General features: G+C 41.3%; 2 protein-coding genes across 3 annotated transcripts; one reads left to right on the top strand and one right to left on the bottom strand.

The window, feature by feature from the left end:
- The first annotated feature begins 68,804 nt into the window (after positions 1-68,804).
- On the top strand, positions 68,805-137,167 carry LRIG2 (leucine rich repeats and immunoglobulin like domains 2). Of its 2 annotated transcripts, none has more exons than XM_004769826.3 (18): positions 68,805-69,264; positions 103,200-103,265; positions 104,866-104,940; positions 105,104-105,238; positions 105,765-105,908; positions 106,021-106,164; positions 107,007-107,150; positions 107,356-107,499; positions 110,232-110,312; positions 111,036-111,107; positions 111,243-111,311; positions 115,950-116,113; positions 123,339-123,659; positions 124,667-124,948; positions 126,739-127,188; positions 128,013-128,162; positions 129,780-130,070; positions 132,023-137,167. In XM_004769826.3, the coding sequence occupies exons 1-18, from the start codon at positions 69,026-69,028 to the stop codon at positions 132,247-132,249; spliced, it is 3,198 nt and encodes a 1,065-aa protein (XP_004769883.2). In that variant the 5' UTR covers positions 68,805-69,025; the 3' UTR covers positions 132,250-137,167. The 2 variants fall into 2 exon arrangements, with proteins under 2 accessions (XP_004769883.2, XP_012899889.2); XM_013044435.2 differs by having other exon boundaries at positions 127,998-128,162.
- Positions 100,429-100,720, bottom strand: LOC106003522 (40S ribosomal protein S27-like). The gene has a single exon (XM_045081887.1). It carries the CDS (start codon positions 100,597-100,599, stop codon positions 100,429-100,431), a length of 171 nt encoding a protein of 56 aa, XP_044937822.1. The 5' UTR covers positions 100,600-100,720.
- Positions 137,168-144,179: the final 7,012 nt, after the last annotated feature.

Genomic DNA, 144,179 nt, shown 5'->3' with positions numbered 1-144,179 from the left:
ATGAGTGTCTGCCTTGGGCTCAGGCACCCCTTTAAACGATTTTTAAGGGGGAGGCAATTCCCATTTTCCCCCAGTCTCTACTCTTCACTATTATTTACATCCAACTGCATCACCCATTTATATACTGGCCTGGCCTTTGAAAATGTTTGTGTTTGAGTTCCCTGCATCTAAACCCACAAGGAGATACACATTTTTCCTAATTACCCTATAATATGTAAATATCTGGGGCACCTGCCTGGGTGGCTCAGTGAGTTAAACCCTCTGCTTTCAGCTCAGGTCATGATCCTAGGGTCCTGGGATAGAGCCCCGCATCGGGCTGCCTGCTTAGCAGGGAGCCTGCTTCCTCCTCTCTACCTGCCTCTCTGCCTGCTTGTGATCTCTGTCTGTCAAATAAATAAAATCTTTAAAAAAATATGTAAATATCTTTCCTCTGTCCTGCTTTTAAACCTTGCCCCTTGGACCTCCAAGTGATAATAGGTCATTTGCAAACTTGTGAAGTTTGTTTTGTTTTGTTTTTGCCTTTTTTTTTTTTTAAGATTTTATTTTATTTATTGACAGAGATCACAAGTGGGCAGAGAGGCAGTCAGAGAACGAGAAAGGGGGAAGCAGGCTCCTGTCAAGCAGAGAGCCCGATGTCAGGCTCGAGCCGAGGACCCTGAGATCATGACCTGAGCTGAAGGCAGAGGCTTTGAATACTCCTTAAAGGATCTAGGTAAGTCCTCAGCAAGATTTCACCTCTCCCCCAACCTTTGAACTACTGGAGATGGAGGGGAGGTTTTATTCTTTGGGACACATTAGTAGTAGCTGCTTTCCAAGTTCTTCCTTAGCCTTCTCACTGATGTTGTTCAGAACACTGATAACTGGGCACCAATTCCTTCAGGATTTAGTTTAATACTTTTTCATTTCCTCTTGTGTTCCACCATACATTTTCATGTGTTCAGCAAACATACTGAGCTCCTGCTATGATTTGGGCACAGTCAGAGCTGGGAGTAGAGCAATGAGCAAAACAAAACTTCCTGCCCTCAGGAAGCTTAGAGTCTAGCAAAGGACATAAAACTTCTGGAAAGTTGGAAGAGTAGGAGGATCCTAAGCCCACCTGTCCCATGGACACCTGTAGAAAACAACTACATCAGAGACCCATAAAACAAGCAGAAGACTAGCAGAACAGACTTCACAGTTAATCCTAGAAAGGAAGCCACATCTAGTAAAAGAATTTCAGTAACCACAGTAGAATCCCTATTGTTAATGTTTGTAATACTTAAGATTTAATAGACTCTGGCTTTAATTTGGAATTATCTCATTCATGTAATCAGGAGATTTTATCTCAACTTGAGTGAAGTAATTGCATGTTGTTAAATACCTACTTAGTAATAAAATGGTCAAATGTAACCAGTCTGTGACTAGTCAGTTCAGTAGATACGGAAAGGTATGATGACATTAAGGTCATCAACTCTTGGGCTTATTCTTGGCACAAACTAGTTAATATCTTTCAGTCTCATTGCCACAGACTACTTTGCTAACCTGGGCGGTCCTCCTCCAGAGGCATGCAGTTGAAAACAAGAGAAATCAGGGGATGATAGATTAGGTGTCTGTTAGCACTGTTAGAAAAACAATTTAACCATCCACATCCTGATGATGGTGTTTTAAGAGGCCTGCAGGACAATAGGGTCACTGTGATCAAACGTGGCCCAGGGCAGTCTTCAAACTGAAAGCTCTCAGGCTTCCTTCTGTCTCTACCAGCCAGTAGAATCATGAGGGAGTTCTTTTCCTTGGATAAGATCCTGGTGATGGGACTGCAATCCTTGGATTTCTGCACTGCTTCTGTGGTATAGTCCTCAGTCTTCAAGAGAGTTTCTGAATTAGACTACTAATGCTGGTCATTTTAAGAGCATGGGGGTGTTTTGAGAATTTAAGCTGACACATTCTTATATTCAGACGCGTCTGGAGGACCTGGCTGCCAAGGTTCCATATATGTGTAGGATTAAGAAAGAGCTCATTCTGGGGCACCTGTGTGGCTCAATGGTTTAAGCCTCTGCCTTCAGTTCAGGTCATAAACCCAGGGTCCTGGGATCCAGCTCCACCTTGGGCTTTCTGCTCAGCAGGGAGCCTGTTCCGCCCCTCCCCCCTCCGCCCCCCCCCACCGTGTCTCTGCCTGCCTCTCTGCCTACTTGTGATCTCTGTCTGTCAAATAAATGGATAAAATCTTTAAAAAAGAAAGAAAGAAAGAGCTCATTCTAATGGAAGAGAGGACCACAGGACAGGGTAAACCACAAGAGAGGAGTGATTCTGGGCAGAGACCATACTCATGTTTGAATCCTAGGGAAGGGAACTAAAATAAAGGGCCTATAAAACCCAAAAGAGTCATTTCCATAAAATCTCTGAGTCATCGGGACCTTAAAACAGCCCTTCCAGGTTGAGTGTGTCACTGTGTGGAGGAAATTTGGGGTGAAGAGTGCTTTTTCCAAGTGGAAGTTCTATTGCAAGCATTCAGAGGCTGAAATGGTCAACCTTGGGGCCCCCAAAGAAGCAGGGGTGACGTCACACTTCCGGGAGCACTGGTGACGTAGCAAAGACATTCACGCTTCTGGTGCTTTGGCCCTAGTATCAGTGTGTGTAAACATTTTGGCTTAAGGATGACAGGAGATTGCACTGAAGTGAAGTAGAAAAGAAAGAGTGCCTGTAGGAGTGGTTAAATGTAGTAGCTGGGACTGTGGTTCCACAGATTTCTCACTGTCAGAGCAGGGAGTTATAAATGTTTAGAAAGGGGGAAGGCTGGGATGAATCTGCAGTGTTGGACAGGAATTAGAAAAATCTCTGAGTGTGTGTGTGGGTGTGTGTTGGGGGTTGGGAAGGTTGTCTTCTGAGAGGACCTACCAGTAATGACACACTAGTGCAAATTAGCACACCTAGAACCCAACTCCTCCTAAATACTATTCTCCGTTCACAGAACCAGAGCTTAGAAAAGTGGCTGATTTCAAGATTGGTGCTAGGAGACTAGGAAAACCTGGACCATCTTATTGTGTAATAAGTTAGAAAGCTCAAAGAATTTTAGGGACATGTCAAAAGGAGAGTTTGAAGAGATTCCCACTAGCTGTGTCAAGGACAATGTAAGTATCATAATGAGTAGTGTCAATAACAGTTTATAACCCATTGAATAAAATAGGTCTCTGAGAGTCCCACTGGTATAAACAGCCAAACAAATCATAGAGAAAGGCACATTTTTCCTTGCAGTAGAATACCAACTAAAAAATATAAAAGGAAGAAAGACTTATGAAATCACCATTTGGCAATCATCATAGTAATAATTGAGTCAGGCAAGAATCATCAATGCATGCTAAAACTAGTGGGTGAAGTTTGATGAGGGACAGGACACGTACATAGTGTCAAAGTATCTCCCCACAAGGCACTTGTTAATGATGAAGGAAAATGCAGTAATTTTAAAGTGGAAAAAATGTAACCAAGTCATTAAAGGTAACTTCAATAGTAACGAACAAATCAACTACTATTATATACTGAGAAGATCACAACGTCACTTCTGTGGTATTTCTGCTAAGAATGCCTCACCTGAATCTAATCATAAGGAAACATCAGACAAGCCAAGCTGAGAAACACTCTATACAAACAACTTGCCTATAACTCTTCATATATGTCAAGGTCATGAAAAACAAAGTATGGAGGGGCGCCTGGGTGGCTCAGTGGATTAAGCCGCTGCCTTCAGCTCAGGTCATAATCTCAGTGTCCTGGGATCAAGCCCCGAATCGGGCTCTTTGCTCAGCGGGAGCCTGCTTCCTCCTCTCTCTCTGCCTGACTCTCCGCCTACTTGTGATCTTTCTCTCTGTCAAATAAATTAATAAAATCTTTAAAAAAAAGAAAAAAAAAGAAAAAGAAAGTATGGAAAATCTAGTCTAGATTAAAAGAGACTAAAGATACTTGACAACTGAATGTTGATCTTGATATGATCTGGAATTTTCTTTTACCCTAATGGGCATTACTGAGACAACTGAGCAAAATTTGAATAGGTCTATAGATTAGATAGTTTTATCGAATCAATACCGACTTCTTAATTTGCATAATTATACCGGGATTATGCAAGAGAATGCCCTTTTTTTTTGGAAATACATACTGAAGTACTTAGAGGGAAAGGGCATCATGTCTACAACTTACAAAAAATAGTTTAGAAAAACAGGAAAAATTTAAATAGTTAAAAGTTTAAACAGAAAAAAAGTTTAGAAAACTTTATAAATAAATGCAGAGAATACACAAGCATGCACAAGATTGGCCTAGGTTGCTAGGAGAAAGAATTGAAACTAACAAGCATTTTTTACATGACTAGTCAGAAATTCTGAGAATATGCCTCAAAGCCCTTTTTATTTGGTGCCTGGTGCCTATTTATGATTTAAGATATGGTAGCAGCCCACATGGCAGAAAATCTTGAGTATCAGTGAGTCATCCTCTGTGTTTGAGACACCTCTAGAACACTCTCCTAACCCAATCAATTTAACTCACCTCAACTTCAATACAACAAGCCCCTCTACCAAAAATTCTTTTTTTTTTTAAGATTTTATTTATATATTTGAGAGAGAGAGAGCACAAGCAAGGCGAGGGAGCTGTGGAGCAGGGAGCTGGATCCCAGGACCCTGAGATCACGACTAGACCTGAAGGCAAACACTTAAACAACCGAGCCACCCAGATCATTTCTTTCTCTAACTTTCATATTCAGATTGAGTTATTGCAGTCGCAAATTCCATGCAACTCTCCTGCTTGAGCAGGAGATGAACAGGATTAATCCAAACAAATTCCAAACACTTACCTTAATATAGGGATAAAATATTTTGGACCTAAAAGTCAAAGCTGATTAAGAAACAGCAAAGATAACAGACTGAACCACCACCAGCCTCTCTTTGCTTTATTGTTTGTTTGCTCTCTTTGCTCTGTTATTTCTATATCACTTGTGGGCAGGAAGCAGCCATCTTGAAATACAAATTTTACTTGTTTCTTTTGAAAAAAAAAAAAAAAGAAAAACAAATAGATGGTTTATTCTAAGAATGTACAGGAACTTATATTCTAAACGTCTACAAATACATATTCCAGAAACTCTTATCACCTCAAAACCCTACTACAGCTTCTCTTTAATCTTTTTAAACATCCTGTTACATAAATCGCAGCTGCATCTATAGCAGGAAAAATAATAAGATAATAATTGCTCAAACATCAAAAGCATTTGGGTGGGTCTTACATAGACCTTTAGTCTTCCCTCCCACCAACACCACGTTCTTAAATTTTTTTTTTTACCCACCCACGTTAATGTATTTTTTGTTTGTTGTTTCTTTTCCCCTGAGTAATTACTATGAAATTTTGCCAGGTCAGAAACTGTTCCCAGGAAGAGACCCAGAGTATTAAGAAAGCAGACAAATAGTACCTGAAGATAAGCTGTGACTCTTTCCAGGTCTGCCCCTCCTTTGATTTCTTTCTACATTTGAATGTGATTAATTGGTGGAATTGCGCGTCCTCAGTGTGATATAAGTGAGAGTTCCCCTGCCTGACCGAGGCTAGCCTAGCAGGGGAACTCTCTTCTCACTTTCATGGAAACTTAGAACTATCCTTACCACCCAGTATTATGGTAAGAACCACACAAACTGTTTTATGAGGGCTGTGAATCTAGTATGTGTATTCCTTCAGCAAGTATTTTTTGATCATATGTTGGAGTTAGAAAGAGTTTTAGAAGTCTTTTAGCTCGACCTATCTTCCAACGCCAGCATTTCTTCCATAACTTTTCTGGTAAATGGTCACCAGCCAAGACTTGATTATTAATTGTAAAGATGAGCTCCCCATGGTGTTGGGAATTCCATTTCATTGCTGGACATCTCTCATCTTAACTCTTGCTGCTTGCTGTGGTTCTTTGCGACTTCAACAGAATATGTCTACCCCTCCTCCATATGACAACCCTTCACACATGAGTTGGCTGCTAATTTATCCTAGCTAAGTACCACCACTCATAATGTTTTTTCAAATCACGCTGAGGAGTGGATAAACATCCACAAGCTAATAGTAGTTAACTTGGGAAGGTAAGACTGTGGTTGTATTAAAAATCTCTTGCTTGTATGTAAATTCTAATTTTCACAATAAATATTTACTTTAATAACTGACAACATTAATTATTTTTATTAGGTTTGTTCTAGATGCCAGCCCTGAAATGCATATATAATTATTCTGCAGTAACCTTGAGAGATAGGACCTATAATTGTCCCCATTATATGGATGAAGAAAGTAAGGCACAGAGGGATTAAATAATTTGCCACAATCACAAAGTAAGTGACTAAAAAGAGATTGGAACCCAGGTTTGCCTAATTCTTGACCATTCCCCTATAACAAGAAAAACAATTTTTGTGAGGGGTGAGAGACATATTTGTTTTTAACATGGTGTCCAGAAATTGATACAATATGCTAGGTTTGATCTGAACACTGTGATTATTACATCCTTTGACTTGGACACAGCATTAATGTCCCTAAGACTTCATTTGATTTTTTACCTCCTGTTACATGACTCTTATAGGAGCTTTCAGAATATCCTTTGGCTCTTATTTCCTTTTTTCACCTCAACTCCCTCTTTGCCCCTCCTCCTTTGTCACCCTAACAGCTCTTACCCCGCCCCCCGTCATGATTTTATCAACCTAGTTAACACTTCTCTTCATGCTCCTATAATCGCATAGACACATACAAATGTACACATATTCAGTATAGATTTTCTTTGTAATTTAAGAAATGACTACATTTTTGCCTCTCACTTTTACTTAAAACAATTTCTTGGGGCACTTGGGTGGCTTAGTGGGTTAAAGCCTCTGTCTTCGGCTGAGGTCATGATCTCAGGGTCCTGGGATAGAGCCCTGCATTGGGCTCTCTGCTCAGCAGGGAGCCTGCTTCCTCCTCTCTGCCTGCCTCTCTGCCTACTTGTGATCTCTGTCTAATAAATAAATAAAATCTTTAAAAAAAAAAACCACAAAAAACAATTTCTTATATAAAATCTCTCTAAATCAAATTCATTCCTTTTAATGGATGTCCTAAAATGTGGGTGTACTATAATTTTTGCAACCATTTCCCTATTGATGGGCATGCATGGTATTTATAATGTGGATGTGTGTGCATGTGTGTATATGTAAGCTGACATAGAAAATATTGCTTTAGGGCGCCTGGGTGGCTCAGTGGGTTAAGCCGCTGCCTTCGGCTCAGGTCATGATCTCAGGATCCTGGGATCGAGTCCCGCATCGGGCTCTCTGCTCAGCAGGGAGCCTGCTTCCTCCTCTCTCTCTCTGCCTGCCTCTCTGCCTACTTGTAATCTCTCTCTGTCAAATAAATAAATAAATCTTTAATATAAAAAAAAGAAAATATTGCTTTAATAAATAACCTGGTACGTATGTACTATGTATGTATGTATGTATATATGTACTATGTTCTTACTTAAATAGTTTTCTTGCAACTAGTGGTTTACTTTAGTAGGATAGACTCCCAGAACTGAGGTTGGTGGGTCAAGGGGTATATATATTTTTAAAGATTTTATTTTTTAAGTAATCCGTATACCCACTGAGGGGCTTGAACTCATAACCCCGAGATCAAGAATTGCAGGCTCTACCAGCTGAGCCAGCCAGGCGCCCCAAGGGGTATATATATTTTTAAATAATAGCTATTGCCAGATTGCTTTTCAAAAAGCCTTTAATACTTTGTATTTCCATAGCGGCACATCCCTGCAGCAGCAGGTATTACAGAAGTCATTCTAATAAAACCCTGTGAAACAAGAGATCAAAGGAAACTACTTAAATCTAATAAAAATTATATACTCCAAATCAACAGCAGTTATAACCCTAACTGGCAAAATATTAAAACTCTTTCCTTTAGGGGTGCCCGGGTGGCTCAGTCAGTTAAGTGTCTGCCTTCTGCTCAGATCATGGCCCTGGGGTCCTGGGGTTGAGCCCTGAATCAGGCTCCCTGCTCAGCAGTGAGTCTACTTCTCTCTCTCTCTTTGTTCCTCTCCCCCACTCTTGCTCTCTCTCAAGTAAATAAATAAAATCTTTAAAAAAAAAACAAAACACAACCTTTTTCATTTAAAGTCAGATACTGCACCTTGAGCTTTTAATTAAATATACCTAACTGGGGTGCCTGGGTGGCTCAGTGGGTTAAGCTTCTGCCTTTGGCTCGGGTTAGGATCTCAGTGGCCTGGGATCAAGCCCTGCATCAGGCTCTCTGCTCAGTTGGGGGCCTGCTTCCCCCTCTCTCTCTGCCTGCCTCTCTGCCTGCTTGTGATCTCCCTCTCTCTCTCTGTCAAATAAATAAATAAATAAATAATATCTTTAAATAAATAAATAAATATACCTAACCAGGTCTTTTTGACTCTTAACTTTAAAACTGATGTACAATTAGGGCGCCTGGGTGGCTCAGTGTGTTTGGGCCTCTGCCTTCAGCTCGGGTAGTGATCCCAGGGTCCTGGGATCGAGCCCTGCATCAGGCTGTCTGCTCAGCGGGGAGCCTGCTTCCTCCTCTCTCTCTGCCTGCCTTTCTGCCTCCTTGTGATTTCTGTCTGTCAAATAAATAAATAAATCTTTAAAATTTATGTACAATGTATATAGAAAAATGAGGACAAATTATAAGGGCACAGATCAATGAATCCTTACAAAATAAACACATCTGTATAACCACCATTTAGGTCAAGAAATTGACATTAGCAACACCTCAAAAGCCTTCCTCATGCCCCCTCCTAATCATTGCCCTCTTCCTCCTTCCTCAAGAGACTACAGAATAGTTTTGCTTGGTTTTGAAATATGTAGAAAGAGAATCATGCACTATACACTCTTTGGTGTGTGTCTGATTTCTTTCCCTCAGCACTACCTTAGTGAGGTTTCTCCATGTAGCAGATATCAGTGGTTCACTCATTTTCATTGCTGCACGATAGTTCATTGTATGAATAATATACTACAATTAATTACCCATTCTGTTTTTTTTTAATATTTTATTTATTCATTTGTCAGAGAGAAAGAGAGCACACGCACAAGCAGGGGGAAGCAGCAGGCAGAGGGAGAGGGAGAAGCAGGCTCCCCACTGAGCAGGGAGCCCAATGTGGGACTCGATCCTGGGACCCCAGGATCACGACCTGAGCCAAAGGCAGATACCTAACCAACTGAGCCACAAAGGCATCCCTACCCATTCTGTTTTGGATGGGCTTTCAGGTCCTTTTGAATCTGAAACCTGTCATCCAGTGTATTAGCCACCAATCCTCTCCCAGCTTTGTATCATCAGAAATTTGGAAGATCACACCATTCATTCATTCACTTATTTTTAAAGATTTTATTTATTTATTTGAGAGAGAGAATGAGTGAGAGGAGAACATGAACCAGCAGAGTGAGAGAGAAAGAGAAAGAGAGCATGACTGCTCCCCTGAACAGGGAGCCCGATGTGGGGGTCTTAATCCTAGGTCCCTGAGATCATGGCCTGAGCTGAGGGCAGGTGCTTAGCCAAATGAGTCACCCAGGGACCCCAGTGATCACACCATTTTTGTCTACATGCAAATCATGGACATTTACCCATTTGACAGGACCAGGCAGATTTGTGTCGGACAATTAGAGATCTCCCTTCAGGTTAGCCTTCATACACTAATAAGTAGTATTTGGGCAAGTTCTTCAATTCGCTAACATGGTAGCTGTCTGTAGTGTCGTTTAGCGGAAACAAAATTTTCTGAAGGTGTACTATATTCTACGTACTGACTGGGGATGAAGCCGTGAACCAGAGAGACCATGGAATTTACATTCTAGCCGATGAGACAAATGTACACAAAAAGCAAATAATTTAGATAATTTTAGCCAAGTGCATGAGGAAACTGAAACAGGACAACACAATAAGGAGTGCTGAGAAGGGAGGCAGACAACTTGTGGAGCTAGTTGCATGAAGACTGGGACTAGTAACAACCAGGCAAGGACATAAGCAAGCACAAAAGCCCTGAGGAGGAGATGAGCTTCAAGAAGCAGGAAGGCTAGTGTACCTAGAGCCAATTGTGAATGGAAGCAAGTTGAGGAGAGGTAGACAGGAACCAGATCATTTCCAGTTTTAAAGTCCTAAATGTCGGGGCGCCTGGGTGGCTCAGTGGGTTAAGCCGCTGCCTTTGGCTCGGGTCATGATCTCAGGGGCCTGGGATCGAGTCCCACATCGGGCTCTCTGCTCTGCAGGGAGCCTGCTTCCTCCTCTCCCTCTCTCTGCCTGCCTGTCTGCCTGCTTGTGATCTCTGTCTGTCAAATAAATAAATAAAAACCTTTAAAGTCCTAAATATCTAACTATAATGATGAGACGGATAAGAAGATACAACACCTAGATATCTTTTTTTTTTTTAAAGATTTTATTTATTTATTTGACAGAGGGAGATCACAAGTAGGCAGAGAGGCAGGCAGAGAGAGAGAGGAGGAAGCAGGCTCCCCGCTGAGCAGAGAGCCCGATGCGGGACTCGATCCCAGGACCCTGAGATCATGACCTGAGCCGAAGGCAGCGGCTTAACCCACTGAGCCACCCAGGCGCCCCACCTAGATATCCTTTTTTTTTTTTTAAAGATTTTATTTATTTATTTGACAGAGAGAAATTACAAGTACACTGAGAGGCAGGCAGAGAGAGAGAGAAGGAAGCAGGCTCCCTGCCGAGCAGAGAGCCCGATGTGGGACTCGATCCCAGGACCCTGAGATCATGACCCGAGCCGAAGGCAGCGGCTTAACCCACTGAGCCACCCAGGCGCCCCACCTAGATATCCTTTTAAGGAAGGATATCTTGGTGCCTAGAAATGAAGAGTGGTCAGCAGACAGCCTGGAGCTGGGCGGGGGTTTAAATGCTCACTCCTTTTGATCTGGCACCGGGCAGTTGTGACCAACAGTACTCAGTGCAGAGCTCCCTGATGGGTTCCCCCAAGCTTCCTGGGCTATGTATCACTGATTTCTTCCTCTACTCAGTCCCGCTTCCTTACCTTTCCTTTCAGAGGTGTTAAACCCTGATAAACATCTCAGATCGCAGACTTGGTCTCCATATCTGTGGAAAACTCAGTCTGTTACAAATGGGAAGACACTGAAGGATTTTACACAAAGAATTCAAATGGTCTGGGGCGCCTGGGTGTCTCAGTGGGTTAAGGCCTCTGTCTTCTGCTCAGGTCATGATCCCGGGGTCCTGGGATCGAGGCCCCATTGGGCTCTCTGTTCAGCAGGGAGCCTGCTTCCTCCTCTCTCTCTCTGCCTGCCTACTTGTGATCTCTGTCAAATAAATAAATAAAATCTTAAAAAATCTGATTTCGTTTTTAGATCACTTCAGCTGCTGTACAGAGAATGGATTGTGGAAGGTAAAAGTGAAAACAGTGGCCTTGGAAAAGAGATGGCGGTGGCCTCATCTAGGGGGAAGCAGAAGGTAGGGAAGAAGTGGGTAGATTTGGGACCGAATTTGGTTATAAAGCTGATAACCGTGGTTCTTCCCAAGCACTTTGATCAAATGTCTTTCTAGAAATAGATTCAGTGTGTCTTTGTATTTCTTTAAACTACCTGTCCAGTCATCATTTCAAGAAAGGAAATAGCCATGGGGCACCTGGCTGGCTTAGTTGGAAGAGTGTGTGACTTTTGATGTCAGGGTTATGAGTTCAAGCCCCATGTTGGATGTAGATATTACTTCAATAAATAAAAACTTGGGGAGGGGAAGCATTGGCACCTGGATGGCTCAGTAGATTAAGCATCTGCTGTCTGCTCAGGTCATGATCTCAGGGTCCTGGGATCAAGTCCTGTGTCCTGCTCCCTGCTCAGCAGGGAGCCTGCTTCTCCCTCTACCTTGCTGCTGCTCCTACTTATGCTCTCTCTCTGTCAAATAAATAAATAAAATCTTAAAAAAATAAAAATAAAAAAAGAACTAGCCTGTGTGGTATGGCCCTTAGTTGGGTAGTCTCACTCTTGTACTCACCTGTTGAATGTTTCAGCCATGTCAGCTTTTTCTCCGTCCCTCTAGCATGCCAAGTTTATTGCTGCCTCATGCATTTTTCACATGTGGTTTTTGGGTTGTCTCTGCAGCACTCCCTAAACTCTGCCCATCTACATCCTATTCATCCTTCAGGGCTCTGATTACATGCTACTTCTACACAGAGGATTTCTCTAGCATTGCCCCCTCCTGCAGTGAGGCTAGTTCCTCTAATTATGCACTCCCACAAATCCCTATGTTTTCTTTCGTAGCACTTATCACAAGTTGCAATTATGCTATAATTTTTGTTGTTATTTGTCTTCCTTAGTAGAGTCCCACAAGGCGCAGGAACATACCTGTTTTGCTTTCTGCTTCATCCTGAGTGCCTTGCCGTAACTAGGACCAAGGAGGTGCACAATAAATATTTGTTTAATGAATGAACTTGCCCTTAGTGGATCCATGTAGTGTCTAGTCAATTGCTTTAAGTGCTCTTTTTTTTTTTTCTTTAAGATTTCTTAATTTATTTGAGAGAGAGAGAGAAAATGAGCCAGGGATCAGGACAGGGGACAGAGAGAGAGAGAGAGATAGAATCTCAAGCAGACTCCATGCTGAGCGCAGAGCCCAATGAGGGCTCCATCTCATGACCCTGAGATCATGACCTGATCTGAAACCAAGAGCTGGGAGCTTGACCAACTGCACCATCCAGGCGCCCCAATTCCTTTAAGTGCTCTTAAAACATCTTATAGTAATCCATACCAAAATTTCCCAGGGATTACTGATGATTTTCAGACTATGGTTTTTAGGATCTCATTTTTTCTACACACATATACACACAAACATTTTTTTTTGGAGTAAAATTTAATTATTGTATTATATGGAGGTAATTTTAAAATAGTACCAAATACTTATAATGAAAAAAATAATAATAACCCTGCTCTATTCCCTAGTCTTACTGTCTAGATAGGCAACTAGTTTAAACTCAACAGTTTTGACCAATCCTCTATGTTTAGAAGAAGTCCTTATTCACACTTAAAAATCAATACATCTTACCTTCTGACACTTCTCCCACTGTCAAAATAATTTTTAGGTTTTCATTGGTGATTTGTCATCATACTGGCGATTTCTTTCACCATCTTTCAGTATTTGGGACTAGAAATCTTGGCTTTGTTAAAAGTGGCGGAGTATCTCTTCTCTCACCTCAGTGGAACTTCAAATTTCTCACCTGTTTGTTCTTCCCTTTCCAGCATGAAAATTATCTTTCTTTCTTTTTTTTTTTTCTTTAAGATTTTATTTAGTTATTCAACAGAGACAGAGAGAAAGCACAAGCAGGGGGAGCAGCAGGAAGAAGGAGAAGCAGACTCCCCTCTGAGCAAGGAGCCTGATGCCGGACATCCCAGAACCTCGGGATTATGACCTGAGCACAAGGCAGATGCTTAACCAACGGAGTCACCCAGGTGTCCCTATCTTTCTTTTTTTCAATGAGCTGTAATTCACATACCATAAAATTCACCTTTTATAAAAGGTATCTTTCTTAAAGAAGATGGAAAGAAAAGCAGACCTTCCCTGGTTTATCAGCAGACATGCTACTGCTCTCTAGAAGCAATGTCCCCTGCCCTCCTCAAAGGATGGCTGTGGGTTCCAAAGCCAAGGTAAGGAAGGAGGGCAGTATGAAGGTAGAATTCGATGCAGACTGATTCTTGACACAATTTGGACTGTTCTGCTACCCAGGTCCAATTTAAGAGCCTCTCGTGCTCTAGGCTCCCTTCTGAGATCTTTGTAGTATCCAAATATGTATTAAAATATCCAATCACATTCCAAATCAGATATCAAAATTCACTGTAAAAATGTTAGCAGAATTTTATATAATTTATCTTTTGAAATTATTAAGTTATGAACAAATAATGTTTAATATGTGTTTGGTTATCATTTCTCAAGAATTATCGTATCTTGGGGCGCCTGGGTGGCTCAGTGGGTTAAGCCGCTGCCTTCGGCTCAGGTCATGATCTCAGGGTCCTGGGATCGAGTCCCACATCGGGCTCTCTGCTCAGCAGGGTGCCTGCTTCCTCCTCTCTCTCTGCCTGCCTCTCTGCCTACTTGTGATCTCTCTCTGTCAAATAAATAAAATCTTTAAAAAAAAAAAAAAAAAAAAAAGAATTATCGTATCTTATGGGGCGCCTGGGTGGCTCAGTGGGTTAAAGCCTCTGCTTTCGGCTCAGGTCACGATCCCAGGGTCCTGGGATCGAGCCCCACATCAGGCTCTCTGCTCCGAGGAGAGCCTGTTTCCTCCTCTCTCTCCCTGCCTGCCTTTCTTGCCTACTTGTGACCTCTGTCTGTCAAATAAATAAATAAGATCTTAAAAAAAAAACTATTAAAAAAAGAATTATTGTACCTTGTGAATTTGTATAGAATGAAATAAAATTTAACCTTCAAATACTGTTCTTTTTTTTTTTTTTATTTTGTTAACATGCAGTGCTATCTTAGTTTCAGGTGTACAGTATAGTGACTCAACACTTCCACACATCACCTGTACTCATTACAAGTGCTCCCCTTAATTCCCATCATCTGTTTTACCCACCCCCCCCACCCACCTCCACTCCAGAACAAACCATTGGTTTGTTCTCTGTAGTTAAAAATCCATTTCATGGGGCGCCTGGGTGGCTCAGTGGGTTAAGCCTCTGCCTTCGGCTCAGGTCATGATCTCGGGGTCCTAGAATTGAGCCTGCTTCCCCCTCTCTCTCTGACTACTTGTGATCTCTCTCTCTGTCAAATAAATAAAATCTTTAAAAAAAAAAAAGTCTGTTTCTTTTTTTTTTAAGATTTTTTTTTTTGAGTAATCTCCACACCCAACGTGGGGCTCAAACTTTAAGAGTCACATGCTCCACTGAGTGAGCCAGCCAGGGAAAAGAGTCTGTTTTTTGTTTTGTCTCTTTCTCATTAACCCTCAGATACTTTCCAAATGTAATAAGCTCCTTTTGAATGTTAATTACATAATTAGTGAACTTCACATGTTACATGTGTAGACATATAATTGTTTTATTTATTTCCAGAAAATTGATGGTACACAAACATAACTTTTGTTTTAGATGGTAGTATTTTTAAAATTATTTGGTAAACAAATCAATCAATCCAGAAAAGTATAAATAGAAAAGTAAGGTCCTCTTTCATATCAGTCATTCCCTTTTTCTAGTCTACAGGCAACCACTGTTGAGTGTGTTTTTTATGTCCTTCCAGAAAATTTACATACATATCCCAGCATGAAATATATTTATAAAAATACACAAATAGTATTGCATTATATATGTTGTTATACATCATGCTATTTTCACTTTATAGATACTGTGGGAGTGTTTTTTCATATGTATAGATATATCTCATCATTTTCAAATGTTGCATAACATTCCACAAGATGAACTATAATGTATTGAGCTAGGTGCCCTATAAACATAACTTTTTTTTTATTATTTATTTATTTGACAGAGAGAGAGGGGGAAGCAGGCTCTCCGCCGAGCAGAGAGCCCGATGTGGGGCTGGATCCCAGGACCCTGGGATCATGACCTAAGCTGAAGGAGGAGGCTTTAACCCAAAGAGCCACCCAGGTGCCCCTAAACATAATTTTTAAGAAATTCTCATCTTGGGGCACCTGGGTGGCTCAGTTGGTTAAGCAACTGCCTTCAGCTCAGGTCATGATCCTGGAGTCCTGCTCTCTGCTCGGCAGGGAGTCTGCTTCTCCCGCTGACCTTTCTCCACTCATGCTCTCTCTCATTCTCTCTCTCTCAAATAAATAAATAAAATCTAAAATAAAAAAAAGAAATGTTCATCTTTTTTTAAAGTAGTGGCCTTGTGGGGGGCGTCTGGGTGGCTCAGTCATTAAGCTTCTGCCTTCGACTCAGGTCATGATTTCAGGATCTTGGGATCGAGTCCCGCATTGGGCTCTCTGCTCCGCAGGAAGCCTGTTTCTAGCCTCTCCCCACTCCCCCTGCTTGTGTTCACTCTCTCATTGTGTCTCTCTCTGTCAAATAAATAAATAAAATCTTAAATAAATAAAGTAGTAGCATTGTGGGTGACTTTTTCTGCTTTTACGTAGAACTGTATTAATGTTCTACTGGTCGAGTAACTAAATTTTTTTTTAAGTTGTTTTTTCTTTTTTTTCAAAAATTTTATTTATTTATTTGACAGAGAGAGATCACAAGTAGGCAGAGAGGCAGGCAGAGAGAGAGGAGGAAGCAGGCTCCCTGCTGAGCAGAGAGCCCGATGCGGGACTCGATCCCAGAACCCTGAGATCACAACCTGAGCCGAAGGCAGTGGCCTAACCCACTGAGCCACCCAGGTGCCCCAGATTTTTAAAAAAATTATTAAACATGGGGCACCTGGGTGCCTCAGTCAGTTGAGCATCTGCCTTTGGCTTAGGTCATCATCCCAGGGTCCTAGAATCGAGTCCTACATTGGTGCAGGGAGCCTGCTTCTCCCTCTCCCTCTGCTGCTCCCCTTGCTTGTGCTTTCTCTCTCCCTCTATGTCAAATAAGTAAATAAAATCTTTTTTTTTTAAGATTTTATTTATTTAGTTGACAGAGAGAGATCACAAGTAGGCAGAGAGGCAGGCAGAGAGAGAGAGGGGGAAGCAGGCCCCCTGCTGAGCAGAGAGCCCGATGCGGGACTCGATCCCAGGACCCTGAGATCATGACCTGAGCCGAAGGCAGTGGCTTAACCCACTGAGCCACCCAGGCGCCCAGTAAATAAAATCTTTTTAAAAAAATTTATTAAGCAAAAAAAATAAAGGGGTGCCTGGGTGTCTCAGTGGATTAAGCCTCTGCCTTCAGCTCAGGTCATGATCTCAGGATCCTGGGATCAAGCCGATGGCGGACTCTCTGCTCAGCAGGGAGCCTGCTCCCCGCCCCCTTCCCTGCCTGCCTCTCTGCCTAATTGTGATCTCTCTCTCAGTGTCAAATAAATAAATAAATAAAATCTTAAAAAAAAAAAAAAAGAAGAACCATCCCTTAGAGTGTGATTTGCCGTAACAAATTGAATAGGAGACTCTGGATGTCAGTAAAGACTGGGAAGGGGCATTTGAAACCATCTATTCAGGAGTAGATAATGCCCCCTAATTACATTTTCAGTAGAGACCAAAACCAAATTATTGGGAGTTAAGAGACGGGAGTGCAGATAATTTGTTAAAGGAGTTTGACAAAGAAGGACAGAAACAGGACAGAACATTTAGCGGCAAAGCTAGGCAAAGGCTTTGTTCTGAGTTGGAAAGATACAGACAAAATAGGTGTAAGCCCTGTGTCCTTAGCTATTTCAACTGCAAGCCAGACGAAGACCTGATTAACAGTGGAAAGGTGATAGAGGGCTCTTTCACCTCTCTTGTTATTTTACGATCAAGAACAAACCGAGGGTTGAAGGGTTGACGGAGGGAGGTAGGTGGGGATAGGCTAACTAGGTGGTGGGTATTCAAGAGACACTTGTAATGAGCAGTGGGTATTATGCATAACTGATGAATCACTAAATTCCACTTCTTAAACTGTTACACTATATGTCAACTAACCAGAATTTAAATAAAATTCGAAACAAAATAAAAAAAGAAGAAGAAAAGAGAGCAGGGGTTCAGGGTCTTCATAAATTATGCTCTTGAGAGATCCGTGGCAGGGAGTTAGGAATGGGAGGAAGGCGCTTGATTTATGTATTCCTCACATTTCGCCCGCAAGCAAAATCTAGTTTGTGTCTAGCTGTCTCTTCCAGAAAACGTGGGGCTGTCGGGAAAATGTGTCACGTTTAAAATCCTAAAATTAGATTCACCTTAGTGAGGGCCCCTCTGGGGCTTCCCCAGATGGGCGTATGTTTTGAGGATGAGAGTGGGGAGAAAAAAATAACCAGAGGAAATAATTATTAGGTTGGTGAACAGAAAGACTATTAGGCAAAAGTACTGAGTTTGACCATTTCCCTTTTCCTGTGTAGCTCTGGAAGTAATATCCCCATCTTTGCTTTAGTGGGAGGATTAACACTCACTGGGGGAAATTTCCTGCTTGTTTGAAGGGGAAGGTGGTACTGGGCTAGTGGAGATGTATTTTGGACAAGGCATTGGATCTTTCCACACTTGTCATGACACCATGCGAACCGCTCTCTCTCTAATACCCAGAACTCTCCGTGTGGGGGCTGAATCACGGTCTCTGGATACCTTATGCTGGTCAGGCTGGCTGAGAGGGCAAAGGAGGGAGAGGAAGTGACTTTTCACATTATGTCTTTTGAATTTTGTATTTTTGAATTTTGTCTTCTGAATTTTGAATTTTATATCTTTTGAATTTTGTATTGTGAACATGTACCATTTTATTTAAAAAATTTTAAGTTGTTGTTTTAAAGGCTTGATTAAGGCTGGGAAGGAAAATTGAGGGCTTTGTTCCTTCTGGTCAGAATAGACTCCTGGATTTGCTGTTTCATGACCTACTTATTCCTCTGATTTGTGACTTCATAGTGTGACCTTTTCGCTAAAGAACCTTTCCCAGCGAACCGCAACCCCAGCCCAGTTATCTAATCTAAACAGGTCCGTTCATATGTAACATCTCATTTTCTTCCACTCCACTTTTTGTTTCCCATCAGCAAACAAAATATCTTGTTAAACACAGACTGTCTACCTCAAGTTTGAGATCAGAATTAACAGTCAGATGCCTGCCCTGCTATTTACAAGCTATGTGACCTTCTGCAGCACATAAAATGTTCTGGGATTTGGTTTCTTCAGGTGGGGCTGTGGACGGTGTACGTGCTAGATCAGGGGTCAAAGTGGGTGGGTTCAACTTCTGGTTCTGCCACATTGTTGCTGTGTGCCCCTATACATGCTGCCCGGCCTGTGAGCCTTAGTGTCTCTGAAATGGGGACAAATCTTACTTTGGGGAGTAAGGGAGGTTATAAAACCGAGGTAAGAGATGCAAGGAAGCTGGCATCCAGGATACAGGGTTCCTTTCCCCCATTAGCTTTTTTTTCTTCCTCTTCATTTCCTTCTGCTTTTTAAAATTATTATCATTATTATTTTTAAATATTTTGTTTATTTGAGAGAGAGAGAGGGAGGGAGGGAGAGAGGACAGGAGCAAGAGGGAGACACAGGGAGAGCGGGAGAAGCAGGCTCCCCGCTGAACAGGGAGCCCTACGCGGGGCTTGATCCCAGGACCCTGGGGTCATGATCTGAGCCTAAGGCAGATGCTTAACCAACTGAGCCATCCAGGTGTCCCTCTCTGCTTTTTTCAAAATGTATTATTATTTTTTAATTCAGATTCCCCCCGTGTTATCTGAATAATAGCCCTTGCCTCTCACGGGGCTTTATAAACTGCAAAGCAGAAAGAATATTTGGTTGTTTTTGTACCAGGCAGACAGACCCAGGGCCCCAGGCTGTGAATTTCTCTGACCTCTCTAAACGGAGCTTGAATTCCAGAGGAGAGCTCTGTTTTTCTAGGTGGAAGTTAGGTAAACTTTTTCAGGAGCATGCCCCAGGCAACAGGCTGGGGGCTGGGGACCATCCTCTGGAAGTCCTTTCCATCATTTGCAGAAGACTCTCAGCATCAGGGAGCCACCTGGGTGCTGCTTTCGCTGCCTCTGGATGAGAAACTTGAAGTGGTGGGGTTTGTTTGTTTGTTTGTTTGTTTTAATAAAAGTCATCTCTACACCCAATGTAGGGCTCCAGCTCATGACCCTGAGATCAAGAGTCACTGACTGAGCCAGCCAGGAGCCCCTTAAAGTACACTTTTTATTTTTTTTTTTAAGATTTTATTTATTCATTTGACAGACAGAGGTCACAAGTAGGCAGAGAGGCAGGCAAAGAGAGAGGGGGAAGCAGGCTCCCCGCTGAGCAGAGAGCCTGATACAGGACTCCATCCTAGGACCCTGAGATCATGACCTGAGCCGAAGGCAGAGGCTTAACCCACTGAGCCACCCAGGCGCCCCAAGTACGCTATTTTTTTTTTTTTAAAGATTTTATTTATTTCCTTGAGAGAGAGAGCATGAGAGGAGAGAGGGTCGGGGGAGAAGCAGACTCGCTGCTAAGCAGGGAGCCCAATGTGGGAGTTGATCCGGGGACTCCAGGATCATGACCTGAGCTGAAGGCAGTCGCTTAACCCACTGAGCCACCCAGGTACCCTTAAAGTACACTTTTTTTTAAAAAAAGATTTTATTTATTTATTTGATAAACAGCGATCACAAGTGGTCAGAGAGATAGGCAGAGAGGAGGAAGCAGGCTCCCTGCTGAACAGAGACCCGATGCGGGGCTCCATCCCAGGACCCTGAGATCACGACCTGAGCCGAAGGCAGAGGCTTTAACCCACTGAGCCACCCAGGAGCCCCCTTAAAGTACACTTATTAAAAAACCTACCCATTGGGGTGCCTGGGTGGCTCAGCGAGTTAAGCATCTGCCTTTAGCTTGGGTCATGATCCCAGGGTCCTGGGATGGAGTCCAGAATCAGGTCCTGGCATTGCATCAGACTCTGTTCAGTGCGGAGTCTGCTCCTCCCCCCTCTCCGCCCCTCCCCCGACATGTGCATGCGCACATGCTCTCTCTCATTCACTCTCTCTCTCAAATAAATAAATATTTTTTTTAAAAAAGAAGTTCTAAACCAGACATACTAAGAGAAGGGAAGAGAGAAGACAGTTGAAGCTAAAAATGGGTAATCTTGTCATTTTAACTAGTTTGGACCTGAGCCAGAGGTACAGATGGAAATTTAGAAAAGTCATTAAGACAGTTGGCCCTACCACCCAGCAGATTTGTGATTTTTGTTAAACAAGCAATTCTCCTTGGGCCTCAGTTTCTCTGTCTTGAGGTAAGGAAAATTGGTGAAATCATGTCTGACTCTTCCTAGCTCTAATCTTCCTAGACCAGATGCTTACACACTCAAATTCTTGTGTGTCACCGGGGTCCTCTTAGTGCACAAAGGGAGGAGAGCAGGCTTTCCCGTTCTGATAAAGCAGCTAGCACTGGCAGGGCACTGTGGGAGAAAGCTTGCATACATTAGCATACATTAATTATATACATTAACTCGTGGGACAGCAGTGCTGTTTTTTTTTTTTTTAAGATTTTATTTATTTATTTGACAGACAGAAATCACAAGTAGGCAGAGAGACTGGCAGAGAGTGGCAGGGGAAGCAGGCTCCCTGTTGAGCAGAGAGCCCTGTGGGTCTCAATCCCAGGACCCTGAGATCATGACCTGAGCTGAAGGCAGAGGCTTAACTACTGAGCCACCCAGATGCCCCAGGTTCTCTGATTTCTATCTTATTTAGAAAACAAGGAAGTAGGTATTCCATAGACAGAAATGGGTAGATGGATATATATATATCCACACATATAAAATCACTATAAATAATTCATACATACATAAATTACATACGATGCGTGACACATAATTTGAATTTATATGAGGGATGCAACATTTAAAAAAAGAAAGAGTTGAGACATTATCCGAGACACTGGAAGTAAGAAAATCACAGTTGCCCTACTCAACAGATGCTTTTACTTGGAGGGAATTGAGAGCCCATAATATGCTTAAATCAAATTTCACTTAGAAATTATGTAGAGGGGCACCTGGGTGGCTCAGTGGGTTAAAGCCTCTGTCTTTGGCTCAGGTCATGATGTCAGGGTCCTAGGATGGAGCCCCATCGGTATCTCTGCTCAGCAGGGAGCCTGCTTCCCTCTCTCTCTCTCTCTCTGCCTGCCTCTCTGCCTACTTGTGATTTCTGTCTGTCAAATAAATAAAATTGTTAAAAAAAAAAAAAAAGAAATCATGTAGAAATCACCGGTGAGCTCTTTCTCAATCCATGTTTCCTTTCTTCCTAATTAAAAAAAAAAATTACACATGCAATTCACTAAATCATTCTCATTGTGAAAGAGTCCCACAATACAGAGCCAGGAGCCCTCCAGCCAGGCCCTAGCCGCCCTGACCTCTCACCAGAGGGAACCACAACCATAATTTTGATGTGTATTCTGCCCACTTTCAAATTAAAGTTTCATTGCTGCTATCCTGAAGTTGTTGCCTTAAGGGAAAAAAGGCTGGGAAAGAGTGAGGAGAAAGTGGGATTCGGTAACCTACAAAATATTTTAGGCAGGACACTTCAAAATGCAACAGGACTGTGTGTGGTTTCCAGTGCAGGGCATCTGGCCCCCTCCACCTTGGTAAATACTCTGACTGACTCTGGCTCTAGCCTGTCTGCCAGGCAGCCAGGCACAAGAAACCTGACAAATCACTAGCATCTTTCGCTTCTTTATTTTTATTCCTTATACCCATCAGTCTCCTGTCCCCTGATAATGGCTGGGAATAGGAGATCCTCTTACACACAGTAGCAAGGGCATGCTTTCTTTTCCTCTTTCCTTTCTAAAGGACAATGTCAAGGACATGTCCGGGCCAGGTCAGAGAATGTTACATCAGAGATACTGCTGCTATATTTACCCCCACTCGCCTTTTAAGCAAAGCAATTTATATGATGAAAAACAGCAGAGACAGGCTGTCCTGGGGTATCTTCAGAGAAGAAAAACATTGACTATGAATGCTGCGTATGATCTTTTGTTGCAGTACCTTTCTCTCAGGGCAAAATTTCTTTCTCTCTTTCTTTTCACTTTTTGAAAATTCTCTCCGAGGACAGAGTTAAAGAAACTTATTACTTCCCCCCAGGCCTAGAGACCAACAGTTGCTATTCAGGGTTTAATCCATTCGAGGCTGTCACCATAGCCTTGAGACAAGGGAGACTAAGTGGAATGAGAAGCAGAATCACCACTGGATTTGCTTTGCTATGGAAGTTTCTGTATTGGCCTCTGTCGCACTCTTGCCCCCAACCCCCTCTGCGCTAATTATTTTTATTCTGCAGACCTCAGTTTCCTGCTCAGTAAAATAGGAAGAATCAATTCTGTGTCACTTGGAGGAGGGTTGTTAGGCAGAGGGTGCAGTGGGAAGAAAGGGTTATTCAGTTCTGATTCAGTTCAGCAGTTGCTTCTTGAGTACTTACTAAGTCCGGGCAGAGGGAACCACCCAGTCAGACGCTGTACCTACCCTTAAGGAGTTAACAATCAGATAGCTGCTAGAAAATCGAATTTACAAAGAACCTTCCATGCCCCAGTTTCAGAGGAGGGAATGCTGGGGGAACTGGGAGAAGGTTAGGGGAAGCTGCTCAAGGGGGAGTGGCACTTGAGATGGGAGGGAACTAGAGGACATTCCTGAAAGAGAATAAAGAATAAAGGAAGGGGCCTCCTGGCTGGGTTAGTCAGTGGAGCACGCTGCTCTTGATCTTGGGGGTTATTAAGTTCAAGGCCGATGTTGGGTATAGAGATTATGTAAAGTCTTTTTCTTTTCTTTTCTTTTTAAGATTTAATTTACTTAACAGAGAGAGAGAGAGACCACAAGCAGAGAGAGCAGCAGGCAGAGGGAGAAGCAGGCTCCTCACTGAGCAGGGAGCCCAACTCCCTGAGCTTGTTCCCGGGACCCTGGGATCATGACCTGAGCCAAAGGGAGACGCTTAACCAACTGAGCCACCCAGGCGTCCCCACTTAAAGTGAGAAGGAGAAGGAGAAGGAAGGAAGGCACAGACGAGCCAGAGCTCAGGTTGAGCTCAGGGGACGGTGAGTACGCAATCTGGCACATGAAAGGGAGCACGGATGATAAGTTGGGTTCACGCTGGAGAGGCTACAAAGTCTGTGCTTAATCCCCTAGGTGTCACAGACATTTAGGGGCAGAGTAACCTGATGGAAGTAGCACTTTAGGGCGATTATCTCAGCAGCTGGTGGGGGGGGGGGGGGCAGCAGCTCGGCAGGATAAAAGAATAGATGCTTGGGGGAAATGAGGGCACAGCCCTGCCAAGGCTCCTTGTTCCTGGACCCATCACCTGCCCTGAATCTTAGTCCAGCGCTGCCAAAGGAAGGACTTCCCTCCTAAGCACTTACACATTCAACAATTAGACTTAGCCAAATCCAGTTTTGGTGGGTCTGATGAGAGAGCAGAGGGAGAGCTGAGGACAAAGCAGAAGCAGACACTCCACCCACACCCCTGCCCCCTCCTTATCCTGGGATAATATGTGACATTCCTCAGGCACTCCTGGCCGCCCTAAAGCTAAGGAAAGGAAAAACAAATGTTTAACCTACAGAGATCACAATCCAAGAAGACCTGAGTCTCCCTCAGTTTACAAGTGACTTAGCAATTTACAAGAACAAAGCATTTCTATCAATGGTTTGACTTCCAGAAGGAAATGTAGATACAGTTAAATGTCCTTTTACCCTGCAGCACATTGGCAGATACTTGAAGAGGGCAGAGTGGACTGTTTCTCCAGGAGGTTCCCAACTACCTTCATGTTAATGCCTTGCTAGAGTGAAAAACCACCTTCACTTGACTATGGCAAGGCTTCCAGTATTCTTGAGTCTTCTTTAACAGAAGAAAATCCTTTTGAAACCTCCCCTTTTCCTTACTTCCCCCAACCCTATAGTATATAATCAGCCACCCTTCACAACCCTGGCGCATCAGCATTTCCTGCCCGCAGATCCTGTCCCCGTGCTGTAATAAACTGCCATTTTGCACCAAAGACTTCTCAAGAATTCTTTCTTGGTCATTGCCTCCAGAGCTTACCCCACCAAACTTCACCTATATTCCAAAACCACATCAGGTCTCTCTCTCTCTCTTTTTTTTTTTTTTTTTCCCAAGGTGACTCCTGGCTCCCCATGAGAGCATGAGCTTCCTGCAAAAGGGGCCTTTGTTCCATTCGTTACTCTCCCTGTCTGTGCCTGCAACACTGAGGCCCTCTACACTGTAGCCCACCAGAGCCCTCACTTGGCGAAAAGATGGCTGCCTTGGTCTTCGGACCTAGACTACATTTAAGTTCTGATTTTGTTCTGGGGTGTTTTCCAACATTAGCCAAAACATCCATTTAGTTCAGGGGGTGAAAAAGGAAATGGTAGGCAGATGGGGGAGGAGGAGATGTCCTGCGTCACAGCTGATGGGGTTTTGGAATATAGGTGAGGTCTGGAGCTGGCGACCAAGACAGAATTCTTGAGACATCTTTCATGCAAAATGGTGGTTTATTTAAAGCATGGGGACAGGACCCATGGGCATAAGGAGCTGATGCCCCTGGGGTTGTGAGGGGTGGCTAGTTATATACCATGGATTTGGGGGAGGTGAGGAAAAAGGGAGGTTTTAAAAGAACTTTCACGTGCTAAAGAGGACCTTGCCATTGTCAAGTTAAGGTTGTTTCCCCTCTCTAGCAAGGCATTAACATTAAGATCATTGGGAGATTCTTGGAAGAATGTCACCCGTGTCCTTCCCGGGGTGGAGTGGGGGAAGTTGCTGAGTGTCTGTTTCTGCTTGTCTTCAGCCAGCCTTCTGTGTCCGTTATCAACAGCGAAAGGCCAAGGGTTATGGTCCCTTGAAAAAATTTTAAGACAGCATTTGTTGATCAGTAATTACAGTATCAGACATCCTACACTTCAAAAGCATCATCATATTACATCCAGTTGGATGCCAACATCCAGTTGGCAAGCCTATGAGATAGTTATTGTTATTTCACAGACAAGAAAACTGATGCAGAGTTCAACAGTTTGGTCATTAACTCCTAACCAGGGACAGAGTCGGGATTTGAATGGTGTCTTTCCACTGTCAAAGTCCATTAACTTAGGGACTCCTGGGTGGCTCAGTTGGTTAAGCATTTGACTCTTATCTCACCTCAAGTCTTGATCTCAGGGTTGTAAATTCAAGACCCACATGGGGGTGCTGGGATGTGGAGCCTACTTAATAAAAGAAAATAATAATTAAAAAAAAAATCCATTACTTTAACCACTGTGGTCTATTAGTTCTTTGGCATTAGGGACGGAGCTATCCGGGTCCACATTTCTTCAGTTCTGCTGTCTATACCCTTCTCCTCCAACACAATGGCCCTGTTACTTGAATGTCTACTGAGGAGTTGATCCCTTTGGATTACGACTTTGTTAGTGGAGATTACATTGCAAAGACCTAATCTTTCACTGCTACATAGCTGTCCAGGTAGGTTTCAGTGGGTTGCAGGATTTCAGCCTGCCAGATAAATATCATTTATTGATTAATTCAATTTCCAAAAAAACCAATCAGGCCTATTGCATTGAGTTGATGGGAGCCAGATTAAAACAAAGGAATCTGAGTAACTTAAAAATACTTGACAATTTCTAGTAGACTCCTTTGAAATGGAGAGAACAGCTCTCAGACCCCTTTGGAGCCTTCAGGGTAATGGAGGTGGGGGAGTAAAACGCTTGGACCCCTGTTGGAAAACCCTGTTCTGACCTTCTATGGTAGAATGCATTTTAGAGAGCTCTGTTTGGTGGTAAGGAAAGAGAGCAGAGCGGAGCACCTGAGAAATGAGGGGAGAGAAGTGATGGTGAGAGACGGTCAGAGAGTCCTTCTGGTTATTCTGCCTTGAGGACACGTGTAGCTTTTAGCTAATTAACTAAATTAGAGCCAGCTTTGCTTCAGTTGGGAAGGCATCCATGGAAAGATCATGGATTCTGAAGAGAGGTACATTTATACTTTATTATTATTATTGTTGGTAAGATTTTTATTTTTTTATTTGGCAGAGAGAGAGTACAGGCAGGGGGAGAGGCAGGCAGAGGGAGACGGAGAAATAGGTTTCCCACTGAGCAGGGAGCCCGCTGTAGAACTCGATTCCAGGACCCTGGGATCATGACCTGAGGCAAAGGCAGACATTTAGCCCACTGAGCCACCCAGGCACCCTACATTTGGACTTTAATTATTGCTTTTTCTCACTACTTTGCCTAATTTCTGAAACTCATGGAATAAAATAATTACTTTTTAGGATTGTTATATGTGAGACAGGATGTTTTCAAAAAATCCTGGTATTGGGGCTCCCTGCTCAGTGGGGAGTCTGCCTCCCCCTCTCCCTCTGCCCCTCCCCCTGCTTGTGCTCATGTGCTCTGTCTCTGTCAAATGAATAAAAAATATCTTTTTAAAAAATCCTGGTAGGGGTGCCTGGGTGGCTCAGCTGGATAAGTGGCTGCCTTCAGCTCAGGTCATGATCCTGGAGTCCTGGGATCGAGCCCCTGCTCATCAGGAGTCTGCTTCTCCTTCCCCACTTCTGCTCTCTCACTTACTCTTTCTCTCAAATAAATAAAATCTTTAAATAAATAAGATAAAAGAAATCCTGGTGTTAACAGGCATTGAATAAAGGCCATTTAGTAAAAATCTTGAGAACTAACATTTTGTACTGATTTGAGGTTTCAAAATCAGACAACATAATTCAGACTTTCTTCTGAATTTCAAGTCTATTATCACTAAGAAGTTGTGGTTGAAATAAACTAGGAAAACCTCAGATATTTTTAGTAGATGAACGGCCAGTCAAACAGAAGAGCAAGACCTTCATGAATTTGCTGATCCTCAGGAAGACGGAATGCTGAGGAAGCCGCCAAATTGTCAAAAGTTTTCATGTAGCTCTCTAACACCATCTGGATCGGTTGTAGCCTGAGAAATAATTACTTTCCACATGAAGATCACTGAGGACGTACTAAGTGGCATTGTTTCAAGTTAGATCTTGAGACATAATTTTTGTTTATTCCTGTATGTCGAGTCCTTCCAAGATCTGCAGGGTTGGAGGCTTGATATTTCGAGGGTCTAGTTTTAGCTCCCTAGCTTCTTCCTGACTTTCCTGTTTTGTTTTGGTTGCCTGAGACCAGATGCTGAGCTCTTGTGGTAGGGTCCTATCCAAACAAATGGCCCTATCTCTCCAATCTCTCCAGGGAATGTAGGGAGGAAGGTGGGGGTGGGGGGGATGGGGGGGAGGTTATCTCTCTAGTACTACTCTGTGTGCCTCTTAAGCCAGGCCCATGGGGTGGGGGTGGGGGTGGGTTTGGGTTTTTTAAAAGATTTTATTTATTTATTTGACAGAGAGTGATCACTAGTAGGCAGAGAGGCAGGCAGAGGGAGAGGGGGAAGCAGGCTCCCTGCTGAGCAGAGAGCCTGATTGGGGGGCAAAGGGGGGATGAAGGGGGGGCTCGATCCCAGGACCCTGAGATCATGACCTGAGCCCAAGGCAGAGGCTTAACCCACTGAGCCACCCAGGCGCCCCCCTTTTTATTAATAAGCATCCTGAAATAGTGACAACATTCACACAGTCAGTGGATATTCTTGGTGGATTTCTGAATTCAAATAATCTCAGAAAGTGTAACTTAAAATAAAACAATGTACCACCATTGTAACCGCATTTTCAAAATGCAAAGAATGAGCAAGGTAGGTGTGGGCCGGCTCTCTTCCCTGTTCCCTATGAGGTCTGTCCCTTTGGAAACTGGTTTGGGCAGGTAGGGGTTGATGGATACCTGTCTCTCACCAGTTCAGTGTATTCAGAGACAGGAGTTGAAAATCAGTGTATACTTACTTAGCAGCTTTCCCTAAAATCAGGGGCTCTACACATGAATGTTATGAAACAGCAAGGCCATCCCCTGTTTCCAGCAGGGTCTCTGCCTGAGATCCTTCCCCTCTTCTTGACCTGGTGGGAGTCAGCTCAGCCATCCCCTCCTCAGGGAAGCCTTTCTTATCACTTCTTTCATCATCGGTCTGTGTTAAATACAGGCTTCAACTTTCTTCTCATAAAGCTTTAACTTCGGTGTAGCATTGTAATGGACTGCTTACAAGCTAATTGCTTTGCCAGTGTTTCTTAGGAGATTTTATTATTTTTTTTTTACCCCATCTATAAAAAGTAGCATAATGGAGCGCCTGGGTGGCTCAGTGGGTTAAAGCCTCTGCCTTCGGCTCAGGTCATGATCCCAGGGTCCTGGGATCGAGCCCTGCATCGGGGTTTCCCTCCCCCGACTCTCTCTCTGCCTGCCTTTCTGCCTACTTGTGATCTCTGTCTGTCAAATAAATAAAACCTTAAAAAAAAAAAATCTTAAAAAAAAAAAAAAAGGAAAGCACACATCTGGTATATGATAGGTATTTAATAATATCAGTTTGTGCACGGGAGGAAGGGGGAGAGGGAGGGAGGGTTGGAGGAATGGAGGAAGGAAGGTCAAGGAAATCCCATCCATACATCTCCTCACTCCCCCTACCCCACTTCTCCCCCCAGCTCTGCCTGATAAGAGGACCAGTGTACTTCAGTTACCAGCAGGGAATAGCAGTAGAGGTCCTTGAGCATTAAAAAAAAAAAAAATGCGGGGCGCCTGGGTGGCTCAGTGGGTTAAAGCCTCTGCCTTCGGCTTGGGTCGTGATCCTGGGGTCCTGGGATCGAGCCCCACATCGGGCTCTCTGCTTAGCAGGGAGCCTGCTTCCTCCTCTCTCTCTGCCTGCCTCTCTGCCTACTTGTGATCTCTGTCTGTCAAATAAATAAATAAAATCTTTAAAAAAAAATGCATTTTGGGTTCCTAATTCACCCAAGTTTCTCCATTTGCTAGGTGTCATTGCTCTGGCATCAAATAATTGAGATTGGCAAAGAGTCCACCAAAAACAAGCAACGTGTTGATGTGCCAAAATAGCATATTTTAAAAATTATCCTGTTCTAATCCAAGGTTTTGCTCCGAGTGGAATCTTGCTCCATGAAGGAGAAGCTGAGAATTCTAACCCTGATTTTGCTGCTGGTGGTGACCTGGGGCCTTGCCTTACATTTTAATTTGTACATCTGTAAAATGAGTCTGTGTTTAAAATGAGTTGTGTGGGGTGCTTGAGTGGCTCAGTAGGTTGAGCATCTGCCTTCAGCTGGGGTCATGATCCCAGGGTCCTGAGATGGAGCCCCACACTGGGCTCCCTGCTCGGTGGGGAGCCTGCTTCTCCCTCTTCCTCTGCCTGCCATTCTCCCTGCTTTTGCTCTCTCTCTCTGTTGAATAAATAAATAAAATCTTCGTAAAAATAAATAAATACAAATGAGGCGTGAGTCATTAGTAGGTCGTGTTATCAGTTTTTTGGGCTGTACCTGGCATTTTCAAATTGAAACCACTGACCTGTTGGGGTAAGGTCGGGATGGTTTCATGAAGCTTGGTCTGGTTAAACTTTGTGCACTCGGGTACTCGGTGAGGGTGTAAAATGTACCTCTTACTGTGTTGTCACGGTCAAACATTTTGAAAGAATTGTGTTGGATGGTAAATGAGGCCCTTCTAATCTTAGTGTGTGTGGATTTGGCAGGACTGCAGCGGAACCACCTAAAATAGAGGAAAAAGAAGGACTGGCAAGAATTAGAGAGATCAATTGGAGCACTAAGCAGTAGGCAAACTGCAGTCAGACACAGAGCACCGGGAAGGTGCCAAATAGAAATCCTTCAGGGAGTCTTGAAGCTTGGCTCTTCCCCACCTTCCTTTGGGGGCTTAAGTCTCCTTCTGACCTGTTGCCTTTACTTTTGTTAGTTGGGAAGAACATTGGCATTTTCTCGAGTCATTCCCTCCAGCCCCACCCCTACCCTTCTCCCCTGGTAATGTATAACTCCCCTGTGCACCTCCTTCTGACCCCATGCCCCTGCGCCCACAGGCGCTGGGCCTAATCACTGCTGGGTGTCCGGCTCACACCTCTTTCTGCTCATCTTTGGTGGTCTTCTGCATGTACCCTCCACACTCTGGGAGCCAAGAAGCGTGTGTTGGAATGTGGGGTCTGGGGGACGTGAATAAAGGGGTGGAATGTTTCTTTGCAGGAGCCCAAATCTTCCCAAGGAGGCAGATCAGTATAAATTAAGAACATATATTTTAATTAAGAATTAAGAACATAGGGGGCACCTGGGTGGCTCAGTGGATTAAGCCTCTGCCTTTGGCTCAGGTCATGATCTCAGGGTCCTGGGATCGAGCCCCACATCGGGCTCTCTGCTCTGCAGGGAGCCTGCTTCCCCCCCACCCCACCTCTCTCTGCCTACTCTCTCTGTCAAATAAATAAATAAAATCTTTAAAAAAAAAAAAAAAAGAATTAAGAACATAGGGGTGCCTGGGTAGCTCAGTGGGTTGAGGCCTCTGCCTTCAGCTCAGGTCATGATCCCAGGGTCCTGGGATCGAGACCTGCATCAGGCTCTTTGCTCAGCAGGGAGCCTTTTTCCCTTTCTCTCTCTCTGCCTCCCTCTCTGCCTACCTGTGATCTCTGTCTGTCAAATAAATAATAAAAATCTTAAAAAAAAGAATTAAGAACATATATTTTCATCTCAAACATTGTTTCAATTTACATAAGAAGAAGCCGTAAGACTTTATTATTATTAGTTTAAGCCAAAGGGAATCCTGAGCTTTATTTTTTTTTAATGATTTTTTTTGTTGTTGTTTGACAGAGAGAGAGCCAGAGAAGGAGCACAAGCAGAGGGAGTGGGAGAGGGAGAAGCAGGGTTCCGACAGATGGGGAGCCCAATTCGGGTCTCGATCCCAGGAACCTGAGCTGAAGGGAGACACTTAACTGACTGAACCACCCAGGCACTGGGATCCTGAGCTTTAAAGATTTTATTTATTTATCAGAGAGAGAGGGAAAGAGAGCGAGCACAGGCAGACAGAATGGCAGGCAGAGGCAGAGGGAGAAGCAGGCTCCCAGCCCAGCAAGGAGCCCGATGTGGGACTCGATCCCAGGATGCTGGGATCATGACCTGAGCCGAAGGCAGCTGCTCAACCAACTGAGCCACCCAGGCGTCCCGGATCCTGAGCTTTAAACATTGGAGACTCACTGCTCCCTAGAGTCATCAGGGCCCCATTACCCACTGACTCCAATCACCTGTCTGTGCTTCAAGGCGACAAGGTCAGCGGAATGGGGGAGAGAGATGGAAATACTTCTCTGAAACTCTGCTGCAGAGTGACTGATGGGAAGGGTTTGGGCCTCAGAGCCGGAACAGTCCGATTTCTTCAGTCCCTTCCAGTTATCAGATTCTTAAAATCTAAGATTTTTATGATTTAATGAACAAATGAGAAGTGGTAGGAGATATTAGCGGGTATGTACACTTCTGTTATTGGGGGTATCCGGCCTGAGGACCAGGAGACAAAAGACCTTCAGGGACAAGCGTAGGCCCCCTACTCTGGCCGTACATGCTCTTGGATGGTGGTTAACACAAACCTGTCAAAGAACGGACTGTTCTCGAGGCCTGTGTTGAGAAAGATGTTACGCACCATGCCTCTGGAGTCTTCGACAAGCTCTGAGTCACTGCCAGAAAGCAGAGTTCAGGAGGCTAAATGCTAGCATTCCAGGGTCCAGGACCCTGGCAAATGATCTATCAAATGACCTTTGACATCTGGCTTGACCTGTCAGTTTCTCATTCTTCCTTTTCTGTGGAGTATTCAGATAAATAACAATGGCTTCCATTGCCAAACATTTCTTAAGGTAAGGTACATGGTGGTAGTAGATAAAGAAGTAGAAATAGAAGAAGCGGGGCGCCTGGGTGGCTCAGTGGGTTAAGCCTCTGCCTTCGGCTCAGGTCATGATCCCAGGGTCCTGGGATTGAGTCCCACATCGGGCTCTCTGCTCAGCAGGGAGCCTGCTTCCTCCTCTCTCTCTGCCTGCCTCTCTGCCTACCTGTGATCTCTGTCAAATAAATAAATAAAATCTTTAAAAAAAAGAAAAAAAAGAAAGAAAAAAGAAAAAAAAGAAATAGAAGAAGCAGTAACTCTTACTGCCTTTCTGTAACTAAGAGAATGAAGGTACAGAGGGGTTAAGTACCTTGCCTTAGGCTCCCCAGGTATTGGTGTACGTGACTGAGTCTGCAACAGCCAGAGGCGCTATGACTGGGAGGTGAGTAACTGGTGTTGGTTGCTAGGAACTGCGGTGGAAGTTGCTGGAGGGGAAGACTGGCCGGACCCTGCCTGAAGGAGCCTGGAAGTGATGCTGAGTCACAGTCCTGTGAGGGCCCCCTGCGGAAATGACATTGGCTGCGGCTGTAGTCCTCAAACATTGTTGGCTCCGTGTCTTTTAGAAGAGTTTTGAAAAGCCATGTGCCCTCTTAAGAGTACATTGAAAGCGGGGACCCAACATTTTTTGCTCATCAGCTTCAAGAGTTATAAAAGTTGTAAAACACAATGATTGGCCTTTTGTAAATCACTCTTTAAAATGCATCTAAAGGATTCATATTGGTATCAGTTAATTGATATTATCCTTATGGATTTAGCTAATTCAGGATGGAATTCCCTAAATTGGAAGGGTCATATTGTTTCTTTTTTTCTTTGAAATAATATTTCAATTCCTCTTCTATGTAATCTTAAAATAATTTAGTGACTGAAAGCATTTTATTTTCTGCAACAAAAATGCACACATTGAAACTCATTGAAAAAATCTTTCCAGTGACAGAGGTTCTAATTGTTTAAAAATATCATGATTAGTAATATTTATCAAAGCAATAGATTTGTGGGGTGCCTGAGGGGCTCAGTTGGTGAAACATCAGTCTTTGGACAGGTCATGATCTCAGGGCCTTGGGATCAAATTCTGCAGCAGGCTCCCTCTTCCCCCTCTCCCTGCTTGTGCTCTCTTGTTTGCTTTCTCACTCAAATAATATTTAAAAAAAAAAAACTTACAAAAAAACCCAGATTTATTACACATTTTTTGATTAGTATACACGGGTTCATTTTTTTTTGAATGTTAATATACTTTATCTAACCTAGTGTATCCAAAATGTTATTTCAGCATGTAATCAATATAAAAAACTAACGAGATATTGATTATTTTTTCTTTTTACATTTTGAGCCCCATTTCTCCCATCTACCACCCCTGGCAACCATCAGTCAGTTCTCTGTAAGTAGGAACTTTTTTTTTTAAATTCCACACATAAGAGATATTATATGGTATTTGTCTTTCTTAGTTTGACTTTTACTTTGCATAATGTTCTTGAGGTCCATCCATATTGTTGCAAATGGTGAGTTTTTTGTTTGTTTGTTTGTTTGTTTTTTGGTGAGATTTATTTTTATGACTGAATTATATCCATTGTGTATATATATATCACATCTTCTTTATCCATTCAATCAACCCTTAGGTTGTTTACGTGTCTTGGCTATTATAAACAATGACCTTTCTGAGTTTATTTCATTTTATTTCTTTTTTTAAAAAGATTTTATTTGACAGAGAGAGAGATCATAAATAGATGGAGGGAGAGGGAGAAGCAGGCTCCCCACTGAGTAGAGAGCCCAATGTGGGGCTGGATCCAAGTACTCTGGGATCATGACTGGACCTGAAGGCAGGTGTTTTTTTGTTGTTGTTTTTTTTAAAAGATTTTATTTACTTATTTGACAGACAGAGATCACAAGTAGGCAGAGAGGCAGGCAGAGAGAGTGAGAGGGAAGCAGGCTCCCCGCTGAGCAGAGAGCCCCATGTGGGACTCGATCCCAGGACCCTGAGATCATGACCCCAGCCAAAGGCAGCAGCAACCTAACCCACTGAGCCATCAGGGTGCCCCCTGAAGGCAGGTGTTTGACTGAACCACGCAGGCACCCTTATTTTCATTTTCTTTGTGTAAATACCCAGAGGTGGAATTGCTGGCTCACATGGTAGTTTTATTTTTAGTGTTTTGAGGACCCTTATACTGTTTTGCATAGTGACTACACCAACTTACATTTCCACCAACAGTGCACAAGTGTTCCTTTTTCTCTACACTTTTACCAACACTTGTGTCTTGTCTTTTTGGTAATAGCTATTCTAGCAGGAGCAAAGATCTCATTGTGTGTTTTTTTTTTTTTTAAGATTTTATTTACTTATTTGACAGACAGAGATCACAAGTAGGCAGAGAGGAAGGCAGAGAGAGAGGGGAAGCAGGCTCCCCGCTGAGCAGAGAGCCCGATTCAGAACTCAATCCCAGGACCCTGAGATCATGACCTGAGCCAAAGGCAGAGGCTTAACCCCCTGAGCCACCGAGGCACCCCTCATTGTGGTTTTCATTTGCAATTCTATTATGATCAATGATGTTGAGCATATTTTCCTCGACCTGATCACCATTTGTGTGTTTTCCTTGGAAAAATTCAGATCCTCTGCCCATTTAAAAAAATTTTAGGGGCGCCTGGGTGGCTCAGTGGGTTGAGCTGCTGCCTTCGGCTCAGATCATGACCTCGGGGTCCTGGGATCGAGTCCTGCATCGGGCTCTCTGTTCAGCAGGGAGCCTGCTTCCCTCTCCCTCTCTCTCTGCCTGCCTCTCTGCCTACTTGTGATCTCTGTCAAATAAATAAATAAAACCTTAAAAAAATTTTTTTTATTTTAGTTTTTCAGTGTTCCAAGATTCATTGTTTATGCACCATACCCAGTGCTCCACGCAATATGCCTTAATCCCTGCCACCAGGCTCACCCATCCCCCATTTGGACAAACTAAGAGGGGGAAAAGGATGGTAAACGCACCTCATTGATTTGGGCCTATGTCATAAATGGGGATGAGTAGAGGACAGGAAGTGTTCATTGATACTTTTCTCTGTCTTGTTATGTTCTGGTGCACACACAGAAGTTAAGTGGCTCTCTTTCAATGACGGGACATGCCTTTGGGTGCCCACCTCTCTTGAGGACAACAGCTCATCCCATGGGGCCCTGTGATCTAGAAGCTCTGGAGTCTGGAGGATGCTGACGAGGGGAGCTGTTAGACCCAGCCGGGTTCTCCATCTTCTGACCAGGGGGGAAGGAGGGGCCTTCTGCGTTTCTCCTGCCAGCTGGGATGAAAGAAACAGTCAATGGAGAACCAGCTTATTATCTGAACTCAGCCCCCTCCAAACAATGCACTGGTTGATACATTCTCTGCTCTTGTCCAAGGGGAGGGAACAACAGTAGGCTGATCTATGAGATCTTCTGGCCCAGACTTAGAAGGATCTGGACTTCTAAGCAGAATTCATTTTTTTTTTTTTTAAAGATTTTATTTATTTGACAGAGAGAGAGAGTACAAGCAGGGGAGAGCAGCTGGCAGAGGAAGAGGGAAAAGCAGGGTCTTTGCTGAGCAGGGAGCCCAATGTGGGGCTCCATTGCAGGACCCCGGATCATGACCCAAGCTGAAGGCAGCCGCTTAAACCTAGGGGGACTTTATTTTAACAGGATTTTATCCAAGCAAACCAACCAGTATTCACTGCATTCGGTGTACAACAGTGCTACTGAAAACATAGCCACCCCTGACAGCTTTAAACTATCTTGGGAGTGTTAAGAATGCAAATTCTTGGGCCCTTCTCCAGACATACTAAATCAGAACTCCTGGGTGAGGCCCAGGAAACTGTGTTTTAATAATCGCTCAAGGTTATTTTTATGTATAAGTACACACACACACACACACACATGCACACACACACAGGGCAGCCTACAGCTCCTGAGGCTGCTGATGACACTCTGTCGTTTCCCTGTGGCTGCCCTCCGCAAGGCCCTGAGATTTGTTTTTCTCCACGGTGGACCTTGTTCATTTCCTGCTGCTTCCAAGAGGTTGGGAGAGGAAAGAGAGCGAGAAAGAAGGCAGGAGGGAGGGGCAAGGGGTTAGCTAAGGCAGTGGAGCTTTCAAGAATGAAAAGGAAGACGGTTGGTGACAATGTTCCTTTGTCAAGAGTTAGCTTTATGTTGATGGAGCTGCGAGTCATTAGCAATCCAGGCACATGGCAAGCAAGTTGACCCGGTCATTCTTTGGGGCCAGATCGCCCTCTGCTGCCCACCGGTAAATGATACTCCAGTACTCTGGAAGTGCCAAGGAATAGGGAACAGTCTCTGGGGCTGGGGTGGGAGAGAGGACGTGACTAAGGCCAAGAGGTCACAAAGTCACCACTTCAGGCTAGAAGAATCTTGTTACGATCTTGTTTGCGGGGAAGGAAGAAGTAGCCAATTCAGCGGGTGTTTCCAGGATCCATCCAACAAACAGTGGGGTTCTGCCAAGCTCTCCAGCGGCTCCCATGATTCCAAGCTCCCAGCTTGATTTGGCTCTGCAGCTGCTTTCCCCCCTCTTCCTCACCCCTACCTCACCTTGAAAAGAAGGGGTGTTTAGAATCAGAAGAATATGAAACAAGATGGAATTTTTTGCTGTAGAGGCATCTAGGGGCTGTTAGTCAAGGCTCAGACCTTTTTTTTTTTATTATTATTTTTTAAAGATTTTATTTATTTATTTGACAGAGAGAAATTACAAGTACACTGAGAGGCAAGCAGAGAGAGAGAGAGAAGGAAGCAGGCTCCCCGCTGAGCAGAGAGCCCGATGCGGGGACTCGATCCCAGGACCCTGAGATCATGACCTGAGCCCAAGGCAGCGGCTTAACCCACTGAGCCACCCAGGCGCCCCAAGGCTCAGACCTTTTTTAAAATCTCATTTTCTGAATCCCTTGGTTTCCTTTGTTTCCAGAAAAGCACTTTGTCTTTCCGCCTTTATTCCCTTGCCCGGGAACTCTTACCCCACAGTAGTGGAGTCAGCCCTTCTTTATTGCCTCACTTTATTGCTGTTGGGAATTATGGTTCATGTGGGTCACTGATGGAGAGAGCAAAGATTGGTTCCCAGAACCAAAGCTCAGGCAGGGCAGTTGCTCCTGCCAACCGCGGGGCAGTGACCCATTTCCTCCTGGTCCTTGCTTTTGCCCCTTCTCGGCTGTCGGAGGCCGGCCTCTGGCCAGGTGTCACCCCGCCCCGCCCCCTCGGGGACTTCTGAGGAGTGTAGGACTCCTGCTGGGGAGAGTCAAGTCTGGAAAATTACTTAAACTGCCCTAAAAAGACTCAGATGGAGTCGAGGGAGGGAAGGGAAGAGTGGATGGGAGACTGGGGAGAGGAGGAGTAGGGGATGGAGAAGGAAGGGCAGGTGGGGAGGAGATTAGAGCAGTGGTTCAGTTTTTCAGAATGTTCTCGTGTCATGATGAAATACTCTAGCCTCTCCCCAAAACATCTTCATGTACCTAAGAAGGCTATCTATGTGATGCCAAGCCCCTTACCCAAAACAGATATTTTTAGATAAAAATTTGGTTGTTTGCTTGCCCTTTGGCCCACATGGGACCAAATATCTGGATCTTTATATAACCACATTTAGATAATTTTATGTATATAGCCACAGATATATGCCTGTTGTATATTTGTATTCAAATCGAAGTTGGGGTGGCTCAGTCGTTAAGTGACTGATGATCCCAGGGTCCTGGGATTGAGTCCTGCATCAAGCTCTCTGCTCTGCAGGGAGTCTGCTACTCCCTCTCCAGTCCCTCTTGCTGTCTCTTTCTCTCTCTGTCAAATAAATAAATAAATGAATAAAATCTTAAAAAAAAAAAAACCAAATCAAAGCACCTTTGGGGTACCTGGGTAGCTCAGGTGGTTAAGTGTCTGAGTCATGGGTTTTGCTCAGGTCATGATCTCTGGGTCACGAGATTGAGCCCCACATCGGGGCTTGGGATTCTCTCCCTCTGTCCCTCCCCCTGCCTATGCTCTCTGTCTCCAAAACAAATAAATTAAATCTTTGAAAAAATAAAATCAAATCAAAGCACCCTTACTTACAGTTATAAAATAAATAAGACCTGGAGACACGATATACAGCACAGTGAATACAGTTAATAATGCGTAATAACTTTGTATGATGACAGATGGTAGCTAGATTTAGTGTGATGATCAGTTCCTAATGTATGTAAATGATGAATTACTATGTCGCACACATGAAATTGATATAATATTATATGTCAACTACACTTCAATTTTTTTTTTTTTTTTAAATCAAAGTACCGGAGCACCTGGGGGACTCAGTCGTTAAGCGTCTGCCTTCAGCTCAGGTCAGGGTCCCCTGGGATTGAGTCCTGCACTGGTCTCCCTGCTCGGGGGAAGCCTGCTTCTCTGTCTCCCACTCCCCCTGTTTGTGTTCCCTCTCTCGCTGTGTTTCTGTCAAATAAATAAGTAAAATCTCTTTTAAAAATTTAAAAAAATAATTAGAGCGCCTTTACACTGCCTTGTGATTATGATACTTGGAAGACAGTTTCAACTGTCATAACTAACCTACCTGATTGTGTTCATTGTGAGGAGAGTTGCATCTCTAAAGCAATTTTGTGCCTGGAATTGAATCAGAACTCCAAGAAGAAGGGGCATAATCATAGGTACTTTGGATACAGACACAGGCAGGCCAGAGTTTAAGAAGAAGATATTTATTTATTTATTTATTTATTATTTATTTATTTTTAAATATTTTGTTTATTTATTTGACAGAGAGAGAGAGATAGCAAGAGAGGGAACACAAGCAGGGGGAGTGGGAGAGGGAGAAGAGGCTTCCTGCCCAGCAGGGAGACCGATGCGGGACTCCATCCCAGGACCCTGGGATCACGGCCTGAGCCGAAAGCAAATGCTTAATGATTGAGCTACCCAGGTGTCCCAGAGAAGAATGGTATTTAATGGAGGGTGTGTTTGTGACAAAGTATGGTGACAGATGTTAATTGGACTTACTGTAATGATCATTTTGCAATACATACAAATATAAAATAATTATGTTGTACATCTGAAACTAATATAATATTATATGTTGATTGTATCTCAATAAAAAAAGAGGGTGTGGGGCACCTGGGTGGCTCAGTGGGTTAAGCCGCTGCCTTCAGCTCGGGTCATGCTCTCTGGGTCCTGGGATCGAGTCCCACATCGGGATCTCTGCTCAGCAGGGAGCCTGCTTCCCTCTGTCTCTCTCTCTCTCTGCCTGTCTCTCTGCCTACTTGTGATCTCTCTGTCTGTCGAATAAATAAATAAAATCTTTAAAAAAAAAAAAAACAGGGTGTGATTGGCTACATAATTTTCTGGGCACAATGCAAAGTGAAAATGGAGAGCTTCTTGTTAAAAAATTAAGAATTTCGGGGCGCCTGGGTGGCTCAGTGGGTTAAAGCCTCTGCTTTGGGCTCGGGTCATGATCCCAGTGTCCTGGGATCAAGCCCCTCATCAGGCTCTCTGCTCAGTGGGGAGCTTGCTTCCTCCTCTCTCTCCCTCTTTGCCTACTTGTGATCTCTGTCTGTTGGGCAAATAAATAAAATCTTTAAAAAAATTTTTTTTAAAGAATTTCAAGATGGCGGCACCAGAACATTAAGTATGGGGCCCTTGTGAGCACAGGGAACTGTGTGATTACATGTGGCCCATTGAGCTCCAGTAGAGGGTCCCATAGGGAGGGTATGGACCAACAAATTCAAGGAGCAGTGATATATCTCCTCCAGTTTAAGTTCCCCCCATTTCAGTGTCCTTCCTTTTGCCATCCTCAAGGCATCTGGCAGGCTTTTTTCAATACCCACTTGCTGGTCCTAGCTGTGCTTTGGGATGGGAAGGATGGAGCCTATGTCCAAGTTGGGGAGACACAGCTGGGGGAGAGCAGCAGTGGTACTGGGGAGGAGCCAGTCCCCAGATGGCATAGGTGGCCTCAGAGCTGTGGAGAAGTACCAGGCATGGCAAATGTACTTGGGGAGAAATCCTATAAATGCCAGCATCATGTTGATTTTCTTCCCCCTGCCAACAACAACAACAACAACAACAACAAAGGAAAGGGGGAATCCAATGAGGCTTACACTGAGAATCAGCTTCTCATATTCCAGAGAAGCCAATTTGAGGTCACTGAAATGTGTTGATGGAAGAAAAGTGACCTGATTCTGTAGTCTTGGACTAATGAAGTCTTGGGACACTTGGTTGCATAATCAGGCATAACTGGTATGACATGCTTTGTGGCTTGGGGTATGAATATAGTCTTCTCTTTTAATTTTTCCTTAAGCACTTGAGCCCCCAACTGTCTGTCTTTATTTTTTAAATTATGTTTTAAGGTAATCTCTACACCCAGTGTGGGGCTTGAGCTCACAACCCTGAGATCAAGAGTCACGTGCTCTATTGACTGAGCCAGCCAGGTGCACTCCCTTCGACCCCCCTCACCCCTGAAGCTTCTGCAGATCTGGCCGGATCCTTGCTTGGGAGGAGAAACAGTAGCAGTCAGTAACTCAGAGAGCAGAGGAGGAAATGACGTTGTCGGATGTTCCCCGAGGTTGAGAAAGCAGCTCCCCTCAAGTTTTACTTTACTTCCTTCCCCTGCTGGGCAGAATCAGTGCTATATTTGTGCCTGAATAACCCAACTACATCCTTCCTGATTTCTTTCTTAGAATGATGAAGCCCTGCTTAGCATTCAAATCTCACTTTTCATAGACCTCAGTCCTGAAACATCAAGACCGGGGCAATACCCTGATGAAATTAAATATTAAGGAAGATAATAAAAGCATATTTAAATATGTTAAAACTGTGTATTTTTTTTTAAAGATTTTTATTTATTTATTTGACAGATAGAGATCACAAGTAGGCAGAGAGGCAGGCAGAGAGCGGAGCAGAGAGCCCGATTCAGTACTCAATCCCAGGACCCTGGGATCATGACCTGAGCTGAAGGCAGAGGCTTTAACCCACTGGGCCACCCAGGTGCCCCATAAACTGTGTATTTTTAAATGTGTTTAAAATATGTGTTTGAAATGTTTATTTCTAAGTTTCAGTAATTAAAATTGCTATTTAAGATAAGAATTGATCGTTGCTGCTTCTTCCTGCTAAGGGAGGTGATGAAATGCACTTTGATACAGAAAGAAATCTCTCTCTTGGTCCCTGATCCTCCCAGGGACTATGGAAGAAGGAGAAAGAAAAAGATTTCTAAGTGGCCCTGAGGGGTTGACTCTGGGGAAAATGCTTGCAGGTTAGCTGAGTACAGTCTGAAGAGAAAAGCTGGGATTGAGAAGGGGGTGAAGAGGTCCATTGTTTTGTTTAATAAGGTGAGGGTGAACTCAGTTTTACAGCGGTCAAAGAAAAGGGGAGCCTGAAAATTAAATAAGCAAGGAGGCTTTGGGGAAGAAATGATGATCAAATTCAGTTTGTGTTGTGTATCTGTGATGTAAATCCCTTCTTGTCCTCACATCTTCAGTAAAGTCTGAATACACAGGTACCTTGGGCCTGCAATTAATAAAACAACATATAATATATGCTGGGTATCATATACTATTGTGAGAACTTCATATTCACAAATTTCTTTAATCCTCCTAGTAACCTTATGAAGTTGGTACTGTGATTCCTTTTAATTTTTAACAGAAGTGTAGTTGATATACAATGTATTAGTTTCAGGTTACAACATGGTGACTTGATGTTTGCGCACATTACAAAATGCTCTCCATGATAAGTGTCAACATCTGTCACCATACAACGCTATGACAGTATTATTGACTGTATTCCCTATGCTGTACTTTTCATCTCTCTGATTTATTATATAATTGAAAGTTCATACCCTTTAATACCCTTCACCTATTTAGTCTGCCACCCCACCCCACTCCCCTTTCTTTCTTTCTTTTCTTTTCTTTTTTTTTTTTTTAAAGAAATGTTATTTATATTTGACAGAGAAAGAGAGAGCACAAGCAGGCAGAGTAACAGGTAGAGGGAGAGGGAGAAGCCCTCTCCCTCCGAGCAAGGAGCCCGATGTGGGGCTTGGTCGCAGGACTGTGAGATCACAACTGAGCTGAAGGCAGATGCTTAACCAACCCCCGAGGGGCAGCCCCCACAGGCCTTTCACAATCATTAATTTCTTCTCTGTATTTATGACTGTTTCTGTTTTGTTTTTTCATTTGTTTTGTTTTTTAGATTCTACATATAAGTGAAATTATATGGTATTTGTTTTTCTCTGACTGACTGATTTCACTTAGTGTAATACCCCTCTAGATCCATCCATTTTGAGGCAAATGGCAAGATTTTGTTCTTTTTTATGGCTGTCTATATATCAGTCTATATCTGTATATCTCTAACCCCGACCCCCATACATCTTCTTTATTCATTCATCTTTGGATGGATACTTGGCCTGCTTCCATTATGAATAATGGCTATTGCAAATAATGCTGCAGTAAACATAGGGGTGCATATATCTTTTCTAATTAGTATTTTCATTTTCTTTGAGTAAATACCCAGTAGTGGAATTATTGCATCATATGGTAATTCTATTTTTAATTCTGGGGGGAATCTCCATACTGTTTTCCACAGTGGTTGTACCAGCTTGCATTCCCACCAACAGTGCATGAGGGTTCCTTTCTCTCTGCATCTTTGCCAACAATTCTTATTTCTTGTGTTTCATTCTGACAGGTGGGAGGTGATATCTCACTGTGTTTTTTTTTTTTTTTAAGGTTTTATTCATTTATTTGACAGACAGAGATCACAAGTAGGCAGAGAGGCAGGCATAGAGAAAGGGGGAAGCAGCCTCCCTGCTGAGCAGAGAGCCCGATGTGGGGCTCAATCCCAGGACCCTGAGATCATGACTGAAGCCAAAGGCAGAGGCTCAACCCACTGAGCCACCCAGGCACCTCTCTCACTGTGGTTTTGATTTGAATTTCTCTGATGATGAGTGATGTGGAGCATCTTTTCATGTGTCTGTTGGCCATCTGGATGTCTTCTTTGGAAAAATGTCTGTTCAGGTCTTCTGCCCATTTTTAGTTAGATGATGATGATGATGATTTTTTGGTGTTGAGTTGTATATCTTCTTTATTATTTTGGATATTCACTCCTTATCTATCATTTGCAAATATATTCTCCCATTTGGTAGGTTGCCTTTTTGTTTTGTTGTTGGTTTCCTTTGCTGTGCAAAAACTTTTTATTTTGATGTAGTCCCAATAGTTTGTTTTTGCTTTTGTTTCTCTTGCCAAAGGAGGCATATCTAGAAAAATGTTTCTGTGATTGATGTCAAAGAAATTACTGCCTGTGTTTTCTTCTAGGAATTTTATTTTTATATATTTTATTTATTTATTTTTTCTTCGAGGAATTTTATGGTTTCAGGTCTCACATTTAAGTCTCCAATACATTCTGAGTTTATTTTTGGATATAGTGTAAGCAAGTAGTCCAGTTTCATTCTTCTGCATGTAGCTGATCAGTTTTCCCAACACCATTTGTTGAAGAGACTTTTTCCCATTGGGTACTCTTGCCTCCTTTGTTCTATATTAATTGACCATACAATCAGGTTTATTTCTGGGCTTTTTATTCTGTGATATTGATCTAGGTGTCTACTTTTGTATATCACATCTTCTTTATTTATTCATCTATTGATGAACACTTGGATTGCTTCCACATCTTGGCTATTGTAAGTAATTCTGCAATAAGCACAGGGGTACATCTATCTTTTTGCATTAGTGTTTTTGTTTTCTTCAGCTAAGTACCCAGAAGTGGGATTCCTGGATTGTATGGTATTCTTACTCTTAATTTTTTGAAGAACATTTATACTGTTTTCCATAATGGATGAACTAATTAACATTTCTACCAACAGTGCATGAAGGTTTTTATTCCATTTTTCTGGATGCAGAAACAAGAAGCAGAGAGAGTAATTAAGTTGCCTATAGTAATTCATGGTTAATATATTTTGAAATATCACTAGATATTAACATGCTATTATTTATTTAAATTCCTATAATTCAGGGGCGCCTGCGGTGGCTCAGTGGGTTGAGGCCTCTGCCTTTGGCTCAGGTCATGATCCCAGGGTCCTGGGATTGGCCCCACATCGGGCTCTCTGCTCGGCAGGGAGCCTGCTTCCTCCTCTCTCTCTGCCTGCCTCTCTGCCTACTTGTGATCTCTCTCTCTCTCTCTCTCTCTCTCTGTCAAATAAATAAAATCTTTAAAAAAATAAATAAATAAAATAAATTCCTATAATTCAAAAGTTTCAAAAAGTTATACATCAAATACCTGATGAATAAATTTTAAGTTCTTTTTTTTTTTTTTTTTTTTAAAGATTTGATTTATTTATTTGACAGAGATCACAAGTAGGCAGAGAGGCAGGCAGAGAGAGAGGAGGAAGATGGCTTCTAGCTGAGCAGAGAGCCCAATGCGGGGCTTGATCCCAAGACCTGGGACCATGACCTGAGCAGAAGGCAGAGGCTTTAACCCACTGAGCCACCCAGGCGCCCCAAATTTTAAGTTCCTTTTTTTTTTTTTAAAGATTTTATTTATTTATTTGACAGAGATCACAAGTAGCAGGGAGGCAGACAGAGAGAGAGGAGGAAGAAGTCTCCCTGCTGAGCAGAGAGCCCTATGTGGGGCTCCATCCCACTGAGCTGAAGGCAGAGGCTTTAACCCACTGAGCCACCCAGCGCCCCCAATTTTAAGTTCTTAAGTTTATTTTATTTATTTATTTTTAAAGATTTTTTTTTTTTAAGATTTTATTTATTTATTTGACAGAGAGAAATCACAAGTAGATGGAGAGGCAGGCAGAGAGAGAGAGAGAGGGAAGCAGGCTCCCTGCTGAGCAGAGAGCCCTATGCAGGGCTCCATCCCAGGACCCTGGGATCATGACCTGAGCCGAAGACAGTGGCTTAACCCACTGAGCCACCCAGGCGTCCCAAGTTCTTAAATTTAAAATTAATGGAGAGATATGACAAGAAGGAACATGGGCCAGGACTGATTTTTATTTGTTTGTTTTCCATTTTTCTTTTGCAAGCTAACAAATCAGGGAGGTCAAAACTCTGGCCACTTCAAAGTTAAAAGGGATTAGCATAGCAAGTGAAAAGCATAGCAAGATTAAAGGCAAAGAACAATGCTAAGAAGAAATTGGAATTAGAATAAGATGATAAATAAGCTTTTTAAAAATGCCTCCCTAGGGGTCCTGGGCTGGTTCAGTCGGTAGAGCATGCCACTCTTTATCTTGGGGTAGTGCTTTAAGCCCCAGGTTGGGCATAGAGCCTACTTTAAACAAACAAACAAATAAATCCCCCCACCTCCCTGCCAAATCTCTAGGCCCAGAAAGTTACGTTCCATAGTAGAGAAATGATTTGCAGATGGGATCATGGATCCACCAGCAATTTTCTATCTTTGAGCATTAAGTTATACAGATTTTAATTTTAGATATTCTTGAGAAGTTGTGGTGAAAAAGGGTGTCAAGAGGCTGGAAAACACCATAAATTTCATAAATAGGAGAAGGGCAGATTCCAGAACATCATACCAGGAAGTAGGATTTTGTTCACAGGAAAAGAAAAATCCCAGAATAGTGTATTAAATAGTTGTTTTGTTGACACCTGGAATGAGTTTGCATTTTCTAAGTATATTTCATGTCAAATTACCTATATTTTATTTTATGATAACATTATCAGATATGTAAATTAGGGAGATGTAATAGTTACACTCCCCATCTGGATTTTAGCAAGACATTTACAGAGTCTATTGATGTCATTATGGAAATCATGAAAAATGTGACAGGATTCTAATACAGTTTGCTGGGTTACATGGGTTAAATCGCCCATGTCAGCAAGAACTGATTCAGGGCCTTTGATCCTGTCCTGCATGGTGTTTTTATTAGGGACTAAAGAATGCATTTTTTGAAAAGATCTTATTTATTTATTTGATAGAGAGAGACAGCGAGAGAAAGAGCATGCACTAGTGGTGAGTGGGGGGGGGAGTGGGGGTGGTGGGTGGGGGTGGTGGGGTGGGGGAGGAGCAGAGGGACAAACAGAGTTCCTGCTGAGCTGGGAGCCCAATGCAGAAGCTTGATCCCGGGACCCTCAAGATCACAACCTGAGCCAAAGGCAGATGCTTAACTGACTGAGTCACCCAGGTGCCCCCTTAAGAAAGCATTTTTAGTAAATTTCTACATCTAGAAATCTGGGAGCAGTATTTAATGAATTAGAGAACAGAGTTAGGATTCAAAATGATCTTGTTATTTTGGAAAAATTACCCCAAACCAGCCTCAAACCAAGAACATTATTGAATCCTCCAATTAGGCCTAGGACTAGATTGAATAGGTATGAGCTTTTGGATAATGGGTCGATGGAAAATCCTATGAAAACAGGTGGGGTGGCAGAGTGGTCTTTTTTATTTTAAGTATACCTGCTAAAAACACACAAACCAACAAAAACAAAAAATTAAAGAACTCTTCCCTGGGTGGCCACACCTGGAGCTCAGTCTATGGTTTGGTGTACCATTCTTTAGCATGATCCTTAAAATACTGGCAGATATTCATTGACAGTAACACTGAGCAAGAGCCTTTGGTAAACACTTTCTTGTTCGTTCTTTCCACAGTCCCGTGTGATAGCAATTACTATCCTCATTTCACAAATGGAGAGACAAGGGCCTTATAAGATTAAGCATTTGCCCCAAATCATACAGCTGTAATTAGGATTTGACCACAGTCTGGCAGACTTCCCCACCCTTATGCCTAGCTTCTGCGCATGCTACCTTTCAGAAGAATGACCATGTCAGTATGGTCCCAAGTTAAACTGTGCCTTAGCGGAAATGGTTAAGGAGCATGGGTCTGTATTTTCACATATTAATTTCGTGTGAAAAATATGGCTCTAGAAGGGTGATCAGTATCTGCTACACGTAAGGAAAGACTTTGTAATCATTAGAACTTTCCAAAAATGGAAAAAGCTGCTTAAAAAAAACAAAAAGTGTGTGTGTGTCCAGACTCTGGGTGCTAGAACATGGCAGAGACAAGTTTCTGTGCTTAGGGAGTTCTTTTTTTAATTAATTTTTTTAAAAAGATTTTATTTATTATTTGATAGAAAGACACACTGCAAGAGAGGCAACACAAGCAGGGGGAGAGGGAGAGGGAGAGGGAGAAGCAGACTCCTCGCTGAACAGAGGGCCTGATGCAGGGCTCTGTCCCAGGACCCTGGGATCAAGACCTGAGCCCAAGGCACACGTTTAATGACTGAGCCACCCAGGCGCCCAGGAGTTCTTGTCAGTGTTTCAGTTTCTTGCAAAATGTGTTCAAGATAGCTAGTTATTCTCGCTGGATTCTTGCCCGGAGGGATATTTGAGTTGGGTCTATACCAGGTGGGGATTTGTGCTGGGAAATCTAAGTTTGCAGTTAACCCAGTGATTCCTATTTGTAAATATTTGGATAATTTGATATTTAAGATTTTAGACCCACGTTAGCAACACATACTAAAAAGAAAGAGCTCACGTGTTACTGCTGTCATTCTATCCACCTCCCCTCCTTGGTCACTCATAGCTGTTGCTCTTGGTGGTGGTGGTTTTTTTTTTTTTTTTTAAGATTTTATTTATATATTTGACAGCCAGAAATTACAAGTAGGCAGAGAGAGTTGGAAGCAGACTCCCCGCTGAGCAGAGAGCTGGATGTGGGGCTCGATCCCAGGACCCTGGGATCATGACCTGAGCTGAAGGCAAGGCTTTAACCCACTGAGCCACCCAGGCGCCTGCTCTTGATGCTTTAACTGTTATTCAAATCGGACTGGGTTAGATGTCTTCACGGACTTGGGAACAAACATTCAGAGCTTGATCAACACTGGTAATGGTTCAAATGTCTAACAGTGATGAATGGATAAACAGGAGATATCTCCCTATCATGGAATATTGCTCAGCAATGAAAAGGAATGAAATGTGCATATACACAACAATAGGATGGTTCTCAAAATAATTCTTTTTTTTTTTTTAAGATTTTATTTATTTATTTGACACAGAAATCACAAGTAGGCAGAAAGGCAGGCAGAGAGAGAGGAGGAAGCAGGCTCCCTGCTGAGCAGAGAGCCCAATGCGGGGCTTGAACCCAGGACCCCAAGACCACGACCTGAGCTGAAGGCAGAGGCTTTAAACCACTGAGCCACCCAGGCGCCCCTCAAAATAATTCTATTGTGTGGAAAAAGGTACACAGACAAAGAGCTCCTGTTGTGCTCTTGACTATTTAATTATTCACACGGACAAAAAAATCCAGGCTGTTTGAGCCCAGAAAATAATGGATTCGGAAAAAATGCTCAAAATGCTTGCATAGAGAACAAAAAAAAACGCTGCTTTAAGGAGTTGCCCCGAGGTTAGCCTAGTTACTGAGAACCTCAAGGCTAAGTTGTAAGCTCTCTTGAAGCTTTCCTCACGGTCCTCTTCCCTTGGGGTCAAAGTTTTCAGGACTCAGCAGTAACCAGAAAATAGTCTTCTGCCACTCTGGGATCAAGTTAGAGGTCTCTGGGTTAAGAAATCTGGTTATTGTTCAGTTTTAACAACATGTACTTAGTCCTTGGAACGTGCAAGGCACTGGGATGTGTGCTAATTGTCTTTGCTGTCAGTTATGATCATCTCTGTTCAGCTAACCTGAGCAAAGCACTCTGCTGGCGGACTTTAGAGGCAGTATCTTCTTTAATCCTGACAGCCCTCTATGATGTGGAAGTTATGTTTAATCCTCATTTTACAGTGAAGGAAACTGAGGTCGGGAGACTTTAGATATCTTCACCGAGGTAACAGAGGTAATAAGGGGAGAGCGAGGATTTTAATCTAGGCAGCCTTCCTCCGGAACTAGTGTACTTAACCATCGCCTTCTATCTCCTCACTTGGGATCCTGAAATGAAAAAGATAAGAACCGGGGCACCTGGATGGCTCAGCCTTTAAGCGGCTGCCTTCTGCTCAGGTCACAATTCCAGGGTTCTGGGATCGAGCCCACATTGGTCTCCCAGGTCAGCGGGAAGCCTGCTTCTCCCTCTGCCACTCCCCCTGCTTGTGTTCCCTCTCTCACTGTCATTCTCTGTCAAATAAATAAATAAAAATCTTTAAAAGGGAAAAAAAGAAAAGAAAAAGAAAGAGTTTCTGTTCTAGAAGCACCTGTGATCTGGTGCAGGAGACAGGCACAGGGACAGCACAGGGACACAGTGAGCCCAGCATGTGATAAGCGCTATACGGAGGGTGTGTACTGTGTACAAAGGCCATGAAAGGCCTGAGGAAGGGCCCCTGCCCTGTCTGGGTGGAAAATGGGGAGAGTCGCACTGAAGCTGGACCTTGGAGGTGAGAAGGGGGAAGGAGTATGGCCGGCAAAGGGAGCTGCAGGTACAAAAGGCAACGGAAAATGAAACATGAGGGGCACCAGGGTGGCTCAGTCGGTTGGGGGTCTGCCTTGGGCTCAGGTCCTGATCCGGGGATCCTGGGATCGAGGCCAGCATTAAGCTCTCTGCTCAGCGGGGAGCCGGCTTCTTCCTCTCCGTCTGCTGCTCCCCCTGCTTATGTTCTCTGCCAAATAAATCAATAAAAGCTTTAAAAAAAAAAAAAAGAAGAAGAAACATGACAGCAGATGAGATTTGGAGAAGAGCAAGTAGTTTAAAATGAGATGGGGGTGCAGTGGGTGGTGAGCACGGAGGCAGCCTCCGCGTGAGCGGGGGTGCCACAGGAAGTGGGTGAGCAGAGTAACGGGGAGAGCTGGGACAGGGGTGCTGCTTTAATTCACCTCAACAAGTTAACAAGGAGAACCCAAGACTTTTGCCACAAGCTGAGGAGTTATTGCTCTGTTTGTTGTTGATTTGCTTCTGCTCTGGCTGTTGGTTCTAGAAGGGAAGGAAGGAAGAAAGGAAGAGACCCTAGCAAAAGACTTGCTGTTATCCTGTGAAATAGAAGGAAACTTGCCCGTGGTTATTGCTACCCACATCAAGAGTACCCTGTTGGTAGAAAAATAAAAAAATTGAGTTGCTTAAGGAATTTATTGGGTCATGAGGGTAGGAAGTCCAGGGGGCGCTCGTTTTAGGTGAGGCTGGATCTAGCAGCAAAAACAATGCCTTTCCTTCCTCTGCTCTCTTCTTACTAAAGCTGACTCCCTTTGGGGATCCCAAGAGGGCTAAACCCAGCTCCCCCAGGGGCTACCTTCTTTCTCATTCATGCTCGCCAGGAAAGACAGTGTCTTTGTCTTTGTCTGAGGGTCACCCTGACTGCAACAGCTTTGGTCACGGCACCCTTTAAACCACCCCCCAATGGCAGTGGATAAAATGCAATGATTACCTTAACTCTCAGGGTCTGCTGCTTGACCTTGGGGGGTCAGGAAAGGAGTCTCATTCCCGAGGGCTACATAGACGTCCAGATGTAAATAAAACAGGGCTACTGGAAAGTGAAAAGGAGTCACCAAACCGCCATGTTCTGCTTTCAGATGTCAGAGCTCTGGAGGACCCCATTAGTTAAAGACTTGATTTGCACATAACCTCACTCACTGTTGTTAGCAGCCCGTGCAAACTTCATGCCCCTGGCAGCCTCCATTTAATCAGTGATTCTTAACACCTTCAGAGACTCTGATTTCCTAGGCCTGGACATCAGCATTGTGTTTTCAGCTCACCAGAGGTTTCTAGTAGGCAGCCGGGGCCGAGAACCGTTGCTTTTGTCTTGCCTTAATGTCACTTCTTGGGTCACAGGTGCAATTTTATGTACAGCTCAACTATGTTGAATCTAAACAAGTAAGAATAGGGGTGCCTGGGTGGCTTGGTCAATTAAACAGTGGACTCTTGATTCTGACTCAGGATCAAGCCCCACATCGGGTTCCATGCCCACCAGGGCATCGGCTTGGAGATTCTCTCCTTCCCCCATAAACTCTCTCCCTCTGTCTCTAACTCTCAATTAAATGAATCTTAAAAAAAAAAAAAAGGAATATAGGCAAACATATAATACAAATTAGTAGTAACTAACACTAATTGAGACCTACATGTTTCATGGGTGTTTTGCACCCATTATCTCATTTCACCCACTCAAACATCTTACCAGATAGAGAATAGTATCTCTTTTTGACAGGTGAAAAAAATGAGGCCCAGAGAACTTAGCTCAGTTGTCCAAAGTCATGCATCTAGAATGTGGTTCAAATACGACTTAAACCCAGGTATATTTGACTCCAAATTCCAGTGCACTTAACCCGCTATACGTGGTTCCAGAACAATGACTTTAAGAGACCCCATTTATGGGTGGCTCAGTAGGTTAAGCCTCTGCCTTCGGCTCAGGTCATAATCTCGGGGTCCTAGGATCGAGCCCCGTATCAGGCTCTCTGCTCAGCGGGGAGCCTGCTTCCCCTACCCTCTCTTCCTGCCTCTCTGCCTGCCTCTCTGCCTACTTGTGACCTCTTTCTGCCAAATAAATAAAATCTTAAAAAAAAGAGAGACCTCATTTACTGTTCATGGCCCAACCCTTTTTAATCCCTAGTACACTTTTATCAGGGTCTGCCGGTGACATTTAGGTGGGGTTCTTAGTGTCTCTTGCACCATCTATGACATTTTATGTACACTGTATTATACATACAGGGATTACACCTAGTATATATCTGTAGGTATAAAATGGGGTGTGACCTAAATATGTGTTCAGAAATTATGCATCGTGCATTTAGCATTTATAGTTATACACACACACACGCGCGCGTGCGCGCGCCTTTATTCACACACACATAAAAGTTGTGGGTGTTGTATAAGGGAGAGAACATAGACTAGCACTGTGACATTAGGCAATCACCCAAATTTGTTAATTCCTTTTCTTTTTCTTCTTCTTCTTTTTTTTTTTTTTTAAGATTTTATTTATTTGACACAGAGAGAGAGATCACAAGCAGGCAGAAAGGCAGGCAGAGAGGGAGGGGGAAGCAGGCTCCCCGTCAAGCAGAGACCCCAATACAGACTTCATCCCAGGACCCAGAGATCACGACCTGAGCGGAAGGCAGAGACGCAACCCACTGAGCCACCCAGGCACCGCTGTCAATTTCTTTTCATCATCCCTAAAATGGGAAAGTATGACTTGCTTTTTCTAACCACATGATTATCTGAGGATCCAATGAGAGCCCAAACCTAGCAGGGAGTCTTGAGCATTATGTTTTGTTGGCTAATGAGCTTATACATACATATGATGTGTTCACATCACCTTTTACAGAGTAATGTTATACCTCTGTGTATCCCAGTTGGTGACCCATAAGTGCTCCCTCCTCTTGCTTTTTTTTTAAGATTTTATTTATTTATTAGAGAGAGAGAGAGAGCAGGAGCAAGGGAGGGGCAGAAGAAGGAGCAGGCTTCCCAGCTGAGCAGGGAGCCTGATGCCATGCCGAGCTCCATCCCAGGACCCCGGGATCATGACCTGAGCTGAAGGCAGAACCGACTGAGACTCCCAGGTGCCCCTCCCCTTGGTTTCTCATCTACTGACAAACCTCTGGATTCTCTGTAATATACATGGGTCAGAGGTCACAAAGTTAATAGAAAGCAGGGGAAAGCACAGGGAAAGGGAAAGTGTAGGAGAGGCATTTTTACAAGTTTTGCAATTTACACAGTGGCATCTTGTTTTACTCCACAACAAGTCTCTGTTGGCTCGGATTCGAGGAAATGGGCTTTTTCGTACATTGTCGAAAGCATGTCAATTGCTACAATATTTTGGAGAGCTAGTTATTACATTGAAGATCAGTATAGCCATCCCACTTTGTAATAACAAAATTTTTTTTTTTTTTAATGTAAGCTCATCTTTATACCGAGATTTAGCAGAAAAAGGCATGAAAAGATAGACCCAGCAGGGATAGCCACGGCTAACTGGGAGTGTCTGGTTGGGGAGGTTTCAGTTTTTACTTTATATTCTTCTGTGTGATTTGAACTTGCCTACAAGTATTTATTTATTTATTTAGCAAAAAAAAAAAAAAAACCCAGGAGAAGTCCAGAGCAGAAGCTGGCTAGATGTGCACACATCAGCGGTGCTCCTGTGTTCTTAGCCCTTGACTTCTCTTGGCAAGGCAGGCCCGCAGTCCCAGGAGGGCGCTGACCCCTGCCTGGCAGGCCCTCCTCATCCCGTGCTGTTTGTAGTTCATTACCAGCTGCTTAAGCAGCAGGTTCCCAGTGGCTGGTCAGCTGGAACTGCTTCACGAGAACAAACAGGAAGGATGCAGCTGCCGGTGCGGCCTACCCTGTTGGCCTCATTGACAGAAAAAATATTTAAGTCCTAAAATGTTGAGGAGAGCGTCATGCTATTAATAACTCCCTCAAGCCTCTGCCTGGAGAGGGGAGCGAGGCGGTGTTAGGTTGCCCCGAGGAAAACTTGCCTGTCACGCATTACAAGCCTCCAGACCCCAGTCCTGACCACTCGCACTTGCTAAGGGCTTCGGTTCCACGGACTAAATCGCATGGCGATCCTGATCTCCTCCATGCATCTAGAACCTCCTGTATAGCCAAATAAACCTTCCCAGCCTTCCTGCAGCTCACCTCCTCTGATGCAGGCTGCCATGCTCCGGGCAAAGAGAGGCAGGGAAATAAGGTCGGAATTTCTGGTAGATGGACAGCAAATCCCTGCTCTGATTCTTCCTGGCTGTGTGGCCGAAGGCAAATTACTTCACCTCTCTGAGCCTAAGTTTCCTTATCCACAAAAATAAACGTACCTGCCTTATACCAATCGGGTTGGAGGTGCTGTGGCCCACAGAGGGCTTAATGCTGTTTGCCTGAAAAGAGAAATGATCAGTAAGTGCTCTGTGTGTGTGTGTGTATGTGTGTGTGTGTCTGCATTAGCTTTCACTTCCCACAATGACAGTGGTTCAGAGTTTGGGTTCTGTTATTTATTCCATGGATGACTTTAGGCAAACCTCTTTGGGGTTTAGTTTGTCATGGGCAAAACGAATAGAAGGAGTCCCTCCTCCAATGGCTCTAGTAAAGATGAACTTGGATCATGCACACAGAACAGCAAAGTCCCCGAACACAGGTATTCAGGAAATGGGAGCCATTATGATCAGCTGATGAAAAATTAGCACATTTCCTGTAAAACACAGGAGCTTTGCAAAACCAACTCCAAATCCCTTCCTGCCCACCCCCTGAAAGCTCAGGGAATGAGCTGCCTGTTCCAGTCTGAACTCCTGGGCTGTGTGATGTTCCTGTCCGCATCCCCTTCTTTCTCGCTCTTCTCTTTGTCTCCCTGCCAAGGCCTCTCATTAGTCCGATTAATTAACGATTGCTGTCACTTCACTTCAACCCCAGGACCAGGGTCCCTTGTGGATGTGCCGTTATGCTGGGGAAGTGAGGCGCTGGGGGGCACCCTCATGAAGGGGGCACCCTCGTTTCTACAGGGGGGTGGAACAAGGAAGGCTTGGCAGCAGGTGGACCTTCCTGGGCCCCCAACTCTTGGGACATCAACAGGATAATCAATGGGAACTTCATTATACAGAGTGAGAGTCTGGTTTTTGGCAGAATACCAGGGTCCCATTTAGGGCCTGGAGATAATGATCAGCCCAAGCCTCTGACTTTCCTCTGTGCTCTAGCTTTCACCTCCCCATTGAACGTACACACACACACACACACACACACACACCCATGCAGGCACGTACACAAGTTCCAAGTTTTCTGGGCTTTTAGTCAGAAAGAGTGGGGTCTGTTCCAGGCCTGGAAAGCTGGTGAGCAGGGTGAAGCTCCGGGGCCCAGAAACGCATGACTGCTCCTGCTGATGACTGAGAATAATCAAACCCTGAGGTTCCCAAGGGCCCATTCAGCCATTGCAAGTGTCTCATCCACAGTGACAGCAGGCTCCCTGCCACTGCCCGGCCTGGAGAGGATAAAGGAGCAAGCCCGGGGAGCGGCCCAGCCCACTGGAAACAAGACACTGGGACTAACAGGCTAGCTCAGAGGCTCCCGAAGCCCTTGGAAGGTTGGGTACACAATGGAGTCAGCATTTTCAGCCTCCTCCTCCAGCAACCATGGGGTGTAAACCTGGCGTTTCTGCTGAGAACAGGGGAGGGGAAAGGGAGGGGGCGTGCTGTGATGGGAAGTTATTTCCCTAGACAGTTACACCGTAGAGACCTGTTCAGGCACGTGTTTAGGGAAAAGGGAGTTCCTATCAAACTCGCTTCCCCGACACCTGGCCTCTACCTGCTGCAATGTTGGCCCTTCTCTTTGCCCCTGGAATTATGAGCTTCCACGCTGGCTGCAGCCCAAGGTGAAGGTAGAGAGTGCCCCATTTTCTCTCACTGCTTAGTCTAACTCCCCATAACCACAGAAACACATAGGCTTCCTGTAATAGACTTCCCTGTAGGTCTCAAGAGTGTGGTTCTCAAAGGGTGGTCCTGGGCCTGCCATGCCAGCGTCACCTGGGAACTCGTTAGAAGTGCGGATTCTCCAGTTTTACCCTAGACTTAGAGAATCCGAAACTCGGGGAGCCAGCCCAACAGTCTGTGTATTAACCAGCCCTCTGAGCGACGCTGACACTTGCTGAAATTTAAAGACTGTTGCTGTATGTTTGAGGACAACTTGAAAAAAAAAAAAACTACGACAGAGGGAAGAGGACTAAATGCAAACAGAATTGTAAATAGGACAGTTTCAAAGCCTCTAGGAATATACAAAGTGTCCTTCGTGGAGTTTTGCTTCCTTTTTTTTTTTTTTTTTAATAAAGATTTTATTTATTTACTTGACAGAGAGAGATCACAAGTAGGCAGAGAGGCAGGCAGAGAGAGAGGGGGAAGCAGGCTCCCCACTGAGCAGAGAGCCTGACGCAGGTCTCAATCCCAGGACTCGGGGATCATGACCTGAGCCGAAGGCAGAGGCTTTAACCCACTGAGCCACCCAGGCACCCCTGAAGTTTTGCTTCTCTTTCTGAAGACCCACATGCAGAGGTTGATTTCTGCCGGTATAAAAACAATCTAAAGCTTCATCCTTGCCCAATGGTGATTTTCTAATTCTATCATTCCACTTGCATTTATAAGCTCACATTCTTCTTTTTTTCCATATTATTCTTTATAAAGAAACACTTTCTTCCATCTACTGTAAATAAACTTTATGTTATAAAAACAAACAAAATCAAAACAAAAAAAAACAATGTAAAGCATGTGCACACACACACACACACACACACACACACTCATTCCCTACCTTCTGTCCACAGAGGCCACAACATTCTCTAGAAATTCATATTTGGTGTTTATCATTCACATGGTTTTACTACATGTTTACTACATGGTACTTTTTGCATAGTTTAAACTGTATCTTGGACATACCAGACATACCTGCTGGCAGATTGCTTTTTTCCATTTGCCATTAAGTTTTGAGATTTATTTTTGGTGCTGCTACCTCTATCTGTTTTCTTGCTGGTGGACTTTCAGGTCGATTCCAGTTTTCAACTATTATAAATAATGCTGCAGTTAATACTCTTGTATATCTTGTAATACTCTTGTACTCTTGTATATTATAAATAATGCTGCAGTTAATACTCTTGCACAAGAGTTTCTCTGGGATGTATACCTGAGAGTGGAATTACTCTATTATAGTAAGATGCACCCTCAACTTTACTAGATCTCTAAGTTATTCTTCAAAGTGGTTCTATAATTTAAGCCGCAACAAAAACAGGGTACAAGAATTCCTGTTGCTCATGGCCAACGTTTGGTATTGTTAGACTTTAATATTTATTTTGAATTTTTCAATTTTGGGATGTGAATGGTATTTTTAGGGGGGGTAGTTTAAATTTACATTTATCTGATTACTACTGAAGATGAACATTTTTTACAATGTTTCCTTGGCCTTTTGGTTTCTTCTGTGATTTCATGTTTATTTCCTTTGTTGTTTCTATTAGGTTATCTTTTCTCCACTGACCTGGAGAGGCATTTTTTATATAACCTGGGTATGCATTATAAATCTCTGCTTTCATTTATAGCTTCTTTTTTTTTTAATTTTAAAAAGATTTTATTTATTTGACAGAGAGAGATCACAAGTAGGCAGAAAGGCAGGCAGAGAGAGAGAAAGGAGGAAGCAGGCTCCCTGCTGAGCAGAGAGCCCAATGCAGGACTCGATCCCAGGACCCTGAGATCATGACCTGAGCTGAAGACAGAGGCTTAACCCACCGAACTACCCAGGCACCCTCATTTATAGCTTCTATTTTTACATTATTTATGGTGTTTTATGGTATAGATATTTTTCATTTTATAATGTAGGCAGATTTATTGACGTTTTTCTGTCTAATTGGTGCTCTTTGAGTCATGGTTACAAAATATTTCTGTGTTCGTGAAGACAGAGATGCTATGACAAAGAGACCCCAGAATGGTGTGTGTTAAAGAATAGGGACATTTAGGGACGCCTGGGGGGCTCAGTTGTTTAAGCTGCTGCCTTCGGCTCAGGTCATGATCCCAGGGTCCTCGGATCAAGTCTCTCATCGGGCTCTTTGCTCGGCAAGGCGCCTGCTTCTCTCGTTTCCTCTGCTTCCCACTCTGCCTGCTTGTGTGTACTCTCTCTCTCACTGACAAATAAATGAATAAATAAAATCTTTAAAAAAAAAAAAAGATTAGGGACATTTATTCTCTCACAAAACAGTCCCAAGATGAGTAGTCCCGATTGCTGAGGTGGCTTTGCTGTACCTATGCATTTGGGAGCCAAGGTCATGCCATCCCATGAGTTTGCCATCCCCTTGGGCATATTGCCATGTTGTACACCCACAGCTGGATTGCTGCCATATTCAAATTCCAACCCACAGGAAAGAAAAGGAAAGCGTGGAGGAGGCCTACCTAATGTCAAGTTCCAGAGCTGCAAGGGGCAGTCAGCATTTCTGTTTACAACCCATTACCAGGTCCATCTCCAGGTGAGGCTGGAGAACATGCCCAGATACAATGTGATTATTCTGGAAGAATTATTTTGGAAGAATGGGAGAGTAGATTTGGTGGGCAAAGAGTAGTTTCTTTCTACCTTCTCTATCCCGAGGTCTTTATTCTATTAGGGTTCTATTTTCATTATAATGTGAGTTGGGGGTCCCTTTTACTTTATTTCTTACATTCAGGTATATTTGTTGACTTGTGATGGGACCTCCGTCAAGTTCCCCTGTGGGCATGACTCGATTCTCTGTGGGCATGACTTGATTTCTGGACTGTCTATGCTGTTCTTTTCCTTAAAAATTTTAAATTTTATTCACTTTATTTATTTAAAATATTTTACTTATTTATTTAGAGAGAGAGTGAATGTGTGAGCAGGGGGAAGGGCAGAGGGAGAGGGAGAGAGAGTATCTCAAGCAGACTCTGGCTGAGTGTGGAGCCCAATGTGGGGTTCCATCTCATGACCCTGAGATCATGACCAGAGCCAAAGTCAAGACTTGGGCGTTCAACCAATGGAGCCACCCAGGTGCCCCTTTGTATTCTGTCCTTGTTGTTTATCCCTATGTCTCTTCCCAGTCTCTTAATAATTAGAGTATTATTATAAGTCTTATGATCTGTCAATATGAACCCCTTGACTTAATTATTTTTTTATAAAAATCATCTTGGTTTTCCTTGGCCCTCTGCTCTTTATGATTTTAGAATCAACTTGTCATGTTTCATAAGATTCTTTTTTGGAGTCGTGCTGCACCTCTGGATTCATCTTGGCAGAGCTGTCAGTTTTAATCTTTCTCTTGTAAAATATAACATATAGAAAAGTGTAAAAAAAAAAAATAGAAATCTACATTTTGGTTGTAAAGCAAACCCTATGTAACCATTCTCCAGGTCTAAGAAACAGAATACCGTGGTAACTCCAGAAGTTCCCTGTGTGTTCCGTGTTAGTCACAGTTGTCCTCTTCCTAGGTAGAGGTCACCACTCTTGGCTTTTATAGGAATAATTGCCTTGCTTTTCTTTATAGTTTTGTGTCTGTATCTCTACATAAATATTTCTTCATTTTTAAGCTTTTATATGAAGAAATAATATAGGATGTACTCTTGTAATTTGGATTTTTGGCTCAAAATTATGTTTAGGTTGTTTCCAGTTTTTTGCAATTATACTAAGACTGCTGTCTACATTTCGGTGCACGTGTCCAATGCAGAAGCAAGTCTGTCTCTAAGGAGTATACCTAAAACAGAGATTGTTGCATTGTGATACATTTTCAGCTTTAGGAGATTAATCCCATGTTGTTTTCCAGAGTGGTTACACTAATTCCCATCCCCATTAGTTTTTTTTTTTTTTTTAAGATTTTATTTATTTATTTGACAGACAGAGACCACAAATAGGCAGAGAGGCAGGCAGAGAGAGAGGGGGGAAGCAGGCTCCCTGCTGAGCAGAGAGGCCAATGCGGGGCTCAATCCCAGGACCCCGAGATCATGACCTGAGCCGAAGGCAGAGGCTTTAATCCACTGAGGCATCCAGGTGCCCCTCATTGCTCCATTTTCTTATCAACACTCAGGATTTTCAGGTTTTGTAATTTTTATCCATCTGATATGTGTAGTGGTATTTCATTGTGGCTTTAATATTCCACATCCCCAATACATAATGAGATTAAACAATGTTTCATGTGCTATTTGGCTATTTGTATTTTTTTTCCTTCTGAAGTATACCTTATAATTTTATGCCCATTTTTCTTTTAGGTTGTTTGCCTTTATCCCATTGATTTGCAGGAAATCTTTGTAAATTTGGGATACTTAGTTGATTATCTATGTTGTAAATATCTTTTACTGGTGTCTTTTGTGAATGAAAGTTTATTTTGATATCTACATATTATCATTCTTTTCTTTTTTATGATGAATCATCTTTTTCTGTTTTAAGATATCCTTTTCTATTCGAAAATGAGAAAGATAGTGTTCACTATTCTCTTCTAAAAGCTTTATAGTTTCACTTTTCATTTTTAGGTCTTGGAACTGATTTTTTGTATGTGGTGTGAAAAAGGATCTAGTTTTGGAGGGCCTGGGTGGCTCAGTTGTTAAGCATCTGCCTTCTGCTCAGGTCATTATACCAGAGTCCTGGGATCGAGCCCCATATCAGGCTCCTATTCAGCAGGATGCCTTCCTCTCCCTCTCCCACCCCCCCTGCTTGTATTCCCTCTTCTGCTGTGTCTCTCTCTGTTAAATAAATAAATAAAATCTTAAAAAAAAAAAAGGATCTAGTTTCATTTTTTCCCCTGTGTGATTATTTAATGATCTCAGCTCCATTTATTGAAAAGTCTGTCCTTTGTCCAACAATCTGAAGTTCTACCTGGGTCATAAATCAAATGTCCAACTAAGACACTGATATGTACCAAAAGTCTATTTAGCTTTTTCTGTGGCAATACTACACTTTTTAGTCACTATTCCTTTAGCACCTATCTCTTTTTTTTTTTAAGTTTATTTATTCATATTTGCTTAGTAATCTCTGCACCCAACATGGGGCTTGCACTCAGAACCCTGAGATCGAGAGTCCCATGCTCTTCCAACTGAGCCAGTCAGGCACTTGCTCAACATCTATCCTGATATTTGATAAGGCAAATTCATCTATAGTTTTTTAAAAAAGATTTTATTTATTCATTTGAGAGAGAGAGAGACAGAGAGAGCACAAGCAGGGGAGAGAGGCAGAGGAGAAGGAGAAGCAGCCTGACATGGGGCAGGATCCCAGAACCTGGAAATCATCACCGGAGCCGAAGGCAGACGCTTAACCATCTGAGCCACCCAAGTGCTCCATCTACATTTTTTGCTGTTATTTTCCCCTTGCAATACCATGTACATTTGAGATTTTTACTTTTGCATTAAGTCTACAAATCAACCTGGGAGAATTGACATCTTTCTGATGATGATTTTTCCAATCTAAAAGCAGAGTAGAACTCTCCATTTACTTAGACCTTTTAAGAAATACTTATTTTATAATGTTCTCCATATACTTTTTCTTTTGCACTTCTTTGTTTGATCAAGGCATCTTTTAGTTCTATCCTAGGTGCCTTTTGGTTTTTATTGCTATTGCATGAGCTGTCTTTTAAGAATTGTATTTTATAATTGCTAATTTATTAATCATTGATTTTAGTTTGTCAATCCTATAGTCAGAAACTTATTGAACCTTTTTACTAACTCCAGTAGTTTACTTGAAGATTCTTTTGGGTTTTTCTTCCAGACAATCATATCCTGTATGAGTAAGGGCACTTTTATGTCTTAAAATCCATATTCCTTTGGGGCACCTGGGTGGCTAAGTTAGTTAGGGGTCTGCCTTCGGATGGAGCCCTGCATTGGGCTCCCTGCTTGGTGTTGAGCCTGCTTCTCCCTCTCCCTCTGCCTGCCACTCCATCTGCTTGTGCTACCCCCCGCCCCGTCAAATAAATACATAAAATCTTAAAAAAAAATCCGTATACCTTTTATATCTTTGCTTGCACTGCTTACAGCCTCTAGTACTTATTGTATGGAAGCAGTAATAGCCATCTTTGTTTTGATCCCAATATAAGATGAATATATAAATTTTTTAAAGATTTTATTTATTTATTTATTTGAGAGAGAGAGAGAGAGCAAGCCAGAGAAAGAGCATGAGCCATGAGTCGGGGCAGGGAGGTAGCAGAGGGAGAGGGAGAATCAGGCTCCCCACTGAGCAGGGAGCCGTATGGTTGGGGGGTTGGCAAGCCCAGAGCCCAGGATCATGACCTGAGCTGAAAGCAGACCCTTAACTTACTGAGCCCAAGATGACTATTTTTAATGTTTGTATTGTATTGTCTTTTTCCAAGTTTTTTTTTTTTTTTTAAGTTATCTCTACACCCAACATGGAGCTTGAACTCATGACCCTGAGATCAAGAGTCACTTGGTCTACTGACTAAGCCAGCGAGGTGTCTCCATTATATTGTAATTTTAGTGTTAATATTAAGTATGAAATTTGCTACAGGTTTTGGTAAATATCCTTTATCAGCTTAAGCAAGCTTATTGTGTTCCAAGTTGGCAAAAAGTTTTTGTAATGAATATATCTGGAACATTTTGTTAAACACACATATAAGATATATTATATATATATATGATATTTTCATGTTTCTTACAGTATATGAGACCTATATTATATATCATATGGTGTATACATATACATATGTGTTAAAAAAACTTACTATTTTAGTATATGAAAAAATATATGATATACAGTATATTTATATAATATATGTAATATATATAACATGAATATACACAAGTATTATATCTGGTAATGTCATAAATTGTTGGTATTATCTCGTAATGTAGTCAATTGCTAATAACGTAGTGAATGGCTGGCACGCTCTGATTTTCCTGTCAAGGAGTACCTTCATGCTGTGTGCTGTGTGGATGGTTTTGAGGGAAACAAGATTAGAAAAACGAGTTCGGTTAGGAGGCTACTGAAGTGGTGTATGTGAGAGATGATTATGTCTTGAGCTGGTGTGGTGGTAACAGAGGTGGAAAGAAGCAGTCAGTTTTAAGGTGTATTTTGGATATGTTGATGGACTGGATGTGGGGAAACAGTTGGGAGCAGATGGAGAATAAAGGGAAAGGAAAGACTTGAGAAAGAGTCCTAGATTTCTGGTTTTAAGTTTTTTTGTAAAAAAAATTGTAGTAAAATATACATAACATAAAGTTTACCCTTTCAACCATTTTTTTTTCATTTTTTAAAAGTGTATTAACATATAATGTATTGTTAACCCCAGAGGTACAGGTCTGTGAATCGCCAGGTTTACACACTTCACAGCACTCAACCATAGCACATACCCTCCCCAATGTCCATAACCCACCACCCTCTCCCTACCCCCACTCCCCCCTGGCAACCCTCAGTTTTTTTTGTGACATTGAGAATCTCCTATGGACTTTCAACCATTTTTAAGTTACAGTTCAGCGTCATTAAGTACACTTAGATTGTTTTGCAATTATCCACACTATCCATCTCCAGAACTTTTTTCATCATCCCAACTGAAACTTAGTATCCGTTAAACGATAACTCCCTATCTCCTCCTCCCCCTGCCCCTGGCAACCACCATTCTATTTTCTGTCCCTATGAATTTGACTACTTTAGGTACCTCATGTAAATGGAATTAACAATATTGTCTTTTTGTGACTAGTTTATTTCACTTAGTATAATATCCTCGAGTTTCATCCATGTTGTAGCATGTGACAGAATTCCCTTCCTTTTCAAGGGTGAATAATACTCCACTGAGTATATATTCCACAATTTCTCTATCCATTCATCTGTTGATGGACACTTGGTTTGCTTCCACCTTTTGGCTGACTGTGAGTAATGCTGCTCCAAACATGGGTAAGCAAATATCTCTTCAAGTCCTTGCTTTTAATTCTTTTGGGTATATACCCATATGTGGAATTGCTGAGTCACAGGAGAATTCTATATTTACATTTTTGAGGAAATGCCATACCATTTTCCACAGTAGTTGCTCCATATTACATTCCCACCAACAACACACAAGAGTTCCAACTTCACATTCTTACAACACCCCTTATTTTTTTGTTTTGTGGGTTTTTTTCAATAATATTCATCCTGATGGGTGTAAAGTGCTATCTTACTGTGGTTTTGATTTGCATTTCCTTAATGATGAAAGCTATTGAGCATTTTTCATGTGCTTATTGACCATTGTATATCTTCTTTAGAAAAATGTCTAAGTCCTTTGCCATTCTTCACTTTTTTTTTTATTATTTAGTTGTAGGAGCTCTTTTTTTTTTAAATTAAAGATTTTATTTATTTGACAGAGAGATCACAAGTAGGCAGAGAGGCAGGCAGAGAGAGGGGGAAGCAGGCTCCCTGCTGAGCAGAGAGCCTGATGTGGGACTCGATGCCAGGACTCTGAGATCATGACATAAGCCGAAGGTAGAGGCTTAATGCACTGAGCGCACTCTCTCTCTCTCTCTCTTTTTTTTTTTAAAGATCATTTATTTACTTATTTGAGAGAGAGAGATTGCATATGCTTGGGGGAAAGAGAGGGGGGAGAGAGGTGGGGGAGAAGATTCTCAAGCCAAATCTGAACCAAGTGAAGAGCCCAAATTGGGGCTCAATCCCACAACCCTGAAATCATGACCTGAGCCAAAACCAAGAGTCTGATGCCCAATCAACTGAGTCACTTAAGTGACCCATGTTGTAGGACTTCTTTATATCTTTATGGGACAGATGATTTACAAATATTTTCTCCCATTTTATGGGTTGTCTTTTCACTCTCTTGATAGGATCCTTTGCTGCACTCATTTTTTTTTTAAAGATTTTATTTATTTATTTGACAGAGATCATAGGTAGGCAGGCAGGCAGAGAAAGAGAGAGAGAGGAGGAATCAGGCTCCTGCTGAGCAGAGAAGCCTATGTGGGGCTCCATCCCAGGACCTTGAGATCATGACCAGAGCTGAATGCTGAGGCTTTAACACCGAGGTGCCCCAACCGCACTGAAATTTTTAATTTTGATGAATTCTAGTTTGTTGGGGTTTTTTTTTCTGGCTTTAGATTTTGCTTCACTGAGTAGTAATTATTATTACTATTTCTTCGCCTCAGTGCGAAAAGGAGATGGAGGAAGGAAGAGAGGGAAGGAGATGAAATGCTTTCTAAATACATCTGTGTTTATTCAGTAAGAGGCAGTGAAGTTTTTTTTTTTAATTAAGCTTTTTACTTTATTTTATTGAAGATTCATTTATATATTTTAGAGAGAGAGACAGAAAGAGCATGAGTGGGAGATGGAGAGAATCTCAAGCAGACTCTGCACTGAACTTGGAGCCTGATGTGGGACTTGATCTTACCACCTGGACATCATGACCTGAGCTGAAACCAAGAGTTGGACTCTTAACCAACTGTGCCACCCAGGCTCCCCATTAAGCTTTTCGTTTTAACTCAGTATAGTTAACATATGTTAATATTAGTGTAATATTAATTTCAGTTGTTTGATATGATGATTCAACACTTCCATGAAACACCCGGTGCTCATCGTGAGTGTACTCCTTAATCCCCATCACCTAGTTCCCTAATCCTCTACCCATCTCCCCAATGGTAATCATCAGTTTGTTCTCTGTAGTTAAGAGTCTGTTTCTTGATTTGTCTCTCTTTTTTTTCCTTTGCTCATTTGTCTTGTTTTTAAAATTCCACATATATGTGAACTCATATGGTATTTGCCTTTCTCTGACTAACTTACTTATCATTATACTCTTTAGCTCCATCCATGTTGTTGCAAATGGCAAGATTTTATTTTTTTTTTAATTCCATTAAGTAAACACACACACACACACACACACACACACACACACCCTGGTATCTTCCTTATCCATTCATCTCTTGGGCTGCTTCCATAATCTGGCTATTGTCAATAGCAAGAAATAGTGAAATTAACAATCACTCATTCGGTCACAAACATTAATTTACTATCTCTTAGATTTACTATCTATTTACTATCTATTACTATTATATTTACTATCTGTCTATTAATCTACTATCTCTCAGACACTGCACTTAGCACCGGGGATATAAAATGAGAATGGAGATATCTTACTTAGTGGGAGGACAGCTGGAAAAAGTTATTTCAACACAATGGGATGGAGTTGACAACTATGGTAGAAAAATGGAAGTGGAAACCACAAAATGCCTGGAAGAGTCAGAGAAACCTTTAAAGAGGAAGAACCTAGAAGAAGAGTAAGAAATGTCTGGCCAGAGAAGGTAGGGAGGGGCAACCTATAGAAGGAATAACATATCCAAATAGGTATAGACATGCATGGACCAATTTATGAAAGACAAATAATTTCCTGTGGCTGGAATATGAAGAAAATGTCAAGAAGATAATGGGAGATGTGGGAGGTAGCTGGGCTGGGCCCTAACTGTGGAATCTTCAAAGGTAGAACAGGGAATTTGGAATTTGATATTACAGGCAACAGGGAAGTCATTAATAAAAAAATCTTCTTTTTACTGTTTTCCAAAATAATCCATATTCATTATGAAATGTTGGGGGAATACACCAAAACCAGAATAAAAACCACTGGAAACACCACACAATGTGGAACTTGAACTCAAAGCCTCAAGTTCAAGAATCACATGCTCTACTGACTGAACCAGCCAGGCACCTCTCAAATATTTTCATGCAGGGAGAAGCTAACAACATATTTATATCAGTATGCTTTGGAAAAATATTCTGGCAGAGAGGAGAGATGGAGGACAGGAGATGGGCTGAGAGGTTATTGTATTAATAACCACGAGAGAAGAAAGTCTGAACAAAGACAGTAGCACTGGGGATGAGAAGTGGGGAAAGATTTCAGGCATTCCTTAGGGGAAATCACTAGAGCCCAGTGACTGATTGGATTTGGGAGGAAAGAAAAGGGGGCAGTGTGAGTGACCTTCGGATATCTAGTTTAGAACACCAGAATTGGCCGTATCAGTTAGCTATGCCTTAGCAAAGAGCAAAGTCCTGAGATAATGGAAGTTGGGGCAGCTAAATTTTAAGGATATGGTGTTAATATAAAGGTCTGGTGTTTATAGAAGGATCTGCAACAAGGAATTGAAAGTGAGCAGTTTTCTTTAGGAGTCTGTAGTTGGGGTAGTCTCAGCTTATGGGCTACATTGAACCCATGTACTTGGCACTCAAGGCTTAATAAGACAAGTTTAGGACAATGAATGTAACAACTCTCTATTCCATTTTTAATGAGAAATTGATCAGTAATTTGTTATAACATGTATTAGCTAGTTGGGCATATGAGGTTATTTTATTATTCTTTTTATTGCTATGAAATAAGTTTCATACTGAAAGTTTAAAAGAAAACACTTTAGGTAGTTTTATCCAATAGAGAGTAAAATATCATCATCTTTTCATTCATCAAACATTTATTATCTGTTATATGCCAGGTACTGTGCTAGCCTATATGGGGAATACAGAGATAGATAAGATGCATGTAAGTGCTATCAAAACGGTAAAAAAATAATGTGCAGAAGGAATTAAGAACTGGGAGGGGCTCCTAACTGGTGTGACGTGCACGACTTATTGGGGAGGACAAAGGATAGACAGCATGAATTTCTATTGTGCCCATAGGGAAGCTCTGAAACCATAATTCAGAGAGGTACTAAGATACTCCTGCCAATGCCCAGTTTCTTAGTGGAGGTTATTAAGCATGCTTAATAGTCAGGGAAGGGAGGTTAAGAGTAAGTTTCACCCTGCTGTCTTGGCTTTTAAAGTTTGGTTAAGATTGGCGCATTGGATAGGTCTTTGGATATCCAAGCAATATTTCAATCTTAAAAATGGAAAGAGGGTTTTAAAAGCATAGTTGTGACTCCCAGTCTGTCACGGAATGATTGCTTTCAGTTACTTTCTAGGATAACCATATGACCTAGGCATTATCATTTTTTAAAAACCTGCTCAGTCTTTCAATTCACCAGAGTCAGAAAAATAGTGATGCAAGTCTGCCTCTGCTCCAGGTAATTTGTTGAAACAGAAACAGCAGGTCCAAAATGCAGTCACCTGGTCTAAGCCCCACAATAGCAAACCAAGATTAAATACCTAACCTAAATGCAGTTTACGACACTCCCAGGACTGTGACCTTTAATCAGTTCAGTCTGGAATTACCTGGTCTGCACTGGTAAGGTAATGTGCCTGATATACGCCCCACTTTCCACCAAAGGAGGTGACTTTTTCCTAGAAACTTCATTTTCTCGCCCACTTCTGCCTACCAAAGCCTTCCATTTTGTACAGCTCCTCAGAGCTCCTTTTTACTTGCTGGATAGGATGTGGCTTGGTTCATGAATGTCGTGTAAAGCCAACTAGATCTTCAAATTTACTCAGCTGAATTGGTTTCTAACACTTTAACCTCTCTGGGCTTGTTTTCTCATCACCAACAATTGTCCTGTCAGCTTCACAGTCACTGAGAGACCAAACGAGGTAACAGATGCAAATGCTCTTTGAAAAGCATAAAAGCAGTACGTGTAAGTGAGCTACCACTCTTACTCTCAAAGTCTTATTAATTAACTTGGATATAAGAAATGGCTGAGTGAGCATAAGGAGGCCAGACTTTCTTCTTCCTAGTAGGTTTTTCATAGCCTCTGCTTCAGGATAAATAAAAAATTTTGTGACCCCCCCGGGCTTCATTACAGGTCCCACCTGCTTTTCTGAGTGTGAGCAAAAGGACAGCTTCCGTGAACCAGAGGAAAGCAGGGTATTTTCTTTAGAGACGTGCCTTGCAGGTGGAGTCCCATCCACATTTATTCAGCTCCAAGCTCGCACAGAAGCAGGAGGCACACAGCGGAGTGGAGCGGATCCACTGACAGCAGTCCATCAACTGATAGTGGTAACAGGCTTCCTGTTAGGACAGCGGGAGTTACCGCCCACCTGCAGGACTGCACCAGCCGCAGACAGGCAGGAGGGGGCAGAGGCGGCCCCAGCTGGGCCCTGGGGCCCCACGCCAGGTAACATACCTTCAGAGTCCTCGACTGGGAAGGTAGCCCTTCTATCATTCCCCTTCCAGAGAGCCCAGGAGAAAGATCATTCTCTACTATTATAGGAAATAGCCCCCAAATCCAGACTTCGGACTAGGAGATTTAGCCACTATTAAGACTTTTAAGAAGCTGCTGCGCCCTCCAGCGGAGAATTGGCGGCGGAACCGCAAACGGGCGCCGCAACGTGCCGGACACCTTAAAATCCTCCTTAAGAAACTCCCAATCACTGGCCCCGCCTCCTCACGGAGTCCCGCCCCCGGCGCGACCTCCTTCTGTGGCACCGATTGGTTGGCTCTTGTGCGTGAAGACGTTGCGTCGCGGGGCGGGGCAGAGGAGCGTTGTCCGTAAGGCCTCAGCCGTGTGTCCTCGGCCGCCACCCCCGCTGCTGTGTATATCCGCCCCTCTCCTCCCTTTCGAGGGTACTGGCGACAGCCGGGCCCTGGGGTGGCAGCGCAGCCACCAAACGTCTCCGCCGAGTTGTCTTTGCTAGTTGGCGGCTCTTTTCGGCTGGGTCCGGATCGGGGATTGGAAAATGGCGCCGGCGCCCCAAGGCGTCCGGGAGGAGCCGCGGCTGGATCGTCGGTCCAGAGCACTTTCCCGGCTTCTTTTCCTCGCCCAGGCTGCTCTCCTCTTGCTGCCGGTTGCTCGGGCGGGCCTGTGCCCCGCGCCCTGCTCCTGCCGCATCCCTCTGCTGGACTGCAGTCGCAGGAAACTACCAGCGCCGAGCTGGAGGGCGCTGTCGAGCCCGCTGCCCCCCGACGCTGCCAGCTTGTGAGTCGAGTTGCCGGGAGGGGGTCCAGAAGAAAGGGAGCTCCCGCTCCCAGGGCTCGCTTGGTCGGAGGTCGCGGTCGGGAGCCTAAGTTCTGAAGGGATATGCCGTTACAATGTTGCGAACTTTTTTGGGGGGTGGGGTGGGAGCCTGAACAACCTGGAGGTAAGTAAGGTTCTGGAGGCTCGTGTGACAAGCAGGGTTAAGGTTCTTCAGGCTGGGGAGTTTGTGATTCCGGGGCAAGGGAGGAGTTGGGACGGGGATCTTGTTAACGCCTCACTGGACCTGGGCACCGTCCTTGACTCTGGATGGCTGGAGATCCTCGCCCACTTTGGGCTGCCTCATCCAGATGTAACTCAACCTGAATGCTCCGCAGGTACGTGATGTTATAACCACAGTCGCCAGTGACACAAGAACGGTCCTTTTGTCTCTGGTTCGCGTTTTGGCACGTTGGGTGCTGTGGTTTCGATACTTGAACGACAGGGTTGAGACAGCATGTGTTAGTAGTAGATCTAGTACTAATCCGAGGAACTACCTTTATAAGTGGCATTCTTAAAAAAAAAAATCTAACTCAGGATTCACTGTAAAGAAAGGAGGGAGTATTCTTTCCCAGATCATGTGTTGCTTTAATTGTTTTCGGTGCATTTCCTTGTGCGAAGAACCTAAAAATCAGTTCTCTTTGTTTATGTGTGAGAAGTACAGTGATTGGAGGAATTCTTCTGGAGACTGTACTGCTGAATGCTCATCTTGACAGGCCTGTGTTAGTGTCACCTGGAGAGCTCCTTAGTCTGAGTCAGCCTGGTGGCAGTAGGAGCAACAGTAGGCGTTAAATGCTGCAATTATGGGGTTTCTTAACCACTAACAGTTATTCCTCTGTTGCTAACTGAGCATCGCATTTATTAATTGACAGACTTCTAATAGAGTCTTCTCTAAGAAGAGTGTCACAAAAAAGAATAGTTTGAGGTGCCATTAAAGTATGAGAGGCTGCTTGGATTTTCCACAAGTGGAAATTCTCTCTGCCGCAGAGGTTAAGGTATTTAAACGTTTACAAGTAGGTTAAGATAGATGGGAAAGAAAGCAACTTCAGAAGTTCTTTGAGAAAATTAAGGTAACTTAAATAACCAAATGTCATAGCATAGATCGGCACTAAAAATGTTTTCTGTTGTTTTATGGTAGTGATACCTGTAGCTAACTCTGTTTTTGCTGACCCAGATTAAATATAAAAATTGGTATCAGTGATCAACGTGGTCTGTATTGAACTTAGCACAAAATCTTTGTAATGCAGCAAGTGCCTTTTTCTAAGAAATTCTTGGAACAGCTTCCTGATTATGATGGAATGAATCTGATGCAGGTTTAAAACCAACACTTTAGCTGTGTTCGAGGTAAATGTGGCTTGCTTTTTAAAGATCCTCTATTGGTAGGTTAACAGTAATTAGGAATAGTTTTATGTAAGATAAAATTATTTTGTGTCTGCATTTGATGTAATCTAGACAGATTTCCTAAAGCCAAATGACATCCCCAAATTCTAAATGTCTTATAATGAAATTGACATTTTCAGTTGAAGTAAAATGCCTTGGAGAGTAATTCTGTTGTAGAAATGTAATTGGATGGAAGTCTTACATTAGCAGAAGTTTTAGAATAATAAAACATTGCATTTTTATAAACTGAGAAATGTAACATTCTTCAGTCATTGCCTTCAGCTATAAAACCACCAAGTACACATGGGTTTTTAAATGTAAATTTGAATGTTTAAAGCAGATGTCATGCTCTGAATACATTAGGGATTCAAACTCAAATGCTGAACCTTGTGGCCATCATCAAAAAGATTATAGATGAAATCCGTTAATCTTGGTTTTTGAAATATGTATGTATGTATTATCTGTACTGAATTCCTGGTACAGAGCTCCTGAAACCTTTGTAATTTCCTAAGTGATAAAAGCACTAGGAGCATTTTGTGTTCTAACATTCAGTCCTTGACAGATTCTTGACACAGAAGCTCCTAAATCCCTTGGTATTTCCTGGGTGATGGGAGTGTGTTTTGATCTAAAGAGGAGACTCTCGATAGGCTCTTGAAGAGCTTCAGGATGGGAGTCCCTCACCAGAAAGACCAAGCCATTGTTAGAAGCTTGGAACTTTCAGCCCTATCCCTATTCTCCTGGAAGGGGAGGGACTAGAGATTGAGTTAATAATTGATCATACCTATATGATTACCTTCCAAAAAATCCCAAGAGTATGGACTTGAAGAGTTTCTAGGGTGAACATACCTTCACCCTGAGAGTGGCACACCTCAACTTTACTGGGACAGAAACTCTAGCAGCAGACCTTTCCAGATCTCACCCTGTGTATCTCTTTGCCTGGTTCTTTATCTCTGTTCTCTACCATATCCTTATGTAATAAGCCAGTAAACATAAGTAAGTGTTTTGCTGAGTTCTGTGAGCTGTTCTAGGAAGTGATTGAATCCAGTGAGGGGTTCCTGTGGACCTCCAGTTTTTAGCCAAGTCAGAAGTTGTAGGTAATATGGGGACCCACCACTTGTGATTAGTGTCTGAAGTCGGGGGCAGACTTGTGAGGCCGAGATCTTCTGTTATGAGGTCTGCTGTAACTCCAGTAGTGTTAGAATTGAACGGAATTGTAACTGGTGTTGGAGAATTGGTTGGTGTGGGAGGAAAACCCTCACGTGTCTGATATCAGCAGTATTATGCGTGGAGTAAAAGGAAGTAACAGGTGACAAAGACTCTTTGCTTGGGCAGACTTTAGTTAGACTTCTGAACTTTTCTGGGCCATATGTATATATCTTTGTAAAATTTAGTTATAGCAAGAAGCTTGCTAAGTCAGTTTAGCAAGAAGTGCCCCCGCTCAGTATCTGATTGGGTTCCTCCTCCTAGAACATCCAGAAAGTGATGTCTTATTGTTCTTGCTTGCTTTTAGCAAGAATCCTTTAGGCTGTTTAGTCAGTGCTTACCCCCTGCCCCCCAAGTTTCCTCTCAATAATTTTCCATTCATTGACCTCACTTCTGCTTTGCTATAAAGTCTGTCTTGCCCATGCATTATTCGGAATTGAGCCCCATCTCTTTCCTCCACTACAAAATTTCATAGCTTCACCACCTCCCAAAGTCTTCCTTACCATGCTTTAACAAGTATAATTTTTTTCCTTTTACCAGTTATGATCTCTCAACTTGGATAGGATCAGATTCATCATTGGACCCCCAGACCTCTCACCCAGGACCCTAAGTGCATACCTTTGAAGACTTTATCTTCATTCCTGACTGATTGATCGGGGATCCATTGGTGAGTCTGACTCCTGAACCATTGCTCCGGACAAATGTCCGTGGAAGCTGGTAAGGACAGATTTTGATTCTTAAGAGTCTGAGTATACTCCAGAAGATGAGATAGAGTCTCAGATAAACACAGGTTGGGTTAGAGTCCCATGTTTTTCTGTAAGAAGCTCAGTCAGAATGCCAGGCAAACAGCTGTTTGTAAGAAGCTGGGTTAGAGTCCTAGGCTTCTTTCTTTGAAAGCTACTTACCAGACTGGAAATCTCTTCTTCTTGACTCTTTTTTTTTTGAGTGGGGATTATTTTCTGACTCTCTGGATTGTAAATCTGTTTGTATTTTTCCCCCTGTCTCCTTGTACTTGAAGTTTAGATTTCTGGCTCTCTATAATACCTCTTTGAGTTTTCTGTGTTGGATCCTGCTTTTCCATAGGATTTTTTCAGTTGACTCAAAATACCCATCTTGAACCCCTGCTAACTATGTTTGCTGCCAGCTGTGTCTGCGTCCATTCGTGTTGGCATGCTTTTGCTGAGAATAATGGAGAATGTCATTGCCTTCTTTGAGAAACTTGAGATCTTCCCAATCTGGCTCCTTGAAGAGCTCTTCCTTCCCATTGCTGCTTTTCTTCCTCCTTCCTCTTACTGCCTTAAAACTTCCAGTTCCATTGAATCTTTTCTTATGTCCCTCTCCAAATTCTTTTCTTCTCTCTACCTCCGCCAGGCCTTTTTCCACGACAGTCTTTATAGTCCCTTGAATTTTATAGCCCCCTGCCCTCCATTAGGGGGTATTAGGGGACTTAGGGACCCCCATAAGCAACTACTTGACCTGAAAAGGAGAAGGCTAATTGGAAACAGACTGGATGTTTTGGCCAGTCGGATGGGCTTTGGAGATACGCAGGTAGTTGGCTAGATGTCTCCTTGGTCACTCTCTTAAAATTTGGTCCTCAACTTCCATAAAATGACATTATCAGGGCAAGGGGAAGTCTTGAAGATGGTCTTTATATAATTGGTAAACCAACACATTAACTTGGCCCGACATTTCCTAGAAACACAATTAAAAAAAAAAAAAAATTTTATTTATTTATTTATTTGAGAGAGAGCATGCACATGAGTGTGCATGTGCCTACAGGCAGGGAAAGAAGAGTCAGAGGAAGAGGGAGAAGCAGACTCCCTGCTGAGTAGGGAGCCTGACTCAGGGTTGGATCCCAGGACCCCAAGATCATGACCTGAGGTGAAGGCAATGCTTAACATACTGAGCCACCCAGGCACCCCTAGAAACAGTTTGTATAAAAATAGAAAAGTGGAGAAAAGACAAGAACGAATTATTTTGTATAAACCAGTGAATTTGTATTACTATATTTTACTAACTTAAGACTAAAATTTTAGAATGAAAACAGTAGCTGTGTGTGTATGTATGTTGTAAAGGTGTGATGTTTTTCTACCTCTGGATAATATTATCAAATTAATTTATAAAAACCCTTAAAGGAATTTAATTCAAGCTGCCTTAGAGGTAAGTGAGCACTTACATAAATTAAATATTTCTGAAACTCCCAGAAATAGAGAAACTAACCCAGTGTTTTGTCTTGCCCCCCATCCCCCCCTTTTTTTTTTAAAGATTTCATTTGTTTGAGAGGGAGTGCAGCTTGTACATGAGCTGGTAGGAGGGAGAGGGAGAAGCAGACTCCCTGCTGATCAGGGAGCCTGTTGTAGGGCTCTGTCTCAGGACCCCAAGATCATGACCCGAGCTGAAGGAAGATAAGTGACTGAGCCACCCAGGCACTCCAAAACTAATCCAGTATTTTAAGTTTACATTTGTAAATAAAGCTATTTTGAAAATTGATGGTAAAATAAGTCTTTAAAGTCAGCATTAAATATAATGTGAACATCTAATTTTTCTTCTACCTAAGCTTATTAGTCAAGCTTATATAATCTCTACTAGACTTTAAGATTATAAAACTATAAATCCAAATTAAGACTAAAACATAAAATAAAAATGAATTGCTTGATGTATGTCAAGCACTATAGTTAAAAAAAAAAAGACAGTGGGGAGACCATGTATTTAATCTTCCTGGGTTTTTACTTTTGTGATGCTTGCTTATCATATATAAAATATATATGATATATAAAAAATATATAAATATATATTTATTATATTTATATATTAATATATAACATAATATATAATAATTATAATTATATAATTATAATCTATAATATTATATATTATATTTATATTTATATATTAGTTATATACATAAAAATATATAACTAAAAATAGTTAATGGGAGTGGGGCATCTGGGTGGCTCTCTCAGTTGGGTATCTGCCTTCAGCTCAGGTTATGATCTCGGAGTCGTGGATTTAGGCCCCACGTCAGGCTCCCGCCTTGGTGGGGAGTCTGCTTCTCCCTCTGCCTCTCCGCCTACTCTTGCTCTCTCTCCCTCTCTCTCTCTCAAATAAATAAAATTTAAAAAATAGTTAATAGGGTGGGTGCCTGGGAGGCTCAGTTGGTTAAGCCTTTGGCTCAGGTCATGATCCCAGCATCCTGGGATAGAGTCCCACATCACCCTGCTTCTCCCTCTCCCACTCCCCGCTGCTTGTGCTGTCTCTCTCTGTCAAATAAATAAATAAAATAGAAATAAATAAATAGTTAATGGGGAAATAACTTGAGATGATGGGTGGCTTAGTTTGGTGTTAATAATCTGCCTAAAATAGGGGGGCCTGGGTGGCTCAGTGGGTTAAGCCGCTGCCTTCGGCTCAGGTCATGATCTCAGGGTCCTGGGATCGAGCCCCGCATTGGGCTCTCTGCTCAGCAGGGAGCCTGCTTCCCTCTCTCTCTCTCTGCCTGCCTCTCCATCTACTTGTGATTTCTCTCTGTCAAATAAAGAAATAAAATCTTAAAAAAAAAAATAATCTGCCTAAAATAAAAAAGTAGACCATTTTTTAAAAGTTTTTCTATCTTTTTTTTTTTTTTTAAGAGAGAGCAAGCACAAGGGTGTGTGCATGTATGTGTGTGGGCAGGGGCAAAGAGAAAGGGAGAGAAAGAATCTTATGTAGACTCCACACCAGTGCAGAGCCTGTTCTGAGGCTTGATCTCATGGCCTTGAGATTGTGACCTGAGCTGAAATCACAAGTCAGATGCCTAACCAAGTGAGCCACCCAGGCACCCCAAATGTAGGTCATTTCTAAGCAGAGTAAACTGCTGAAACATTCGCTACTGAATCTTAGTTTGGGTTTTTGTATTTTTGGTGTCTTTTTTTTTTTTTTTTTTTAAAGATTTTATTTATTTATTTGAGACAGAAATCACAAGTAGACAGAGAGGCAGGCAGAGTGAGAGAGGGGAAGCAGGCTCCCCGCTGAGCAGAGAGCCCGATGCGGGGCTCGATCCCACGACCCTGGGATCATGACCCGAGCTGAAGGCAGAGGCTTTAACCCACTGAGCCACCCAGGCGCCCCTTGGTGTCTTGTTTTTATGTGGTATAGAAAATCTAAAGATACTTGAATCTCTTAGTAAACATGTCATTTACCACATTGAAAAATAATTTTGTGAGGAATTATATGTCTCTAGAAATTGTGAAATTGCATATTCGTAAGTGTACTAATCTACAGAATGCTGATATATGACAGAAGGCAATTGTCTATGTTTAGTATTCTCTGTAAAAGAAAGTTTATTAATGCTTTTAAAAATTGTAGGGGCAGGGGCACCTGGGTGGCTCAGTGGGTTAAAGCCTCTGCTTTCGGCTCAGGTCATGATCCCAGGGTCCTGGGTTCAAGCCCCGCATCGGGCTCTCTGCTCAGTAGGCAGCCTGCTTCCCCTCCTCTCTCTCTGCCTGCCTCTCTGCCTACTTGTGATCTCTGTCAAATAAATAAATAAAAATCTTAAAAAAAAAAATTGTAGGGGCACCTGGGTGGCTCAGTCGTTAAGCGTCTGCCTTCGGCTCAGGTCATGATCCCAAGGTCCTGGGATTGAGTCCCCTCTCGGGCTCCCTGCTTTGCAGGAAGCCTCTCCCACTCCCCCTGCTTGTGTTTCCTCTCTGACTCTTTCTCTCTCTGTCAAATAAAAATCTTAAAAAAAAAAATTGTAATCAGTATATGTAGGTAGAACTATTAGAAACCGTAAAAATAATATGAAACAATTTGGGGCACCTGGGTGGCTATGGTTAAGCCTCTGCCTTCAGCTCAGGTCATGATCTCAGGGTCCTGGGATTGAGCCCCTCATCGGGCTCTCTGCTCAGCGGAGAGCCTGCTTCCTCCCTCTCTCTGCCTACTTGTGATCTCTCTCTCTGTCAAATAAATAAATTTAAAAAAAAATAATATGAAACCATTTTATATGCAGAGTGTGTAAGGCATGAAGGATGTGTTTTTTTGCAGGGAAAAAAATAATTTTCTAAGGCAGACTGACAGGTTGTTCCAAATAGGAAATAATAAAAAATACAAGACGAAAACTGAATGGATATTAGAAAAATGGTTATAGATGTGCAGAACAGTAATTATATGTGTGGTCAGGTTGCTAAGATTTAGTGATTTATTTATAAGTTAAAAAAAATTTAACTTTAATATCAAAATGTACCTGATGCAGAACTAGAGTGGTACAGTTTTCTTGGATTATTTCTCTGCTTTTATTAAGAAATTGTAAAAAGATTTTCCTTTACCTTTTATGTAATTTGCCTAGGAAACAAAGATTTTGTGTGTATTAAAATAATTTCCTGTGCTTTTTGTGTTCATCAGTTCTTTGATAATTTCTTTTTTAAAAAGATTCATTTTATTTATTTATTTTTAATTTTATTTATTTATTTGACAGACAGAAATTACAAGTAGGCAGAGAGGCAGGCTGAGAGAGGGGGGGAGGGAGGCTCCCTGCTGAGCAGAGAGCCTGATGCAGGGCTCCATCCCAGGACCCTGAGATCATGACCTGAGCTAAAGGCAGAGGCTTAACACACTGAGCCACCCCGGTGCCCCAAGATTAATTTATTTTAGAGAGAGCGCTTGTGCAGTGTGTGGGGTTGGGGGTTGCAGAGGAGAGGGAGAGGGAAAAGGATTGAAGTAGATTCTCTGCTGAGTGAGGAGCCTGACTACTGGGCTCAATTTCATGACCCTGAAATCAGGAGTCCAGCAAAAATCTTGAGTTGGGCATTTATCCGACTGAGCCATACAGGTACCCCAAGTCTTTTATTACTTTAAAGAATTGAGTCTTTTCAATATTACAAAAGCTAAGATTTTTTTTCAACCATGTAATTTTCTGTATTTGCCTTTGAAATCTTTTGCCACCTTTTTTAAATGAGTAGGTATTGTTTGACAGTGACCTGTTAAGTCAATTGTTTATTTTTTAAAAAGATTTTATTTATTTGAGAGATAATGAGCATGAGCAGGGGGAGTGGCAGAGAGAGATGGAGGAGATTCCCTGCTGAGTGCAGAACCCTTCACAGGGCTCAAACCTAGGACGCGGAGATGATGACCTGAGCTGAAATCAAACACTTAACAGACTGAGCCACCCAAGTGCCCCTTACTTAATCAGGCATTTAAACCATTTGACATTTTTGACAACTTCCCCAAATAAAATTCTAAATGGATTTTTTTTTTTTAAGTAGGCTTTACTCCCAGTATGGAGCCCAGTGCAGGGCTTGAACTCATGACCCAGAGATCAAGACCTGAGCTGAGATCAAGAGTTGGGTGCTTAACTGACTGAGCCACCCAGGGACCCCTACATGGAATTTTTTGACCTCACACTAACTTTATTTTAATATTATAATTTTTTCAGAGGGCCTCTGAAAAAATGTCAAAGGATTTGTCGCTCACCCTGTAAAAGAGACATTTAAACTAATTAGGTTTATTTGCTATGTTAGATTACATGGGACGCATTGTCAAGTAAGAAATGATGACAAACCTTCTTAGGTTATTTGTGTATGGATATATGTTACTAATTTTGGTATTCCCAGAAATGTTTGAAGTTTATAGTTGTTGTCTAGTATGTTAAAGTATTATATGATACAAGAATAACTTTTTTTGCTTATCAAATGAACTCTCATCAGAATTTTAACCATGGCTGTTATAAGTCTTTTTCATTCATAGACAAGTTGTTTTACTTTCATTCTTCTCTGAGACCAGTTACAATCAGCTACAGGCAAGAATACTCCATAATGGTGTCAGTTGAATAATTTTTTTAAAAAAGATTTATTTATTTATTTGAGAGCATGAGCAGGTGGGAGGGCAGAGGGAGAGGAAGGAGCAGACTCTTCACTGAGCAAGGAGCCCAAAACAGGGCTTGATCCTAGGACTCCAGGATCATGACCTGAGTTGATGGCAGATGTTTAACTGACTGAGCCACCCAGGCATCCCTCAGTTGAATAATTTTAAGGCAATGCATTGGGCTGAGTAAGAATTTCCAGAACTAATGAAGAAGCTGATGGATTCATAAAACTGCTAACCCAAGATCGAAGAGAATAAGAATTAATTACATGGGACCAAATGAACTGAAGAAGATGGTTATATTTTTTTAATGCCTCTTTGTTTGAAACAGTGCTCCTTCTTTAATGTTTTCCAGATTTAAAGAAAGCCCCATCTTTTTTCTCTTAAACTGTAGCTTACAACAATCTGATTATACCTTTTGTGAACAAAGATGAAACAGTTACTTTTTCTCCCTCTCTGATCCCTCCAGAATTTGGAAACTCTTAGTGCATATTCTTGTTTTCAGGATACTGTGGTTATTTGTGTAAGTTGAAGAAGAATCTGTTCTTGTAACAGGATACAATTGGAAACATTGGTTTTATTATCAGGGCTTCAACTGTAATGTTATATTTGAGAGTGACATGCATAAAATCTGGTTTAAAGGGAGTAAGATCGCCCTTATGAAGCTATTGCTCTTGGAAAAACTGGCCTGCTATCTGTCCTACAGGGTTCCCAGCGTTATAGGTGAGTAAGGAGTGTTACTTCCTGGCAGGCCCAGAAATCTCAGGCTATCTTGGGGATCCCAAGGAAAGAGGAATTCTCTCAGGCTTTAGATATGAGAAGACAAAGTTTGGTAGCTAATTCCTGGATTGGCTACATAAATGCAGAGGCTTTTAAAAGTTTGTTTATTTATTTATTTATAAAAATATTTTATTTATTTATTATTTGACAGAAATCACAAGTAGAGAGAGAGAGAGAGGTAAGCCGGCTCCCTGCTGAGCAGAGAGCCTGATACAGGACCCTGAGATCATGACCTGAGTGGAAGACAGAGGCTTAAGCCCACTGAGCCACCCAGGTGCCCTGAGGCTTTTAAAGTTTAATCTGATATTTCTGTATGAAAAGGTCCAGTAAAAGCAAACTCAAAAAATGACTGGATGGGCAGTCACTATTCTTGCTGCACCTATGTAAATAATCGGACAAATCTAATAAGATCAGAATTCTTTGTTTTTTTTTTTTTTTTTTTGCTTTTTTTTTAAGACAAAAACTAAAAACTTTATTTTAACTGAAATGTCACAGAAACAACTTAGACAACTTGACAGACTTAAATATCCCAGGCTTTAAGTGAGATCAGAATTCTTTCATTGAAAGGTTCACTATAGAGAGAAATTTTTTTGTTTCAGTGCAGATCTGTAGTGCACCCTTGTGGAGTCTGTCTTGCATGTTTTGCCAGTCCTTACCAGATACTCAACTCTGGTTTCTTCCAGAGTTGTTTCTAATTTTTCAAACTAATGTTTATGGTTTTAATTTTTCAGTTAATTTGAAAATTTAATTTTCAGTTTTTCAAACTAATGTTTGTAGTTTTTCAAACTAATGGCTCCCAAGTTTTCAAACTAATGTTTGTAGTTTTTTCTCCCACCCTTCTGCTTGACATCACCGAAAATTAAAACTGCTCTTTTCCTGAAACCCTGCAAGCTAAAGCTGGATGACTTGGTACAAAATTAAAAAAAAAAAAAAACACACCAAAAAAAACAAATCACCACATATCATATATATGGGCAACCCTTGTGCCTCCTGCTTTATGGACGAGAGGTTCACCAGAACACCCAGTGCCATCACCAGAGGCATTCAGACTACAAACCAGGAAAATTCTTCAGATGACTACTGCCACCCTCATTCCACCATTTAAAGATGCTTCGAGCTCTACTCTGGAATTTCAGCTGGCACTCCTCTGGACTCAGAAACTAGGTTTCTAATCTAACTATTAATTTTTGTTTTCTTGTATTTTCATAGAAGCTCCCCTCATTAAATGCCTGTGCATCATCAAGCTGATATCCTTTAATACTAAGTCCCAACAGAAGCTTTCCCTGGTCCTTAATGGACAAAAGGCGACTGAAAAAGAGAATAGACTTAATTGTTCAGAGGAGGGATGAATGCCTCTTTCCTTGGACAAGAATAAGGACAGACAGATTCTTTGGTTGACCAAATTTTAGGCTCCTGAATCATCTTCTGGGCTCCTCCTTCTAGGTCCTTGTAAAAGCAGTTTTAGCAAGAACCCTGCTAAGTCAGTTAAGCAAGAAGCCTTCACTGTAGGATCACACCCTTGGTATCTGATCACACCCTTTGATGTCTGATTGGTTTTCTTACCTTCCAGCATTCTTCAGGTGCTGTCTGGTTACCCAGGCCTGTCTTCAGCAAGAATCTGCTTATATTTGGTTAGCCAGAACCCACCTTATCCCTGTTTTTTCCTTTTAGTGATTTTCCATGCACTGATTTTGGCTGACCACCCTGCTCCTTGGCTATAAATTCCCACCTGCCCATGCAGTATTTGGAGTTGAGACCACTCTCCCCTTCATTGCAAAAATGTCACCACAGTGGTTCCTATACCTGAAGAGAAAACCTGTACCACCTTGAATAAAGTTTTCTCATGAGGTTTTAACAGGTGTCATTGAATATTTTTTCCTTTTAACACAGGTGTCACAGAAGTGAGATTCACTAGAGTGGCCCTGGCTTATAGGAACATGGTTTGGGAAGAGAGGGTAGAGGATGGGGAATGTGGAGCCATTGATCCTGGGATACATGTGTTCACCTCTGGTATGGAGCAGTAGCTGTCCTGCTCTCAGTTACTGAATATAAAAGTTACAAGTGGAGTTTAGAGATGGATCCAGTTTCCAGCACTTTGGTTCACTAGATATATGTAAGGAAATGGAAACTAATAAGGAAAAGGTGAAATGTTAAGTCCTTTGGCTATTGTTATGTGTGATAGTTAAAATAAAATTAAAAGAGACTTCTGGGTCTGATTTTGATCAAACTTCACTCAGTCAGTTTTGACTACTAGCCCCAAAGTTGCCTCCCTCAAGGGGAAAATTATGCAAAGGCAACAAAAAGTTACCTCTAGAACCTCTGGTCACCAAGAAGACCATTGGTGTAAGGGGGAGGGCAAAAGCGAGAAACTACTGAAACCAGGGAATATTGTGTGAAGGAGTTGTTTTCATTTTGTGGATCAGTAGTAGCAGTTTTCTGAAGAACCTTTATTAAAATGGGTTTGGAGAGTAACTTAGGAGAAGTATCTCGTTTTAAATGCTGTAGTGTGGGAGACTATGTTTGGGTTGGTGCAGGATGCATGGCTCACTATGGAGCAATCACAGATAGCTGTCTGTGGTCCAGACCCAAAGCAGGTTATTCCCGAGGGAACAGCCAGCCTCGTGGTCTGGATAAAAGCCACTCTAAGGTCTCTTTACCTTGATAATGGGGACTGCCCACCTGGCCCTGTAATGCCAAGTGGAACACCACCCTCAATGGAGCAGATGGTATGCTTCATATATAAGCTCAGTGGGATTATGTTTATGATAATTGGGATATTCATCTGCTGAGTATGTGTGTTACTCTATTGATAGTAAATGCTGTGGTTAAGGGGAGCTCTTTTGCATGAACACCCCATATAACCTTAAGTGCTGCAAAACCTAGGGACAATAGGGGAAGCCTTACATATTTGCTGTCTCAGCTTCCCCTCCCAGGTTTTTTTTTTTTTTTTTTAAAGATTTTATTTATTTATTTGACAGAGAAATTACAAGTACACTGAGAGGCAGGCAGAGAGAGAGAGAAGGAAGCAGGCTCCCTGCCGAGCAGAGAGCCCGATGCGGGACTCGATCCCAGGACCCTGAGATCATGACCCGAGCCGAAGGCAGCGGCTCAACCCACCACCGAGCCACCCAGGCGCCCCCCCCCTCCCAGGTTTTATAGCCCTTAATAAAAGTATCAGGTTAATTAGCAAGAGAACAAGGAAAGGCAAAGGAAAGAATCAAGGGACTAGTTTTAGCAAGATGGAAATTTTTATTTTACTCATTTATTTATTTTTAAAGATTTTATTATTTGACAGAGAGAGACTCACAGAGCAGAAGCAATGGGAGAGGGAGAAGCAGGCTTCCCGCTGAGCAGGGAGCCTGATGTGGGCTCCATCCCAGGACTCTGGGATCATGACCTGATTGGAAGGCAAATGTTTAACCGACTGAGCCACCCAGGCACCCCAATGTGGAAAATATTAAATAATTTTAAGAAATCAGGTGAATAAAGCATATATCATTTGGAGCAAGACAAAGGAAAAAGAAAGGGAAGAACCACAGGATTCAAGTGAGGAGAATGGAAAGCTTTAGATGGTTATTAAGAAGTGGGATGAATTAGGGATGCCTGGGTGGCCCAGTTGGTTAAGCGTTTTCCTTTGGGTCAGGTCATGGCCCTGGGGTCCTGGGATCCAGTCCCGCATTGGGCTCCTTGCTCAGTGGGGAGCCTGTTTCTCCCTCTGGCTGCTGTTTTCCCTGCTTGTGTGTGCTCTGTCTCTGATAAATAAATAAAATCTCTAAAAAAAAAATTGGATGAATAAGATAGATATTGATGGGGTTAAGACAAAGATTTTAGTACAACACTACTTAAGGTTGGGCAGTCCACAGAGACCTTTATCTGCACCCCCCCCCCCCCATAAAGGGCCTCAAATAAGTATATTCTATTTATCCCAGTTTGGAGAAATTTAAAAAATCTAAAGGCAGAGATTACAGTGAGTAATGTGACTAGTAATTGCTTGGGGCATTGGGTAGATAAATTAAGTGAGCTAAAAATAATTTTTCTTTTTTTAAAATTTTATTTATTTATTTGACAGAGATCACAAGTAGGCAGAGAGGCAGGCAGAGAGAGATGGAAGCAGGCTCCCCACTGAGCAGAGAGCCCGATGCGGGACTCGATCCCAGGATGCTGAGATTATGACCTGAGCCAAAGGCAGCGGCTTAACTCACTGAACCACCCAGGTGCCCCAGTGAGCTAATGCCCCAGTGAGCTAAAAATTGATGAAGGGCCAGGGTCCCTTGGCTTCATCCCTGGGAAGACCCAAAGCCTTTTGCACAAGAGTGGGTAAAATAATCAGGAGGTGGAGAAGGAAAGTTCCCAGGATTCCTTGATATGGGAGTCTCTTGCGCTGTGGTATTTGCACTCGAATACCAGAACCCATTGATAAAGCCCTATTGCAGTTGAAGGAACAGAAACATAGAAGGGTTGATAGGATTTTGAAAGTTGGAATGTTTAAACAAGGCTGTATGTAAAGAAGTGTCTCCTTTACCTGAATGCTTTATGGGAATGAATTGTGTCTAGCTTGGGAATCAGATTTCCTAGTATTGTAGAACCAAGATGTGTTCGTAAGTTTCAGCTGGAGGCTATAGTTAGGAATATAAGGTGAAAGTTTTTGAGAGAATGGGTGTATTCGAACAAGTTTTTACCTGATTGTATTTAGGGAGATGGACCTTATATCTGACTGGGGAATATTTCCTTTACCTATTATTGTAAAACCGAAGTCAGGTAAAGCCATCTTTCAACATTAATTGGATACACTAAAGGGGAACCTGTAAGATTGCCCAAGCCCAGACAATGTAGAATAGAAGTCCAGGTGCTTGTATGGACAAAGTTTCTGCTTTAGTCTACGGTAGTAGTGTACCATACAGACTGTGGCTTATGGCAAAAGCCTCTGAGTGCCTCCCAGCAATGACTTTCTGGACTTTGGACTAGAGAATTCCCGCTTAAAGGGCAATTACTGCCTTGCTATTGACCAGTAATTGAAACAGCCACTGTGACTAAAAATCATAAAAATAATCTTGCAAACTGAAATACTCATGACGTTTTGCACAATGTCGGATAACACTTCATTAGGTAGGGCAGTGCCCGGAGAGTTCTGTACCAAAATGGAAATGAGCAGAGGAGATACTCAAGAGCAGGAAGGTTCTTTCCCCCCAGAACGACTAGGGAACTATGTGGAGCTGCTGGATTCTGTTGTCCCTTGGGCAGAGTCCTAGAAACAGTTCATAACTGACCAGTGAGGAGCTCCTTGGTTTGTGGATGGCAGTTCCAAAGTGAACTTCCTGTTTAGAAGGCCACCACTCTGATTGGAGAAGGTGAAGACAAATTAGCTTGGTGGATTGAATTGCATGCTATTTTCCTAGAAGCACGGATGAATTGAACAGTGGTAAAAGCCCCTGTGTTTGGGTTTTTACTGATTCACAGGCAGTGGCCAGTGGCTTGGCCATATGACTAGGCAGAAGAACAGTGGAAACCTACCTGGCCTATTAGAGGGATGCCCACAGAGAGCACAGCCCTGTGGAAATCGCTGCGGGAATTTGAAGTGTGCGTTAAAGTAGGGCATCTCAGTGCTCATCAGAAGAACCCGTTTTCAGGTTCGTAAGGCAATTGGAATCAAGCACATACTCCTGTGTGCTTGCTTGAGGTGGCCACCTGGGTGGACAGGAGTGGATAATGGGGCAATGTAAAGATGACTGAATATAGACGTAATCCTCCTTACCTTCTGAGGCACAAAATGCCAGTAAGAATTGTTTTATCGGCAGGCAAAATAGAGATTGTAGATGGCTAGGTGGCAGATTCCTGTTAGGAAAGCCCTACATATTGGTGGCAATAAGACTGATGCTGTAATTCTGGTAGGTTACAGATGGGTCCTGACAAGAGTAGACACTGAGTCTGGACTGGGCTTTGGCTATATGACAGTAGATGCAAATACTCAAATTACTACAGAAGAACTGGAACAGAAGATAATTATAACAATTTGGGTGGCCAACCATAATTTCTTTAGACCGAGGAATATACAGCTCATAGTGTCTAACAAATGGGCAGAGAGATGTCCTCAGAGTACTAGTTTAATAGAGAATTGAACAGGTAATGGAAACATTGGTTGTGTAAAATGGGAGGTAAAGACCTGAGCCTGTGGCTTACCCATGTTCATGAGAGTGTATGCTCATTCATTGTGAGGTGGGGCTAAAGGAGTGGCCCCACCAGGCAGAGTCCTCTTTTTTCCCAGTGGATCTGGGGAAGAGGGGATGGCAAAGGGTGCTGGGATGACTGTAGTTCTTTTCAAGAGAGGAGTATCCTCATGTCATGACTGTTCTTTTCCTTCTTCACATCACCTCAACTTTTTTCCTTTGTGTTTGGTACACCAGTCATATGACCAGGGCTGCAGATACAAAGTGCTGAAAACAGGTGATTCCTTAGCAAGAGACTGTATTTTTAAGCTTGGGTTGGAATCCTAAGGGCCTGATGGGATGGGTTGTGCCTTTGCTTCATCTGGCAAAATTGAGGTTAAGAGTGAATGCCACTCCTGTTGCTTGGTGGTAAGAAGAGCCTAGTGGTTCTACATCTATATAACCTTTCCCCAACTGAATGGAGTGGACTGAGGGGGAGGTGGTTCCTGCTAGTCTGTTACTGCTGTTTGCAATCTAGATCACAGTAGCCAGACCTGATGTCTCTTCCAAAGGGGAAAGAGTTTGCGTGTTAAGTGGAGAGAAGGAGCAATAGTAGCTGAGGGTAGAGGGATGAATAAATGGGTTGTATAGTGAGGGAAATCCAATGTTAGCACCTCAAAAGGGGCTCAGAGTAAGAGATGATAATCATCTCTTCGTTATCTCAGATGCCTTGCTGAAACTTTGTTTGCTTATACCACTCTTGCTTTTGTGACCTTAAAAGATTTAGAAGCCTGTGAACCTGAGTGGCCTTGGCTGGAAAGCAATTTCATATGAGATGATGATGGACGAGTACAATTATTAATGACTGAATGGGATTCTAATGTGTATCTTTTGAGTTGTGTATCTTTTTGCTTTAAGGGGGTCTGTGGCCAGAGACCAAGGTGGGCTGTGAAATAATATAAAAAGTATATACTGGTCTCTGACCCTGGTTGGTGGCAGAGCTGAAATCCTTGAAACTTCCAAGTGATGAGAGCATTGGAAATATCTTGTGCTCTAATACTTTGGTCTTTGACTCCTGACATAGCGCCTGCTACTTAGAGTTACCTTTTGTGCCTGTGATATTTTCACCATACTTCTTTTTTTTTGTTTTTTAGATTTTTTTTTTTTTTAAGATTTTACTTATTTGAGAGAGTGAGACACAGTGAGAGAGGGAACACAAGCAGAGGGAGTAGGAGAGGGAGAAGCAGGCTTCCCCCTGAGCAGGGAGCTGGGTACGGGCCGGATCCTGGGATCATGACCTGAGTGGAAGGCAGATGCTGAACAACTGAGCCACCCAGGTGCCCCAGATTTTTATTTATTTATTAGAGAGAGGGGTGCTTGCGTGGCTCAGTTGGTTGGACATCTGTCTTTGGCTCAGGTTGTGATCTTGGGGTCCTGGGACTGAGCCCCGTTTCAGGCTTTCTTCGTGGCAGGAGGTCTGCTTCTCACTCTTTGTACTTTCAAATGAATAAATAAAATCTTAAAAAAAAAAATAGAGTGAATGAGCATGAGGAAGGTGGGGTTGGGGGGAGAGGTGGCGGTGGAAGGACAAAGGGAGAGGGAGAAGATTTCCTGCTGAGCAGGGAGCTCAATGCCAGGTTTGATCCCAGGACCCTGAGATCACAACCTGAGTTGAAGGCAGATGCCTATGTGACTGAGCCACCCAGGTGCTCCTTACCATACTTCTTATAGAGAAGTGAGATGGGCTGTGGGGGTGAATTGGGGGTAGTCTTCTGGGACTGAGCTCTTAACTTGTAGGGTGTGCTGTAACTCCCATTAATGCCTGAACTGAATTGTGGGACATCCAGTTGGTGGTGGTGAATTGGTTGTGTGTGTGGGAAATCATCCATCTGGTGTCAGGAGTGTTGTGTATAGGAATAAAGGTAGAAGAAACGGAATTTTTGCGAGACAGAAACCTGTTTGGATTCTGTCTTTGTGCTTCTGTGTATCAGAAACTCATATTTTATTTGGTTATTCAAAATTTGACTGGATTATCCATGGGTGCTAAGCTCTGTATCACATTATTCTGATACTACACACACACACACACACACACACACACACACACACACACACACTACATGCAGGAATTGGAGGCCCACATGTATCAGTCAACTTCTTGATTTATCAAATGACACCATTAGAATCCCTATCCTCCAATTATTTGTTTTCATGGTCATTTCATGACAGGACCAAAAATTAGGAAGTGTATAATTATAGAAATAAAGGCATTCTGTAGATAAAATATATTTAGCTTTATGGAAAACTTGTCATCTTGTCCTTCCTATCTTTGTTTCACTGTGGACTGGTAAAAACTTCATCATGGATCAGTGGGAATCACTGCTATATTTGATTAATTAAATTTCATATGTATTTATTTCTAGTTTCTTATCACTTCTGTTCTCATGATGATAACTTTAAGAGTTGTTTGCATTTGTTCTTTTAGAATAGTTGTGAACAGATGAGTTCTTTAGCTTACGGAGAGGACATTGATTTACACTGGATAACTCTTAAGAAAGTCCAAATTTGTGGGTGACATGAGCTTCAACCTTTTTAGCTGCTGCCCTTGGTCAGTAACATTGGCAGAATGTTTTCACTGTTAGTTAACAGGTGGACTCACCCTTTATCCTTTCAAAGGTCCAGATCTCACTACCAGTGTGATAGCAAGTAAAAATTACATAGCTTTGTCGATACTTTGTATTTCCTTTCTAAAGGGGCAGATAGGGGTTCCTGGGTGGCTCAGTTGGTCAGGTGTCTGCCTTTAGCTCAGGTCATGATCCTGGAGTCCTGGGATCAAGCCCTGGGTCAGGCTTCCTGCTCAGTGGGGAGTCTGCTTCTCCCTCTCCTTCTACTCCCCCTGCTTGTGTGCACTCTCTCTTTCAAATAAATAAAATCTCTTAAAAAGCAGGGGGGGGACAGTTAATTTGTAGTGTCCTTCCTTTCCACACTTATAGTGATACTGGCAAGGATTAAAATATGCTTTGGAAAACATTCTTAGGTTTTAGAAAGTGATGCATGTGTTAGGGAAGTTGATTTGAGGGCCCTAAGTTCATTGCAGGTGTATGTATGTTTTTCTGAAAATGAACTCTCAACCTTCCATTGTATGTTGTGAAGAAAACTGTGAGAGGCAGAGACATAACATTGACATAATTTGATACTCTTTAGTTGAATAATCGAGCTGGAAAGTGAAAAGAACTTTGACAAGGTGGTGAACTGTAAATGAGTCCTTTAAAAAACAATATTGATGTGATTTCCTTTCTACTAAGGTCCCTCATTTACTTCATTTATTTATTACTATCATTTATTACTGTCAACCTTTATTTTCTACTTCCTCCATCCGTTGTGTTCGTGTTATTTTCACCATACTTACTACAGAGAAGTAAGATTGACTATATGGAACTGAGCATACAGTGTGTTTAGAAAGCCGGTTCTCTCTAATCAAACCTAGTAGGACTTCCTTCTCTTGGTCTCTAGGCTTCCATATGGTAGAAATCAGAGTAAACTCTTTTTGCTCTGGATAATACTACCCTGTTCCAAGTTGACTTTTCAGAGTAAAACACTGGAAAGATGCTCTACATCTTCATTCCTCTCACCTCTCACAGTCTCTCTACCAATCAGCACCTGCCATGAGACCATCAGCACCAGTGTCATTATACCCTTGATTCTTTTTTTTTTTTTTTTTTTTAAGATTTTCGTTTTATTTATTTGACAGAGAGATCACTAGTAGTCAGAGAGGCAGGCAGAGAGGCAGGGGAAGCAGGCTCCCTGCTGAGCAGAGAGCCTGATGATGCAGGGCTCCATCCCAGGACCTTGAGATCACGACCTGAGCCAAAGGCAGAGAGGCTTAACCCACTGAGCCACCCAGGTGCCCCAGTGCCCTTGATTCTTATTTATACCAGTCTCCACAAGAATCTCGGGCTTTCAGATTCTCTCTCCCCTCCCAGAGACCATCAGAACTCCTTGGCTCCCTTTTTGTCTTTAGCAGGCATCGTTTTCTGATGTGCTGCATATTCTACTTTGCCTTCTTTTCAGTAGATTTGTAACTACCATGAGGGCATGGATTTTTGTCCATTGCTGTAGACAAACAGTGATCAGCAGTAAGTACTCAAAAATTTGTATTTGTTGAGTGAATGTAGTAAATAAAGTGTATGGTTGTGTCTTCTGAGGACAGAGAGATCAAGACAAGTTCAAAGCGGTCTTTTCTCATTTGCCTCTCTAGTCTTTTATATATTAGATGGTTTCTTTTCAGGGCACCTCATTTTCCATAGTAAACACTGTGAATGAATTAGGGTATTAGCTAATTATTTGTATTTTAAGGTCAAAAAAAATTTTTTTACAAACAAAAATTCTAAATATAGGCACATTAAATTAAGCTAACTCTGGTTCTCATCTTACACTGTCTGGGATATTTTGTCTGAGTACACCCAGAAACTTTTCCATGCACAAATAATCTTTCATCTATTCTGATCATCTTTGTTCTTATAGGGCTTTGCAGCATCTGTTAGATAGTTACTAAATATTAGTGAATAATCAGTTGCACACACAGTGTCATCATGGCTTACAGCTGTGGTTTGAGGAGTTTTTAATAGCCTGCACAACTTCATTTCAACTTGTACAGCAGCCATCTGTTTCTAGAGTAGGGGTACTTCAAAAGGTGTTTTGTCTTTCACATACTTTATCTTTCTAGGCGCTAGGAGAAACACCAGACCTACTGGTAAACTCCTAAAGTACATTGAGGGGAAAGGGAATAATACTTCATTTTTATCCTGGTCTATCTAGGGAAGTGGTATACAGAAGATGCGATCCCGTCCTTGAAGTCTTATGCAGTCTTCAAACATTAGTTCAGAAGATACCTAAGAAGAAAGCCTACAATGAGGGAGCCTTAAGGAATCTGAACTAATGCCTTATTTGCTACAGATCATACAGGGCTGGTTGTTAACACAGGTCTTCCCTGAATTACCTTGGTATTTTACGTGGAACTCAGCATAAGTTAACAAGTTAAACCTTAGGCACCCTTGAGAGTGCCTGTCTTACCATACTTCACCTAGCACTGATTATTGTTAAAAATTTTGTCTTTGATAATTTGGTAGAAGGAAAGTGTTTTAATTGCTTTTGTTTGAGCAGTCTGTTTGGTTCTCTTAATTAACTTTACCTCTAGGGATTGCCTTGCCCCATTGGCTCTTAATTTTAGGTGTTAGAACCACTGGGAAAGAAGAGCAGTAGTGTGCTCTTCAGATCCGGAAGGAGTTTTACCTTCAACCTTTGCCCTTTCTGGTAAGATCTTGCTGGGTGTGGAAACAATAGTTAAGGGATTAGAAAAAACAAGCCTGTAACTGTAAATTAAAGAAGCCTAGGGTCATTAACTTTGCTATGGACTCTTTTACCCAAACCCAAATCCCACTTGTCCCCAGTGAAGTATGTATCCAAGGATTATCAAAGAATCAACTAATATGTCTTGCTGCATTTATCTACAAGTGCATTTTAAAAATCTCATTTTGGGGGCGCCTGGGTGGCTCAGTGGGTTAAAGCCTCTGCTTTCAGCTCAGGTCATGATCCCACCGTCCTGGGTTCAAGCCCTGCATCGGGCTAACTGCTCAGGGGGGAGCCTGCTTCCCCACTTCTCTCTCTGCCTGCCTTTCTGCCTCCTTGTGATCTCTGTCTGTCAAATAAATAAATAAAATCTTTAAAAAAAAAATCTCATTTTGGGCCGCCTGGCTGGCTTGGTCAGGAGAATATGCAGCTCTGGATCTCAGAGTTGTAAGGGTGAGTGCCATGTTGGGTGTAGAGATTACTTAAAAATAAAATCTTGAAAAAAAAAATCTTATTTCAAAAATCATATATAAATTATGAGAGGGCATATATTCTCATTTTGAAAAAGCAAAACAGAAATGTATTAAATAGAAATAAAAGCATCCATTTCTTCCTTTACTCTTTTATCCCACCCTCCTGTGGTACAAGTAGGAATTAAAAAAAATATATTTCAGTGAGAGAGAGCACATGCAGGCATGCAGCGTTATGGGGGACAGAGGAAGAGGGAGATAGAAACCCAAGCCGACTCCCCACTGAGTGCAGAGCTGGATGTGGTGCTTGGTCTCATGATGCTGAGATCAGACCCCAGCTGAAACCAAGAGTTAGATGCTCAGCTGACATCGCTGCCATCCAAGTGCCCCTGGATTTTTTTTTTTTTTTTTTTAAGAGAGAAGAGTCTGTGCCAGGGGAATGGCAAGGAGAGAAGGAGAGAATCCCAAGCAGACTCCGTGTGTTCAATGTGGAGCCCATATGGGGCTCAATCAATCCCATGACTCTGAGATGATGACCTGAGCCAAAATCAAGAATCCAGTGCTCAACCAACTGAGCCACCCAGGTGCCCCAGGAATTTACTTTATAGGAATTTCATCTTGATAGTGAATAGAATTTAGTGGCATCTCGGTGCTGGTGAGACTTTAGTTTAGGGTAATTCTGTAAACTACGAGAGGGAACATGTAAACTCCAAAAATGTCTGTTTTGTTCATGCCTGCTTAGTGTGTTGCCTGGCAAATGATGGGTGTCAAGTCTTCGTTGATAGGTTTATTGTAGGGCAAGCAAAGGAAAAGAATTGAGAGAATCTTAACATCCTCTGGCCCACAGGCTTTGGTTTATTCGATTTCTGGATGAGTGCAGTGATTCTCAGTGCTCACTGCACAATAAACTGTCACCTGGAGAACTTTTACAGAATACCAATGCTTGGGCTCCACACTCCAGTGATTCTGATTTGATTGGTTTGGGGTGAGACCCCAGCATCAGTATGTTCAAGTCTTCCCTGGTGATGCTGCAACAGTGATGGAGAACCACTGAACCACAGACAGTTGTTGCTTATTGAATGTTAATTGAGATCTGTGTTTTGCTTAATTCTTTGAAAGTCCTTTATGCTTTGAAGGACACTTATTTTTATAGGGAATATTGTCCTTATGTTTCATTATATTAAAAATATTTTGCATTTCTTGATCTACAACATATATAGTCAGCACACGGATATTCAGGACTTACTTGTATATTAAGATAATCATTTCTTCCCGATGCTAGAAAATACATTTCTCTCATCTTTGGTCCATGACAGTTCATATGGTATATTTTATTTTTTAAAGGTTCTTCAATCCTAATGGAAGATGGGCATTTAGCAGTAGAGAAAAACATATCATATTAACAGTTTAGCAAAAATATATTTGAAAAATATCTGAAATTTTTATCCAGTACTTTTTCAACTTGTTTATTCTGTAATATTCCAGTCATCAAAAGTATTAAGATGTTCAGCTGATGCAAATAAAAAATAAAAGCAATTTAAGTAACTGCATCCTATCTAATTATTAATTTCATGTTTGGGACAAAAACCAATGGAACAGAATAGTTAATGCAACCTTTACTTTGCTATCAGCCTTTTAAAAAAAAAAAAGTGTGTATATTCTTTACCTTTCTCTTTTCCTTGTCCTTCCCCAACTTTTCCCCAAAGAAGAAATTATGTTATTTGTAACAAAATTAACTGCAGGAATAATTGTCAGAATAACTAGTGGTGATTAGCAGTTTTAAAGTTAAATCATAAATAATGCAATATCAGTGAAGTGTGGTATAAGTAAGTTTGTAACAATACTTCTTAACTTTGGGTTCCTTGTACGTATTTTTATTTTTTACCAATCTGTTTTCAGGATCACTATTTTATCTTGCTTGTATAATCAGAATCTTGGCAGGTTGCTGCAGGAAAAGCATAACCGACCATGAGCATAAGTATGCTTATTTGTGCCAAGTTAAACTATGTGGATATTAAGGAATGATGGATTACATTAATAATGAGAAACCCAACTGATGGTTGGCTTTGATTAGACCTTCCTTTTCTACCAGTAATGTAGATGATAAGATAACTTACTTTAATATCTACTCCTAAAAATTTTTATAATCTAAAAATATGGTCTGATACAAGGATATGAATTCAATTGATATACAGAAAATGCTTACTAATAATGATGGAAAATGCATAGTTTTTTGTATATTTTCATGTATAAGCAGCAGCATTTGTTTTGCTATTGCTGAATTATTTTATTAGTATGCTATGGTTTTGTACTGCTTGCTAAAATTCCAACTCTCTTCACTGGCTTGAAATTTGAAGGCCAGACACTAGGTTCTAAAATGGAGTTTACTGTTTCATACATCAGTCTAAAGAGTCTAGTATGTTTACATTTTCCACTTTCTGAGGCATATTACTGATTAGGAATATACAAGAACCATCTAGTTACCTTTTTTTCCCCTTTTGTCCAGTTCATAATTAACCTGATTTGGTCAGTTTAGGGAATTATTCTGCAAACAGTCTGTGGGAAGAATTCTAGGCCCCCCCCCCCCTTTTTAAAGGGTTTATTTTTATTTGATAGAGACACAGTAAGAGAGGAAATACAAGCAGGGGGAATGGGAGAGGGAGAAGCAGGCTTCCCCCTGAGCAAGGAGCCCGATACAGGGCTCTATCCCAGGACCCTGAGGTCATGACCTGAGCTGAAGGCAGACACTTAAGGACTGAGCCACCCAGGCGCCCCAGATTCTAATCTCTTAGAAAATTAATTGAATTAAAATCTTTTCTAAGGGCACCAGGGTGGCTCAGTGGGTTAAGCTTCTGCCTTCGGCTCAGGTCTGGATCTCAGGGTCCTGGGATTGAGCCCCAAATGGGGCTCTCTGCTCAGCGGGGAGCCTGCTTCCCCCCTCTCTCTGCCTTCCTCTCTGCCTACTTGTGATCTCTTTCTCTGTCCAATAAATAAAATCTTAAAAAACTTTTTTAGTTACATTCTTAGTTGAAGATAGATCTTATATGTGAGTTTATTATTTTTAGATAATATTTTCCCGTGGTAAACTATTAAAACAGTACAGGAGCATATAAAGTGCAAAAATAACAGTTCTTTTGTTCCGTCTAAGGAAAACCCACCATTAACTGTTTCTTGGGTATACTTCTTGAAGTTCTACACACACACACACATATATATCTTTTTTCTTTTCTTTGAAATGCACATGTGCCTGCACACACATGAAGCCATGCTATGTACCATACGTAAATAAATGTGTTATTTTTGGGGTGCTTGGGTAGTAGCTCAGTCAGTTGAACGACTGCTTTCAGCTCGGGTCATGATCCTGGATTCCCAGGATCAAGTCCCACCTTGGGCTCCCTGCTCAGTGGGTAGTCTGCTTCTCTTTCCCTCTGTTCCGCCCACTGCTTGTGCTCTCTCTCTCTCTCTCTCTCTCAAATAAATAAAATCTTAAAAGAAATTTGTTATTCTTTTTTACTGACTGCAGAGATATCTATTGTATGGAACTTTCCTAAGTTATTTAAGTGATCCCATTTTAATAAACAGATTTCTTTTTATTTTATGATTTTGCAATTCCAGTAAATTCCTGGTAGATATCTCTTCATAATTATGTGTAGAGGTACAACTGGTATAGGTTGTATATCAGATCTTGTGGTATAGGTATGTACTTCAATAACTTGACTAAATGTTTGGTGGATTGCCTTGTTTTTGGAATCTTAAAAAATTGGAACTCACAAGCAATATTTAGTTTACTACTTTTAAGTTAATGTAGGGGAGTAGTTCCAATTAATTAAGGTTTTATCTTGGAAAGTGGATTGTGTGTCTGCATATATAATAGATAAATACTCAGAAAAAGTGACAGTGCTTGACAATCATTCTCTTTCAGTCCAGTAATAACTTATTATATACCTACTCATTTGTATGCTAAGCATTTGGTATATATTCTTTAATCTCCTGAGCAGTTGAGGGAGATCAGTATAGTGTTCTTATTTAACGTTAGAAGAGACTGAAGATTAGAGACATTGGATGCTTTGCCCAAGGCCCCAAAACTGGTCATGTGGAAACTATTCTTAAATGTAACTGTACATTGAGCACTACATCAAAAACTGATGATGTACTATATGTTGGCTAATTGAATTTAAATTAAAAAAATATATATAACTATAGAATTCGTATTTCCTGTTTTGTCATTGTATTCCTTCTAGTGAAGCAGTAGTTTAAGTCCTTAAGAACCCAGTGAAATAAAATGGAAGAAAAGAGAACCTCCCTCTGATTCTTGAAATGAATGCTGCCATCTTCCTACCACCTCCATTTTGGAGTATAAAAAATGTTGTATGGTGTATTACAAATAAATAGAATAAATGAAGGATAGAAGATTTAGTTTGGAATCACACTATGCTTCATGCTATAATAAAATCTCATTTATCCTAAAGATAATTTACCTAGTATCTCTAGTCAAAGCATTTCTTCATAAAGTAGCTGCTCAGACTCTTACTCAGATCTCATTTACTCCTACTTCAGACAGTTCAAGCACTGGGGTTTCCTAGCTTATGGCAATTGATTAGAAGCAACAAATTAGGGGGTGCCTGGGTGGCTTAGTGGGTTAAAGCCTCTGCCTTTGGCTCAGGTCATGATCCCAGGATCCTGGGATGGAGCCTCGAATTAGTCTCTCTGCTCAGTGGGGAGCCTGCTCCCCCCCCCCCCGCCTGCCTCTCCACCTACTTGTAATCTCTGTCAAATAAATAAAATGTTTAAAAAAAAAAGCAACAAATTAGAAAAATTTCAGGTAGTGAAATTTTTGCTGACAGTTCTAAGAAGGAATAGCTTTTGGTGTAAAGCTGGTAGTGCTACAAGAAAATCAAACCTAAAAGACAGGATTTTAAGAGTTCTTTTGGGCGACGTCTGGGTGGCTCAGTCAGTTAAGCTGTTGCCTTCGGCTTAGGTCATGGTCCTAGGGTCCTGGGATCGAGGCCCGTTTGGGCTCCTTGCTTGGCAGGGAGCCTGCTTCTCTCTCCGCCTCTGCTTCTCTGCCTGCTTGTGCACTTGTTCTCTCTCTCTCTCTCTCTGACAAATAAATAAATAAAATCTTTAAAAAAAAGAAGAAAAGAGTTGTTTTGGGATCCTTGTCTTTAGTATATTTCAGGAGTACTCAAGGTCATCAACTTGTTTAAAATTACAGTATTACAACTCATTGTAATGATAATCCCGAGTATTATTTTTAAAAGTAAATTATGCTAGATACACTTTAATAAGACAGGGATTTATTTCTTTTTAAAATTTTTAAAAATTTATTTAAATTTATTAGAGAACTGTGTGTGTGTGTATGTGTGTGTGTGTGTGTGTGTGTGTGCGCGTGCGCGCGCCTGCCTGCCTTGCCGGCATTTGGGCAGGGGGAGGGGCAAAGGGAGAGAGAGAGAGAGACTCTCCTGCAGACCCTGCTCTGAGCTTGGAGACTGGTATGGGGTTCTGTCGCACCACGCTGAGATCATGACCTGAACCGAAATCAAGAGTTGGCCACTTAGCTGTCTGAGCCACCCAGGGGCCCCTGACCTTTCTTTTGTGAACAGAAATCTCTGTCTTGGGTGCCTGGGTTGCTCAGTCTGTTAACTGGCCAACTCTTGATTTCGGCTCAGGTCATGATCTTGATTGTGGGATCAAGCCTCACGTCAGGCTCCATGCTCAGTGCTGGAGATTATTTCTCTCACCTTCTGTGGCCCCCCACCTTGCATGCGTGTGTGCTCTCTCTCCCTCTAAAAGCAAAACAAAAGGGCAAATTATGCTGGATAAATACGTACAGCATCGACATACCTAAACTGTTGGATATGATGTATTCTTAACTTTTTCAACAATACTTTATTGAGAAGGGACCCCCTTCTCAGTATTGTTGAGTTTATTAGTGCTGCAGATTCTCAAAAAAGATTGATGATGACTCAAGAAGTGCACACTTGTGACTGGGCAGAAGAAAACCTCTGCATCTGTGTTGCTGTAGGACTTTTCTGCAATTAGCTTGCAGATTTTGATTCCCTTCCTCTGAGTGTTGTGATTGCCCTGTACATTCTATGAATTATTTACACCCTGATGGTACTAAACGACTACATTAATGGCACCTCTGGCTCCACATGATATCAAGAACTTTAATAATTCATGACTTATTACAGCTACATCCCTGTAAATTAGCATGAGTGGGAGCTGAGTTTACAACATTGAGATAAGGCATTCTCTGAGATTTTTACTCTCTAAGCATTATATCCATAAATATTCAGATATTAGTGATGTTTAGAAATAAAGGAAAGAAACAAATATTATTGACTATTACAAAGCTAGACTCTTTAGGTTTTGTTTATCAAGCATTAGATTGCTTTAAGGTTATTTTATTTATTTATTTTTTTTAGATTTTTTTTTCTTTTATTTTTTCTGACAGAGAGACACACACAGAGAGAGGGAATACAAGCAGGGGGAGTGGAAGAGGGAGAAACAGGCTTCCTGCTGAGCAGGGAGCCCGATGTGGGGCTTGAGACCAGAACCCTGGGACTGTGACCGCAGCAGAAGGCAGACGCCTAGCGACTGAGCCACCCAAGTGCCCCTACTTAAAGTTTTTAAGTACATTTTAGGGATGTTCAGGGTGAAAATATTTGAAGGACAGTTCTCTATTTCAGGACTTTTGCTTAAAAACAAAAACCAACCCTGACAAGCCTGTATTAACTTATGCAAACTAAATGGAATTAATGATTTGCACCTGGGAAGAACGGCGAGAGACTAAGTATCTTTTTTTTAAAGATTTTATTTATTTGGGCGCCTGGGTGGCTCAGTGGGTTAAGCCGCTGCCTTCGGCTCAGGTCATGATCTCAGAGTCCTGGGATCGAGTCCCGCATCGGGCTCTCTGCTCAGCGAGAGCCTGCTTCCCTCTCTCTCTCTCTGCCTGCCTCTCCATCTACTTGTGATTTCTCTCTGTCAAATAAATAAATAAAATCTTAAAAAAAAGAAAAGATTTTATTTATTTGACAGCAAGCAGGGAAGAGCGAAGACACAAAGAGAGAGAGCGAAAACACAAACAGGAGAGCCGCAGAGGCAGAGGCAGAGGGAGAAGCAGGCTTCCCATTGAGCAAGGAGCCTGATGCGGAGCTCCATCCCAGAACCCCGGGATCATGACCTGAGCTGAGGGCAGCCATTGAACCGACTGAGCCATCCAGACACCCCTCCAAATTCTTAATCTTGAAGAGTTTTACATCTTATAATCGAAATCTTCCAATTTTAGTCTACTTGAGCCTTTTTGAAGTACTTTATTTTTTATTATTTATTTTTTAAAGATTTTGTTTGTTAGCGCATGTGAGAGCACAAGAAGGGGATCCCAGCAGCAATGGGAGAGGGAGAAGCAGGCTCCCTGCTGAGCAGGAAGCCTGATGCGGGGCTCAGTCTTAGGACCCCGAGATCACAACCTGAGCTGAAAGCAAATGCTTAATCAATTGAGCCACCCAGGAGCCCCTTGAAGTACTTAAAAAAAAAAGAAATAGGAAGAGCATGGTTATGGAAAGCAAGGATGTGTCTGTGCACTCTCATATGCACATGTTGTGATTAAATTCCAGAGGGAGATTTAGGTATGAAAGAATGCATACATAACTAGGGAAGAAGGGGAATGGTTGAGTTGATGTTCAGTCTATCTTTAGTTTTCCAGTGATGCCATCTAAGTATTGTAAATGCTGCTTTCAGAAAAGACAAAAAGCTTACTATAGTTGATAGTTTGTAACCCTAGTACTTAGCACAGGGCCTGGCACATGGTTCAGTAAGTGTTTATTGCAGGAATACCTGATGATCAGATCAATCCATATAATTTTAGACACCTGTTTTTTTTTTTTAAGATTTTATTTATTTATTTGACAGAGAAACAGCGAGAGAGGTAACACAAGCAGGGAAAGTTGGAGAGGGAGAAACAACTGACTGATCCACCCAGGCGCCCCAACACCTGGAATTTTGATAACTCAAACAGCTATACGGATTTATACTGTAGTAGTCTCCCTTCCCCCATATTCACGGGAGATGCATTCTGAGACTCTCAGCGGATACCTGAAGCTGTAGATAGCACTGAACCCTATATACTCTGTTTTTTCTTATATATTCCTATGATAAAGTTTAATATATAAATTAGGCACCATATAAAACATTAACAGCAATAATAACAATTCTAACCATACACTATAATAGTTATATGAAAGTGATCTCTCAAAACACCTTATTGAACTCACCCTTCTTGTGATGACGTGGAATGATAAAATGCCCATGTGATGAGATGAAGTAAAATGAATGATGTAGGCATTGTGAGCTACCGTTAGAGTCATCTGCTCTAGAGCACAGTTGTGAGCAGCTGAAACCATGGAAAGCCAAACTGCGGATAATGGGGAGTGGGAGAACTACTGTGGTTGCTTTCTATGGTAGTACTTCTTTGGGAGTGTATTTTAGTTTACTGTTAGTGTTTTAAAATCCCACCTAATGCAGATTTGTCACAGAAAGGTCCAGAGAGCCTCATTATGGGGTTCTGACCTCTGAGGCATGTAGTCTTTTTTTTTTTTTAATCCATCCATAATCAAAACTTTATTGAAAAATAGACAGTGGGTGCCTGGGTGGCTTAGTTGTTAAGTGTCTGCCTTCTGCTTAGGTCATGATCCCAGGGTCCTGGGATCGAGCCCCACATTTGACTCCTTGCTCTGTAGGGAGCCTGCTTCTCTCTCTCCTACACCCTCTATTTGTGTCCCCTCTCTCACTGTCAAATAAATAAAATCTTAAAAAAAAAAAAACAAAAAACAAACTGAGACCAAAATAGAACCATTGTGTACCTTACAAAATTAAACATAATTACATTATTTTGGTACATAACTGGAATTACTGAATTGATTAGGCTTTCTGCCATGTAACACAAGTTCAGGAGGTTGTGTGGATCGTTAGTGTTGCTTTCTTCTAAGTGAAGAACACCCTGTGAGTCTGGCCTTTCCTTCTGTTGGCTTGCACAGCAACACTGTTGAACAGCCCGCACAAATAAAGACCATCTGAGCATGGTTGAAAACCGTGGTAATCTTGGTAATCTTGTAGCAGCCTGGGCCTTGTACATCCATAAAATAGGAATGTGGGCTTTGAACTAGCTGTTTCTTTTTATGTTTTTTTTTTCTTTTCCTTTTCCGAGGACGAGGACGGGTATAGTAAATCTCTAGCCAAAAGCCTGTTGATCTTTCGTGAGCCCAGACAGTCTGATCTCTAACGTTGACACCCCTTGTGAGCAGCACGAGATTGGGCTTGCAGCATCTGAGGCATATATTCTTAAGACAGCATTATCCTGTAGAGAGGCTCCAAAGTATTTCCGGTATCCTTTGAGTTCCATCAAAAAGCCTTTAGAAGTTCTTCAAAGAAAGAGAGAAAATCACTCCTTCCCCCCAGTAGAGACACTGGACAGTTTTCACTGATACTTAATACAAAGTAGCTTATACCATGTGTGAGTTGGGTTAACTTGTTTTAGATTTCTTTGATAATAGTTTTCTTTAAAAGTGATTATTGCTTTAAAAAAATGGGGGGGGCGTGCCTCGGTGGCTCAGAGGGTTAAGCCTCTGCTTTTGGCTCAGGTCATGGTCTTGGGGTCCTGGGATCGAGCCCTGTATTGGGCTCTTTGCTTAGCGGGAGCCTGCTTTCCCCTCTCTCTGCCTATCTCTCTGCCTGCTTGTGATCTCTCTTTCTGTGTGTAAAATAAATAAATAAAATCTTAAGAAAAAAAAAAAGTGATTATCTGGTCATTGACATCCATGAGAGAACTGTAGGAAATGAGTATAGTCAAGAGTTACATTGCCAGAGAGATTAGGGTTTGGGAAGGCATTAGAAGCACTGTTACGATTAAAATGAAAGCTCTTAATCTGTAAAAGGGGGAAAAATAAATTTTAGCAAGCATTAGATTCGGAATTAAATCATACTGTGCTAGCCTGCTACACAGGTCATAGTTGCCAGACCGGCCACCTTGGAGCAGAATGTGGACTATCTAACTTAAATTAGAAGAGCTGAATTTCTTCTTTAGTTGACATGCCACTTCCATAAAATCCAGTGTTGTTTAGTAGCAACTGTGAGTTGGATGAAAGTATCTGAATATAAGATTTTTGTGTGGAGTAAATTCCTATTTTTATCTCTAGCATTTCCCAGCACATACCCCTAGTCATGAGTGTCCTTGAGCTGATATCTGGTGCCAGGTATCTTAGAATAAAGGTGTTAGAACTGTTGCGGAAGAGGGATGGTTTCATCTAGCCTTAATTATCTTACGGTGTAAATTAAGCTTCTAAATGAAAGTGGCTAAATTTTACAGATGGACAGACGTGAATCTAGCTGAGAACAAATTGTTCTGCTGTGATAGAGACATCATTCAGACCTGTGTGCATCTGTCAACTGCCTGTGATGGCACAGTGAGATAAAGTGATCTGTAATGTTTCTCTGGTGTATCCCTATTGCTAGCCATATTGTAATGTATAATACATCTCTTGGGCAGACAGCTTGTGTGGGCTGGATTCCACTTCAGCCTTGTAAAGATGCCAGGAAGCATCAAGGTGAATTTTTAAAGCCTATTTAAATATTTAGACTTGTGACTAATTTCAGTGAAATCTCTGCTATATCTAACAAACTTACTTGCCAAAAGTGAGATGGATTTTCAAGTTTATGGCTTCCTCACTTATTAGCTGTATGACCTTGGATTGACAAATTACTGCTCTCTGCCGGTTTCTGTCTTAGGCAAGCAGGGATTGTGAAAGTATTTGCCTTGCAAGGTTGTTGGGTGGATTTAGGTAGTTAACGTGTGTGTATAAAGTACATAGAGGAGTGCCTGATGCTTAATGAATGTTAGCCACCACCACTACCACCAGTCATCATCATTAACATAATTTTGGAGATGGATTTTTCTTCCCCAAAGCTGGATTGCTTTTTTTTAGGAAGACTGTATCTCTATTAAGGATATGGTCAACTTTAGTTCTAATATAGAAGCTCATTATCTTGACTTGCAAAATCAATCTTCTTTTATCTACTGCTAAAGTATAATGCAGTATATTACAATATTATTTTATAATGTGTAAATACTTTAAAGTACATACAATACTTGAAAAATTATATAACATGTTACTTTAAAAAGTGTATTTTCTTTCAAAAATATGTAAAGTGTAGTTCATTACAATAAAAGTAGAAGATAATCACAAAAAAGATGAAAGAACCTTATAATATTGCTGTGGAATGGTCTATCAGATGTATTGTTAAGTGAAAAGACTAAGGCAAATTAATGCATAAATTAATCTACCATTTTTGTAAAAATTTGCTGGTATGTGCATAAAATATCTGGCAGGCTGCTCAAGAAATGGTAGATTTTCATTTGTTGCTGTTGGGGATGGAAATCATAATGGCTGGTGACAGGGTGGGAGACTTAACTATATTTTCTTTTACACTTTTTGATTATTGAAACATGTGACTGTATTCTCCAGTTAGTTTTTTAAAAAGACCTCATAAAAGTGAAGAAAAAGTAAAATAGCTGTTTTGAAATCTAGATATTTATTCTTTATAAACATCTTTTTGTGTGTGTTATGCAAATTTATATTCAATGGGGCTTTTAGATTACGTTTTAGTTTAGTTTAGTTTTTTTTTTTTCCGTTAAGTCTCTTTTCCAACACTGAACTAAGAATGATCTTTTGTCCTCCATTAGGGATCTGAGTCATAATCGCTTGTCTGACTGGAACATCAGTTTGGAATCTCAAACCTTACAAGAAGTGTAAGTTACTTTTATTTGTTTAAATTTAAATTAAACTCTTAGAGGTGGATTTGATGCATTATGAATTTGAGGATGTTCAATCAGAAATGCTGTCCGAAATTGACAGAAAAAATTTAAAAGACATTTTTAAATCTAAACTTGTCTTTGGCTTTGCTACCATTACAGGCTCTCTGGGTGTTGCACTATTAGGTTGGTGATTAGTTGCAAACTGTGTAGAAATATTATTCTATCTACTTTCTTGGGGCCAAAATGTAAGATCCCCCCCCCTTTTCAGAATAAATATATTTTGCATGTTTCTTGCTGGTTTCAGTCAGTGAAATTCTCTGTTGTTTAAACTTTTTCATGTCTTGACTTGTCTTGAGATACAAGCATCATATCTAAAGTAGAGTTACGTGGGGGTGCCTGGGTGGCTCAAGTTAGTTAAGCGTCTTGACTTTTGATCTCAGGTAATTATCATTATCTAGCCCCAGCATGGAACCTGCTTAAAAAAAAAATGAGTTACCTGAAATATTTTTGAGTGTTTTGTATTGTCTGTAGTGTGGTGGTTAATATAATTCAATTTTCTACTTCACTAAAGTTTTTCCTTTAATACTGAGATGTATTATTATGTATTTTTTGGAGGAAATTTTCTAAAATACTATTAATATCAGTTATTGCATTGTGATGTTTCCAGAGGCACAAGTATTGAGCCCTTTTGCCTCTATGCTAAAATGCAGAACCTTTGGACTTATTTTTCTTTTTTGATTTCTTGCTGATGGGGTTAACTTCTTCATGCTCTCATTGTCCTTGAATTCCCTCTGTCTCTGCTCCAAATTGACTGGTTTTGATCTGCTTTGCTCTGAATAAACAATTGACAAGCTTATTTGGCTTAAAGACTAGGCACTGAAGAAAGTCCTGAAAAATGCTTCAGTGGGAAATTCATGAGCTTTAGGACATGGACTTTGTAACTTCGGCTGGTTTCTTGGAGGCCTTTTACTTCTGGTTTCTTTTCTGTAGTCTAGGTAATTGAGGTTGTTCAGTGATTGAAAACCAGGTTAATGAAATGTGATTATGTTGGATTTGCTAGTAAAACATTGGAGACATTATGTTTAAAGAGCTGCTAAGATCAGATGGTGACATGTCATGTCATCTGTAAAATTAATCATAGGCTCCATCTCTCGGGCAGATTCATTTGTGGACTCACGCAACCCTCTCTAACTTTGAGTAACTTAAAAAATGTGTGTATGTTTTAAAAATTTACTTAATTTATAATTTCTTAATCTTATTTACTATAAATGTATAAAGAGATATGGGTAGGTTAATTCTTTAAGAAGGATTGGTATTAGCTGTCAGAAAAGTAACTTCAAGAACCTTGCTGCGATTAAAAATACTTGATGTGCAAAATAGTGACGTCAGTCATAAATCTACATCATGAAAAAACATTTCTTATTAAAATCTTCAATTTCTCAGTATAATGCATTTAGTCTGATTCATTCTGAGTCATCTGCCTTTTTCAAATTTGGCACTGATCCTAAAAAATAATTATTGTCCAGAAACCAGAACTCAAGAGGCAACATTTCCCCTTCTAAAGTTTGAAATCTTGTTTTTCCTCTTTTCCTAGGAAAATGAATTATAATGAGCTAACAGAAATCCCATATTTTGGAGAACCAACCTCTAATATTACTCTGCTCTCACTGTAAGTAAATCAGATTTCAGATCTTTTAAATTATGAATAGTACAGTTTTTAAAAAAATTTTTGTTTTCGGTACCCTTATTGTTGAGCCTAACTATTTAACATCCTCATGGCCTGGGGTAGGTCTCTGGCAATAGCTTCATTACAGTCTTTTTTTTTTTTATAGAGTCCATAATATAATCCCAGAAATAAATGCAGAAGTGTTTCAGTTTTACCCTGCTCTTGAGAATTTAGATCTCAGTTCAAATATAATATCAGAAATCAAGACCTCTTCATTTCCTCGAATGCAGCTTAAATACCTGTAAGTAGTTTAATCTAGATTTATTTTAAAGTTCATGTTTGTTATTTATTGATACTTATCTTCTCAGAAATGTCTGTTATTATTGTGATATTGATATGCTTATGAAAAACAAATCTGGAGTCAGTTTTTTGGGTTGTTTTTTCTCTCCTGTTGTCAGAAAATATTAAGTATCCAGGGTTATTTTTGAGGTTTAATTCTGGGTGTGTTTTACTAACAGTTTTGTAAAAGGTAAATAAGATTGGTTTGTTAAACAGTGGCTTATCCTATATAATGATAATCAACGTGTGCTAGTGTTTTATAGTTTACCAATCATATCCATATTTACTGTATGAATGTACTAGATGAATGTACTAAATGAAGTTGGTATTATCCTTATTTTGTAGTTGAAGAAACAAAGCAGTTAAATGATCCGTAAAGTTGGGTGTAGTTGCTAAGTGGTAGAGCAGGGGGCTCACTCATAGACTTTGGGTAGCTGTCAAGTGGTAGAATGTTTCACTAAATTTTTTTGTTACCTTGTTCATTTTAGAAATTTGAGTAATAATAGGATAACCATCTTGGAGGCTGGTTGCTTTGATAATTTATCCAGTTCCCTACTAGTGGTAAAGTTAAACAGGAACAGAATCAGCATGATTCCACCTAAGATTTTCAAGCTACCTCACCTCCAGTTCTTGTGAGTAACTAAATAGATGGATTTTTAAAAGATTGTTTTTTCTTTTAAATTATTTTAATTATTGTTAGAACAAATCGGCAAATTTCAGACTGTAAAACCATTTTTGTTAAAGGGAACTTAAAAGAAACAGAATTAAAGTGGTGGAAGGTCTGACATTCCAAGGGCTTGACTCCTTAAGATCTTTGAAGATGCAGCGGAATGGTATTAGCAAACTTAAGGATGGAGCATTTTTTGGCTTGGATAACATGGAAGAATTGTAAGTACTATGAACTAGAATAGAATATTGTTCGAAAGGGGTCTGCCAGTGCCATTAGTACAAAATGGCTAGGATAGTTGATTTAATTATACCCAAGTTCACTAGTTCTTTCTCCCTACTCTGATGCGAAATAATTGTATACAAAGCTCTTTAAGCTTTGTTATTGATATTGTTATTTAGTGTTTTTTTCATCATTCTTAAAAACATTTCATCTAGGGGCACCTGGGTGGCTCAGTCAGGTAAGTGTCCTGCTCTTGATTTCAGTGCAGGTCTTGATCTCAGGGTTGTAAGTTCAAGCCCCATGTTGGGATTCAGGCTGGGCATGGAGCCTACTTTAAAAAAAAATTTGTCTAGAAAGCTTATATTTTTCTTAATGTTTGGAACTAATGAAAATGATCAGGATTCACCTCGAACAGGTGTATCAAAGTTCTTAGTGTGTTGATTTTATAGATCTGATTTATTTACTTGACAGACAGAGATCACAAGTAGGCAGAGAGGCAGGCAGAGAGAGAGTGGGAAGCAGGCTCCCTGCTGAGCAGAGAGCCCAATGTGGGCCTTGATCCCAGGACCCTGAGATCATGACCTGAGCGAAAGGCAGAGGCTTTAACCCACTGAGCCACCCAGGCACCCCTAGATCTGATGTTTTAGATGGTTTTACTACCTTTTAGCAGTATATTGTAAGTAAAATATTAGTATTTCTTGAATAGAATTTGTTGGCTCACTTGAATTGAGCAAAAAGTATATGCCTCTCTGAGCAAGACCTAATGGAGGGTTTTGGAATCTTCTCATTGCAGTGCCTTGTTTTGAAACGTATTTTCTCCTTTTTTTCTCTAATTCTGCAGAGAGCTAGAGCATAATAACCTTACAGAAGTGAACAAGGGATGGTTGTATGGCTTGCGAATGTTACAACAGCTCTATGTCAGCCAGAATGCTGTTGAAAGAATCAGCCCTGACGCGTGGGAGTTCTGCCAAAGACTATCTGAACTGTGAGTGTTGGATGGCATTTCAGTGGAGGCTGTGAGACTAGAGTACATTGGAATAAATCACTCTCATGGCCAGTAATGAGATCTAACATCCCTCTTTGTTAGAAGTTTGTTGAAAACTCTAAATTTATCACATAAATAGAATGAGAATAGGAAAGTTGAATTAAAATACAACTAATTCCTTATCTTTCATGTTTCCTGTTCTTAGTGATTTGTCCAATAACCAGTTGACCCGCCTGGATGAATCTGCCTTTGTGGGTCTGAGCTTACTGGAGAGACTGAATTTAGGGGACAACAGAGTCACTCACATTGCTGATGGTGTATTTCGATTTCTTTCCAATCTTCAGACACTGTAAGTACATCTGTCCTTTTTTTTTTTTTTTGCTAATTTTTTAAAAATAGTAAATAGGGACGCCTGGGTGCTCAGTTGGTTAAGTGTCTAACTTTGGTGCTGGTCATGATCTCATGGTCCTGGGATTGGGCCCTGAATTGGGCTCCCTGCACATTGGGGAATCTGCTTGTCCCTGTGTCCCTCCCCTTGCTTGTGCTCTTTCTCTCTTTCAAATAAATAAATACAATTAAAAAAAAATAGTAAAGCAAAATAAAACAGCTGATCAAGCTACATGTTTATGTTTATGTTAATATTTTGTAGTTCTTCTATTTTACACCTTGGGACAAGACATTGTTAATTGTGTCTGTCCCCATACATAAATAAGATTTATCTTTAGCCAGTTGAGTTTGTGCTTTAATTCTGAATTTAACCAACTGAACAACAAGGCATCTCTTATTGTGCCAGTTACTGTGGAATAAAACACAGTCTGCTAATCAAGACAGACAGAGAATCAAGAATGCACACATTTTTTTGTTCCTCTGACCTTGAACTACTACCAGAAAACATTCATTCAGCAGGATAAGGGTGCGTAGTGGGAGGAGCTCTGGCAGGAGCGCTGTTCATTGTTGCTAATTTGCTGCATGACTTTGAACATGAAAAAACTTAACATTTATCAGTGATCTGATATGTGCTAGGTGCTTTCAGAATACTAGGATATTACAGTTCTTTTCCATATCAGGAGGCTGAGGTTCAGAGAGATTAAAATGATGGTTTAAAATAACACAATTTGTATTCCCAGCTGGTCTTTCATCCAAGTACTAACCAGGCCAGACCCAGCTTAGTTTCAGAGATCAGACAAAACTGGGCACATTCAGCATAAAGTCACACAGCTCATAAACATTTGAACCAGAAGTAGAACCCAGGTCTGTTTGACACTAAAGTTCGGGTACTTCTTACCATACTGTCAGATGAACAGAATCACTTAGCCTTCCCTAGGTGTCATTTTGCATATGTCTTCAGCAGAGGATGGAGACAGGAATAAATGATTGCTATAGGCAGTTTCAACTCTAAAATTCTGGGGTTCTGTAAGCTGGATGTTTTACCCTTGTTATGAAATGTAATTGAACAAAGAGGTATTTTAAATGAAATACAGTGATTTTAAACATAGAGGAGAATAAGAGAAAAAGGCTAATTAGTAGAATTTGTAGATTCTTACAGTTTCTGAATAGGGGACTTTCTGGTCTGAAAAGAGGCAAGCTCTCAACTTTGGGACCTAGGCATCAGTGAGAAAGAAAGCATGATAATTTTGTGAAGGTGTGTTTACCTGTACAAGTTTGTTTGATTTTTTTTTTTTTAACTTAATGAGGCAGTCTTCCTTCAGATTTGGCCTTGAAATATTTAAAGTGATTTTTTTTTTCTTTTATCTACACTATTAGAGGTGAGCCTAGAATAGTTCAAACCCAGGAGCTTCTCTCAGATGTAACTGCAGCCTTTTGGCAATTCAAAGAATGGCAAGCAGTTTCTTTCAGCTGATTATTATTTTTAGTATTAAAGTTTAAGAAAATAATTGCAGAAATAAGTCATGGTTTAATGCCACAAAGAAGGTTAAGGCATAATTAGGATAAGATCAGAAAATCTTGCTTGAGGCCAGTATTCCTGCCCGAGTGTATACTTCTTACTCCCTTTGGTCAGTGAGTTCTATTTATGCTGTACTCTGGCGGTGGGGGAAAGTCCTGGAAGGTTGAGTTGTTTCAATGTTTATTCCTTAGTAAAATAAAATGAACCTGTTAGCTTTCACTTCAAATAAAGATTGAGCTAAAGGGGAAGAGTGATCTTATATCGCCATACTGTTACATAACCTAAAAGTGTATTATGAAGAAAAGAGCTTTGTATTTTATTATGAGATGACTTAAGGAAGCAACAGTGATTAAATATCTTTAACTGAGGGGCGCCTGGGTGGCTCAGTGGGTTAAGCCTCTGCTTTCGGCTTGGGTCATGGTCTCAGGGTCCTGGGATCGAGCCGCGCATCGGGCTCTCTGCTCCGCCGGGAGCCTGCTTCCTCCTCTCTTTCTCTGCCTGCTTCTCTGCCTACTTGTCGTTTCTGTCAAATAAATAAATAAAATCTTAAAAAAAAAAAATCTTTAACTGATACTTCTTCCAGCAGGACACCGCATGATGCAGTTGCATTTCCTCTGAGAATGCAGCAGTGGATTTTAAAAGATCCATACTTTTCCTTTTAAAAGTAATAGAGTGATCACTCTAGTGCAAGGGTGTATCAGTCTTGCTTCCCAGGGGGGTATGTTTAATTGCTGTCAAGCTGTGAAGCTTTATACTGACATTGTTCTTTGTTAGCCATTTTAGGTTTAAGAGCCCACGGGAAGACTTGGGTCACCCAGAAATCCCATTAGTCTAAAATCACATTTGTAAGCCATATCCCCTGCGTCTTGAAATCCTGCTTTTTGCAGGACCCTGACTATAATTTTAATATGCTAACAAAATTAGGGGCTATTAGATAGTAAGGTTAATTCTCTTAGCAGGTTGCTTTATTTATTTATCAAGGCCAGCTTAACCCTTTGCTTATGAGAATCTGTTCTTATATGCTTATTGAAGATATTCTCTAAAAAAAAGAGTCGAGTCATCTTCATAAATAACTGTTAAAATAAGGATGAAAATTAGTATTGCCGTGCCAGGATGATGCCCAGCGTTGTCATGGCCATGTGAACTAACATAACCTGTCTTTGATATTTTTTTAGAAACTTAAGGAACAATGAAATTTCATGGGCCATAGAAGATGCTAGTGAAGCTTTTGCTGGACTCACAAGTCTCACTAAATTGTATGTATTTATAATATTTATGTATGCCTATAAAGGTGTATTTTCAAGAACCAATTGTATGTGTGATTGCATTATGTCTTTTTGCTATGGCTGGAAAGTCAGCCTTTTGATTCACCCACTAAAGGAAGAACCTTTTTGTTTACTAAGTTTTTTGTTTATTGGTGGCTTTAAGTTTTATTTATTTAGTTAGTATTGGGACATTTCTATTGAGAAAAGCTGTCCAGTGGGCACTCAAAGAGGTTATTCATAGAAGTAGACTTAACGAGTCACATAAAAGAAATGCACTGAGAAACCAGAGTTGAAGCAGTATTCTTTTAATCATATGAAATTTATGGGTAATTTATCTAGAAAGAGAGGAATTCTCTCAAGTAAGATTTTAGATCTTTTCTCCTGAGAATTTTTCCAAAGCTTCACACTTGGTCTGAATTTCTTTGACCTGATCTTTTGCCAAGAAGGGAGAGATTGGGACTCTAATCCAGTTTCTCACATGAAATTTAGTAGGGCATCACTGGTCCTCACCGCTTTTCACAGCACCTCGTTGAGCTCCAACCTCTTCATAGAGGCCTTCGTTCTGTGCTTTGCAATAGTTGGTGATAAAGGTTCACAACTTTCTTAAAAATGCATGTTAAGCTTATTTTCACTTTTTATAGGTAAATGTTTGATTTAATGAATTAAATTTTGCTTAGTGGAGAACTTTACTAGAAAGGTCTGTTTGTATTTCAGAATCTTACAAGGAAATCAAATTAAGTCAATTACAAAGAAAGCATTCATTGGTCTTGAATCCCTTGAGCATCTGTAAGTATTTTGCATCCATTTTGCTCAGTATATAAATAATCTTTGCTATTAGCAGAGGTTCTCATGACCATTTAAAGTGTTTATATAATTTAATTGTAGAAATGGTGACCGGTAATGTTTTATTTCTCATTTCAGAGACTTGAACAACAATGCTATAATGTCTATCCAAGAAAATGCTTTTTCTCAGACTCGCTTGAAAGAACTGTACGTAACAAGTTTTTTTTTTTCACCGATCATTAGATCATTATCCATACTTTTGCTCTTAAAGTGAGATGAATGTGACCCATGTGTTTCCAAAAACACACAATTTAGGCAGGAAAAAAAGATGTTAATATTCAGTTATTTTAGTGACTGGATATAATTTTAAAATAACCCAAGATCGAAAAACCTAGAATTTATTGCACCAAACTGTTTTCATGTGCTTTTAGTTAAAAAGACCTTAGCATGGCTCCTTATGCTTTAGGTATATCTTCCTGTTCCTTTTCTTCCCCTTGTTTATTTTTGGATTATTGGAAAAATATGTTCTAATATCCTTAGGTGGGAATCTTAGGGTGGATTACGGTTAAGATATTAGGTAATTTGTTAGAGATAATTTAGCACATTCAGTATTGTCAGAAGGAATGTCTCTAATCTGTTTGCCAAATTACTAAAATGGTCAAACACTATTCAAAATAGTTGTAATAAAAAAACACATATTACTTCATACCCTTTTTCATTTATGATTTTTAAGAAATCGCTCTTACTGATTTAGAGATTTCCCCTGGGGGGTGGAGAGGGTGGTTAGTTGGGCACTGGTATTAATTTTATTAATTTTAAACTCTGGTGACTTGACTGTTGAGCCAGTGTTAAGAATCAGTGGCCTTGCTTTAAAACCACTCAAAAGAAGGACTGTGGACCAGAACTGGTTCATGAAGAGATAAGGATAGAAATTCATAGTGTTCAGAAACTTTTAAACAATTTGACATTACTCTGACACTTTAGTTGAATATTATAGTATTAATCTATAACAGATTGGAAATTTATAAAACTGGTCCTTCATCACAGGTAGTTTGAGATATACTGAAGTGTGTGAAGTCAAACTCCCTTGATTTCAGATTTCTGCTTCATTCTTTACACCTGTGTGACATTGGGAAAATTTAGCCTAAGACTCAATTTCCCTTCTCAAAATGAAAGTTGTACATATCTCCCTCAGAGTTTATGTGAGGATAAAATTAGATGATTTGTTTATTCAAGAAATATTTATTGTCATCTGCTATGTAAGGTACTGTCCTAGATGCTAAAAACACAAGAATGAACAAGACAAAATCTCTATCCTCATAGCATATTACAATGAATTCTAGTAAGGGAATCAAAGAATAAGTCAGTAGGTACATAGTATCTCATCAGGTAATAAGAGTTCTGAAGGAAAGTAAAGGTGGGTCACAGGTATGGAGAGTGACCAGGATTTTGGATAAAGTAGTAAAGGAAGGCCTTTTTGGGGGGCGAGGGGGGGAGATAATAACATTTGAGTCAGTACCTTAGTGGCAAAGCCTTGAATACTGGGTGAAGAGCATTCCAGGCAGAAAACAGCAAGTGAAAAGGCCCTGAGGTAGGAGCTTGCATTTTATGCTTGAAGAACAGCAAAGACAACAGTGTAGCTGGAAGAGAGCAAAAGGAAGAAGAGGGGGGTAGGAGGTGAGGTCAGAGAGTTAATCAGGAACCAGACCACCCAGGGCATAATGAGTCATGAGGACTTTGGATTTTTTTCCCCTCTAAGTTCATTAGGAAACTTTAGAAGGTTTTGAGAAGGTGCTAAGTACAGAGGCTGAAAGTTGAATAACTAATACTAATAAAATAAAAATGTTATGGGAATCATTATTAGTTATTTTCTGCCAGACATTTAAGTGGCTTTTTTTTTTCTGGTCAGCATATTTTGATTTATTTTTCCTAGGCTTAACTTTTTTTTTCTTTTTTAAAAAATTTAAATTCAATTCATTAACATATAACAATGTATTATTGGTTTCAGAGGTAGAGATCAGTGATTCATCAGTCTTATACCTATTATTCATTATATTATGTGTTGTCCTTAATGCTCATCCCCCACCCCCCTCCCCTCCAGCAACCCTCAGTTTAACTTTTAAGGGCACACCTTAGTGCATTTCAGTATTACCCATTTTTTGTCCATGATAATCTGAGGGCCACCATAAAGTTTTAACTCTTGTTAATGAGAGCTAAGTGTAAAATGTAATTTAGGTAGTTGTTGAAAGCAGATAGTGTAGTTTCAGTCTTAGTCATTTGGTAATTGGAGAATTAGTTTGAACAAACTGCTAATGGAGGAAACTGTAACATACCTTTTTTACTGAGAAATTTTGGTTGCTTTTGGTTTACTTTAAGTCATATTTACAATACTGTTACATCAGGATTTATTAAAATGTAACCTTGTGCTTTCTGGTATCCTTCACAGTGCTTTGCATAAATATTAGGGGGAGATGAGAAAGTCGTATGTAAATTAAAAAATATTTTGCATTAAACTTACATAATCATGGTAGAAACAGTAGAAAACATATAGTTAAAGCAAGAAGGAGAGTAAGTCCCTAGATCCCTACTACTCTTGAAACAATCACTCTTAATATTTTGGTGTATATCTGTCCTCACACTTTTTGAAAGAATGCGGACTATTCTGTGAGGTCCTTGGGAGCAGGTTGGTTAGCACTGAGGGTGGAAAGATGTAAAAGAAACATAACTAAAGGGAAGTAATGTGAATTCAATGGCATCTGTGTACAGACATTGTGCTAAATGCTTTATTTAAAATTTTTTTTGAGGTAGACATTCTCTAACCCATTTTCCAGAAATAGAAACTGAGATTTTAGAGACATTAAGTATTTTGCCTAAGGTAAGTAGCAGAAGAAGAGTAAGGCCAGGTTTCATGAGTCAGTTTATACCCAAGAAAGCATAAATCAGACCACATCACTCCTCTGTTTTTAACCTTCCAGTGGCTTCCTGTACAACACATAGGGAGAAAATACCTCAAATTCTTTTCTTAGTTTGCAAAGCACCTGCATGGCCTGCTCTTCCCTACCCAGCTCCCTGACCTTGTCCTTGTCACTGCCCCTTCCCTCACTGTGCTCTAGCCTCAGTGGCCTTGCTTTTCCTCCGGAACACTGGGCCTGTCTGCCTCAAGGTCTTTGCATACAGTTTCCTATGTATGCGACACTTTCACCTCAGGTCTTTGTGGGATTTGCCCTCTTGCTTCTTTCAGGTCTTTGCCTAAATGCTGTCTCTTCAAAGTATTTTTCCCTGACTGCTTGATCTAAATTAGTAGCTGCCCTCTCTTTACTTTTGCCTGGCTTTGTTTTTCTTGATAGCACTACCTTTCTGACATTGTGCTTTGCCTTTATGTGTTCACTGCTTGTCTCTGATGAATACGTAAGTTCTGTGAGGCCTGCATCCGCACGGCCTAGAGCAGTCCCTCGCATAGAGGAGACTCAAACATTTGTCTGTCAGTGAATGAATATAATGAAGAACTCTGAAATGCAAAAGGTAACTTCTGGCCCAATTAATTAAAATAACCCTTACTCAAGTAAGGCTTTTGAGATTCCATTGAAGACTGATTGAAACGTCTTCGAATCACATCTTAGATACTTTGACTAAATGAGGGTTTGGGTGATGCACACAAAGCAAGTCACAATCTTCTCCAAATCATTTGCTCTCACTACTTCCAGGTGGATGGGACATTCATGGGGTCATTAAGAGAAAACCTATCTTCTTTTTCTGATTATGTTTTATAGCCCTATCATAGACAACAAATAAAATTTCACTGTTTCCTAGTTTAAGTTGCAGTACACATTGCCACAGGGATGAAATGTTTTCAGTTTTTTTTTTTTTTTAAGATTTTATTTATTTGTCAGAGAAAGAGAGGGAGAACACAAGCAGGGGGAGCAGCAGACAGAGGGAGAAGCAGACACCCCGCTGAGCAGGGAGCCCGATGTGGGACTCGATCCCAGCACCCTGGGATCATGACCTGAGCTGAAGGCAGAGGCTTAACCCGCTGAGCCACCCAGCGTCCCAATGTTTTCAGTCTTAATGAAATAATTTGAAAATAAAGCTTGTGGAATTATTGTGGAATATTCTTTTGGAAAATATCTTCTCCACAACAAACATGTCTCTGTGCTGCAATGTATATGGTAAGCTTTCCCCCAGACTTTTCTGGGAAAAATCTTAAACCTTAAAAACTGAAAGGAAGGTACAGTTAACATCCATATTCCCTTTACCTAGATTTATTGCTTGTCAACATTTTGCTAAATTTGTGATGTTTCTCTCCCTTCCTCCTCCCATCATCTCTCTGTCCCTCCTTCCTCCACACACGACTACTTGGCTTAGCCATTTGATAGTAAGTTGCAGGCATCATGACACTTTACCCTAAATATCTCAGCATGTATATCCCAAGAACAATGGTGTTTTCTTACATATAGCCACAGCACTATTACCTCATTCAATTAAATTAATTTTGATAAAATAATAGTCACTGATACGGAGTCCATACTCATTTCCCCAGTGCCAAAAAATGTTTCTTGTAGATATTTCTTCCAGTCTAGAATCATGCGCTGCATTTGGTGATGAGCCTTTAGTCTCCTTTAATCTAAAATAGGTCTCTGACTGTTGTTTTGCCCCTTTTCTTAATGTCTTGGATGACAGTGACGTATTTGAGGAATTGAGGCTGAACGTCTGAATTTGTGTTCTTGTGGTTTGATTCAGGTTGAGCACTTTTTGGAGAGAAGAATGCATGGGTGTGCAGTAAGCTTTTAATGGTGAAGAAAACAGAATGAAAAGTAAAGCGTCTTTCTTTTCTTCTTGACTTTGCAGGATTCTGAACACAAGCAGTTTACTCTGTGACTGCCATTTGAAGTGGTTGCTTCAGTGGCTGGTTGATAATAACTTCCAGCATTCTGTGAACGTAAGCTGTGCACACCCCGAGTGGCTAGCAGGGCAGAGCATCCTGAACGTGGATCTGAAAGACTTTGTCTGTGGTTTGTATTTTGTTTTAAAATATTTTATACTACATGCTGTCTTTTTGAAACATGCTGTCTTTTTATTTTATTATTAATTTGTTATTATTTATTTTATTATTACTTTTTTTTTCATCATGATAAGTGTACTCTTTAATCTCCATCTCTTCTGACCACCCCCACCCCTGGTAACCATCAGTTTGTTCTATATGTCTAAGAGTCATTTCTTGGTTTGTCTCTCTTTATTTTTCCCTTTGCTTATTTTGTTTCTGAAATTCTGCATATCAGTGAAATCTTGTGATACTTGTCTTTTGCTGTCTGACTTATTTCACTTAGTGTTATACTCTCTAGTTCCATTCATGTCACTGCAGATAGTAACTTTTTCTTTTTTATGGCTAAGTAATATTCCATTGTATGTATATACCACATCTTTATCCATTCATCTATATAAATCTATAAATAAAAAACACAAGGGTCCATGTATCTCTTTCAGTTCATGTTTTTGTATTCTTTGGGTAGTGTGGCTCCTGGGTTGTAGGGTAGTTCTATTTTTAATTTTTTGAGGAACCTCCATACTGTTTTTTTCTGTAGTGGCTACATCAGTTTGCATTCCCACCAACAATGTAGGAGGGTTCCCTTTTGTCCACATCCTTTCCAACACTTGTTGTTTACTCTGTTTTTGATTTTAGCCATTCTGACACATGTAGGGGTGATATCTCATTGTGGTTATGATTTGCATTTCCCTGATGATGAGTGTTCTTGAGCACCTTTTCATGTGTCTGTTAGCCATCTGTCTGTCTTTTTGGAGAAATGTCTGTTCGTGTCTTCTGCCTATTTTTTTTTTTTAAGGATTTATTTATTTGCTTTAGAGAGAGTGCATGAGTGGGAGAGGCAGAGGGAGAGAGAATCTCAAGTAGACTCTGCACTGAGTGTGCAGCCCAATATGGGGCTCGATTTCATGACCCTCAGATCATGGCTTGAGCCGAAACCAAGTCAGATGCTCAACTGACTGTGCCACTCAGGCACCCCTGCCCATTTTTAAATTGGATTATTTGGTTTGGGGTATTGTGTTGTATCAGTTCTTATATACTTTGGATATTAACCCTTTATTGGATATGTCATTTGCAAACATCTTCTCCTATTCAGTAGGTTGCCTTTTAGTTTTGTTGGTTATTTCCTTTGCTGTGCAGAATTTCTTTTTGTTTAGATTTTATTTTATTTATTTATTTGAGAACGAGAACATGCACACAAGCAGAGGGAGTGGCAGGCAGAGGGAGAGGGAGAAGCAGGCTTCCCATGGAGCAAGGAGCCTGATGCAGGACTTGATCCCAGGGCTCTGAGGTCATGACTGAGCTGAAGGCAGATGCTTAACAGACTGAGTCACCCAGGTGCCCCTGGTGTATTGGTGTAGTCCCAATAGTTTATTTTTGCCTTTGTTTCTCTAGAAACAAATCTAGGAAAATGTTGCCTATTGCTTAGGTCAGAGAAGTTGCTGCCTGTGCTCTCTTCTAGGACTTTTATGGTTTCAGGTCTAACATTTAGGTGTTTAATCCATTCTGAGTTGATCTTTGTGTATGGTGAAAGAAAGTGGTCCAGTTTCATTCTTTCACATGTAGCTGACCAGTATTCCCAGCACCATTTGTTGAAGCAACTTTTTCCCATTGTATATTCATTCCTCTTCGTTGACAATGAATTGACCATATAGTTGTGGGCTTATTTTGGGGTTTTCTGTTCTATTCCGTTGATCTGTGTGTCTGTTTTTATGCCACATTAACTACTGTCACTTTGTAGTATAACTTGCAATCTGGAATTGTGGTATCTCCATTTATGTTTTTCTGTGTCAAGATGGCTTTGCCTACTCAAGGTCTTTTGTGGTTCCATACAAATTTTAGGATTGTTCTAGTTCTTTGAGAATGCTGTTGATATTTTGATTCGGATTGCATTAAATGTGTAGTTTGCTTAGGGTAGGGCAAATGTTTTAACAGTATTGCTCTTCTAATCCACGAATGTGGAATGTCTTCCATTTCTTTGCATCATCTTTAACTTCTTTCATCGGTGTTCTATAGTTTTAGAGTACAGGGCTTTCACCTCTTTGGTTAAATTTATTCCTAGACATTTTATTGGTTTTGGTTTAATTGTGAATGAGATTTTTTTTTAATTTCACTTTTTGCTGCTTCATTATTAGTGTATAGGAATGCAACAGATATCTGTACATTGATTTTGTGTTTTTCAACCTTACCGAATTTATCAGTTCTAGTGGGTATTTTTTGGTAGAGTCTTAAGGTTTTCTATATATAATATCATGTCATCTGCAAATAGTGGAAGTTTTACTTCCTCCTTACTGATTCAGATGCTTTTTATTTCTTTATGTTGTCTGGTTGCTGTGGCTAGGACTTCTAGTACTCTGTTGATAACAATGTTGAGAGTGGACATCTTGTCTTTCTTGACCTTAGGGGGAAAGCTCTCAGTTTTTCACCATTGAGTATGATGTTGGCTGTGGGTTTTTCATCTAAGACCTTTAGTATGTTGAAATATGTTCCCTTTAGACCTACTTAGTAGAGGGTTTTTATCATGAGTGGATGTTGTACTTTTGTCAGATGCTTTTTCTGCATCTGTTGAAATGATCATATGGTTGTTATCCTTTCTCTTACTGATGTGATGCCTCACATTGATTGTTTTGTGCATATTAAATCATCCTTGCATTACAGGAATAAATCCCTCTTGATTGCAGTATATGATTTTTAAAAATATTTTATTGGATTTGGTTTGGTAATATTTTGTTGAGGATTTTGCATCTAGATTCATAAGAGATATTGGTTGGTTCTCTTTTTTTGTAAGGTCTTTATCTGGTTTTGGTATTGGGGTAATATTGGCTTCGTAGAATGAATTTGGAAGTTTCCTTCCTCTTGTGTTCTTTGGAATAGTTTGAGAAGAATGGGTATTAATTCTTCTTTAAATGTTTGGTATAATTCAACTATGAATTCATCTGGTCCTGGACTGGTGTTTTTTGAGAATGTTTTGATTATTGATTCAGTTTCATTGCTGGTAATTGGTCTGTTAAAGCTTTTTTAAAATTTCTTCCTGCTTTAGTTTTGGGGGGTTATATTTTCTAGAAATTTAACTATTTCTTCTAAGTTGTTGAATTTGTTGATACTTAGGTTTTCATAATACTCTGTTAAAATTATTTATATTTCTATGGTATTGGTTATTTCTCTTCTTTCATTAGTAATCTTATTTATCTGGGTCCTTTCTCTCTTTCTCTCTCTCTCTCTTTTTAAGTGAATCTTGCCTAGAGTTTATCAGTTTTTTTTTTTATCTTTTCAGAGAACCAGCTCCTAGTTTCATTGATCTGTTTTTTTTGTTTTGTTTTTTTTTTTTTTTTTAGTTTCTATGTCATTTATTTCTGCTCTTAAATTTATTATTTCCTATCTTTTGCTGGGACTGGGTTTTCTTTTTCTAGTTTCTTTAGGTGTAAGGTTAGGTTGTTTATTAAAGGTTTTTCTTGCTTCTTGAGGTAAGTCTGTATTGTTGTAAACTTCCCTCTTAGAACTACTTTTGTTGTATCCCACAGATTATGGACTCTGTTTTCATTTTCATGTAATTCTTTATTTCTTCTTTGATTTCTTGGTTGACCCATTCTTTTTTTTAAGATTTTATTTATTTATTTGACAGAGATCACAAGTAGGCAGAGAAGCAGGACAGAGAGAGAGAGAGGAGGAGGAAGCAGCCTCCCTGCTGAGCAGACAGCCCGATGCGGGGCTTGATCCCAGGACCCTGGGATCATGACCTGGGATCGTGACCTGAGGCAGAGGTTTTAACCCACTGAGCCACCCAGCCCCCCCCCCAAACTCATTGTTTTATTTGTTTATTTATTAAAAAATTTATTTGGGGGGCACATCTGGATGTCACAGTTGGTTAGGTATCTGACTCTTGGTTTCAGCTCAGGTCATGATCTCAGAGTCATGGCATCAGGTTCCACATTGGGCTTTACTCTCTGCAGAGTCTGCTTAAAGATTCTCTCTCTCTTTCTCTGTCCCACACCCCTGCCCTGCCATGTACTCTCTTCTCTCAAATAAATAAATAAATAAATCTAATCTTAAAAACAAAAAAATTTATTTTTAGGTAATCTCTATACGTAACATGGGGCTTGAACTTAGAACTCTGAGATCAAGAGCCACATGCTCACTCTATCAACCAAGCCAGCCAGGCTGCCCATCCCATTCAGTGGTATAATAACATGTTATTTAACCTCCATATATTGTGCTCTTTTCTATATTTTTTACTGTGGTTGATTTCTTTTTTTTCTTTTTCTTTCTTTCTCTTTTTTAAAAAAAAGATTTATTTATTTATTTATTTATTAGAGAGAGAGAGCGCGCGCGAGAGAGAGAGACAAGAAGAGAAGGAACACAAGTCCGGGGAGTGGCCTAGAGGGAGAAGCCAGCATCCCACAGAGCAGGGACCCCAGTGTGGGGCTTGATCCCAGGATGCTGGGATCATGATCTGAGCTGAGGCAGACGCTTAACTTAATGACTGAGCCACCCATGAACCCCTTGTGGTTGATTCCTAGTTTCATAGCATTGTTGTCAGAAAAGATGCATGGCATACACTTACTGTCTTAACAACAGAATGGAAAAAAATTAAGCCAGGATGCTTTCACTTTTTTAAAGTTTTTATTTTTTTAGTTTATTTATTTACTTACTTGACAGAGCACAAGTTTGCAGAGCCTCAAGTAGTGGGAGAGAAGTGGGCTCTCCGCTGAGCCGGGAGCCCAATTCGGGGCTCAATTCTGGGACTCTGGGGTCATGCCTGAGCTGAAGGCAGACACCCAAACAACTGAGTCACCCAGGCAACCCAACCAGAATGCTTTCTAACTAGCATATCTATTTCCATTTCTCTGTGTTCTTCTGTGAAATTTTTATATTTTGTAATCGTAGATTTAATTTTGTATTCTTTGACTTAATATATCATAAGCCAAGTTTTTTCCCGTGTGTTCTTCATTGATCATTTTCAGTGTCAGTATAGTATAACAGCATCTTTATGAATGTAGGCCTTTCCCTTTTAGGGGGTTGTTACCTTTATTTTTTATTTTTTTAAGATTTTATTTATTTGACAGAGTTCACAAGTAGGCAGAGAGGCAGGCATGGGTGGGGGGAAGCAGGCTCCCTGCTGAACAGAGAGCCTGATGCAGGGCTCGATCCCAGGACCCCGGGATCATGACCCATGCCTGGGTTAAAGGCAGAGGCTTTAACCCACTGAGCCACCCAGATGCCCCAGGTTATTAACCTTTAATATAAATATCCAGTAGTATGATTCCTGAATCAAAAATGATTTTTTTTAAAGTAGATCTTAAAAAGTACTACCAGCTGTTTTCCAGAAAGATAGCACTTGTTTATGTTGTCACCAGTAATGTGTGAATGTAGTTTCTATTTTTGATGCAGTTTCTTAAGACTAAAGTGGTGGCAGGGTTTTAGAATTTTTTTGGGGGTAGAAGGACAACCATGTAAAAGTTGTCTTGATTCCAGGGGCGCCTGGGTGGTTCAGTGGGTTAAAGCTAAAGCCTCTGCCTTCAGCTCTGGTCATGATCTCAGGGTCCTGGGATCAAGCCCCGCATCAGGCTCTCTGCTTGGCAGAGAGCCTGCTTCCCCGTACTCTCTCTGCCTGCCTCTCTGACTACTTGTGATCTCTGTCAAATAAATAAATAAAATCTTAAAAAAAAAAAAACGTTGTCATAATTCCAGTACTCATAATTTGAAGTATGTATCTATATCATTCTTTCTCAACTTGGGCATTTATCCTTTACACTTGAATTTCCTTTATTTTATTTTATTATTATTTTTTAAGATTTTATTTATTTATTTGACAGACAGGGATCACAAGTAAGCAGAGAGTCAGGCAGAGAGAGAGAGAGAGGGAGGAGGAAACAGGCTCCCCGCTGAGCAGAGAGCCTGATGCAGGGCTTGATCCCAGGACCCTGAGATCATGACCCGAGCTGAAGGCAGAGGCTTTAACCCACTGAGCCATCCAGGTGCCCCTTAAATTTCCTTTTAAGTAGAGTAACTGATTACTAGCTTTAGGCACTAGAACTTTTACATCAGCGTAGTTGTCTTGCATGTCACTAGTATCTGATTATTTAGATACCCATATATTGCCAGATCTATTTTTATAATCTACTTAAAAGATACTTAGAACACTTGGAAGCTCAGGCCCACAAAATACTTACATTGTTTTTTACATATTAACAATATACTATTACTTATGAATCTGTAGTATATTAGCTATTCCTAAGCCTATTTGGAATTTCTCACTGTTTGAAGGGAGAGTTATGCATATATGATGTATGTTCCAATAATGCTTAATTTTTCTTAAAAAAGATTTTATTCAGAGAGAGAGTGTGTGTAGGGGAAGGAGCAGAGGGAGAGAGACAGGCAGACTCCGTTATGAGCGTAGCCCTTAATGTGGGGCCTGATCTCAGGACCCCGGGATCATGACCTGAGCTGAAATCAAGAGTCAGACACTTAACCAGCTGAACCACCCACGTGCTCACAAATGTTTTATTAATAGGTAAGTATTGTAACATGTAATATGTAATCCCCATTTTCATTATTGGCAAGGAAAAGATAATGGGTCTTATCATATATATGTTTATATATGTAGCCTCTACATATTCACGAGAGCTAACAGGATTAGAACTTGTCTTGAGATTTGAATTTAGGTTTTTCTTTTTTCCTAGTAATTGGTAGTACTTAAGAAATACATTCTAAGTGTAAGTGATCATGAGTGATAGTAGAAAGTATGCTAGGGGCGCCTGGGTGGCTCAGTGGGTTAAAGCCTCTGCCTTCGGCTCAGGTCATGATCTTGGGGTCCTGTGATTGACCCCGCATCGGGCTCTCTGCTCAGCAGGGAGCCTGATTCCCCCTCCTCTCTGCCTGCCTCTCTGCCTACTTGTGATCTCTGTCAAATAAATAAATAAAATCTTTTTTTTTTTAAAAAAAGAAAGTATGCTAAACCCTGAAGTTTGAAAACCTGAGTTCCCTATCTACCCTTTGTCTCTGAACAAGTTGTTTGACCCTCTGGGCCTCATTTCCCACATCTTTGAACAGAAAGGAATTGGATTCTAGCCCTGTAGTCGCTTGTCAATCTTAATATGCCATTTTGTAAAGAGAACAAGTAATTTTACATTATTTGTTTCAAAATGTGTAGAATTAAAATTGAGTGACTTGGCTCCTGCCCCATTTTTTTCTCTTAGATGATTTTCTCAAGCCACAGATAAAAATGCATCCTGAAAATACAGTTGCTCTAAGAGGCATGAATGTGACTCTGACGTGCACCGCAGTGAGCAGCAGCGACTCACCCATGTCTACCGTGTGGCGCAAAGACAGTGAAATCCTGAATGACATCGATGTTGAGAATTTTGTTCGTTATCAGCAGCAAGCTGGAGAAGCTCTAGAATATACGAGTGTCTTACATCTTTTCAATGTGAATTTCACAGATGAAGGAAGATATCAGTGTATCGTTACTAATCACTTTGGATCTAATTATTCTCAAAAAGCCAAACTGACTGTGAATGGTAAGGAGTTCTGGTCCCTGATGGTTAGAAGGATTTTTCATGTTCAATTTTGAACCACTTGGATAAGAAAATGAGACTAAGCCTGGCATTTGAAGGGGAGATTTTAGTGTTTTGTATTAATTAAGGTTGTGCTAATATGTAGGCTGGGTTACTGTTTTGTCCAGTTATGTCCCTAATTGGTCCTTGGTTGGAAGCGAGGGGGGAAGTTTCACGGCCCCAGGAGATAGGCTGCTTTTTTTTTGTTGTTTCTGCTTTTGAAAAAATTCTTTTGAAATTCTCTGTTCTTTCTAGAACCATAATTCTGTTCTGAAAACTGAAATGTATTCCTGCCACTGTTCGCAGGGCTTTATAATAACGAAGTATTTAGGACATTTCTGGGTGCAGTGATTGTTATCATTGTCTAAATGTAGTCATACAGAATCATTTTTTAAATTAATGCTCTTCTTCACTGTGGCTGTAAAAAAAGAACTTCTCCAAAACAGTTTGATTAATCGTCACCTATCGGATTGAATCACTAAAACAGTTTAGGTTTTGTGCAACCAAAGGACATACTTGTGTCTTAATTCACTGTTGTTTTATGAAATTTTTGAAGGCATACATTTTTTGTATTCTTTATTTTTTGGTATAAATTTTTTTTAACATGCATTTGCCATGTCAGCTTTGTAGATGTTAGCTTGGAGAGCACTGTTTAGTCTCTTAAGTAAGGGAGTCATAATAAATGTACGGAGTTCTGAAAGGTTTGTGGCCTTCTGCCTTTCCTGTCCCCATCAGAGAGATCAGGTAGTAGATGTGTCTGCATTCTAGAAGAATTTATTCATCACTGTACTCTAAGTATTCTGAGGTTCAAAGAGAAAAGATGGCCTCTGTCAATCTAGAGAGCATGCCTTCTGAAAGAAATAGAATATTACAAGTTGGTACTTTGTGTGTGTGTGTATGTGTGTGTGTGTATTCATGTTCCCACCACCACCACTCCACCCACTTTGTTTCGGTAATCTTTCTTGAAACAGAGATGCCATCTTTCCTGAAAACTCCAATGGATCTCACTATCCGCACTGGTGCCATGGCCAGATTAGAGTGTGCTGCAGAGGGGCACCCTGCACCTCAGATTTCTTGGCAGAAAGATGGTGGCACCGACTTTCCTGCAGCTCGAGAAAGACGCATGCATGTCATGCCTGAGGATGATGTCTTCTTCATTGCCAACGTGAAAATAGAAGACATGGGAGTCTATAGCTGCATGGCACAAAATATAGCCGGAGGCCTTTCAGCAAATGCCTCTCTCACAGTATTAGGTATGTGTACTGCCCCATGGGTCCTTGGTTTGGATGGAGCCTTTATATTTAAGGGTCTGCTCTCGTCTTAATGGCAGAGAAGATCCAACTTTGAGATTTTAATAGTGATCCTTATATCTTGGTCACCATGTTTTACCAATACATGGCTGGGTCATGTCAGCCTAGGATATTAGTGGATCAGAAAACTGAAATCTGCAAAAGCAGTGAGGGCAGAATTAGAGATCTTCATCACATGAATTTGAAAATTCAAATCCCCTTATCCTGTTACCTTGCCCCCTTGGAGGTTTCTAATTCAAACATGTTTTTTTCTAGTATTCACCAGTGGGTTTGCAGTTGTTTTATACTGCTTCACAGACCACTCAAGACAATTTGTTTCTCCTCTAACTCATTTTTGAAAAAAAAAATTAATGCATAAAAATTACCATCTTTTGGTTAGATTTCCTGTTCTCTTCCAGTGTATGCCTCTTGATTCTGTGTTATGGTAAAATAAAATGTCTTTTCCCTAAGTTCCTCTGACAAGCCTATTTTTTTTTCTTATGAGAATACTTTTCTTCATACTCAACCCAAAGGCAGATTCTGCTTTCTAGTTCTCTGGTTTCCCTTGATGTTAGGTTTTTTATTTTTTATTTATTTTTTTTAATGGACTTTATTTATTTATTTGACAGACAGAGATCACAAGTAGGCAGAGAGGCAGGCAGAGAGAGAGGAGGAAGCAGGCTCCCTGGTGAGCAGAGAGCCTGATGCGGGACTCTATCCCAAGACCCTGGGATCATGACCTGGGCCTAAGGCAGAGGCTTTAACCTGCTGAGCCACCAGGCGCCCCTTATGTTAGGTTTTTTAAAAGTTTGTTAGTTTGTGTTATTTCCTTGTGTAATCAGAAAAATAAGTATATCGTTTTAAAAATGTAGGATATATAGAAAATTAGAAAAAGGGAAAGTCACTAAAACACTTAAAGATTTTGGCATATGCTGGACTTTTTAAAAAACACATTTTCATGAAGTTATGTACCTACTTTTTTCCTCTTAAATACTGTATCATAAGGGTTACTCTGTCATTAAGTCTTCAAAAAATATCATGTATTTGTACTATGGTTTATTTAACAACCTTTCCTGCTAGATTTAAAGATCTTTTCCTTTATTTTTAAAAATTACAACTAATTTCATAATAAACCTGTTCATGTATAAATCTTTTTGACTTCCTTGCTTAGGATAGCTTGCCTAAGGTAGAATTAGTAAGACAAGATTTTTGAGGCTTTTGCTTTTCTGAACACTAACTTCTAATCTTTCCATGAGTATATGAAAGTGCTTACTTTTTTTTTCTTAAGATTTTTTATTTATTTCATTTGATAGAGATCACAATAGGCAGAGAGGCACGCAGAGAGAGAGAGGAAGGGAAGCAGACTCCTCACTGAGCAGAGAGCTCGAAGTGGGGCTCAATCCCAGGACCCTGGGATCATGACCTGAGCCGAAGGCAGAGGCTTTAACCCATGGAGCCACCCAGATGCCCCAACTTATTATTATTATTATTATTTTTAAAGATTTATTTATTTATCCTAGGGGGAGGGAAGGAGAGAGAGAATCTCAAGCAGACTGCATGCTGAGCATCGATCCCAGGATCTATAGATTATGACCTGAGCTAAAATCAAGAGTTGGCTGCTTATTAACCCACTGAGCCACCCAGACGCCCCTGAAATTGCCTACTTATTGCATCATTACCTCATTCATCTAATACAGTGGGATTTAAGAAATAAAATTGTTTTAACATGATTTTTTATACACTCTTTCTGTTAGAGACACCCTCATTTATCAGACCCCTGGAAGATAAGACAGTAACCCGAGGTGAGACTGCGGTATTACAGTGCATAGCTGGAGGGAGCCCTGCCCCTCGTCTCAACTGGACCAAAGATGACGGGCCACTGCTGGTGACAGAACGGCACTTCTTTGCGGCAGCCAACCAGCTTCTCATCATTGTCGATGCTGGCCTGGAAGATGCTGGGAAATACACCTGCATTATGTCTAACACCCTTGGGACAGAACGTGGTCACATTTACCTAAATGTCATTTCATCTCCCAATTGTGACTCTTCCCAGAGTAGCATTGGGCATGAAGATGATGGCTGGACCACAGTTGGCATTGTCATCATTGTTGTGGTCTGCTGTGTTGTGGGCACCTCTTTGATCTGGGTCATTGTTATTTACCACATGAGAAGGAAGAATGAAGACTACAGTATCACAAACACAGGTGAGTGGTACTCAGTTGATACCTACAGCTTGTACTTGAGTCAGGAATGTAGTATACAATTTATTATAAAATAGAAAAAGCTGTGGAGCTTTGATCCTTTATATATGGTAGAAGGAAGAGTTTTTTTTTGTTAAAATGTCCAAATTCATTGAAATAATGGAATGTCTCCAATGAATTTTTTTTTTTTAAGATTTTATGTATTTATTTGACATATCACAAGTAGGCAGAGAGGCAGGCTGGAGTGGGGGGGTGGGTGTTTGGGAAGGAGGCTCCCTGCTGAGCAGAGAGCCCAATGCGGGGCTCAATCCCAGGGTCCTGGGATCATGACCTGAGCTGAAGGCAGAGGCTTAACCCACTGAGCCACCCAGGCACCCGTCCGATGAATAATTTTAAGAATTTTTAGATAGTCCCCCCAAACTTTGCTCTTATAAACATGGTACAGGTGCACCTTCTTTCTTTAATGCCTAAGGCTCATTTCCGTCGAAGCTTCTCTGTGGGCAAAGAGTGGAGCCCTTCTGACTGGGATTGGCCTTTCACACCTCTTCCCTGAAATCCTGAAAGAGAAGAGGCTCAATCAGACAGTGAAAGTATGCCTGTGGACTAGATTTTAGACTTTAGGATTTGCCTCTTTTAGTAATACTTTTTAAATGAATCTTTGAAAAGAATTTTAGCGAGAAAGAGTTTGGGGGGAAGATCCTAAGACCTGTTCCTAGTTAGATAACATTTTCCTGGCCAGTGGGTATATCAGAGTGGAGCACATTTGCACTATAGTCTTCTGAGTGTTGCCTAATGTAATTTGAAAGTTACAGATGTCTCTTTTACAGAGGAGCTTAATCTGCCTGCAGACATTCCCAGCTACTTGTCTTCCCAAGGAACACTGTCAGAGCCACAAGAAGGCTACAGCAACTCTGAGGCAGGCAGTCATCAGCAACTTATGCCTCCTGCCAATGGATATTTACACAAAGGCGCTGATGGTACTGACTCTTTGTTGTATATGCTTATAATTTTGGCCTATTTTGTTGAGTTTATTTGTCAGCGTGTAGTTTTCCCATTAACCTGATACAACATTTTAAAGTAAGATACTCAGTGAAAACATTGGACTGCCTGAGAAATAGGATGGATGGAAATCGACTGAAATCGTACCAGAGAAGAAAATCATCTGACAGAAGAAACACCTCCCAAAACAAGGGATTGGTGTACCCAGCAAAGTCTCCCAAACCAAAGTATTATTATGAGAAGGAGGTGCTCTCGAAACTTTTTTGAGGGGTCTTGTCTTTTTAAGGCATGAGCATTCTTTAGACCATATCCAGGGGCGGTTTGTGTCTCCTGCTGACTGGTTGGTAGTCGCTGAAGTTTAAAGGGCAGTGATGATTCTCAGCATATGTTGGAGAAATCAGAGAGATACAAGATGTTCCCTAATTAACTTGGCTTCTCAATACTACTTCTCTTCCCCACTCCCCCCTTCCCTCAGGGAGTGACAGAACTCAGGGAGGTGAATTAAGGGATAGAAGAATTGGGTTTGATTCCTAGTTCCTTTTTTCTGGCTCTGGGACCATGAACAAGTTACTGAAATCTGAGCTTTAACTTTCTCATTTAAAGTAAAGAAGCGGTAAAGTAAAGCACTTCCCTCAGAATTCTCATAGATCCTTTCAACAAATAGGTGTAGTCCTTCCAGCACTGTACAAATGAAAGGCCTTTTCTGTTCATATGGAGATTTTTTTAGGCTGAGCTAACAGAATTTATCGGTTTCATCGCTAAATTGGATTTTATTTTGGCTTTCCATGGAAAGAGGGGTTACTTCTAGCATTTAAAATAATCTTTAAATGCCTCTGCTCTTTGAAATTGGTGGGAAATAACACTGCTTTCTGGGCCAAACTAACTTCCAGTTGTAACACTGTTGCTTGATCAGGAAGTTACTTGCTCTTTATTTCTCACTCACTTTTTTCTCTTTGAACAGTTTTCAAAGCACATAACAGTCTGGGGAGCTCGTTATTAAACTTTACCTCTGCCAGACACACACATGCGTCAGTCAGGACTCTTGACCATCAGAGGCTTTCTCTAGGGGTACTTTAAGCCATGAGTGTTGCTTAATTCCTTGACTCATGACAGTAATGCTGGCTTTATGAAGTGAAGTCCTCCTTAGTCCTTGTTCTCTGCTTTAGTTCGCTTCAGCCAGACCTGTGTCTTACAGCACAGTGCAGCCGCATCTTCGTTCCCTTGAATTGGGCATCACCTTATCCAGGCTGGACAGAAGTGGTTTACCGTAGCGTTTAAGGGCATGGGCCCCGGAGCCAGAGCGCCCAAGTTTTCAGCCGTGTGTTATAGCAGTGTTTTGGAGCAAGTTCCCTCATGTCTCTGTGTTGTAGTTACCCCGTCTGTAAAATGGGGGTAATAATAGTACCCACCTCATAGGGATGCCGTGAGGATTAAATTAGTTAATGCACAGAAGGACCTTGAGATTTTACCTGATTTATCAAGTAAGTGCTCAGTCAGTGCCAGCTGCGGTGAAAATGGGGATGGCTGGTACAGAAAACTGGTGATTGGCAAAGCTGACTCCTTAACTGAAGGATTCTTTCCTGTGTCGTCATCAGGTGGTCCTGGTACCCGGGTTATTTGCTCAGATTGTTATGACAATGCCAACATCTACTCCAGGACCCGAGAATACTGCCCGTACACGTATATTGCTGAGGAAGATGTTCTAGATCAGACACTGTCCAGCCTCATGGTCCAGATGCCCAAAGAGACATATTTGGCACATCCTCCCCCAGATGCCCCTACCCTGGAGAGCCTGGTGTCATCAGCAGACAAAGAGATGGCTGCCTTTCCCACCAACCATGAGAGGATAAATGAGAAGAAACTTACGTCCACACAGATGAATAGTGGTAAAGGACACAGTCTTTTTTGATTACTTTGTTTTTACTCTCACCTACTTGATTTTTCCGTCATATAAGTAGCATTCTGATTTGACAGGAAGCAAACAAATTGGAATAATAGAGTAATTAGCTACAGCTAGCTGGTATAAACTAGGGCCAGAGATTTTCAGAGATTAGAATTAGAGACATCTGCATCAGTAGGATGGAAACAGCTTCTGTGGGAGTATCAAGATCACACTTCTAAAAATTCAGAAGCCATATAGAAAAAGCTTTAAAAAAGTTTCATATAGGTTTAATTTTTTTTCCATCTTTATTTAAATAATGGTGATTGGAAATGCTGAGGATATAATTTGGTGGAGATTTTTCCTGAGAAGATTTAAAAATGATTTGGTTGCTGTTCTAGAGGGTAAATACTGAATGGCAGTATCACTTAGCCAGTGTTTGATTTCATCTGTGAGGCCTTATGATCAGGTCCCAAAGTGGGGAAGCAGTTGTGGGATGACCCAGGAGAAGAAACACAAGTCACATTGTGCAGAGAAGGCATTTGGTAACAGCTTGGTCAGTAAAACGGAACTCTTTCTAGACCATGAGGGGCTCTGCTGAGCATGTCCTTCTGGCCGTCCAGGTTTTTCATCAGCTGTCACCCTCTTGTCAGCCTAAAATGGAAGAGCACAGGAACTTGGGTAGAGCTGAGGCCTGCAGGTGCTTCCAGGGGTGCTTTTGGTAGGAGGGAATGATCTGACTTGGGACTTTTAAGATGTGTTCTGTTGTTCTTAATTTAGAGACCAACTCCAAAGATTTCCAAAGACAGTACAAGTCAGAGAAAAGTGTACTGTCACTCACTGAAGCTAGTCTCTTGGCTTTAAAGTTCATTGCCCGTGAAAGAAGGGCACCAACACTAATTCCGTGTTCCCATGTCCTAAGAGTTCCACACCTAAAAAGGCTTTAAGTAGAACAAAAAATGCAGTGTACCTTTTTCTTCATTTCGGAGAGGTCTCAATTGTTGCCTTGGTGTATAAGTGAGGAGATCAGCAAATGAGTGCTTTGGTGCATTGCTCATTCCTACCTGGGGCGCTCTCACTCCTTGCTATTCACAGAGTGGTCTCAGCTTCAGCATTACCTAGAGCTTGTTAGAAATGCAGACCAAGGTGCCCACCCCGGACCCAGTGAACCAGAGTCTTTTTTTTTAACAAGATCCCTAGGTTATTTGTATGCACGTCAGAGCTTAAGAAACCCTGCCTTAGCTTACTTTAACACATGGGTTTTGTTTTTATTTCTGAGTGTTTGTTTCCAGAATGTTTGCCTGACTTTTTCCAAAATGTATCCCCATGAAGTTAATATAGCTTTCAGCAAATATTCATTGGGGAAAGAGCTCACCACTGCAGTAAGTAAGGTGAATGAGAGATGTATTATCTTTGAGACCAGAGTCTCAAAGTATAATAATTGGATTTAAAATTGCTGCTTTTCATTATTACTTTATTGTTAGGATTACTGGCATGCTAGAAGCTGGAGGGAAATGGTTTATTTTTAAAACAATTTTTTTTAACATGCTCATTTGTTATTTAAAGATGTAATGGCTGTGTTAAATCAGTGATTTTTGTATAATGCAACTTTCACTACAGTAAGGATACTATTTTAATCTGTTTCCATGTGTCTAAAGATTGTATTTTTAAATTTTGCAGCAGCAGAAGCACTAATCGTAGATGAAAGCAGAGGACATATTACATGGTTTCAGTAAATAATTGGTTAAGCTTGTTGAAAGACCATGGTTCTAGTTTCTATTTTGTTTTCTTTTATTAGCTGTTGCTAAGAAGATGAGAAGTGTACATTTACTCTCAATGTCCTTATTCAGGAATACTGGGTATCTTTATTTCTGGGAGAATTTGGATAAAAGAAAATGAAGTTTTAAACCATTAATTTTGAATTTCCATTCGCCACTGATTGTTATCTTTCATTTTCAGAAACGTTGCCGCGGCCTCTGTGGAACATAAGCAAAGAGCTAGGCTTGCCTCATCCTCCCTTTTCCCAGCAGCCAGTCCTTGAGCCACCACAAGTCCATCAAAATGAGGGTCTGGCAGAGAGTGGCCCAGACTGTTCCGCCTCCCCCACGCCTTGTCACAGGTTGCATGACCATGCTTTTGATTTTAGTAGGACTCGGAACATTCAGGATGGTAGTGAGGGCACATGAAACTCACTCCAGAAAGAGATGTGGGCAGAGACTCAAGTTACTTCATTTTGTATTTACTACCTCAGAGTTCAGAAGAAACCCCAAAGTCAGCATTTGCTTTACCCCATCTGCAGTTACATCTGACCCCACTGAGGTACGCCAGGCATTTATTTGGGCTTATTCCTGATGAAGAAGGGGAAATGGCTGACAGAAATGGGTACATCTAATAAAACCTGTGCAACACGGACAGAGGAAAATACAGGACAAAACGTTCTTGCTGATGGTTCCACGGGGATGTGCCCAGCTGTGCACTGCCTGTTAGGGAGTCTCATTGCTGCTTAACATGCTGGATTGTCTCAACCTACAGAATGATTCTGAGAAAACATCACTGTTCTGGTGTGTCTTCCAGGAACAGAAATAACTTTGGAGCCCTCTGGGAAGTGTGTCTGGGATTCTTCAGTGGTTTTAAGCATCTAGTTGAGACCAGGGCTTTGATATTCAAGGTCTTTGACAAGAATCCCAGGCTTGACCAATTGTTACCACATCAAAGGGTTTTGTATTCTTGTGAATCTTTTTTTTTTTTTTGGTCCTTATCACCCAGGGATCTCATTGTAAATATATGTGCATTTATAAATAATTTTTGTATTCATTGACCATATGTGTTGGCTGCATTGTAAATATTTTTGATATGCCAGAATTATATATAATACCCAGTTAATAATATTGACAGCAGCGTCTCAGACCACAGATTTTGTATGACTTGGTTTAGTGAACCTAAAGACTTTGTTTGAAGTTTTAAAAATATGTTTGTTAAGAAGTATATGTATAGAGGCAGGGAACCTAGTGATTGCATACACACAAACACAGTCTTGGTCTAATTAGCTTCTTTACTCAGACCTAAAAGTTCATATGTCTAATCGTTTGCCATCTGTTTACAAGTGCCAGGTAGTATTACCTTTCTAGCATAAAAAGACTCAAAATTGACTAGCAGTCCGTCTTATCATAGTCATGTGCACAGAGACAAAGGAAAATTTCTTTTGGGAATACCTTCTTTCAGCAAAGTATTTAGGTGATGAGGAAACCAAAGATTGCTTCTTTTCTGTTTTTTGGGGGTTTTTTTGTTGTTGTTTTTAATATCTCTTCTGCCAATGCACAGTGTATCTTAAGGGAAGGGTGCTTTTGGGAATAAGTTGAATGTGCACAAATTCTTACAAAGCTTTAGAGTGTTTTCCTTGTTCTATACAAGTGATTATTTAAGCCAAAAAGTTCTCTTGAATTTTTGATTGCAAAAAGCTTTATGTGAACAAAGGACTTTATAATGGAATGTAATGAACTAAAGTTCTTTTTTGCTTTGTGCTTTCAGATTTCCTTACCCTAGGCTGTCAGATTCTGTCCTCTCAGTCTAGTGAGTACTAGTTACGTGCTGGATAACTTCCATCACTTAAATGAAAATATCTATTTCTAAGTTATTGTGCATTTCAAGGGTTCTAAACTCATATTTTGCCAGAAAGTTGAATTACATGTAGTTGTCAGTCCTAGTTTTTTTCTCCCCAAACCGTCTCTAACGGTTTTGTACCACCAAGCCATTCTCTCTTTCCTTTTTTGAACTGTCAGCTTCTGTTCATTTTTACTTCAAACTTCTTAAATATCACTATTTTCCCATCCTTTCAATGTGTGATTCCTCTTCTTCCTTACTAGGTTGTACTTTAATCTGTACAGGGCTGATGTAGAATCAGGAGACCTGATTTTATTCCTAGCTCTGCCCCATATTGGCTGTAGTCAGGGGCAGGAGTCTGCTTCGCAGCCAGATTTTCTCATTTCTGAAATAAGGGCATTCTCCTAGATGCTCCAGAGCCCTTTCCAGCTGTAACGTTCTGTGAATTTGTGATCCCTCCAAGGACCAGGGAGGATTATGCTACTCTAATACAAAGCTGCTTTCATGAAACATTTGTTAGTGTAACAAGAGTGATGCTGCTTACTCTGACTTGAGCCAGATTCACTTCCTCCTTAGCAGGAGGGACAGTGTAAGATGTATTTGTGAGAAGAGCTCTTCTGCTTTGAAACCGGCTCAGTAAAGGAAGACTGTTGACTCAATGGAAGCTACCAGATGCCATCTGGGGCAGCGGGTCTGAATGCCAGTGCTGCCGCGCACCAGAGCATGGAATCAGTTGAGAGGTGCGCTGCAGCTGATCTGTAGCTAGTCTGTGACTCCCTTACCTTTCAGATGTCTTCATTCATGCAGGTGATCTGTAACTATCTGATACTCTCACTCAAATTCTGACAGACTTCTCTTGAGTGAAAAGGGGTAGTTAGAGAGAGGCTGCAGGTGAGTATCAGCTCTTATGGGTGACAGGACTGAAAACCAGGGTGCGAACCAGTGTTCTAGAAAACTTAGGATATGGTGGTCCTCTTCCTCTTAGGACTGTCAGAGTCAGGTCTCCTGAATGGCCAGGTTCTCCCTTCCGTTAGCACCAATGGTGAGATGCCTTCCCACATGCTCCTAGCTTGCCAAAGTACCTAAGGAACTAGTCAAGAATTTGTTTAAACGTGAAGTTTAACAAAACTGGTCTTAAAAAAATAATAAATTTAATAAATTCTAATCTTAGGAGCAGGGCTTCCTGGAATTTTTTGTTACTGCATATGTTTTTGACCAAGCAGTGATTTATCCATCTACCGTACACAGGGTTAGAAGCTCATCAGTGTTCCTTCCCTGCAATGTGATGTCTCCCTAATGCCTCTTTTAATCAGGATTGTTGTTAAGCAAGGCAAACTAAAATGCCAGGAGAAATACTCTCTGCTCCTCATCCAGTTACCACCTTGTATCAGTAGAGATATATAAGTTCTCTTAAGTTGTGCCCCTTTTACATTGATCTTCAAGTCTTCCTTGGAAGAAGAAATAGCATCTTCCTTTAAGTCCGCACTGGCACGTGGTCTCTATATAAGCCATTGGCTTTCTGTCATTCAGCAGCTTCTAAATTGCTCTCCCTAGTTGTGCAAGTTACTCTGGGGGATACGAAGTATCAGGAACCCTCTAATGTGCCACTCTGAGAGTTTTATGTGTATTTTTTTGAAAGGTAACTTTCCTATTTAAAAATAGTTGCCTTCACACTGCCCATTGTGGGGTTGTAAAAGCAACATTAGGATATCTAGCAACTTAGACTCTTATCCATTTTCCTAAGAGATGGGAGATACGCTAAAAGTCTTTAATACCTTGAAGTGTTGCCATGAATTAGGATTAAATTCACTGTTTTTATTCTTGAGGACAAAGGTCATGTCTGCTCCCATTCTGTGAGGCACAAGGTAACAGGGAGGTACAGTAAACACTTGCTAGTAATTCTGTATAAACTAATTCTCCACAATTAGGTTTGCCCAATAATTGGAATAATCAGTGTTTTGTGGGAAAAGTCACAGTGGAAGCCAGATAATTAATGCTGATATTAACCCCAGTGTTAGTGTTAACGCTGTTAATAGCGTTGAAGAAATTTCTGCACTTAGAATGGAATATGGGCAAGATGACTTTCAGGTCTCTTTCAGTTTTACCACTGGAAATTTCCAGAAGCAATCTAACAGTCTTAAAACTTTTCCTTTCAAAATCCTTTATATACAGTAAGTATAGAGCACTTAAATTTTTTTCAGTTCAAGAGTTTTGGTTTTTGGTTGACAAAAGGAGACTTTCCTGTTAATGGCTAAAAACATCAAAGTCTGGGCTTACGCTTCTGAAGAAATCTATAACTAGTTAGTAACAGAAATGGCATTACCATACTAAAAACTTTAAGAGCCTATATAATGTATTATGACCCTCCTTTTTACTCTTTAATTTTTATGCCTGTTTCTTCTTATCAGTAGGACTCCAGTTGGAATGGGGTTGGAATTGTGGTGTTCAGCTTTGCACCCAGTATTTTACCCAAGGGTGTTGGAGCCTTTCCAATCATTTTAATATTCACCGGAATACTAGGAGGTAATGGAGCAACAGAGGTAAATTTACTGCCATTTCATGCTGTGTGCTCCATTTTTGAGTTTGCTTCTTAATGCCGATTGCAGAGGTAATGTGAAGTAGTTGGGCCTTCCAAGGTTGAGCTGAGATTTTTGGCAACCTGCAAGGAATGTCTCATTCTTCTCTGACGTGTCCTCTTTCCCAGTTCAGTCTGGCAGATGTTTTTCCCTTCTGCTTCTAACTTAGAACTTTTTTTGTTTAGAGTGCTGTCTCAACCAACATCAGTTAGCCTTAATTTTTTTTTCCTTTTCCGGACAACTGCCTGGTTTGTTGATGAAAATAACAAGCTCTGAATTAAGAGATATATTACAAGCTGCTCTTTACAAAACAACACCTGCAAACCCATGAATCATCTGAAGATGTTGTGGGTAATAAGAGGTAGGGACATGTGTGTGTGTCTATATGCACATGTGTGCATGTGTTGGTGTGTGTGTGTGTGTGTGTGTGTGTGTGTGTGTGTGTGAAGAGTAATATTTGGACCTGCTCCCTTCAGGTTGTGTGTTGAGTGTTTCTTAGTGGTCCCAATAATCTCCACCGATGAGTGGGGTGAGGGTGAAAAAACAACTTGATTTGAACCTGTTTTTAGATTAGAAAGAGTAAAGTGATCCTTTATCAACTAAACCGTCTTGAAAGAGAAATTGATCATCAGGTGGTCAAGTGCTCTTGGAGTATATCTCTTGGCTACTTAAAGTGGCCTCTTGATCCATAGAGAGACTATTTCTACCCTCTCCTGTTCCCTCTTCTTCCCACAGAGGATGTCAATCTGAGTAGCCCTGATACCAGATGTATCGAAAGAGAGTTCTAAGCCAAGTTGTTTTTCAGTGTGGTCCTTTCCTAGTATCTATTTATATTTTCTCACACATGAGAATGTATATTTTATAAGGCATGTGTTTGTCTACTTGTTTGTCTACTGTAATATGTCTCCAATAAAGCTAAAATACATTATGATTTTCTGGTTTTCTGTCGCCTGACATATAGGAGTGAAGTGGTATATTTTTAAGTTTGTGGTCCTTTGAGAGGGTCACCAAAGAGTTGTACAAGTTATGGCACCTCTCATTCCTGCTGTGTTTGAGTCACATACTGTCTGGAGTCTGCCATCGGAATACCTTACAGCCCTGTGCTTCCCAAGGGCCTGCGCCGTGTGCCCTTTGCCTGTCATCGTGTCTGCTGTGATGTTAGATGCCTGGTAGTGTGGATGGAAACAAATACACTTAACAGTTCATTAGAAAATAAGAGTGCTTTCTAAATAGGGAAAGATTTGAAGGCATCATTTTCTAATTCAAAATTAAGAAAATACTCGAAGAATGTTAATACTCTGATCAACTTTCTCACTCTACTGTATTAGCAACTTCTTTTTTTTAAGGTTTTATTTGACAGAGCATGAGAGCACAAACAGGGAGAGCAACAGAGAGAGAGGGAGAAGTAGACTGCCCACTGAGCAGGGAGCCTGACTCAGGGCTTGATCCTAGGACCCCGGGATCATGGCCTGAGCCGAAGGTAGACCCTTAACTGACTGAGCCATCTAGTTCCCCTGGAACTATTTCTTTTGAGACTGTCAGAAGCTCCTGTTTTATTCTGGCTGGGCCCGCGATCCCATTCCTATCATGTACTTTATGGGGCCCATTCCACAGACATTATCTATTTGAGTCTCCTAAGATATAGATTGGGTAGATGATTTTAATCTTCATTTTTTTTTTTTGTACTTCAGGAAACTGCTCAGTGAGATGATCACTTAACACAATGTTAAAAAGCCTTTGGGCAGTAAAGCCAGGACTTGAACCCAGATTTTCTGTCTCACATTCAGAATTTCCCCCACTGATATCTTCTAGTTCCGAACACAGTATTGTGTCTGTGGTCTTCAGAAATGCTTGAAGAAAAAGCCCTCTGGACATTGATGACTTCCATTGTGGTGAAGTTTGGACTGGATTGTATATTGGAAACTGATTTTTATTACAGTCCTGATAAAACAGACTATCATTTTCTTTTCTTATGGGTGGAATGAAGAAAAATGCTATGGTTTTACTGTGTTTTTGATCTGGAGGGGGATACAGCCCAAGTAGCTACATCCTGCTGAATGAGGAGAGAGATTTGCACCCACTCAACTATTTAGACGCTTGTAACCCAGCACTGAAGCTGTCTGCTGCCGGACTAGTGGCCGTGGACCAATGCTTCCCCGACTGCCCACCCCCACCCCTGGCAATGCTTTTGTAAAGGACAGTGAGAATAAATTTCCAGAAAAATGAAATAAAAAGGCAAAATACAACCATAAAATTTTTATTTTAGATTTGACAGACACAAAATTACTGTCCAACTGCTCTTACAGTTTCTAAATGTTACTCTTGATTTCTGTGCTTTGTCATGGGCCAGCAGCAGTTTATGGATAGGCACAGATATGCATACTGCAAGAGTGGTAACCATGTATGACCTGGTTGTGTGTCATGATGGGAATCGACTTACTCATTTCTGGAGGTTCCTTTTACTCTTGCTGGTTTGGAGAACCGGGCTTCTGTCCCTTGAGGCCATCCTGACTGGAAGCAATGATTTAAAGCACCATTTTAGCTCAGCCACCCACCCCTGCCCTGAAGCTCCTTGCTTGCACGATAGAGTTTTTGGTAGCATGTGGCTTGTTTTCTAGTCCTGCTGTCTTTCTGGCCAGAGCTCTATGACATTTGTTACGAGGGAAATTGTCACGAGCTAGGTTGAGGGGGAGAGAAAGCGCATGTGTCATCACAAGGGGAAGGGAAGAGGAAGGGCATGGGTCAGCATACTGGGAGGGACACGGTCTGATGCTGGGGGCTGATGTGGACTTGTGTAATCGCTGTAGTAAGGCTCCCTTGGGGAAATTTCAGCTGCCACCACCGCTGTTGTCTTTATTCAGCCAACCAAGACACGGTTCTTGAAATCCCTAGGGAAGAAATTTCTCACTTTGTTTATTTGGTTCACTGGTCATTACCAAGGCTAGCTGCGAAAGCACTTTGACAAAAAGAGGCAAATAGGAAGCATTAGTACACAATTATTGCTAGGATGAAGTAATGCAGTAAGAACAGATATATTCTGCCTACTCCTTCCAGTATGTTAAGCACTTCAGCATTTGATCTTCACAACAATCCCTTTGAGGGAAATACTCTTATACCCATTGTACAGATGCTGAAACCAGCTTGCCCAAATTTATATAATTAGCAAGCAATAGAACCAGGAGCTGGAAGTAATGCTTTATTATTTTTTTTAAAACATATTTATTTATTTGAGAGACAGAGCATGAGCAGGGGGAAGGGTAGAGGGAGAAGCAAGCTCCCCATTAAGCCGGGAGCCCAATGGGGGACTAGATCCCAGGACCCCAAGGTCATGACCTGAGCAGAAGGCAGACTCTTAACTGACTAAGCCACCAAGATGCCCAAAAGTAATGCTTTATGATTTCCAAGCACAAGTTTTTTCCTTAGGCCAAAGACAGGAAGAATGTGAACTTTTATCACCTTTGTCCCTTAGTCTTTGTTACAGCCTGAATTGGGTGTCCCCTGAATTCAGAAGTTGCAGCCCTAATCTCCAGTACCTCAGAATGTGACTGGATAATGTCTTAGGGAGGTAATGATGTTAAAATGAGATCTCCAGGGTGGGCCCTAATCCAATATGACTGGTGTCCTTATAAGAAGAAATTTAATCAGCAGACACACATGGTCACAAAGGAAAGCCCATGTGAGGACACAGCAAGAAGGCAGTCCTCTGCCGGCCAACAGGGGAGAGTTCTGAAGTAATCAAGCCTGCTGGTATATTGATCATGGACTTCAAGCCTCTAGAACTGTGCAAAGAGCTGTTGTGTAAGCCACCCCATCTGTGGTATTGTGTTATGACAGCCCGAACAGACGAACACAGACTTCCAGTAACCAAGCCAGGTTGGCAGAATTTTCTTAGAACACAGGCTATGTGATTTGCTTGCAGCCACGTACTCCAAAGCCCGTGTTCTGTATACTGAGCCACGTTGTCTTCCGCCCCAGTTGGTGCTTTCTAGCCTGAAAAGCCCTGTAGAGAAACTGGAGATGAAACTGACGAACCCTGACCAGCAAGATTGTAGTTCCCACGCGGCACGCACGTCGTGAGCCTCACCAACAGCAGCTCTGAGCCACGTTTGCCAGAGCGCCAGAAGCTGCTCATGTTTACAACGTACCCTCAAGTTGAGTGCATCTGGGAACAAAGAAGCAGGCTGTTTGGAGCATTCAAAAGTAAGTGCCTTTAAGCTCCTATTTTATTCTTTTCTCCCAAGAAGAAACCAGAGTTATATGCTGTATCAAGTAGTTTAATTTTGTGTACCTTTTAAACGCGTCATCAAAGCCGATGCGAATTCCTCTGTCTCAAAAACAATAGGCATGTGGTTAAGGTCGGCCGTGATGGAGGCTAGCCTGAATTATTTATACTTCTGGGTGAGCTCCAGAGACAAGTGCATGAATATATGCTCTATGCCAGAAACCGTGCAGAGAAGAAACACTGTTGTCAAACAGTAAATTCCTACTGCTTCCAGGGCCCTGTTCTTTATACCTGTAACCTAGGGGTGGCTCGGGGACCACACTGATACGCTTTCACTGAAAAGGAACTTTTAAGGTTAAGATTCAAGTGTGTGGTGCTGAGAATTTTGGAGAAGTACAAAAATCGCAATAAATAGCAGATTTGGAGAAAAAATGATGCATCACGTTGGCGGGAGTTTTACCTCCTGGGCCCACTCCACCTCAAGCACCGGCATTTTCTCACACCTTTTGTAGACCTTACTTGCCTGTCTCACCTGCCAAAGGTGTACTTTTCCTAAAGGTCCTTGAGCTCAAAAGACTAATACCCAGTGAAGTAAGAAGTTTGCAGAGTACCTCCTGATCTACCCCAAGGAAAGTCTCAGTGCTCCTTTCTTTGGGCAGCCTCCATTTAGAGAAGCCCTGAGAGCTGGCCAGGAACGTTACTTTCTTCACTCAGGGAAAGGTGTTTTATAAAGAGGAACTCTAGGGGCGCCTGGGTGGCTCAGTGGGTTAAAGCCTCTGCCTTCTGCTCAGGTCATGATTCCAGGGTCCTGGGATCAAGCCCCACATCTGGCTCTCTGCTCCTCCGGCAGCCTGCTTCCTCCTCTCTCTTTGCCTGCCTCTCTGCCTACTTGTGATCTCTCTCTGTCCAATAAATAAATAAAATCTTAAAAAAAAAAAAAAAGAGAAATCCAGTTGAGAGGTGACTGGTTTCTCTTGACATGAAGTCCTTGTGTCTTCAGTTCTAGAGGATGCTAGACTTGTTAGCGAAATGTGGCTGAGGGAGGTGGGAGACTTTCAGAATGGCATCCAATTTCTTCTGTAGCTCTTGAAGGCAGGGTGTGGCCTTTAGAATACCTTTGGTTTAGAAAACAAACCTGTCTGTTTTCTTTCCGGAGCTACTAAAAAACCTCCAGTCTTGAATGTGTCCTTCCTCACTGCCCATCTTACTCTTCCCCCGCCTCCCAGTTAAAGAACCTGGGCAGAAAAAGGAAGAAACTCAAGTCCCAAATCTGCCACTGGGGTGGAAGTCCCCCCTTTTAGCTAGGCAGGGGCTGCAGTTTTTGGCAGGGATATAGTTGGCCAATGCATCAGGATTCTCTGTGGTTAGCCAAAATTTAATTTGGGTCTCCCTGGGCCCTGCCTTATCATATGGTTTTAAAAGTCAGTGGTTCAGAGCACTGGCTTTAATACAGAACAGAGCTGGACTATGACCCTCCAGTCCTTCCTCTTACCAGTTGTGGGAGCTTAAGCAGCTTCCTTAGGTCCTTTGGGCTGCATTCTCCTTATCTGTAAAGTGGAAATAATCATACTTGATAATGGTTGTTGAGAAGATTAGATGAGCTAATACATATAAAATACTAAGCACAGTGCCCAGTAAATTTTGGCTGCTGTTAGTTATTGTTATGGGGACTCAGATGGAAAGCTCCTTTTTTCCCCTTTATTTCTTTACTCTTCCCTTCCTTTCCCTATCTAGGACAGCTCAAGATGGGGAATGTCAACAGTTTCCCCAAAGAGTCTTTTTAGGGGTAGTGCTGGAGAGCTGGATTGCTAGCTGGATTTTATTTAGAAACAAGACATAGTCTCCTCAACGACGATTAATTGAAAAGTGCCTTCAGGTAGGAGTCAGTGGGACTGGGATTCTGACCGGCTCTGCCACTCACTTCACATGATCTTGGGAAGTCACTTGACTGCTGGGTCTCAATGTCTTCTGCCAAAAGAGAATTTGGACAGTTATCAGATGCTCTCAGCAGCCCCTTCCAGCTCTGAATATCACCGTGGTTTTTCCAGGGGCATAGACCCCCCTCAACACTATCCCTGTTGTGCCTGTTTCTTGCACTTGTTTAGCAGTTCTTAACTCTCCCGAGAGGGAACTCACTTTCTCAGAAGAAGAAGAATTATAAATACGTGCATGGGACTTTAGAGGAGACGAAGAGACTGTCTGGTTTAAATGAAAGGAAGAAAGTGGGAGACAAAGGAGAATTTTTTATTGTTCACTCGAGAAGTTCTGAGCCTCCCAGGAAGTACATTGAGCTGACTTCCAGGGAGCATTATTTCTCCGTGGGGGTCTTCATGGGTCTACAAATGCCACCCTGTAACATAGTTCTCATGATTGTGTAAGAATTCTTGCAACAATCTGTGGCAAACTGGATTGCTTTTCAGAATATTCTCTTCAGTACTTAATATGTTGGCTTCATGCCATGGTAGATGATGGCATTGGAAGAATTGAAAGCAGAACACTTGGTTCAAATCTTGGCCACTTGGCTTACAGGAAAATTACTCAACTTCTTTTGGCCTCTGCTTTTGTCTCTACAAGACAGCAATGATCATACTCACCTTAAGGTCTCATGTCAAGACTGCTGTGAGCACAAGGTGGAATTGTTTCTACTGTGGAAAAGCAAACCCTTCAGCTTCAGTAAATCTGACTTATTTGGAGTATGGCTAAAGGAAACAGCAACCTCACTTCCTCTGGGCCTCTTGGCTGGTCAGTGGACTGCATGCTACCCATGAGGGACAGCAGTAGCTTTTTAATAGATTCAAACACCTTTCGGGTTCCCCCCAAGTTTCCTCAGGGTGTACTCTCAAGAGTGCCCCTTGTTTGAATTGTCGCTGGTCTGAAGAGGGACCAGCAGCTGCTTGCAGGCAAAGACGTATTGTCGCCTCTGAGGGAACTCCTTGGATACTGCACACAGCGGCTGTCCCCAACAGCGTGGACTAGGATGCTCTGATGGACAACAAGAGCTTAAATACTTTATGTATCCTGTTTTCCAATGATACTGAAGAGTTCAATAAACACAGTTGGTAGGACGCTAACTTGTTGGTCTGGCAAAGGATTGAGCAGAAAAACCTAAAGTAGGATGATTTTTTAAAAAAAAAGTCCTTGCTCAGTTTGGGAGCTTGGCTTACTTTTCTTGATCCTCTGCTACCATCTGGCTTGGATTTTCTTCAGGCAAAAATAACTCCATGCTGATTTTGAACTATTGGCTTTTGTTGATGTCTTTATAGGCTCATCCAGCTACTGCTGAAAAAATGGCTCGTAATAAATGTGTGTTCCTCCTTGGTGTAGGGCAGGCAATTCCAGAGAACCAACAAACTCCCCCCCAAAGGAGACCTCATCCACTGAAATTCCCTTCTGCCAAGCTAGCCAGAGAGTCTGAAGTGTGGGATAGAAGATCAGATGGATGGGGGGGTCTGGGCTGCAGGGCAAACTGGAGGGTTTTCTTGCATGTTTGCTGTTTGGATCCAGATTTTAGAATCTGTGAGAAACAGCGGCAGTCTCATGCTGGTGTCCGGCCACAGAGGAGAGCCTGTCTCAGTGAAAAGCTGAGACAGCTTTTCAGCTCTTGACTGTCTCACTGGTAAACGATGCGGAGCTGGTGAAGGGACCGATGGGGTCCTCTTAGGGGCCCTCTGCCATTTTCTTGCCTGCGCATCTCTTTTCCTCCTGTTTCCCCTGCTGA

Source organism: Mustela putorius, unplaced genomic scaffold, assembly GCF_011764305.1.
Source record: "Mustela putorius furo isolate JIRA1106 unplaced genomic scaffold, ASM1176430v1.1 tig00000585_pilon_pilon_pilon, whole genome shotgun sequence".
Taxonomy (NCBI): domain Eukaryota; kingdom Metazoa; phylum Chordata; class Mammalia; order Carnivora; family Mustelidae; genus Mustela; species Mustela putorius.
Note: the sequence above shows the minus strand (reverse complement) of the source record. Positions and strands in the feature narration are given on the sequence as shown.

What these genes read in the sequence shown, in the direction of transcription:
- LRIG2 (XM_013044435.2), top strand. Translation starts at nt 69,026, where the DNA reads ATGGCGCCGGCGCCCCAAGGCGTCCGGGAGGAGCCGCGGCTGGATCGT. An exon ending in CTACCTCACCTCCAGTTCTT is followed by an intron (nt 105,909 to 106,020) that starts GTGAGTAACTAA and finishes TTTTTGTTAAAG; the next exon opens with GGAACTTAAAAGAAACAGAA. An exon ending in AGCCAAACTGACTGTGAATG is followed by an intron (nt 123,660 to 124,666) that starts GTAAGGAGTTCT and finishes TTCTTGAAACAG; the next exon opens with AGATGCCATCTTTCCTGAAA.
- LOC106003522 (XM_045081887.1), bottom strand. Translation starts at nt 100,599, where the DNA reads ATGGATGTACAAGGCCCAGGCTGCTACAAGATTACCAAGATTACCACG.